The following is a 120,186-nucleotide window of genomic DNA, read 5'->3' on the forward strand; positions in this document are numbered from 1 at the left end:
CGAGATGGAGTCTTGCTCTGTTGCCCAGGCTGGAGTGCAGTGGCGCAATCTCGGTTCACTGCAACCTCCGCCTCCCAGGTTCAAGCGATTCTCCTGCCTCAGCCTCCTGAGTAGCTGGGATTACATGTGTGTACCACTACACCTGGCTAATTTTTGTATTTTTAGTAGAGACGGGGTTTCACCATGTTGGCAAGGCTGGTATCAAACTCCTGACCTCAGGTGATCCGCCTGTCTCGACTTCCCAAAGTTCTGGGATTACAGGCATGAGCCGCCACACCTGGTCTGTTTGTATTTATTTCACATCCCTCTTGGTTACTCCTTCTCCTTACCTCAACCCCTTCAGATTATAAGCACCAAGAGATTCCCAAAGTACAGTGGCGTAACTCGCTGCTCAGTAAATATTTGTTGAATGAAAGAATGAATGAATATATCACACTTAATGGTGATCGACTGAAAGCTTCCCCTCTAAGATTGGAAATAAGACAAGTATGTCCACTCATGCCACTTCTACTCAATATTGCACTGGAGGTCCTATCCAGGGTAATTAGGCAAGAAAATGAAATAAAAGGTATCTAGATTAGAAAGGAAGAAGTAAAACTTCTATTTGCAGATGACATGATCTTGCACTAAAAAACTCTAAAGATTACACACACACACACAATTAGAACTAATAAGTTCATTAAGGTTGCAAAATGATTGATGTAAATATATCAGTTGCATTTCTATGCAACAGCAATGAATTACTGAAAATAAAATTAAGAAAGGAAGTCCACTTACAATACCACTGAAAATAGTAAAACAGGAATAAATTTAACCAAAGTACAATGCGTATACATTAAAAATTATAAAACATTGTTGAAAGAAATTAAAGAAGACCTAAATAGGCTGGGTGTGGTGGCTTACGTCTACAATCCCAACACTTAGGGAAGCCAAGGCAGGTGGATCATTTGAGGTCAGGAGTTCAAGACCAGCCAGGCCAACATGGTGAAACCCCATCTCTATTAAAAATACAAAAATTAGGTGGGCGTGGTGGTGCGTGCCTATAGTCCCAGCTACTCAGGAGGCTGAGGCAGGAGAACTGCTTGAACCCCACAAGGCAGAGGTTACGGTGAGCCAACACTGTGCTCCAGCCTGGGCAACAGAGCCGAGCAAGACTCTGTCTCAAAAAAAAAAAAAAAAAAAAAAAAAACAACTCTAAATAAACAGAAAGACATCTCATATTCTTAAATTGGAGGTTATATTGTTGAGGTAATAATACTCTCCAAATGGTTCCACAGATCACTGAAATCCCTATCAAAATTCCACTTCCCTTTTTTTTTTTATAGAAATGGACAAGTTGATCCTAAAAGTTATGTGGAAATGCAAGGGGCTGAGAATAGCCAAACTGTCTTGAAAAAGAATAACAAAATTGGAAGACTCACATTTTCTAATTCTAAAACCTTTGCAGTACAAAGCAACAGTAATCAAGACAGTGAGGCACTGGCATAAGGATAGGCATATAGATCAATGGAATAGAATTATAAGTCATACATCTATGGTCAGTTGAGTCTTGACAAGGGTGCAAAGGGTGTAATGAGGAAAGAACAGTCTTTTAAACAAATGGCACTGAAATATCTGGACACCTACATACCTCAAATCGTACATAAAAATGAACTCAAAATGGATCAAAGACCTAAATGTAAAAACTGAAATTATAAAATACTTAGAAAAAAACATAGAGGTAAAACTTCATAATCTTGGATTAGAAAATGGTTTCTTAGACATGGTACCAACAATATAAGCAACCAAAGAAAAATAGGTAAGTAGTACATGAAAATTTGTAACTTTTGTTTACATCAAAGGACACTATCAGGAAAGTAAAAAGCAATCCACAGAATGGGAAAAAATATTTGCAAAGAGTCTATCTGATAAGGGTTTATTTAATAGTATCCAGAATACATAAAGAACTCCTACAACTCGAGAATGAGAAGATAAATAACCCAATTTTAAAATAGGCAAAGGATCTGAGTAGACATTTCTCCAAAGAAGACATACAAATGATCGATAAGACATGAAAAGATGTTCAACATCATTAGTCACTAGGGAAATGAAAATCAAAACTACAATTAAATACCACTTCCTACTCACTAGGATGACTTGAAGGCTATAATCAAAAAAGATAATGACAAGTGTTGGCAAGGATGTGGGGACACTAAAACCCACATACATTGCTAGTGGAAATATAACATGGTATAGCTGCTGTGGAAAACAATTTCCAGTTCCTCAAGGAGTTAAACATAGAGTTGCCACATGATACTAAGACAGCCAGGTGGGAGGGGGTCCCTGGCCAAACTCCAACTGGACTATGCACAGGGGTGGAGCCACAGAGGTTCGTGCCTGGCCTCTCCTCTGCCTATGGCACCTGGGATTCAAATGGGCGATGAGGGAAGCACTGTAGCAGGGACTCCTTGCAGTGGGTCCCTGTTTCCCCCCTTTTTTCCTTCTCACCCAGTAAAACTCTGCTTACTCACCCTTCAAACCATCTGCGAGCCTGAATTTTCATGGCCATGGGACAGACAAGGACCTCGTCGTTAGCTGAACTAAGAAGTCCTGCAACAATACTGTGTTTCACTCCTAGGTATTAACCCAAAAGAACTGAAAAAATATGCTCACACAAAAACTTGTACATGGATGTTCATAGCAGCATTATTCATAATAGCCAAAAAGTGCAAATAACCTAATGTCCATCAATGGATGAATGTATTAACAAAATGTGGCATGTCCATACAATGGAATATTATTGAGCCATAAAAGGGAACAATACATGCTACAACATAGATGAAAGGCCATCTCTTGTATTCCATTTATATGAAATGTCCAAAATAGGTAAAGCTACATAGATAATAAGAAGATTGGTGGTTTCCAAGGGCTGGTGGAATGGGGAAATGAAGAGTGACTGCTAATGGTTGAGTGGTTTCTTTCTGAGGTGATGAAAACATTGGTTGCACAACCTTGTGAATATACAAAAAACCATTGAACTGGACACTTTAAAATGGTAAATTATATAGGATGTGAACTATAACTTAATATTGCCAGTGGGAATGTAAATTGGTACAATCTCTTAAGATGCAATTTTACAATATTTATCAAAATTACAAATGCATCTACCCTTAAACCCAGAAAATTCCATTTCTAGGAACTTATCCTTCATATATGTTCCAATATGTACAAAATGGCATGTGTACAAAGTATTCACGTCACCATTCTTTGATATATCAAAAGGCTGGAAACAACTTGCATGTTCATCAGTATGCAACTGGTTAAATAAACTACAATGTATCCATTTAACAAAATATTATGCAGCCCTAAAAGCTGTGAGGACAATCTTTAGTCAATGAAATGGAATGATTTCAAATAAGTAAAAACAAACAAACAAACAAACAAAATAGGAGCTGCAGATCAGTGTGAAGAGTATGTTACCATTCACATAGAAAAAAGAGAGAAATGATATATATAAATATATATTTCAGAGCATTGTTTGTCTACAAAGATGGGAACTGGATGTCTAAGGACTGTGTGTGTGTGTGTGTGTGTGTGTGTGTGTGTGTAGATTTTCACTATAAGCCCTTTTGCAGCTTTTGAGTTTTTAAGCCATGTGAACGTATTTTCTATTTTAAAAATAAAATACAGATTTTTTTAAAGATTTCACAAATAATGAATGAATGAGTCATAGGGCAGTGGGAAGGCCCCTAGCCTGAGTGTAGAGAGACCTGAATTTCTAGTTCTTGAATTGGCCAGTAACTACTTACCCCATCTGCTAATTAAGTCTCCTCCATTGCCTCCAACCTGTACCCAGTCCCTACACATTTTTCACCATAGCATGCACGTTTAAAATAGTTCATTTGTGAGGGCTCTGAAAAATTAAATGTCTCAATATAAAAGGTTGAATTCAGGTTCCTGATTAAATAAGTTCCTAGCAGCATAACAAGTAGTACACGCAATTTTTAAGATACGTTGTGTTGGGCAAGATTAATCTTTCTACCAGTAGATGGGGTTAGTATGATAGGTATGATAATGTGCATTTGCCAAGTTAGAAACTTGCCCTAATGGACACAAGAGCCTAGAGTCAAATTAATTTAGAGCTAGACAAAGTCTAGAGTTCAGCTCAACTCCTCTGTTTCACAGATGTGGAAATGATGGCCACCGAGGTCAGAGTCTGACACGGCCAAGACTGAAACCTACATCTCAGTTCCTAACCAGTCTTTTCTCAATACATAATTTCTTAAACCAAAAAAACCTAAAACTCAGGATTTCATGAGAGTATAAAGTCCAGTCAGTCTAGGCTTGTTTATCAACTTGTGCTTTTCTTTTCTAAAGTTAAGTAATTATGGGAAAGGGGTCTGTAAATATTAACTTAAAGCATGATTGCCAAGTTCATAGATACGACTCTTAGCAACTCCCTTCAAGTACCTCATTTTGAAATAGTCAAAAAATTCCTTCATTTTATTGTCTAAAATTATGCATAAGAAATGACACAGAAACAAAATCTATTTTTATTTTACATGGAATATAGGCAATTTCTAACTCAGAAATATTATGGGTTGATTCTTTACATTGAACTGTTTAGGAATGACCCAAATGTCCAAAAGTAATACAGGGATTATTTCGTATGTATGCAGCAGCCCTTGCAATGACATTTTTAATAATTTTGAGTAGGCAATATGGCGTAGTGGTTATAAGCACCAACTCTAGGACCAGGCAGCCTGGGTCAAATCCTGGTCCAACCTTTACTGGCCCTGCAACCTTGGGCAAGTTTCTTAACCTCTTACAGCATCAGTTTCCTTGTTATAGAACAGAGATAAGAGTTATTGTGAGAATCAAACCAGTTAACACTTGTAAGTGCTCAGAACAATACCAACATACAGTATCTGAGGGAGACTCCTGAGCCCTCCCAGAAATATCTACTTCATTATAAGTGGACACTTGCTCACCCTGGGTAATATCTACCTGGGTCCCATGAACTCTAACAGAATAAAGTGGGTGAGAAAAGTGGAGAAAAAAAATGTTTGGGGAAGCAAGGCTGCTTTAGATACAGCTAGAGGTTTAGAGGTCTCTAAAACTCTCAGAGTGCCCAGTTTCTCTACTCTTCCTTTACTTCATAACCATGGGGTACTCTAAATACTAAAGTTTCTTCTCCAAGACTGAATGTTGGTGACTGGTAGGGGAGGATGTTAGGGGACAAAAGCAACTGATTACAGGAATGGGTTTTGTTTTGTTTTTGTTTTGAGATGGAGTCTTGCTCTGTCGCCCAGGCTGGAGTGCGGTGGTACGATCTCGGCTCACTGCAAGCTCTGCCTCCCGAGTTCAAGCGATTATCCTGCCTCAGTCTCCCGAGTAGCTGGGACTACAGGCGCAAACCACCACAGCCGGCTAATTTTTGTATTTTTAGTAGAGACAGGGTTTTGCCATGTTGGTCAGGCTGGTCTCGAACTCCTGACTTCAGGTGATCCACCTGCCTCAGCCTCCCAAAGTGCTGGGATTACAGGCGTGAGCCACTGCTCCCAGCCCAGGAATGGGTTTTTGAAGTTGGTATCTGCTTTCCTGTCTGAGTCTGTTGGAAGGGAGGAAGTTGGAGAAATGAATGGCCCTTCCATTCTTTTGCAATTTGAGTTCAGTTCTCTTACTTCAGAGCAAATGCAGAACCCTTTGGGGCAAACCTCACCTTTCCCTTCTTCTTTACTGGCACATCCCTTTACTCCCACAAAGTGTCCAGGGTGAGATTTGCACAATGTAGGGGATTCCTGATTACACATAGCAGCCAAAGTCAGAACCGCCAAAAGTACTAAGGTGGATGGTGAAGGGAAGCATCCTTTATTTTCATTTCTAACCTTGGCCACAGCTATTTCTCACCCTTAGCAACACCCAATCTTTCCTCTTTATAAAAGCCTTCAGACCACTGTGTGTATCTTTATCACAAGTAAGCCCTCCCTTCTCTTGATCTTAGGACCACGTGAGGCTAGGGTTGATCTGAAAGGTTATGCGAACACATACTAGGGAGGGCAATGTTCAAATATATATCCCCTGTCAGTAGCACAGTAAGCTCAAAGTATTTTTGTTGAGTAAACAGCATATGTACTCTGTGGAGGTATGCAGGTGGCATCCAACTGTACCCATTTACTGTATTTAATATGGTCATAACTTCAGGGTCTTAGAAATGTGACAACCGTATTCAGATTGAGGGGGAAAAAAGCCAATTTCCCAAGCCCGAGAGGATCAGTGGATGCGGGAAAAGCACAACAGACATGGCCTTGACCACTTTCTAGCTATGCGATTCTTAACATGCCAACGAACCTATACAGGCTTCCTGCCTCGTCTGTAAAAGGGGGTAAAGAAAACTACCTCATGCGCTGTTTCAATAATTCACTTTAAAAACAACAAAGTGCTACGCAAATGTTCTTGCTATTCTTAATCATCTAACATCTATGCACCCTCCACATTTATATTTCCTTCGTTAACTGCGGAGTCGTTCCTAAAGGGAAGCTTTTAAAGAGATAATGAAGATGCTCAGAAGAGTTCAATACAAGGTTACATCTTAAAGGAGTGTCAGCAGCCTAAGAAAAACCAACCTAGCATCAGGTTTCACTCCAAGGGTGTTGAGAACCAGAAAAGAATAATCTTTGGTGGGACACTCCTAACCCATAACCGCTGGGTTCCCGGGGACCAGGGTCGCATCTACGGCGGGCACCCCTTCATTTTACCTCTCCCCTTGTCTTTGCTCCCAGCCCGCGCCCTCCCCAGCCTCCCACCTCAGGACCGCTCACTCAGCCTGCCGGCCGCGGCGCCCAGCACCCGGCATTCCCATAAACCCCTTCGCCCGGAGCTTCAGAAAACGAAAGACAAAGCCACCAGCCCAACCCGGCGGCAGGGGCGCGGGTCCGCGGGGCGCCGGAGCCGGGCATGCGCAGAGGCCACGGCGGGCTGCCGGCCTGCAGGAGCGAGGTCGGGGCGACAAGCCGCCGGGGCCCATACGCGGGTCTAGGGACCGAGCCCGGCCTGCCAGCGCCCGCGGCCTCAAGGGCCGGTTAGTAGCGGGAGGGAGTCGGCGAAAGGCGGGGCGGAGGCGGCGCGGGCGGTGAGGGCGCCTGGGGCGCAGCGTACCTGGTAGCGGCCAGTGAGCAGCTGGCTCCGCGACGGCGTGCACAGCGGCTGCGTGTAGTAGTTGTCCAGGAGCACCCCGCCGGCCGCCAGCGCGTCCAGGTGCGGCGTGCGGATGCGGGAGCCGTGGAAGCCCACGTCGTTCCAGCCCAGGTCGTCTGCCAGCACGAAGACCAGGTGGGGCGGCCGGCTGGCCTCGGCACCCGAGCCCAGCGGCTCCAACAGCAGCAGCAGCAGCGGGAGCGGGAGCACGACGGGGAGGAGCGACTGCCGAGGTCCGAGGCCTCGGGGCAGGCTCGCCGAGCGGCGCGGACCCATCCTTGGCCGCCCGCGGTCCCAGCGCCTGTGGCGCCACCAGCCCCGAGTACCGCTGATAGAATGAGGAACTGGGCGGCTGGGGCCTGCTCCGCCCCGGCGCGGGACGGCACCCCTAGCGGGCCGTGGGCTTGCCAGACCGGGCGCTCGGCTCCCGCCGCCTCCGACCCGGGCCCCCGGCCGCTGTGGCGGAGGAGGAGCCAGAAACAAACCCGCGGATGCCCGCTGCTCGGCTTCTTGGAAACTAAGCTGACGCTTGGAGGGCACCAAGGGCCGTTATCTTCCCCGGCAATGAACTTTGCACCGTGGTTTCCAAAAAAAACAAACAAACAAACAAAAAAACAGATGTGTTATTTTATAACGCTTCAAAATTTACAAAGCATCTGCACAGCCCGCGTCTCCTATAAAGCCTGCAACAACTCTGGCAGCTAGACATTATACTTAGTGCCAATTTTTCATAAGAAAAAAAGCTTATAAATGGTTAAGCCTCTGACTCAGATCCTGACCCATGATGTCTAACTAGCAAGTCATTTCTAGCACAAGAGCCCAGCCTGTGGCAGGTGGGAGGATGGTGAAAAGGCAGAGACCTAAATAGTTTTTCACATTCATTTATGCGTAGTGTACAGCCATGAAGCCACTTCCTCCCCACTAGCAAACAGGAGGCCAAATACACAGTCTGATTGCACTGTGCCCTTTGGAAGGTGCAGTTACTTTCAAGGTGCCCTGGGAGGAGTTGGAGTGTTGTGTGGTCATTGAATAGCTCATTTGCTATGACCCCATTCAGAGCTGGCTCCCCCACCAAGCAGTGACCGTAAGAAGCACACAGTATCTAATTAGCCTGAAATATCTGTGAGTGGAAGGAAAAAAATCCTTTAGTCACGTGCTTATTGAATTGGGAAGTTAGCCGTATGACCAGTAGATTCCCGTTGCCATCCAGACTTTCTGTCTACTCTCTGCCTGGAGATACAGCTGTTAATAGGTGTAGGGGAAAATTTTTGCATTGCCTAGAGAACATACCGTTCCAGGTTGAGTCTGATTCCGTGAAAGTTATTTACAACTTTATAAGTTATAGATAAATAACAATGGAAAACAATTGTTATTTATATATACACAAATGAACGTTATCCAGCAGAGTAACAATCCTTCCCCTCCACCACTATTACCAAGGAAAACAGTTTCACCTCCGCTTGCACATGTTAGCATTCCTGATCTGTTCTTTGGATTGTCCTTTGAATTGCTTTTAACACCTTACCAAATTTCCTTATGAATGAGTTAAATAAAATCATGTATTCACTTTTACATTTGTATGAGGGTCATGATTTTACCTTTATTCCCCAAGAATCCTTTAACATATGATATGTTTGCCTCTTAACATACTTACACTTTTTTTCTTTGCATGAAGTAGATTACGTTATATGCACTTTAGTCTCCAGTGGAATCAATGAAATTTAGCAGAAAAAAGTGAAAATTTTAGCGTTAGTTAAATTCAAAGAATAACTTTGAAGAACTATTTGACTCATTATGTCAAAGCTTGAACTTTTCCTTTAAACACCCTGTGGAAGACCTTGAAGGACTGAAAATTTCCACTGTGGTTTTGTGTGTCTTTCTCCCCGGTAATTCTTCTTCCCTATTCTCCTTGATAAAAATCAAGAAGAAATAACTGATGGGTGCTAATTTGCAGGAACAATCCTTCCTTTGACCAACTTCTCCTGAAACTAGCTAAACTTTCACTGATTCTTCTGTCCTATGTTTTTAAATAAAAGCATATGTTAATAGTGCTCTGGAAATGTGCAAATAGAAGAGTTAATTCTATTTTTCATCTGTGTATTGAACACATAGTGTGCAGTACAAGCTAGTTATTTTTTAAAATATCTCAATTGGAGTTTGATGTTTCTTCATGATTAGAGGTTATGGATTTGCACGAATACCACAAAAAGTGATGTGCTATGTTTCTCGGTGCTTCCTATTAAGAAGCACATGATGATTTCTTATGGGATGACTTTGTTAGGGTAAACATTTCTTCACTGTGAGGTTAATATTTTCTTCTTGTAATTAATAAATATTTTATGGAGAGAATTTGAGAATATGTAAATATCCTATTATGCCTTACACACATTATTTTGCTTACCACTTTTAGTATCTTGCTTCTTGCTTCAATTAGTTATAATTAGGATGGCTACCAAATGCTGATTTTCATTTCCTCTATATTGTTAGAGGAATATTCTAATTCCTTCATTTCCTCTATATTATTAGAGGAATTATATATGTGAACTAGTGAATTCCTGTTTTAATCAATATGCTATAATCCTTTACTATAGTTATTTCAATGCTCAAATTTTCTCTGTTTTGGCCAGTGGGAACCCCTACAATCTGGCTCATATCCTTTTGGCATGTCCTCTTGAATCTTTGTGCATGTCCACACATTTTGATACAATGAGATTTTCTAGGCTCAACTTGCACTTTTCCGCCCTCAATCCCGGAATCAGATATTTCTCCAAGGAACCGTGATTCCGTTTTTTGTTTGTTCGTTTGTTTGTTTGTTTTTGAGACGGAGTCTCGCCCTGTTGCCCAGGCTGGAGTGGAGTGGCACAATCTTGGCTCACGACAATCTCGGCATCCAAGGTTCAAGAGATTCTCCTGCCTCAGCTTCCCGAGTAGCTGGGACTACAGGCACATGCCACCACACCTGGCTAATTTTTGTATTTTTAGTAGAGATGGGGTTTCACCATGTTGGCAAGGATGCCCTCGAACTCCTGACCTCAGGTGATCCACCCCCCTCAGCCTCCCAAAGTGCTGGGATTACAGGTGTGAGCCACTGTGCCTGGCCAGAACTCTGGTTCTTTTTAGGGATGACATTTAGAAACCAATCTCTGTGTTTTAGATGTGCTCATTGCTACTGGGCTGTCATCACTTCTACGATCTCGCTCAAGACAAAGATAGGAACCATATATACATATATATACACACACACATATATAAATGTTTATACATACACCACACCCACATACTATATCTAAACATATATATATATAACCATGAGTTTATCATGAATACCTCTAATTCTATTTCCCCTCATTTCTATATGTGTATGAGTTGTACCAGTTTTCATCACTAGCTACTGAGTAGTATATTGAAAACAGTTTGGCAATTTCTTACAAAACTAGACCTATTCTTATCCTACAATACAGCAGTCACACTCCTTGGTATCTATCTGAAGGAGGTGAAAACTTATGTCCACACAAGAATCTGCACACATGCTTACAGCAGGTTTATTCGTCGTTTCGAAAACTTGGAAGCAATGAAGATGTCCTTCAGTAGGTGAAAGGATAAACGGTGGTACATGCAGAAAATGAAATAGTATACAGCAGTAAAAAGATAGGAGCTATCAAGCCATGAAAGACATGGTGGAACGCTCAATGCATATTACGAAGTGAAAGAAGCCACTCTGAAATAGCTACATACTATATGATTCCAGTTGTATGACATTTCGAAAAAGGCAAAACTATGGAGACAGTAAAAAAGATCAGTGGTTGCTGGGTTTGGGAAGTGGGGATAAGTAGAGGTAGCATGGAGGATTTTTTAGGGCAGCAGTCTCCAACATTTTTGGCACCAGGAACTGGTTTTGTGGAAGACAGTTTTTCCACAGACTGGGCAGCAGGGGTGTGGGGATGGTTTCAGGATGATTCAAGCACATTTCATTTATTGTGCACTTTATTTCTATTATTATTACATTATAATATACAATGAAATAATTATACAACTCACCATAATGTAGAATCAGTGGGAGCTCTGAGTTTGTTTTCCTGCAACTAGATAGTCCCATCTGAGGGTGATGGGAGACAGTGACAGATCATCAAGCATCAGATTCTCTTAAGGGGCCCACAGCCTAGATCCCTCACATGCACAGTTCACAATAGAGTTTGCGCTCCTATGGGAATCTAATGCCGCTGCTGACCTGGCAGGAGGCGGAGCCGAGGCTGTAATGCAAGTGATGGGGAGCAGCTGTAACTATAGATGAAACTCTGCTCACTTGCCCACTGCTCACCTCCTGCTGTGCGGCCCAGTTCCTAATGGACCACAGACAGTACCATCCATGGCCTGGGGGTTGGGGACGCCTGTTTTAGACCAGTGACACTACTCTTTATGATACTACAATGGTGGATATATGTCATTATACATTCATCCAAACCCATGGAATGTACAACACCAAGAATAAACCCAAAAGTAAATTGAACTTTACATGATTATGTTATGTCAATGTAGGTTCGTCAGCTGTACAGATGTACCACTCTGGTGAGGGATGTTGATAATGGGGGATGTAAGCATGTGTGGGGACAAGGGTTATATGGGAAATCACTGTACCTTCTTCTCAATTTTGCTGTGATCTAAAATTGCTCTAAAAAAACTAAGTCTTTTTTAAAAAGTACTATACTTTTTTTCTAATCTGATATGAGAAATGATATATCACTATAGTATTTTAGTTTTGCTTTTCTCTTATGATTAAAATGGAACATCTTTTCATGTGATGAAGGACCCTTTTAATGTCACTTTTGTGAATTGTCTGTGTTGTTTTCAATTGGGTTTTTGGTCTTTTCCCATTCAATTTTAAGAATTTTTTGTATATTACACAGGTTACCCCTTTAATTGTGGTTATTTATCACAAATATTTTCTTCCAGTTTGTCAGTTGTCAAATTGGTGTTTTTAACATGGAAAAGTTATTTTTTAATGTGAGACAAATTTATCAATATTTTCTATGGTTACATCTGGATTCTGGGTCACAGTTAAACTATCCTAATACCAAAGTTAAAGTAAAATTTACCCATTTTTTTCTACTAGTAATTGCATAGCTACATTTTTACATTTAGATCCCTGATCCATGGGCATTATTTTTGTGTACAATGTGGAATATGGATCTCCTTTTCTTTTTCCAAATGACTGGCCAGTTGTCTCAGCACCATTCATAGGGAATTCCATTTTTGTCCCAATGATATGAGAGCCACGTTTATCATATGCTTAATTTCCACATACACTTGGCTCTATTTCTAGGTTTTCAGTTAGTTGGATTCTGCTTGCCTGTTTACTCATAGCACTAGATAGTCTCAGATTTAGAGGCTTTACAGTATGTTGACATGTGTGATAGGGCTAATGACTCTTCATAGCTTTCCACTTTTAGTGTTTTCCTGGCTATTCCTTCATGTGTTCTTCCTTTTTCTTTTTTCTTTCTTTCTTTCTCTCTCTCTTTTTTTTTTTTTTTTTTTTTTTTTTGACAGTATCTCCCTCTGTTGCCCAGGCTGGAGTGCAGTGGTACAATCATGGCTCACTGTAGCCTCGACCTCCTGAGTTCAAGTGATCCTTTTGCCTCAACCTCCCCAGGAGCTGGGGACTACAGGTATGAGCCACCACACTCAGCTAATTTCTCAAACTTTTCTGTAGAGATGGGGTCTCACTATGTTGCCCAGGCTGGTCTTATCCTGAGCACAAGTGATCTTCCTGCTCTGGCCTCCCAAAGTACTGGGATTACAGGCATGAGCCACCACACCCGGCCCCAAAATTTTTATAATATTCAGTTGTCATATCTAAGAATAAGGAGTGCCTTTCCATTTAAGGTCTATTTTTGCACCTTTTAGAAGTGTTTTCCTCATATCAGTTTTGTGCTTAAACTTATTTCTAAATATTTTTATCTTCTCTTTTGCTATTGAAATGGGGCTTTCTCTACCATTATAACTTTTAACTGGCTATTATTTGTGGACATGAAGGCTATGGTATCTACCCATTTGTATCCTACCAATTACTGAACTCTTGTATTGTTTGAGTTGGTTTAATCATTAGTTTCTTTTAGGGTTTTCCCAGTACATAGTCATATCAGTAAAAACTATTCCAGTCAGTTAGAAGGTGCAAAAATTGGGACAGAAATAAAAGCAGCTCCCAATTCAGAAGTGAGATAAAAGCTCATTGTTTGGCATGTGGGGTGCCTGGAACTCTGAACGTATTTTTTACATAGAAATGATATACATAATCACCTGGCTTGCATTCTAACCCTCACAAAACCTACTTAACCCAGAGTGAAAATCTTTTATAACTCCTAAAGTCAGTGAGAAAAAGACCAACAAACAATTTTCAAATGGGTAAAGTATAGGAACACAATTGTTTACAGAAGAGGAAATACAAGTGACCATTAAATATATGAATAGATGCTCAATCTCACTCAAAAAAAGAAATGCAAATAGAAACATCAATAATATACCAGTGAGAACTCAATGCTTTGGGGATAGTGTAAAGAAACAAGCCCTCTTACACATTCATCAGCAAAGTGAAATTTGGCTTAACCTCTAAGGGGAACAACTTTGCGTATCTATCAAAATGCACATACACTTTAATTCAACAATCCCAGTTCTAGGAATTTATCCTATAGAGATACTCAGTGTGAGAAATAGACAACAAGATATTCATTTTAGCCTTATTTGTAATAGAAAAAGGCCAATAATAGGATCTGGTTAAATTAATTATGGAATACTAAGCAATCATTAAAAAGGATGATATAAATTATCTCCAAAACACTGTTAATTTCTAAAAGGCAAAGGACATTATGGTTGGTATGCTCTCATTTATTTAAAAATATATGTGTATATATGTGCATATATATATGTACTATATGTAGAGAGAGGGGCATGCATGTTTATAGAGTATTTCAAGAATGTACAGAAGAAATTATAACATTGGTTGTCTCTGGATAGACTGGTTAACTGGGGACAGGGATGGGAAAGAGAATAACTTCTCACCATATACCCTTTTATATGTTCTAAATGTTAAACTCTGTGCATATATCATCTATTTCAAATAATAATAATAATAATAATGGTAATAACATAGTTTACATTTCAACAAAAAGTAAAATTCATTATAATTGAGAACAGAGGACCAAGAATAAGTCTTCCCCAGTGAACACCTTTGTAAAGCCTGCAGGCCATGCACTAAGAGAATCACATAGATGCTAATGCCGTGCCTCTTGATTTCTGTGGTTTGCAAGGTTCTTGGCTTGTGCCACCTGGTTATAAACTACATTCAGAAGACATGATTCCTGCATTTCGGTGCTTCTCCTGTTTTTGTTGCAATGTCTTTGAATATGATAAATATGACATAAAAAGACTAAACAATTTTAAATACTTTATCTCTAAATTATTAACTGTTGGGGTACAGTAACAAGAGCTTCCTTGCTGGAGAGATAAGCATGGTAAGAGGTCTTTCTTCAGAGAGAAAACCTGAAGTCCACTAACTACATGTGGCAAATTGTGGTTGGTGTTACTTATTGCTTCATTACTACCCTGAACTGTCCAAAAGGAGATAGACTTGAACATTAGAAAGAAGACTAAACTTTGTTAATTTAGATGCCAGCTATTAAATATTTTTATGATCTATTTCGTTTTAGAAACAGATAGAAATGGATTTATTACTACCATATCTAACTGAGGAGCAGAGAGTCTTCTTAAAGGCCTTTAAGATCATAAACCAAACTTACAGAGGTGTTTTTGAGGTCCTTTTATCCTTCTTTTAGCTAACGAATATAAGTTATTCATTAGTGCTAACTACTGTCAATGCACTAAGAACCATCAAGATTCTATGCATATAGAAAGGTAATTCTCTGGTCAGGTGTGGTGGCTCACACATGTAATCCCAGCACTTTGGGAAGCCGAGGCGGGTGGATCACCTGAGGTCAAGAGTTTGAGACCAGCCTGGCCAACATAGTCAAACCCCATCCCTACTAAAAATATAAAAGTTAGCCAGGTATGGCTGCGTGCACCTGTAATCCCAGCTACTTGGGAGATTGAGGCAGGAGAATTGTTTGAACCTGAAAGGTGGAGGCTGCAGTGAGCCAAGGTCACACCGCCACGTTTCGGCCTGGGTGGCAAAGTGAGACACCCTCTCAAAAAAAAAAAAAAGGGAAAAAGAAAAAAAAATTATTTGTAAGAAGCATCTTCAATTTATTGTTGGCTTTGTTCTTGAATTAGTGTGTGTGTGTGCATTGGGAGGAAAAGAGACACAAAAAACCCTCCAAAAAATCAATGAATCCAGGAGCTGTTTTTTGAAAAGATCAACAAAATTGATAGACCGCTAGCAAGACTAATAAAGAAGAAAAGAGAGAAGAATCAAATAGACGCAATAAAAAATGGCAAAGGGGATATCACCACCGATCCCACAGAAATACAAACTACCATCAGAGAATACTATAAACACCTCTACACAAATAAACTAGAAAATCTAGAAGAAATGGATAAACTCCTGGACACATACACCCTCCCAAGACTAAACCAGGAACAAGTTGAATCCCTGAATAGACCAATAACAGGCTCTGAAATTGAGGCAATAATTAATAGCCTACCAACCAAAAAAAGTCCAGGACCAGACGGATTCACATCTGAATTCTACCAGAGGTACAAAGAGGAGCTGGTACCACTGCTTCTGAAACTATTCCAATCAATAGAAAAACAGGGAATCCTCCCTAACTCATTTTATGAGACCAGCATCATCCTGATATCAAAGCCCGGCAGAGACACAAGAAAAAAAGAGAATTTTAGACCAATATCCCTGATGAACATCGATGCAAAAATCCTCAATAAAATACTGGCAAACCGAATCCAGCAGCACATCAAAAAGCTTATCCACCAAGATCAAGTTGGCTTCATCCCTGGGATGCAAAACTGGTTCAACATATGCAAATCAATAAACGTAATCCATCACATCAACAGATCCAAAGACAAAAACCACATGATTATCTCAGTAGATGCAGAAAAGGCCTTCGACAAAATTCAACAGCCTTCATGCTAAAAACTCTCAATAAATTCGGTATTGATGGGACATATCTCAAAATACTAAGAGCTATTTATCACAAACCCACAGCCAATATCGTACTGAATGGGCAAAAACTGGAAGCATTCCCTTTGAAAACTGGCACAAGACAGGGATGCCCTCTGTCACCACTCTTATTCAACATAGTGTTGGAAGTTCTGGCCAGGGCAATCAGGCAAGAGAAAGAAATAAAGGGTATTCAATTAGGAAAAGAGGAAATCAAATAGTCCCTGTTTGCAGATGACATGATTGTATATGTAGAAATCCCCATTGTCTCAGCCCCAAATTTCCTTAAGCTGATAAGCAACTTCAGCAAAGTCTCAGGATACAAAATCAATGTGTAAAAGTCACAAGCAGTCCTCTTCACCAATAACAGACAAACAGAGAGCCAAATCATGAGTTAACTCCCATTCACAATTGCTACTAAGAGAATAAAATACCTAGGAATCCAACTTACAAGGGATTTAAAGGACCTCTTCAAGGAAAACTACAAACCACTGCTCAAGGAAATAAAAGAGGACACAAACAAATGGAAGAACATTCCATGCTCATGGATAGGAACAATCAATATCATGAAAATGGCCATACTGCCCAAGGTAATTTGTAGATTCAATGCCATCCCCACTAAGCTACCAAAGACTTTCTTCACAGAATTGGAAAAAACTGGTTTAAAGTTCATATGGAACCAAAAAAGAACCCTCATTGCCAAGACAATCCTAAGCAAAAAGAAGCAAAAAGAACAAAGGAGGCATCAGGCTACCTGACTTCAAACTATACTACAAGGCTACAGTAACCAAAACAGCATGGTACTGGTACCAAAACAGAGATATAGACCAATGGAACAGAACAGATTCCTCAGAAATAACACCACACATCTACAACCCTCGGATCTTTGACAAATCTGACAAAAATAAGAAATGGGAAAGGATTCCCTATTTAATAAATGGTGCTGGGAAAATTGGCTAGCTATATGTAGAAAGGTGAAACTGCATCCCTTCCTTACATCTTATACAAAAATTAATTCAAGGTGGATTAAAGACTTAAATGTTACACCTAAAACCATAAAAACCTTAGAAGAAAACCTAGGCAATACCATTCAGGACATAGGCATGGGCAAAGACTCCATGACTAAAACACCAAAAGCAATGGCAACAAAAGCCAAAATAGACAAATGGGATCTGATTAAACTAAAAAGCTTCTGTGCAGCAAAAGAAACTACTATCATAGTGAACAGGTAACCTACAGAATGGGAGAAAATGTTTGCAATCTACCCATCTGACAAAGGGCCAATGTCCAGAATCTACAAAGAACTTAAATTTACAAGAAAAAATCAGACATCTCCATCAAAAAGTAGGCAAGGGATATGAACAGACACTTCTCAAAAGAAGACATTTATGCAGCCAACAGACACATGAAAAAATGCTCATCATCACTGGTTATCAGAGAAATGCAAATCAAAACCACAATGAGATACCATCTCACACCAGTTAGAATGNTCAACCCAAATGTCCATCAGTGACAGATTGGATTAAGAAAATGTGGCACATATACACCATGGAATACTATGCAGCCATAAAAAAGGATGAGTTTTTGTCTTTTGTAGGCACATGGACGCGGCTGGAAACCATCATTCTCAGCAAACTATCGCAAGAACAGAAAACCAAACACCGCATGTTCTCACTCATAGGTGGGAATTGAACAGTGAGAACACTTGGACACAGGAAGGGGAACGTCACACACCCGGGCCTATTGTGGGGAGGGAGGAGGGAGGAGGGATAGCATTAGGAGATATACCTAATGTAAATGACGAGTTAATGGGTGCAGCACACCAACATGGCACATGTATACATACGTAACAAACCTGCACGTTGTGCACATGTACCCTAGAACTTAAATTTTTTAAAAAAATGCTATTTGTGTAGCCAAAACCTTTTTCCTTTCACAACTGCTGTGTTTCCTGATAATATCAACCTTTCCTTTTGTTCAATTAAAATATGCACAACATGCTCTCAGTAAAATTCCAGAATCTCGTCTGTCTGTTATTTAATGTCCCACACAGTATACTTTAAGATTTTTTTTCTGTCATCTTTCCTTATCAGTAGAAAAGAAGAAAGACACAGATTAGTTAGGATGTTAACATTAGCAACATACCATAAATGTTTTGATAATGTGTTGACTAGAAACTGTTTTTGCAATTCCAAAAAGTTTTCGTCACTCAGGGGAAGAAAGTGCCTATCATTCATCATCACATTCTTGAGAATGTTTTTCTGAACTGTAGACACAGACTTCTGCACATCACCAGTGTTTTCAAGTATGCTGGCTGTTTGCTGTTCACGGCTGACACTAACCTCTCTCCGTGTATGTTCCACTTTTCAGAAGCTAGTGGTTTCAGTTAGGCCCTTTTAAGTCAAGGTTCTCACCCAAGAACTGGCCAGCAAGCCATCAGGAGCCGAGAGCTTTGGGAACTGGTCTTTTATTCTCTCTGTTTCTCTCTCAGTGTCTCCCTCCTTATCGGGAGTTCTCATTGCTCCCTTGGGCTTATGGCTTCTATTTCTATCCATCTTTTCAGCTTCGGCTTTTAGTACTAACCAGTTTTTCCTCTGATGGTTCACAATCCAAATTCCCATGGAAGAAATCTGGTTAACTCTTCTCAGCTTTCCATAGTTAGGGTGTGTTGAAGGTCGTTGTCAGCCCATGAATTGGCTGATACCAAACCTGGTGCTGAGGCCAGGACGGACTGGCTGAGTATGAGTGGGGGTGCTGGGGTAATCTACGAAACCTAATAGCACCTAACATACAACAAAAGAGAGAATGAGGGCAACTTTTTTTTTTTTTTTTTTTTTTTTTTTTGAGACGGAGTCTCTCTCTGTCGCCCAGGCTGGAGTGCAGTGGCCGGATCTCAGCTCACTGCAAGCTCCGCCTCCCGGGTTCACGCCATTCTCCGGCCTCAGCCTCCCGAGTAGCTGGGACTACAGGCGCCCGCCACCTCGCCCGGCTAGTTTTTTGTATTTCTTAATAGAGACGGGGTTTCACCCTGTTAGCCAGGATGGTCTCGATCTCCTGACCTCGTGATCCGCCCGTCTCGGCCTCCCAAAGTGCTGGGATTACAGGCTTGAGCCACCGCGCCCGGCCGAGGGCAACTTCTTAAGGAAATCGGGGTAGACTTCTTTTATCCTGTGCGTAGGATTTCTTTAAATTTTTCACATTCATCTGAATGGTCTATTCTTTTATTCATCAGTTTTAGTGCTATATTAACTATATGATATGAATTTAATGTTGTACTTTCATTATTGCTTCTTGATAATATAGTATGCAAAAAAGAGTCTAAACCTATTTCACAGAGGAGGAACCCAGAGATGGTATGTAACTATCCTGAGGTCATGGGGTTATAGAAAGGCAGAGAATGAGAAGCTGATATCCCAAATTCCCAGCACTAACATGAACTGGACTAAAGAACCTAGATAATATTCCCAATAATTAGGAAATTTGTTTGTTACCAAAGGAATTTCCTTCTTTTCTCATCTAAGAGGACATGCCAAAGAGAAATGAACATGTGAAGAGTTCTAATATATAACTACTGTTATAAAACATTTAAAATGTAAAATTGGCACTTTTTCAAAACTTACAAGTTAAGAAATCATTTTAAAGTTTATTCAAATGACAGAATCTTACCATGCTTCATATTCAGTTTTTTTAATACTTAAGAAAACATCTATAAATGTGTAACAAATATATGCATGTATAAATTAATTATAAATGATAAACCACCCTTTACAAAATAAATTGATTTATTCCATCAACTACACCCAAATAATTTCAAAAAGTATATCAAAGAATTATTTCTAAATTGATTTTTTTTCTTGCTGTACATAGCACTAACTGTCAGCTCTTAAGCTTTTGTTTGACCTGCTTTGTCAAATGCTTTGTGAAATGATATTCAGAACAGCACCATGTGATGTCAACTTGCATTAATTCTTTCCCAAAGAGAGGTGTTCGGTATTCAAACTGTGTTTGTACTGGCACAATCTATTTATGTTTCAGCTTCATTTCTGAAAGTTTACAAGTACCGTTTCCTTTGGAAGACTCTGTTCTTTCTTGCAACTTCTCTTCTAAAACAACCTTTGAAAGGAGAATAATAATGTCCTATAAAGCTCCTTTCAGGGAAGTCATTAAGAAAATGATAAATATTTCAGAGACTTGAATTAAAACGTTGGCTATATATCAATGTTAAAATTTACTATTTTCATTACAGCTATATCATGAAAAATTAAAACTATCATTTATTCATCTAAGGAAAGATTTCTCTATGAAGTAAATCCATCAACAATATTATACATGTTTTCACGTAAAAGATAATTTATTAATTTGTTTTCAGCTATCAAGAACCGAATGCATTTGTTACTAAAATTATAAAATGTCCTTTAATTCGTTTATAGTAATGATTGTATGTATTAGCAAACACTTAAATGTTTTGCCGACTGGGTAATGTGGGGTAATTAAAAAAAAATTCATTTCAAATTTCTTCATTTAAAAGAAAAATGTAAATCATTTATCTATTATTCTGTCTTGCTTAGAAAACACTTAACAGAAAGGTTTCGTTAAGATTCTAAATCTAGACTTTGATGATTTTGAAATGAATTCCTGGTTTCCTCTATTCCCCTGGGAACCAATTATGATAATTTCAAGGACAGTCATTAGCAACTCCAATTCAGTTGACTGCTAAAGGTCTTTTTTCAAGTTTTGTCCTTTACACCTTTTTTCTGAAGCCGGTTTCTGGTTGGTTCGGTCAATACCAAAGGTTGTTGTATGACGACTGCTGGGTAATTTTTGCCTAATAGTTCAACTTCCACTTGCTGTCCCACTTCACTTAGTTCCACAGGGACATATGCGAACGCCAGACTCTTCTGGATGCTGTAGCTATAGCTTCCAGATGTCGTGTTGCCAACCACCTGGAAAACAAGACCCAACAGTCCTCAGGGTCTCGGTCACAGCTCTGTGCTCCTCATCTCTGGGTGAAAAAAAACCCTGCAATACAGATTCAACTTAGAAAATGGAAGTTTTCTGAAATGCTGTCTGGGGACACGACGCCAGAGACACAGGAGGAAAACTTCACATTTTGAGAAGATGAATGAAAGCTTACAAATTATGAAAAGTAACTCTCAAGGTACACATCTGTATTACTCTGAAATTTCTCATTTTTAAAACAGTAATACTTAGTTTAGGCCAGGAGTGGTGGCTCGTGCCTGTAATCCCAGCACTTGGGGACGCCAAGGCAGGCGGATCATTTTAGGTCAGGAGTTCAAGACCAGCCTGGCCAAAATGGTGAAACCTTGTCTGTACTAAAAATACAAAAATTAGCTGGGTGTGGTGGCAGGCACCTACACTCTCTGAGGCACACTCAGAAGGCTGAAGCATGAGAATTGCTTGAACCTGGGAGGCGGAGATTGCAGTGAGCCGAGATCTGGCCACTGCACTCCAGCCTGGATGACAGAGTGAGACTGTCTCAAAAAAAAAAAGTCTATATAACAAGTTTGATTAAAAGATAAGAAGGTTATTGGAAATCAGGTCTAAAGGAAAGAATGAAAAAGAAGGAAAAGCAGAAAATACAGAAAACTGTCGTCAAAACATTACATGGAACAAAAAGAAAAGGAAGACAACAAAAGTAAAACATGATACATAGCCCTGCTCAAAATGGCTTCTCCTGGCCACACTACATTGCACTAATCCTTAAAGTCTTACCATCTGGCTCAGGGGACTGTTTATAGCTGGAGCTCAAGACATTCACGGACGGGAATCAGCCTGGTGATCATTCAGCTGCCTCAGCAAAGAGCACGCTACAGTCAACAATCTTACTATAGCACTTCTAGTATTTTAGATGCTAACACATTCATGACTTTAATTGCAGACTCCTATCTCTGTAGTCCCAGTTTTTAATTCTCTTTGGAACCCCAAATCAGAAGCTCTCCATATGATTTCTAAACTTACTGTGAAAACTGGTTGATTAAAAAAAAAAAAAAATGTGAATACATTCATTAGTAAAAGTTTCTTTCTGGCTGATTGTTAACTGACAAGTTATAACACATGCTTTAAAATTGCTGTTCTCCTTTAGATCATAGTTCAGTGATACAGGCAGGGATTAGGGTCAGAGAGGTTAGAGTTTCAATCATTGCTGTTTTTTTTTTTTTTCCTGGTGTGGAAGAAGACTACTGACTCTCCATATTTATTGCTTTATATTATAAGAATTAAACAAAGAAACAGAGACAAGAAAATCACTTTTGGAAATTTCACAATCACTAATTTGCAACAGAAATTGAGGCATAATATTTATGCTAACAAATATGTTGGAAGAATTGTCACCTCAGCCCACAACTCCTGGATTTTCACTTAATCCATTACTCAGTGATGAACATTTTTTGGTTTTTTTCCCAAAGCCTTAGATGATTTTCAGGTGAATGTGTGTTGTTCTTCTCCACTAGTATGTTTCTGGCACAGTTATGTTTAAAGTGATCTGGTCCTACAGAATGCCTCCATACCAGCGTGATACCACCACCAAGATATTCCTCACATTTAAAATCTCCATGAGATGAAGAAGATGTCCACCAGCTGCTGTTTCCCCATCACCCTCACAACCCTGTAAGAAGGTCTGTTTGTCCTCACAATATATTCTGCAGGCATAGATGCTGTGGGTGGTACTAGCTATTTTCTTATTCTCATACAAGTTGGAAAGAACCATTTTCACCTGTTTGGGACAAAGTACTGGAGACAAGTCTGCCTGAAAAGTACTTATTTGGTCTGTAACAGAAATGCCATGATCAATCGGAGAGAATTCTATTTCTCTTCGATTTTCACTGATATCAAAATCCAGTGCTTTTACCGAGCTTTCTGGCTGATATGCAAAAATGAGACCATCTTCACATTCAACATCTTTCTCTGCAGTTTCTTTCTTTACATCTGGGCGTGATTCTGTCATCTGAGATTTTGTATTGGAACATCTCTTATTTTCTCCACTAACAGGTAAAGAATACTTTCACCAATATTCTGTCATTTTCTCATTAAATAGTTTGGGAGGAAAAGAAACATAGCCTGGATCCCAGGGACACAAAGCAGGTACTCTTTCTGAACCAAATGGGGTGGCCACGTATGTATTTCCTCAAGGTTATTCAATAAATGCACAAGTTCTTGCCCTTTAAGCCAATGAGCATTCAACTGATAGAGAGGCGGAGCTGTACCTGGGTACTCATTTGGCAGCATCACTTGCAAGCAAAGTGTCCATTTGGGGTCATCTATATCATCACTAATTCTAACACAAAGTATTTTGGCACAGTTATCAATGACACACCATTCCTCGCCATCGATGGCTGCCATTACTTCACTTTCTTCATCCTGTCTTTGGTCACCCCTGCGTCCCCCTCAGCCATGTGGAACCTGGGAGCAGCTCTGTGGCTGCACCCAATCATTGCTTTTGTTTTTGTTTGTTTTTTGAGATGGAGTCTTGCTCTGTTGCCCCAGCTGGAGTGCAGAGGTGCAATCTTGGCTCTCTGCAACTTCCGCCTCCCGGGTTCAAGTGATTCTCCTGCCTCAGCTTCCTGAGTAGCTGGGACTACAGGTGTGCATCACCATACCCGGCTAATTTTTATATTTCTAGTAGAGACGGGGTTTCACCATGTTGGCCAGGCTGGTCTCGAACTCCTGAACTCAAGTGATCAGCCTGCCTTGGCCTCCCAAAGTGCTGGGATTACTGGCATGAGCTATCATGCCTGGCTTAATCATTGCTTTTTGAAAGACTTTCTTGGTAACCTTGGTTTCATTTCCCCACCTGTAAGAGAGAGATTTGGGTTTGGAGCCCTAGGAGAGTTAATCTGGTTTGCTTGAGCGTCTTCAGAAAATAGGAAGAGACCCGCGCTGGTCTCAGGCTGTGATCCCCTGACTCACTGGGTCAAAAGCCCACAATCACTCTTAGGAGACTACATGCACCGTTTCCTCAGCCCTTCTCATCTCCTAACATCCCAGCAGTGATTTGTCTTGCAGCCATTCTGCATTAGTAAACTGAAAAAAGAGAGTCCTTACTTACGAGTGCTATTTTTAAAGTTTGCTTTGCTTTCTGCTAGAATTTACTTTCATTTCTACTTGAATTTCTCTCTAATCCAGGGGTTAGAAGCCCAGGGTATTTCAGAAGTCTGGCCTTTCCTTGTACCCTATTACTAAATCTCCAGGGAAATGTTTTCCCTTGCATAAATTTCAAACAGTTTTGCCTAAAGTCTTCCAGGTTCAATTAGATCCATTCCATCTTTTAGTTCAGTGAACTGTGAGAACAATCGGTCCCCACCCTCTGCCTGGTAAATTCTCATTCTTTGTTAAAACAAACATTGACCTTCTTTCTACCAATGTGAATAATTCTCATCTATTTTTAGCCTTTTCTCATTTCTCTCTCAAATTATGAGAAGTCTCTATCTGACTTCCAGAAGGTAACATGGCAAATGGCCTTTGAAGGAAGTTAACATAATTTTGTTTGATGTTCTATTGTGTTTTTCTTTGTCCCTGTGTGTTGTAGTTTACAAATAATAATTTTAAAAACCTTCTAAGCTCTCCAAACCTCTCCACAAACCTCTATTTCAAAGCATCTTTTATAACTGAGTCACCCAATATAAAGAAAGCCTTTCTCATGACCATCTTTATGCCTTGATTTAAAAAAAATTAAACCTCATTTAAGGTTAGAATCCCTTTCTCCAGCACTGCCCTGCTCCCAGTTGGACTTGACCTTTCCCCAAGGCACTAAAGACCATCTGACATGCAATATACTTTATTTATTTTGTCCACTGTCCATCTCTCCCTCCTCTGGAATGTAAACTCCATGAGGTCAGAGATTCTTGTGTTTTGTTCACTGCTGTATCCCCAGTGCCTAGAATATCGCTGGCATATGGTAGACACTAAAAAAAAAAAAAAAAAAAAAAAAAGGCAATAAACAAATACATTTGTACCCTATCTCTAGCACTGAAAATGCTTGCAAGAATAAAATACTAAAAGCAACACAAGTCAAGACCAAGTCTGAAAATAAAAAGCAAAAATTATTTCAAAGCAGTCCAGAGTAAAGACGATCCAAGAAGGGCCTCTGAAAAAGGATCAAAAAAGAAGACCATCTGCATGTTAAAATGACGACCTTACTAAGCATCAAAGAGCAGGCAAACTCATATTAGGAAATCCAAGAGCTAGAATCCTATAATTGGATTAGCAGTTTTATAAGCAGATGGCAAGGAAAGGTGAACAATATAGCATGTAAATGCAGTATATGCATAGGCAGATGAAAAAACTTTAGATTGGAGCTTGGGTTTTCAGGGTTTTAAAACTAATTTTGGTATCATCATATTTAAGGTGGCTAAAAATCAGTTGACTGTGGATGACGTGGGAATACAGAAAAATATAGCATAATATCTCTTTCATTCCATGCTGAGTAAAACAGAAGGTTGGTGGAAGGGTAAGTGTAGACTGTACTAAGAAGTACTGAGAAAACTGACTGGGAATAGAGTGAAAAATAAACAACAAAGGAAAGATGAGGTGGGAGGAAATGTAATGACAAGAAGACATTATCTCATCCAATGGCTTCATTTTACAGATGAGAAAACTGAGGCCCAGAGATCAGCTCAAGAACAGGTCAAATAGTTAATTAATGGCAGAGCTGGTTATAAGTAGAAATCATGTGAATTGTGGGCAAATATGAAATAGGGAAGAATATATATTAAGAAAAGAGGGCTGAACCAGAGATACAGAACAGAAAGAGAACGAAGAGACAGGGAGAAAGGTAGGAACAGTTCAAACAGAAGAGCAAACTCAGCCCAATTTAAGAAGGAAGTAGAGGTCGGCCCATCCAGGCTTACAGACAGGTGAAAGCACTTGAGATCTGAGAAAAGTCAGTTGGCTTCACAGACTCTAATAACATCCACCTGATACTCAGATGCACAAGAATGTGGGTATAGAATTAAATTCTTAAGGCTGGGAGCAGTGGCTCATGCCTGTAATCCCAGCACTTTGGGAGACCAAGGTGGATGTATGACCTGGCTGGTGATCAAGACCAGCCTGGCCAACATGGAGAAACCCCATCTCTACTAAAAATACAAAAATTAGCCGAGCATGGTGGCATGCACCCGTAATCCCAGCTACTTGGGAGGCTGAGGCAGGAGAATCACTTGAACCCGGGAAGCGGAGGTTGCAGTGAAACAAGATCATGCCGCTGCACTTCAGCCTGGGCAACAGAGTAAGGCTCTGTCTCAAAATAAATAAACAAATTAATTAATTAATTAAATTCTTAAGAAACTACAGGGGGACATCAGCAGAGACAGAAAAGAGATCAAATTGATCTCTTTTATGTCTTAGAAGAAAGGACCAGAAATTCAAAGCTGGAAACTAGACCTGAGTGGGAGATTGATTCTATCAATCACTAGCCATGTAACCTCAAACAAGTTACCTCTGAGCCCCTCAAAGCCTCATCTTTAAAATGGAAATGATCATACATATCTGACAGGCGTGGTGTAAAGTTAAATGGGAGAGAACATGAAAAATACCTGGTATACAGTAAGAACTCAGTAGTTGTTAGTTCTTTGTTAAATTGACCCATGCTTTAGCCCCAAAGGCTGTGATTTGACACCACTGGCTTTCTCCACTTCTAGCACTCTTTGTGTTACTGATGAGATAGAGAAAATGGAAACAAATATCAAGCAGGCTGCAGTGAATAAGAAAAAAACCCAGGCACAGAAGCTCTGAGTCTTGGGTAATGACCAAGCTGACCCTGTTCATTGGAAACCATTGTTTAGATGAGCTTTGAAGGCTCTATTCCCTCCCCGTGGTCTAAGCTGGGTGTCCCACACGTGCCTGCTAATACCAGGAAAAACACATCCACATTCAGTTTCAACAAAATTGGGTTTTACAAATAGTAATTAAAAAATGGAGAAAGTAACTGAATGCAGAAAGCTGGGGAGAAAAAATGGAGAAAACAAAGTCCCATTGATACGTTATCTGGTTTTACTGAATACAAATAGAAAGAATGAAAAGTAACATTCCAAAATGAGAAGGTGATTTTACTCTTCCTGAAGAACCAAATGGTTTCCATACTTTGCTTTACTTTCTAAGGTTCTACCCTCTATTGTCATAGATGTTTTCATTTGGATTTTTTCCCTGTTAATATGCTAATTGCCTCCTTCTGAAAGATCCATAAAAAGTTAAATCAGAATGCCAAATTTTTTATAAAATCCATCTTTTGCATTTACAGACATGGATGTGATGAGCAAATAGATCATTTACCCTCTAAATCATACCCTCCTCATTGTCCAATGTATTTCAAGTCCTTGGGTTTGTTTTCTTTAAACAGAATATATAGAATTTTATGTTTTCAAAAATGAGCAACATTTCATTTTCCTTTCAGTTAATTGCGTTCTGTCTGTTGAATGTCAGCTCAGAAATCAAAAGTGTGTCATCCCTCCAATAAATAATTAATAGCAAAAGGGTTTAAGAGAAAATAGGAACAAGGGGGGTTTCTGTTGCAGAAGATGCCACAGCCCCTGGCAGTGAGGTCCTCAGCACTCACCTTGCCATTGTACCAGATGCTTTCATTTCCCTCTGGATCAACATCATCCGTTGCCAAGGTGAGGCAGACCAGTCTTCGTTTCAGCCCCTTGGCTTTAATTTGTTTCAGTGCTTGCTTTCCTACGAAGTCTGCTGGCTGCAGGAATCCAAGATAATGATGATGAATGAATGCTCAGACACTGTGACAAGGTTAGAGATGCAAGCATTTAAATTTGTCTTTGCTATTTTCTCGCCAATTACACATCAAATAAAAATACAGATTGGATCAAATGTCTAGACAAATATTTCTTAGTCCTCAAATGACAGTATCAGCCACCTATTCCTTCAGAATATGTTAGACTTAAGGGTAATAACTTGTGATGACAATTTACCAGAACCACCTAGGTGGAAAAACATAAGGCATGTTGCAATGGTGGATTATGAAAGTGACCCTTGTGTCTAATGGGTCTGGACAGTGGTACGGGCTGTCAGTAAGCAATGTGCAACTCAATTTCTACCTATAGAAAGTCTTTTTCAAGAAGAAAATTCACTTTTTTGAAACATGATGCTAAAACAACCCCAAAATGTGGTATTTTCTTTTTTCTTCTTCAGAATAATGTCTCTGGAATGTATTTACCTATTGGGTTGCATTCATTAGTTCATTCTCAAAACATTTATTGAGTCCCTACTATGTGTGAGGCATAGTGCTAGGCCCTGTGTGGGTAAAAAATGAGTTAGACACAGACATTTTTATCCAAGAGTTTATTCTCTAACACTGTGCTTTTCAACCTTTTTTTTTTTTTTTTTTTACTTCTTCCTTGCAACACATGACAGATGACATTCCTATTCCTAATACATTCCCATGGACACACTCAGGGTCATTCCCAGTGCAATCAATATAAGGGAATGAGAGCGACATTGTTATAGGGATAACCTTGAATTCATTCTTATGTATTAAAAAAAAAGTAGGAATCAGGCAAACTGGAAGACTTCACACTTATTGGTAATACACCTTAATACAGCTTACCTGTGAGTAGGACGCACAAGTGAGCAACGACTCGTCAGCAGAGACACTTAGCTAATAACGGAGATAGAATTCGACTCAACCAAATGCCAGGAGACACATGATAAGTGTGATAAACTAGTCAGAGGTGAAGAGAGAGCACTGAGAGCGAGCGCCCTGGAGGGAGGACTGACATCCGTGGGAGGTTAGTGTGAGACTTCTGCATACTCTGCCTAGACAAGCATCTCTTATGTGAGGGAAAGGAAATTTGTGATATATAAATCATGTCTACAGTGAATGAGATTTAATCAGAGATCACAATGTGGAAAACAAGATTCTCAAAACAGTTGCCACAGACAGACTACTCTCTGAAAGCAAAGAAAGGAAACAACCAAAAACTTCCATTTCTTCATTGGCAATAAGAAAGAATATTTCCCGCCTAAGATGTCCTCCACCACTAACATTTAGGACTTACACAGTTCTTTCTGCACTTGAAACATTTAGGACTGAGTGTAATAAATCCCCTTAACCTCCAGAGAAGCAGCAACAGGGGTCCTCACACACCCTCACTGAGACCCCCCCTCCCAGTCTATTCCTTTCCCAGTTTAGAGTCTCTAGGATGAATCCACAATGAAATATGATTTCTGTGGATAATCCAACTTTAAATTGCTGACCTACACAGGAAGTTAGAGAAAGTTTCCATTAGCTGAGGTTAAAATAATGTGCAAAATGAACATCCAATTCTCTCTCCTTCCCCAGGGTGATACAAACGGTGAGAACCAACTATGAAGCTTTATTATGAAGCCAGATCATGAAAATTTAAAGAAGATTGGAACTCGTGTTATTTAATATAGGGCAAATGGGGGCAGGGAGTCACAGGAAGAGCTTGATTCATTTGAATTCATATATAGGATAAATTCATGATAACAAGTCATAACAAACCAGGGTTCACTATAGTTAAAACATGCAGAGTTGGTCCTTGAACAATACCACTTTAAGCTGCAGAGGTCCACTTATATGTGGATTTTTTTTCAACTGAACACAAATAGAAAATACAGTATTCGTGGGTTTTGAAACCCATGCATATGGAGGGGATGACTTTTTGTATATATGGGTTGGTGGTTCTTGAGAAAACCCAGATTTTGGTATATGTGGGGGTTCTGGAACCAATCCCCCACATACACAGAGGGATGACTGTATATCTAAGAAAGAATTCTATAACAGCAACAGTTTTTTTGTTTTGTTTTGTTTTTTGCTATCTTTTAAAAAGGAGACTTGCAATCATAGAATAATGATGACAAAGGGTGTTTTTTAGAGTTCTTGTCTACATTGGAATCAATAACTATACTGAAAAAGTTTTATGCCTTATTGTGTGGAGAAGCACTTCAACAAGAGTCAGTGACCAAACGCCTTATACGGTGTGATTTATGGAATGCCAGCAGATCTGAGATTATTTCCTCACCTACTGTCATAGAATCTGAATCTTTACCATTAGAGATACATTTACAGCTTGAAGGTTCTTAATCTTCCTGAGTCTCCTATTCAATAATTTTCTTTCAATTATTTATTCAACTGTTCTTAAGCTCCTGCTGAATATTAGATACTGTGTTAGACAGGGGGTGTTCAGAGCTTCAGAGAACATGATCTTGGGCCCAGTCTTGAAATTATTACATCTCCTCAACGTATTAACAGGAAACAATGTTTTAACAGGAAAATGTTTTTCCTCAATGTTTTAACAGAAAAAAAGAACAATTTGAGATTATTGGAAACATAGCAGAACATGACACATAATAGCATATCAATTAGCAATACAAATTTTGAAATATGAGTCATGGTTGGTTCTGTGTGTTCTAGGGTATAAAAATCACAAAAGTTTTATAAATCTAAAACAAAGAATATCTAATATGGGAGGCAGAAATGCAAACAAATAGAAGCCTCAATAGAGGTATGGACAGTGGGGGCCCAAGGAAGAAAATGACCCAGTTCCGCCTGGGATGGGAGAGTGGGGATCGGGGCAGCATTCTTTGAGTTGAGTTTTGAAAGATGAATAGGTCTCATAACAACTACTGTCTGTACAGCCTTTCCCAAAAGTGTCTGTATTTACATTATAATTTGATCTACACAGAGACACCCCACAGATGCTGGGTTTGGAGTCTAAAAGCAGTGCGTTAACTCAGTCAAAGACAGGCAATCAACAAACTGGTTAAGAACCAAGATCTCAGGAGGCCTAGCCCTGTTCGTTTTGCCTATTCTGAACAGCCTTAACGGAGCCACTTAAATCAATATCTGCTACATCTGAGGGGATGTGGTGGAAGCTGGCCATGACCAACTGGGGGTGCTGGCTGAGAGCTATTGGGGCAGAGCTAGGCGAGGGATGAGATGTGCTGGAAGGGGAGACTAACTCTACCTTTGTCAAATTCACATTTTACCAAAGGCTGAGAAGGAACATCAGGTATTAGCTAACCATGAGGGAAATAGGAAAGGTTGGAGGTGAGTGGGCAAAAACTTTCTCTAGAAAAAAAATTATAGTAGTAAATTCAGTTTAAAAAATAATAAAATATTAATAAGTAACATTTACAATTTCTTATGCCCTTGCTATGTGTCACATACTAAAATGATGGCTTCACATTCACGAGCTCATTTAATCCTCATGACAACCCTTTAAGATGGATATTTTAATCCCCAGTTTATGAAAGACTAAACTGAGGCTTAGTTACATGACAAGATAAACCTGCACCTTTAGATTTTATCCATATTTTTTTTAAATGCCTGTACCTGGAGTCTATCATTAGAAAACACAGATGATATAAATACTGTAAATAAAGAATATTTCTTTTAAATTTCTTTTAGGTGACCAGAACCTATTTTGAATGACATTTATTACAAAACAATATTTGTGTACTATGTAAAAGTATCTGAAAACATTCTGAATGTTAACACTAATGCAGTTTGATATCTGCATTTGTATATCCCTAAATTAGGAATTGGGTCTTTTCAGTAATTTCATCCTCAGACATGAAATAAAACATAGTCTAACAAAAACAACAACAAAAATCTCACTGAAAGTAAGGAACACTTATTTTCTTTTTTCTTTTTCTTTTTTTTTTTTTTGAGATGGAATCTCTCTCTGTCACCCAGGTTGGAGTGCAGTGGTTACAATCTTGGCTCACTGCAACCTCCATCTCCTGGGTTCAAGCAACTCTCCTGCCTCTGCCTCCTGAGTAGCTGGGACCAGGCACACACCACCATGCCTTGCTAATTTTTGTATTTTGGGTAAAGGTGGGGTTTTGCCATGTTGGCCAGGCTGGTCTTGAATTCGTGACCTCAGATAATCTGCTTACCTCAACCTCCCAAAGTGCTGGGATTACAGGTGTGAGCCACCTCACCCAGCTGGAACACTTTCAATAAGTGCTATAAGTACAGGCAGGAGGCTGCACCTGCCCATTGGCACAATTCCCCTGTCTCAAACCAACAAGGCTCCTGACTTAGGAAGATTTTAAGTCAAGTGATAGCATTTCATTTTCATTTTACTTGGCTTTGCTCCCAAGATTATATATTTTACTGTACTATATAATTATTAATTATAAATGAGATGAAAATGTGTCTGAAGGTTAATGCTGTAATTAAAATTGGTGCTTTCAGGATGACCCAAGAACAGAAATATATTTCTTTAATAAGTCATTGCCAAATTAACTATATAAATAGCTATTAATATCTTTGAAAAATGTATAAATTTCCGGAGCACTGAGACTATAGCCTAAAAATAGTCTTGGCTTGTGTTTTTAAAATTTATTAATTTTAAATAGCAATATGAGTCATTAAAACAGCCACCTGTAATACATACTAAATATAATATCTACCTATATAAAAACATTAAGTAGATTTTAAGTGAAATATAATTACTCATCTCTCATTAGCTCTATTATAAGAACCATATTACCTAAAAGCACATGTAAATGAAAGGAAATCAGTATATTTTTGGTTGTGATTCTTAGGGCAATGGACAGCTCTCAGATATGTAGTTAAAGTCAAATTTGACAGCAGCATGGAAGGCAGGGTCTGATATGGAGAGTCAGGGTAGTGCGCTATAAGACACTGGGGAGAGATTATGAAAATACAGTCTTGGACCTTTTCTTTTCCATCTATATGGAGCCAAAAACCCATCAGAAAATCCAAAGAAGTCATCAATTTTTTTATTGATTTTGTATCCATCAAAATCTACTCGTCTTTCAAAACTCAACTCAAGCAACTTCTCTGTACAATTGGTGATGATGGAATGCTGTCCCCAGCCCTACTCTGCCACCCCAGGGAGAATTGGGTCATGTTCTTCCTTGGGCCCCCACTGTCCATACCTCTATCATAGCTTCTGTTTGTTTGAATTTCTGCCTCCACATGTTATTCTTTGTTTTAAATTTATAAAACTTTTATGATTTTTACACCTTCATAGAAAGTTCTAGAGACATAAGGGAATCAGTGTAACATCCTCTGTCCCAGTAACGCTTTCTTCAAAATTAGGAACAGCACTGGTTGTGGAATCAGTCTCCTGTGTCTTATAGGCGTGGAAGGGCTGCAGAGACTCTGGTCATCAGCTACTGTAAGTGGCAGAGTGAAGATGGAAATCCAGATGACAGGCTGCGCCACTATCCCTCAATACTTTCCTGAAAAGCTTCTCATTTAGAATGGGTTTTGGATCATCATTTAAAGCAATCCAGGTGGGAATCCCATTCCAAAGCCTGTGGCCATCACTCACCTACAGTCTATGTCAATCTGAACTTTCTTTACTCAATTGTGCAGTACCCTGTGCACCTGTGCCACTGTATATGCCTCAGGAAACTTATAATAAAGCCATAAACTGGATTCATTCATTTGGGGGAATGAATTCACTTAATATCCCCAACTCCCATAATAGACAAATTACAGCATTATTCATTTCATATTTACAGAATTAGAATCACAGGAGTCTTAAAGCAAGCAGAAAACTTAGTCCAAACTCATTTTCCATATGAGAAAACTAAAGCCCTACAAAATTATGGGTCTTGCCAGCAGTGACAAAGTGAGTTAGCACCAAACCTCAAACTCAGGCTTCTCGACTCTTGGTTCCTTTTCCACTATTCAGAACTTCTTAACATTCCATATAAGTTCACAGTAACCACAATTTCAACATCTCCTTGATAGCAAAACATTAAATTATTAGTTTAGCAACTAAAGTTGGTTATTATTGGCTGGAAAGTGAATATTCCCTGTATCAGTCTGCTCTTGCATTGGTATAAAGAAATACCTGAGACTGGGTAATATATAAAGAAAAGAGATTTAATAGGCTCATAGTTCTGCAGGCTGTACAGGAAGCATGATGCTGGCATCTGCTTGGCTTCTGGGGAGGCCTTAGCAAGCAAAGTTAGAATCATGGTGGAAGGCAAAGGGGGAGCGGTACTTCACATGGCCGGAGAAGGAGCAAGAGATAGAGTGCAGAAAGATGTTACTCACTTTTATGTGACCAGATCTCATGAGAACTCACTATTGCGAGGCCAGTACCAAGGGGGATTGTGCTAAACCAGTCATGAGAAATTTCCTCCCATGATCCAATCACCTCTCATCAGGCCCCACCTCCAACATTGGGGATTACAATTCAACATGAGATTTGGTGGGGAAACAGATACAAACCATATCATTACACCTCTAACCCCAAAATCTCACATCCTTCTCATGTTGCAAACTATAATCATGCCTTCCCAGAGTTCCCCAAAGTCTTAGCTCATTTCAGAATTAACTCAAAAGTCTGAAGCCCAAAGTCTCATCTGAGACGAGGCTAGCCCCTTCTGCCTATAAGCCTGTAAAATAAAAAACAAGTTAGTTACCTCTAAGACACAATGGGGATACAAGCACTGGGTAAATATTCCCATTCCAAAAAGGAAACATTGGCCAAAAGAAAGGAGCTATAAGCCCCACAGAAGTTGGAAACCCACCAAGGTAGTCATTAAATCTTAAGGCTCCAAAATAATCTCCTTTTACTCTATTACTCTATATCATACACCAAGGGCACACTGGTGTGCCCAAAAGCTTTGGACAGTTATGCTTCTGTGGCTTTGCAGGGTTCAGCCCCCGCAGCTGCTCTCATGGGCTGGTGTTGAATGTCTGCAGCTTTGGCAGGCTGAGGGTGCAAGCTGCTGGTGGATCTACCATTCTAGGGTCTAGATGATGGTGGCTCTCTTCTCACAGCTCCACTAGGCAGTGCCCCAGTGGGGACTGTATGTGGGGGCTCCAACCCCACATTTCCCCTCCACACTGTCTTAGGTAGACATTCTCCATGAGGGCTCCACCCTTGCAGCAGGCTTCTACTTGGACATCCAGGCATTTCCATACATCCTCTGAAATTTAGGTGGAGGCTCCCAAGCCTCAACTCGTGCATTCTGTGCACCCACAGGCTTAATACCATGTGGAAGCTGCCAAGGTTTATGGCTTGCACCCTCTAGAGCAGCAGCCCAAGCTTTACTAGGGCCCATTTGAGTCACAGCTAAAGCTGGAGCAGCTGGGATGCAGGGAGCAGTGTCCCAATGCCATGCAGGGGAGTGGGGCCCTTGGCCTGGCCCACAAAACATTCATTCCTCCTAGACCTCTGGGCCTGTGATGATAGGGGTTGCTGTGAAAGTCTCTGACATGCCTTCAAGACCTTTTTCCCCAGTGTTTTGGTTATCAGCACTTGGCTCCTTTTTATTTATGCAAATGTCTGCAGCCTGCTTGAATCCCTCCCCACAAAATGGGCTTTTCTTTTCTACCACATGGTAGAAAAGGTTGCACATTTTCCAAACTTTTACACTCTGCTTCCCCTTTAAATATAAGTTCCAACTTCAGATCATTTCTTTGTTCACACATATGAGCACTGGCTGTCAGAAGTAGCCAGGCCACATCTTGAACGCTTTGCTGCTTAGAAATTTCTTCCACTAGATACTCTAAATCATCATTCTCAGTTTCTAAGATCCACAGATTCCCTAGGGCAGGAGCACAATGCAGCCATGTTCTTTGCTAAGGCATAACAAAAGTGACCTTTATTCCCATTCCCAATAAGTTCTTCATTTCTATCTGAGACCTCCTTAGGTTGGCCATCTCTGTCCATATCACTATCAGCATTTAGGTCACAACAATTCAACACACCTCTAGGGAATTTCAAAACTTCCCTAATCTTCCTATCTTCTTCTGAGCCCTCCACACCCTTCTAAACTCTGCCCATTACCCAGCTCCAAAGCTGCTTCCACATTTTCAGATATCTTTATAGCAATATCCCACTCCTCTGTACCATTTTTCTGTATTAGTTTGTTCTCTCACTGCTATAAAGAAATGCCTGAGACTGCGTAATTTATAAAGAAAATAGACTTAATTGGCTCACAGTTCTGTAGACTGTACAGGAAGCATGATGTGGGCATCTGCTTGGCTTCTGGGGAGGTCTCAGGGAACTTACAATCATGGTGGAAGGCAAAGGGGGAGCTGGCATGTCTTACATGGCAGGAGCAGGAGCAAGAGAGAGGAGGGAGGTGCTATATACTTTTAAACAACTAGATCTCATGAGAACTCACTCACTTTTGTGGGGACAGTACCAAGGGGGATGGTGCTAAATCATTCATTAGAAACCACCCCCATGATCCAATCACTTCCCACCAGGCTCCACTTCCAACAATGGGGATTACAATTTGACATGAGATTTGGTGCAGACACAGATCCAAATCATATCACTCCCATATACAGGTAGTTTTCATTCTCTGCCCTTAGCAATTTAAAAGAAAGCACTCATATAGCATTTTTCTAACCAAACTTACTGACCAGTTAAAATTCCTTCTCAAAAGTCTTTAATATTACTAGAATAGGAAACCTATTCACTAAAAAAGGGGGATAAAATAGAAACCTGGAAAATAACTAAAATATAGTTCCTAAGCTAGGCAAGTAATCAGGCTAATTAGCATTCAAATCAAACTAGATTTTCAAAACTAAAGCCCCCATTACATGTCTTTAATATTAAATCTTACTAGATTAGATGTTAAAGAGAACACTTATTTTTCAGTTTTTTAATGCAATGATTAAAAAGAAAACTGTGAAATGAACCTGTGGCTTTATCAGATTTATGTTTAACTGCTTTGGCCAACAACTACAATATAGAGTTTTCATAATAGATTTTATCTGTCTAGAGTAGAGTAATAGATTTCATCTCTCTAGAAGAACAATTGCCCATTTGGTATTTTAAGTATAGCACTTAAGCCTAAATGCAAAGTAAATAATAATCAAAGGAAATTTTAAAAGCATGAAGAAATGAGGCCTCAATAGGGACCCAAGATCTTCCTTACGGAGATCTTAAAAAAAGAAAAAGGATTTCATGTATAGTTCCTTTTCTCTAAATGACTTATTTAGATTCAGTTCAATAAGATGGAAAGGAACTAACACTTAGTGAGGTACCAAATGTTCTTTATCTCGTCTAATACTTATGACAAACTTATGGAGTGAACATTTTCTTCATTTTACAGATGAGAAAACTGAAATGCTCATAGATTAAGCAATGCATCTAGTCCAAATCAGTAAATGGCAGAAGCACAATTCAAATCCTTCAACAAATATTTATGGAGCCCTCACTAGTGATCAGACACAGGGGTGAGGCTAAGGATTCTTGGCCTCTGTCCTCACAGCATCCACAGTCTAGCTGAGGAGGTGGCCAGGAATATAAGGGGTGGTGAGTACCAGGGCAGAGGAAAGTGCAGAGTGCTATAGAAGACGGATTATCAACACTTACCTGCCTCAATGACCACCTATATCTGAAGGGTCCTAAGCCATACTTCCAGAGCCAAGCTCTCCAAACCCACATGCTCAGATGCCTTCTGGGACTCTCTGCTTGGCTACCCCAGAGTCCTCCAACCCAAGTCCTCCCAACTTCCCACCCACACGCCTCCACCTGTGTTTCCAAGTTAACCAACAGTTCATTAACCTCCTCCTCTCCACCCCTTCACGTGTAGTCCCTCATGTGGTATCCACCCTTCCTTCTAAATAGCACTTATTGCTCTTTCTTCTCCATCCTATGACCACTGCTTTAGTTAAAGCCTTCGCCTTCTCTCGACTGGATTCATTTGATAATTAGGAGAATGGTCTCCCAGTCACCAGAAAACCTCACTTTTGATCTGTTTCCCATCACCAGAGTGTCACTCCTTACTCAAAATTCTTGGGTCACTCCCCGGGTTCCCCAGGATACACTCCAAATTCCTTAGCTTGGCACATGAGGCCCTTCATGATGGCCCAGGACTTTTCAAACATCATCTTTTGACATTACTTTCAACAACAAAATATTTACTGGGCATCTGCTATGTGCCAGCCCTGAGCTAGGTGTTGGGGATAAAAATAATAAACAAAACATATGTTGTATTGCCAGCACCTGTACTCAGGAAGCTTACATTCTGTTCAAAAGAAAAACACGAAAAATAAACAAAATAACGGCAAGCTCTAAGTGCTGTAAGGAGAATATAGCTGCAAAATTTTAAAAAATTATCCGGTAAAATCCAATGATGTTTTAAAAGGTGATATATCATTACCAAGTGGGTTTTATCCTAAAAATGAAAGGTTGGCATAATGTTAGAAAATTAATAAATGTAATAAATTATATAACAAAGTAAAACAAACAAACAAAATGATTATCTCAGTAGATGCAGAAAATCATTTGCTAAAATCCAATATCTATTCCTGATCTTTTTTAAAAATGTTAAGAGTTAACACTAGGAATAGAAGCAAATGTCTTCAACTTGGTAAAGAACTTCCAGGCAAGAACATAAGGCAAGCCCATCCTGGCCAACATGGTGAAACCCCATCTCTACTAAAAAAATACAAAAAAAAAAAAAAAAAAAATGAGCTGGGCATGGTGGTGCACACCTGTAGTCCCAGCTACTTGGGAGGCTGAGGCAGGAGAATCACTTGAACCCAGGAGGTGGAGGTTGCAGTGAGCCGAGATCATGCAACTGCACTCCAGCCTGGAGATAGTGCGAGACTCTATCTCAAAAAAAAAAAAAAGAAAAGAAAAGAAAAGAAAAGAATACAAGGAAAGAAAAAGAAATAAAAGATATCCAAATTAGAAAAGACAAATAAAAGCTTTATTTTTGTACAGCATGATTATCCATGTAGAAAATCCGATGGAATCTACAAAAATGCTACTAGAACCACTAAGCAGATTGAGCAAAGTTCCAAAATATAAGATCAACATGTAAGACCAATTGTATTTCTATATTTTGGCAGTAAACAACTGAAAATTGAAATTAAAAATACCATCTACAATAGTATCAAAACATGAAATACTTAAGGATAAATATGTTAAAAGATGTGTAAGACCTGTATACTGAAAACTATAAAACATTCCTGAGATAAATAAAAGATGACTTGAATAAATGTAGAGATAGACCTTGTTCATGCATTGGAATACTTGAATTGACCCATAGATAAAATGCAATTCCAATAAAGTCTAGCAGGTTTTTTTGGTACACATTGACAAGCCAATTCTAAAATTAATGAAATTCAAAGGACTTAGAATAGCAAAACAGCTTAAAAAAAAGAGAGAACAAAGTTGCAGGGCTGGCTGGGCGCGGTGGCTCAAGCCTGTAATCCCAGCACTTTGGGAGGCCGAGACGGGCGGATCACGAGGTCAGGAGATCGAGACCATCCTGGCTAACACGGTGAAACCCCGTCTCTACTAAAAAATACAAAAATCTAGCCGGGCGAGGTGGCAGGCACCTGTAGTCCCAGCTACTCGGGAGGCTGAGGCAGGAGAATGGCGTAAACCCAGAAGGCTGAGCTTGCAGTGAGCTGAGATCCGGCCACTGCATTCCAGCCTGGGCGACAGAGCGAGACTCCGTCTCAAAAAAAAAAAAAAAAAAAAGAATTGCAGGGCTATCACAACCTTATTTGAGCAACAGTAATCAAGACAGAGTAGTACTGGCCTTTGGAAAGATAAATAGATATACAGAATACAACAGAGTCTAGAAATAGACCTACAAACATATGGACAACTGACAAATATATAAAGGCAATGAAATTCAGAACATATAGTCTTTTCAACAAATGGTGCTGAAAGCAATTGGTCATCCAAGTACGAATAAATAAAACTTCAGTCCATACCTCATCCCAGATACAAGATCAACTAAAAATGGTTCATAGACCTAAATGTAAAAAGTAAAATAATAAAACTTCTAGAAGAAAATATAGCAGAAAATCTTTATGACTTTGGATTAGGCGAAGATTTCCTAGATATGAACCAAAAGCATGATTCATAAAAGAACAATCGATAAGAACTTTTAAAATTCAAAAATTAAAAATGGCTCTTTGAAAGACACCATCGGACAAATGAAAAGTCAAGACATCTGGAAAAAATTTGCAAAGCATGTATCTGCTAAAGAATATAGAAAGCACTTTATAAACTCAATTAAAAAAAAAATCCTAGGTAAGAGATTTAACCAGACATTTCACAAAAAAAGATATAGAAATGGCAGATAGGCACATCAAAAAATGTCCAACATCATTTGTTAACTTAAAACCATCATGAGACATTACTACATATCTCTTAGAACAGCTAAAGTTAAAAAAACTGACCATGGAAAGTATTGGACAAGAATATACAGGAGCTGGAGCTCACATACTGCTGGTAGGACTGTAAAATATAAAATGGCACACAGCTTGGCAAAACAGTTTCTTACAAAGTTACCATACACTTGCCATTTTATTCAGTCATTTCACTACTAGGTATTTATCCAAGGAAAAAGAAAGCCTATGTTGATACAAATACTTGTACACCAGCGTTCATGGTGCCAGCTGACTTTTGATCAACTTAGGTTTGAACTGCATGGGTCCACTTATATGTGCATTTTTTTTCAACCAAGCAGATCAAAAATACAGTATTTACAGGATGCAAAACCCAAATTTTTCTATAGGCAGGTTCCACAGACAAACCGCAGAGCTTGAAGAAAATTTTGGTACCCTTGGGCAGTCATAGAACCAATCCCCCAGGTACACCAAGAGACTACTGGAGTTTTATTTGTAATAGCCCTAAACTGGAAACATCCCAAATATTTATCAACGAGTGAGTATATAAACAAATTGTAGTATATCCATACAATGGAATACTACTTCCTATAAAAGGGAATGAATTATTATTATTATTATTATTTTTTTTTTTTTGAGGCAGAGCCTTGCTCAGTTGCCCTGGCTGGAGTGCAGTGGCACAAACACGACTCACTGCAGCCTTGATCTCCCAGGCTCAAGCAGTCCTCCTTCCTCAGCCTCTCAAGTAGCTAGGACTACTGGCATGCGTCACCATGCCCAGCTAATTTTCTGTGGAGACAGAAGTCTCACTGTGTTGCCCAGGCTGGTTTCAAACCTGGGTCGAGGTGATCCTTCCACCACCTCCACCTCCCAAAGTGCTGGGATTACAGGTATGAGATGCTACTTGGAATGATCGATTAATAAACATAACAACACGAATGACTCAAGTTATGCCGAGGGAAAGACTTCACACACAAAAAAGCATATATTCTATGATTCCAGTTTTATAGATTTTGCATTTATTCTAAAAATTGCAAAGTAATCTATAGTCTCAGACATAAATTGTTGCCTGGGGGGTAGATGAGGCTGTGGGGAGGGTGGTGGGTAGGGATCACAAAGGGGCATGAACACCCTGGGGATGAGGGATAGGTTTACTATCTTCACTGTGGTGATGATTTCACTGCTGTATCATGTATTAAAACTTATCAAATTGCTTACTTTAAATATGTCAATTTATTGCATGCTCAAATACACTGTTAAAATAATAAAAAACTAAAAGCAATCTTAAAAATTACTTCAATTCATTCCTAGACCTGGGCTTCCATGGATATCCCAATTTGAAAGCAGTCAGCTAAACATCACATTTCAGCTTTTAGGGTAGAAACAAAGTACTGTTTCATAACAGAAATGGGATATATATGAAAATAATGATTCAATGGCTTTAGTTTAATGTATCCTGACAGGTGTTTCAGGAATGATCAGCTACACTTCCACTAGGTTTTACTTCTTTCCTTGTCCTTTCCTTCTCTTCCTCTCCCCTCCTTTCTCCTCTCCTTCGCCTTCTCACTCAGCAGTGAAAATGGGTAAGAGAACAAGGATAGCTTAATTCAGATGACACAATTATGTGGCTCATAAAGATAACATGACACCAATGTCTTCAACCACTGTGCTAGGAGGCATTCCATAGGATTTTAGACTTGCAAAAGTAGCCTTCTTTTACAGATTAAAAATCTTAGGCATTAAAATAAAGTTAAATGGCTTTCCTGGGCCACACAGCTAGAATTTGGTGACTTAAAAAAAAAAAATTCACTTACTACCCAGTTCTAAAAGCAAAAACAAAGATGTGGGGCAGAATACGAACCTGCAGCCTAGCCGGAATAGGCTCTAGATCTATCAATTTACTTCCATTCCACCACAGTTCTATAGCACCATCCTCTGACCAATCCACCTGTTTTTCTACTTTCCTATGTACTTTCAAGACTGTAGTTGGTATGAAGTTAAAAGAACTAAAACAGTGGTTCTCAATATTCACTGCATTAAAAAAAAAAAAATCACCTGTGGAGCTTTAAAAAGGAATCATAGACCCTACACCTAGAGTAAATCTAATTGATTTGGGGTAGGTCTGTGTTCTTAAATTAACTGCATTGAAACTACTTGGAGGGCTTATTAGAATAGATTGTTGGGCCAGGTGCGATGACTCACACCTGTAATCCTAGCACTTTGGTAAGCTGAGGCAGGTGGATCACCTGAGATCAGGAGTGCAAACCAGCCTGGCCAACATGGTGAAACCCTGTCTCTACTAAAAATACAAAAATTAACTGGGCATGGTGGCGGGCGCCTGTAATACCAGCTACTGGAGAGGCTGAGGCAAGAGAATTGCTTGAACCTGACGGTGGGGGGGAGAGAGAGAGAGAGAGAGAGAGAGAGTTGGGCTCCACCTTGGCAGTTTCTGATTTTGGGGGTCTGGGATGGTACCCAACAATTTGATTTTTCTAGCAGGTCCCCAGGTGACAGATGCTGCTGGTGTGTGGACCACATCTTGAGAACTACTTGGTTAGTTTTTTGTTCTTTTAGTTCAGGTAATTTTTAGTTATTTGGGATAATATGTTCAGCCAGTTGAAAATCTTTGGTTGAAAACAGTAATTCTCCATCTCTGGAGAATCACCTGGGAATTAAAAACAACTGATGCCTGAGTCCCTACAATGGATTCTTTTTCAATTCCTCTTGGGTGTAGCCTAGGCCTTGGGATTTTAAACAGCAATATATTATTTAAACGAATCAAACCCCAGATGATTCTAATGTCCAGTCAGGGCTAAGTATCACTGAAAATTTTCTGCCTCTCAATTCTTATTACCATTTACCTCAAATTTCCCAAAGAGAATTGGATACTTTGACCACTATATTAACTATTTCTTTCTAGCTTGTCTATGAACAATGGTTTCATTCCACTTTGATTTTTTCTTTATTTTTTAACACTGATGTTTTAATAATAACTAATATTTACTGAATACCTGGGGTGTAGAAGGCTTGGTGCTGAGTGTTTTACCTCTTTACCAGGTGTTTCGCGTTGTTTTGTTTTTGGTTATTGAACAGTTATGCTTGAAATCTTTCCTCAGAAAGAGACCCTGCATTTTCTAGAATCAACATTGTCTTATAACTTATGGTTGATAGAGATCACATTTTATTCTGTTTCTACTGGTTAGAAGCTCTAGACAGGGAGAGAGGGGAAGGAGAGAGAAAAAGGGAAAGAGAGGGAGAAGGAGAGAAAGAGAAAGAGAGGGAGAAACATATTATAGAAAACAAGTTCTTCTGACCTGCTTCAACACATTACGCTTAACACTTGAGTCTCTGTGAATCTTCATGGAAGTTCTTCAGAAATGGACAAAAATTCAGTATTTCCACAAGGAAAATTCCAGGAATACCTATGACTCCATCCAAAGGCAGCTGATTTTCCTTTTGCTCTTGATTAATGCATTTCTTCCATTTCCAGCTAAAAAAAGGCCACTGATTTTCCCCCCAAAGGTTACTTCCTTTGGAACATACCAAAAATACCATTGAGAACAATGATATGAGTTGTTTCAAGTGAAGGGTTTTTAGTTAAGAAGATTTTAAAAGTACAGATTCAATTATTTTTACCGCAGCTGTGGTCAAGGCTTCCTGGCAGGGCTCTATGGAGCACTTCCCACAAGGTGGCAGTGTTGTACGTGGCTGGAGAGCCCTCTGCTTGTGGAAGGGTTATCTTCACAATTACGGCTAAGAACATCCCTACAGCTTTAGGTCCTGAAATACCATTTGTTTCCAGTTTCATGAGATCTGAGAGCTATCAGGAGTATATCCTTAACATTTAGACCTATGGTTTAGCAAGGTGTCTAATCAGCAGTACTTAATAAATGTGTTCTAGATGAATGGATGAATGAATGACACATGTGTATCAACTTCACATAAGCCAACACCAGCGGAAGGAGGCTGGGACAACTCCAAGAGGGAAGGAAGCAAGGGCCATGCACTGTCTCCCTTTGTGATGAAAGAGTTCTTCAGTACTCCATTGTTCTTTCCCTGCTTTCTTGCAGGTTTTGACAAGAACACGATTCACCCTAATAAGGCCTGATGGCCCATCTGCTCACCCAGCCATTTTCCTCCTTAAAATGGGCAAAGCAGCTATTCTGACCCTATCATAAAACACAAAATTAGTTACAGCAAAAACATGTGGGGGAAGTGTCCATTAATAAAAGGTAACCCATACAAATAATATATGTTGCCAGAGAGAGAAATTCCTAGGCAGTCTTTCAAGTCTGATAAGCCCACTGTGGAAAAGGACTTTGTGGGGGGAAAGTGGTGGGTGGGAAAGCTCCACGATGAGGTCAGAGGGTGGCGTTCGACCTGAGCTAAAGCAATGGCCCCCCCCCAGGTCACTTTCCCTCTCTGTGCTTCAGTTTCCCCACTTCAGATGGGGGAGGGGAGTACCAGCTGATCCCCCGGGACTGATCTAGCTCTGACATAGTCTGCTTCTACCTTTTCTTCACATCATGGCTTAAACAATCATTGTGTAAATGCCTAAGGGTAAACCAGAAAATTCTATATGTTTGCTTTGAAGGGAAAGAAGTAGCTGATTTCAAACAATTGTAAAATGCCAAGGTTTTTGCTGTGTTTGTTTTGGTATCAAACATAAATATCTCTCTGTATTAGCTGTTGCTTCTGTTCTCCTATAGCATCGATTTTCTGAAGCAATATAGGCTTACAGTATTTAAAATGTTATATGAAGCCAGTTTGGGTAACATTTTAGTTTTTAGGCACAGGACTTGAATGGTCAAGCTACAAAGCTTAGTTTGTAATTTTAATAAGTTTTCCAGGAATCTGTTTCATAATATAGACTGCTACGAAAACCACCAAAGTTGATCTAATCTATTCACCTTTCTTGGAGATTAGCAAGCATCATTATGAGTAGGTTAATACCAACTAGCCACTTGAATTGACATAACTGAAAAAGACTGGCTCAGTTGGGGGCCAGGTCCTTGGGATACAAGGACTTTTACCCTACAAAATCATTAGGAATTAACTTTGTGACACTTGAATGGGAAACAACAATTCAGAAATTATAAAAACATGCCAGAAATCAAAACTAGTATCTGTCAAACAACTAACTTCATTCTGAGATGAGTTTTGGTTATTTGGCCATATAACTTAACTAACAAATACACAATCCACCCCTGCTAATAATCGTAAAAGATTTTTGAAAATCCCATTTCAATACCAGGGGATTATTTATCTATGCCTTATCCCTAAACAATAATATCTGAACACTGAAGCAAAAGAATCAGTTATCTATCTACCTATTTGTGACCAACAACAGAAATTTAGCACTTTCAAGAGTCGGGCCATTTTTAACCTTATTTGAAATAGCTAAAGTACGGCTTCTGCTATCAGAGGGAGCAATCTGCTGCTAGGGTCTGCCCAAATTCCAAGCACCTGCTTTCTCTGGTCTGGAGGCAGATGGTACATCATAAAAATAAAAGCCATGGGGAGAATGTACAGAAAGATATTCCCTTTAAAACCCTTTAGGAGGCTCTTTTTCCTAAAATCTCATACTATAAATACATGTTTTATGTTAATATTATAGCTGAGAATTTGGGAACTGACGCAGGGTCATGAAAAAGGTTTCCTTGGCCTGATTGAGTCATATACATGTATTCACGTATTTCCACAGGATGGGAAATCAGTCTTTAGCTTATAACCACCTAGGGCAGGACGTTTTATTTTTGGAGTTCTAACAAATGTCCTAAACAGTAGCCGCTGCTGCCCTTGTTCTTCAATACTACCACTCACCACAGCTCTATTAAGTTCTTTTATTATCATTCTTAGGCACTGCTCAATGGAGTAACCTCATTTATATTTTTAAGACTTGTACACATGAGGTTGGCTTTAATAAATTGGCCTCGTGATATGCTTTTCCACCGTAATTATTTAGAGTAATGCTTCTCAAACCTTAGATGCATGAGAATCCCCTGCAGGGGCTGTTAAAACAGATTTGTTGGCCTGACTCCCAGAGATTCTGATTTAGTAGTTCTAGGGTGGGACCTGAGAATTAGCATTTCTAACAAGCTCCCAGTGAGGCTGATGCTGTTAGTCTGAAGGCTACATTTTAAGAACCACTGATGTAGGAGTTCCCTTTGGAGTGTCTTATCAGTTATGATTCTTTGGGCTTGTATTAGTTTCTTGTTTATATTCAGATGTTGCAGTTACACACAAAGATACTTGACAAGCAGATGGACAGATCTGCTGAAGCGAGGCTGCTCCACGCTGTGAGTATCCAGAAGGATCAATGAATGCAGTATGTTTGATCAGCTAATGTGCAATTTCCCAAGTCACCAGGAGTTACTGTAAAATACACAACATGGCGCACTTCCAACATGAATGTCTACTAGAATCTGACAAGTAATCATCTTATCCTTACTAATTTTTCTCTTAGAATTTAGATTTAGCCCTTAAAGATGCTGGACTCTGCTATCTTAAATCTGCAAGCACACTCCAATAGTTTGAACTAAGCAAATGTTGACAAAAGAGTAATATGATACAATTGAGCAATGCTAGTATTTATGTTCACCTTGTTTCTCCTATAACCCATACTTGGTTAAAGTTTAAAGCATGGCTCTGTCACAAAATAGCATCGTAATGTTAAGATTTACTTCAAGTACCCTTTGGAATGTAAACATACCTTATTTAACTTCACAAAATATTCCAGTCCAGCTTCCAAAGGATTTGTATCACAGTTCATCTAAAAAGGAAACACACATTTTAAATCTTAGATGAGTGCAAATCATTTCAGTAACATCACTTTCATATTTGTTTTTAGGAGAAAGAACACTTTTTGATTTTTCAACACAGATTCTAAAGAAAGGCAAACTATAGACTGGTTTTGAAAATAATTTTTTAACCCAAAATTCAATGTAGCCTTTCAGCAAAACTGGTCATTTGAATATAACAAATATAGAAACTAAAATTCACTGTGTTTCCACAGCTCTCTCATTTTAATAAACATCTGAGGGAATGCACGCGATGTTCCTTCTAGAAACAAGATTTTCACATGTTTTTATGCAATAATTTTACATAACTATGTTTTGAAAAGTTATTAAGCAATTTACTTATCTTACAATTAACCAAGAATCAGGGTAAGGCGGAGGGAAAGCAGATGGTAGGAAGGTGGCTGATAGAGTTCAGGAGAGGAGAAAGGAAAAAGCAGAGTTTGAATTTCTATCTCTTCAAATGTGGCCAAGTCACTGTGATAGCTACCAAGTCAGGGCTAACGGCAGTATTTGGTAATAGACCTGAAGTTAATGGTTTTGTTTCTTTCTTTGTTTTGTTGTTCTCTTTGCAGTGAGAGAACTAGTCTAAACCCCCTAAAAGTAGTCAAACTTTTAAAGCAACACAGCACCTACATAAACTAAATGAAGGAATGCTTGTTTTATATGACATAAAACGTTGCCTCATATTTCTTAGTCAATTTGAGCTATTCTAAAATTATTTTTATCTGTTCAAAATTTCAGAATTTCTTCAAAGAAAAATAAAAATAAAAATGAAGCACACAGGATTGCAGTACCAACACTAGAGGGCGCTATGGCACTGCTGGGAAACTGGAGGGACTGGGGAAGAAAAGCTCTCCAGAGGAGGTCGCAGGGAGAGGAAATCTGAAAAAATAAAAGGCAGGAGGGTGGAGAAATGTCTGACTCTCAAAGGGCTGCTCCCGCTGCTTCATTACCCGGAGAGTGTGGGGACAGCGCTGTCCTCCGTTTCTGTCCTGCGCCTATCCTCACCTCAGTCCCCAGTTGTAGCTAGAGAATCCCCTAATAGGGGACCTCTCACAGAGACCTTGCCCACTTGCTTCTGCGTACTCTAAATGCCCCCGGGGTCCCTGCCTGGGCTTTGAAACACACTCTCCCCTCCAATCAAATGCACTTTATTATGTGCTTGGCACTTCCTAGACTCTCTCTACTATCTATGATAATTCTGTAGCATAAAAAAATCCATTTCTTAGAAAAGCAAACAGAAGTTCTGGAGGGTTAGGCCAGATAGCTGGTGCGTGGTGGAGGAAAAATTCAAACCCAAGAGTCCCCACTCTGAGTCCATCTTTTACCACTATCCCTTATCTTACCTTTCAGGCCTAAAACCTCAGTGTCTTCCAAAGAAACAACTAGTACATCTGAAATAGTGAATGGGTCCAGAGATAGCCTGCCACATTGGAAATAAAGCAGGAGAACAGAGTTTAAATCACAGGTTGGCCACTTACTAGGTAATCTGGACCAAGTGGTTCTCTAAGTCTCAGTGTTATTATGTGTAAAATAGAGGTAATGGAGAGTTGAGAAGGAAAATGAAATCATGCATATGAAAATATGTAAATGGTTAAAGCACTACAGAAATAGAAACTTTTTTTTTTTTTTTTTTTTTTTGAGAGGGAATCTCACTCTGTCACCCAGACTGGAGTGCAGTGACGCAATCTCAGCTCACTGCAACTTCTGCCTCCTGGGCTCAAGCAATTCTCCTGCCTCAGCCTCCCGAGCAGCTGGGACCACAGGTGTGCACCACCACACCCGGCTAATTTTTGTGTTTTTAGTAGAGATGGGGTTTCACTGTATTGGCCAGGCTAGTCTCGAACTCCTGGCCTTGTGATCCTCTCACCTCGGCCTCCCAAAGTGCTGGGATTACAGGCGTGAGCCACCACGCCCAGTCGTACAAATAGAAACTCTTAATAACCATTATTAATGGTGGAGGAAGGCTGGACCACCACATTCTGGACCATCACTCCTGCCCCTCGGAAAGGAGTGTTAATTCACCAAAAGGTACAAGATAAGAAGAAAATGAAGACGGGCAAAATGACAGAGGAGGAGAGACTTTGAAAAGTGTTACTCTAATGCCACGAGGCAGGCAGGCTCCCCACAGTCCAAGACAGATTGTCTAGGGCTCTCAGCCAGCTAGGATGAATTAAGGCAGAATAAACATGATGTCAGAATTCCACTGAAGTTTCACTTGAGAAATTAAGGAGAAAAACCTCTTTCCCTAATGAAATAAAGTTATCTAATGATACGTAATTTCTCTTACAGCCAAAACCAACGTTATTGCAGTTCAAACCAGTCCTTATATAAAAATGAGATAAATAAACATAAAATATTAATAAAGATGCTAGCATTTCAAACCTCTGACCCCCAGGCTCTGAAGGCTTTCTCCAGGCGTAAGGCATTCATGGCATAGGTTCCAAAATTGTCGATTTCCTCCTCCTGGCCTGCATTCATGATAGCGTCATACAGCGCCACAGAATCTTCTCTTCTGTGGTAGAGCTCCCAACCCAGCTCACCTGAAATAAACCCACAGGTGCCACAGCACAGCAAGAACAATGATCACTAGATCTAATGTGCATTAGCTAGAACACATAAAAGCAGGAGAAATTCCACTTAAGCAACATAGGCATTGTCAGTCTCTAAAAAGACCAGCTCACAAAAATTTACAAGACCCCACTGCAAAGAAACCCACCATATCACAGATGCATTCGTGCTGATCCTGACCCCCATGTAGGTGGTGGTATGCAGGACACCTCTTGTCATGACACAGAAAGACTGTAATGCAGGAATTATTCTCCACCCTGGACCCCAGCTTTCTAATGAGGCTTGACTGTTTTCCGGGACAATGACGTTAGGTGAATAGTTAGCATGGCACAGTTTATCAAGGCAACGAGTTCAAGGTTTAAACCAACCCCTTGCCCAAAAATCATAAGCTTAAAAATATAGTCAATTAAGAATTATTCAAGTTATCCTCATAGTGAGAAAGCCATACTCTTGGACTTCTCCCCCTCCCACTTCTTCCCTAGTCATTTCATTCACCAGTAGAGCTGTGGGCAAAAATCAAAAGAAATGAAATTTAACCCAAAAAATCCTGCTTATTTTTCTTGTTCTTGTTTCATTTTTGTCTTATTTTGTTGTTGTTGTTGAGACAGGGTCTCACTATGTTGCCCAGGCTGGTCCTGAACTCCTGGGACAATCAATCAGTCCTCCCACTATGGCCTCCCAAAGTGCTGGGATTACAGGTATGAGCCACTGCATTCAGCCCTGCTCATTTTTTATTCTAGAATTTGCCAAGATTGGGTGGAAGAAGGGCAGGGAAAAGGTATAGCAGCAGCCCAGGGAAGAGCCATGGTCTTCAATCTGTGTTCTCATTTCCCAAGGTGGAAGGCTCATGGTAAGGTGTTTTTATGGGATACCACAGAATAGGAGCAACATATAATTGAATGAATGCTTGGGCATGCAGTACTCCTGTGAGAGACAAGGAGTTCTAGAAAAACTTAGAAGGGAGCCCAGAGCACCACTGGGGAACTGAAGAGCATTCATTCATCTCTGTATCAAATACCTACCATGTGCAAGGTTAGGTGCTAGATGAAGACTTCTCAGTGAACTTACAGTCTGGAACGAAAGACGGATTGTTGGCAATGCTCTAGGAGAGGTACCTGATACCTTCAAAATGGTCTCTATGGGAGATTCTAGCTCCAGGAGACCATCTTGAATATTTGCAGATAGAGTTGGCTGGCCTGACTATTTCAGCCAATCCTCTTCCCACTTTTTTTTTTTTTTTTTTTTTTGAGATGGAGTTTCACTCTTGTTGCCCAGGCTGGAGTGCAGTGGCGCCATCTTGGTTCATACAACCTCCACCTCCTGAGTTCAAGCAATTCTCCTGCCTCAGCCTCCAGAGTAGCTGGGATTACAGGCATGCACCACCACGCCTGGCTAATTTTGTGTGTTTTTAGTAGAGACGGGGTTTCCCCATGTTGGTCAGGCTGGTCTTGAACTCCTAACTGCAGGTGATCCGCCCGCCTCAGCCTCCCAAAGTGCTGCAATTACAGGTGTGAGCCACAGCACCCAGCCCCCACTTTTTTATCTGTCCTTCCAGATGGTAGGCAGCTATGGGACTGGAGCAACAACTAGAAATCTGTGGAACCACTTTCAAGATGAGGAGTGAATAGACAGACTTGACATAAGAGCTGGGCAGAACAAAAACCTTCCTCCAAAGTCGCATGGACAAACGTGAGTGTGAGTGTGCACATGTGTACACGCCCACACATTTCTGGTGACATGACCTTTTAATTTTAAAATTTAAATTGACCTTTTAAATTTCAGAGACTTACTCCAGGTTATTTTCCAATCTTACCAGTATAAGATATCCTAATAGCAGTGACAGGAATGTTGGAAACCTTTAAGGACTTGGTTTGAAGAAACTTGAAAACGTCATCACTGAGATCTTCAGAGGTCAGTTTCTGAAGGACCTTTCTTGCCTGTGGCCCAGCAACTCCAAGGACTCCAAGCTCATCGGTTATATTTTTAATTTCAACATCATATCCACCTTTGACTGCTTCTTCTTCAATCCATCTGTGTTTCAGTCATGAACATGGTGTTAAATATTGCTTGAATAATGTACCTTGGTAACAAATTATTTCTCTGAAGACATGCTTTGTGTCTAGAGTTATCAGAAAGTCCCCAGAGTGTCATTTCATGAAATCACACTGATGTTTAAAGTTGAGGAAACTGAGCCCCTGAGATGTTAAGTTATTCTCTTTAAATTACCCACTTATAAATTTGGGGGGTAATTTTTCACAGTACAGAAGGATCTTTCAATTTAATGAGCTCTGCTGCACAATTCTTTTAAATAGTGACACAGCCCTTTTGCATTTAAACTAATGATTCAGCCTTCAAAAATTAATTTAAACCCAAATTTTCTCTAATACCTGTACACAGGAGTATACTCATGTTGCTAAGGGATAATCATGTGCCTGCCACAGGACACGTAATTGCTCTGACAATCACAAGGAAAAGACAGAAACTCTAGTTTCAATTTCTATGGCTTGATGAGTTATTGGGACCCAGCTATAGGGCTGGTTTCTAATTTATTGAGCAGTCCTTGAGCTGTCTAAGTATATCACAAAATGTTCATCTGGATTTACACAAAGCTAAGCTATTAAGATGGCCCTAGTACTTCTTGGATTGGAGCATATAATTTGCATCACTTTACAACTAAGGCGAGAATCTGTCAGAGTAAGACATTTATTAAACAATAATATTCCAAATGTTTTCGGAATATTAGACTAAAGACTTTATAGTAGAATAAAGATTCATGTAAACGTTGGACTTGGCAGGTCAGCAACTTAGATCTAGCTGTGGGCCAGAAAGCACAAAGCATCACAAAGGACAAAGATAATTTAGGAAGGCAGCTTACAGAAGTGGACCGAATGTGGACATCAGAATCAAAAAGCTCGGGTGACTAAGTTCCCTTAATCCAAACCTCGGTTTCCTTATCTGACCATGGGAATCATATAAACCTTGCAATATATTAAGAGAATTTATTAAGGTAATGTCTAAAAAAGGTTCTGGCACATTGATGATGCCTAATAAATGGAATTAATATTATTAGAACCAGTAACCTATGGATGAATTACCTTTGGGAGGGGCAGAGGCCCTCACTTCTAATATTTTTGTATAAAAAACATAAAGTTTATTTGAAACCATTACGTTTAAGAAGAAATAAAGTTGTACTTTCGAGTACTGGTAAAAAGAAAAACTCAATGTAAGATTGAGTCAATATATAATGTGTACAAAATTTTCTTACTAGGTGTGCACTTACCTAAGATCATGAAGTTCTGATCCAGAGCCAGTAATTAAAAGAAACTCCCCAGGAGATTGGTGAGAAACAGTCAACTCAGCATACACTCGACCTTTGGGTGTTAACATGTGACTTATATTTGTAAAACCCACCTACATAAAAAAATTTTAAATTACCTTAGGATGAACTAAAAATCGCATACATCCTTTTAACACCTATTTAAATAACAACATGGGTGTTAAAAAAGAAAACTATCTGACTCTTACCATTCGTATCAATTGTATGAATTATCTGTAAACCTAAACCCAACAGTAACTTGAAGTTCTCCATTTAAACAATCATTTAAAATTCTTTGTCATTTAAAAGTTATTCTTCATTTAATTGCAGAATTCAATTTTAAGTTACCATCAAAACAATTAAGCAAAGTCACAAGGTCCTTGGATGAGAATTCACTCAACAAAAATTTAAGTTTGAAAATTAGCTTGTAGGCCAGGTGTGGTGGCTCATGCCTGTAATCCCAGCACTTTGGGAGGCTGAGGTGGGTGGATCACCTGAGGTCAGGAGTTCAAGACCAGCCTGGCCAACACATAGTGAAACCCTGTCTCTACTAAAAAAATACAAAAATTAACTGGGCCTGGTGGTGCATGCCTGTAGTCCCAGCTACTTGGGAAGCTGAGGCAGGAGAATCGCTTGAACCTGGGAGGAGGAGGTTACAGGGAGCCAAGATCACACCACTGCATTCCAGCCTGGGTGACAGAGCAAGACTCTGTCTCTCAAAAAGAAAGAAAATTAGCTTGTATACTTTTGGTCAGTTGAAGAGTTCTAGTGTTCTTCCAGAAATCATTAGGTGAACTAAAATAACATGTGGGTTTGGTCGGGGGGCGGGGGAAATCAGAGGATGAAGAATTAAATAGGTCAGAATCCTGGACCTTGTATCCCTACAAGGCTATTTACCTTTGGAATGACATTTGCAAAGAGATGGTCCAGTAGTCTAATGGAATCTTGGCCTTTGATATTAAACTTGCCAAACGGTGATAGGTCAGTTACCCCTACTCTTTGCATAACCTGTTTATACTCTGAGCCCACAGGCTCAAACCAGTTTGTGCGACGAAAACTTGGCCTGAAACACAACATTTAGTGTCATAAAACAACTGCCGTTCATTTTTCAAAAATTACAGAATAGGATATTTTAATAAGCCCTACTCATCTAGAAAATCCTATGGGCAGCGGGGAGTGGGACTCTGGGAGGCGGGACCATGCAACCTGAAATTCTGTTCTGCAAATCATTCATGTATGTTGGAATCTAATCTTTTAAAGTTACTCATTTATCCCTTTGACCCATTTCACAGTGAGTAAAGTGCTGATTAACTGGAAAATAAGATACAATTCATGGGCTCTCAGATCTGGAAGAGAGTTTAGAAGTCAACCAGTCTGATGGTTTTCAATCCTAGATGCATATTAGAATCATCTGGAGAGCTTTTTAAAATGGGCCTAATTATATCAGTGTCTGGGTTGGGGGGCGGGGTGGAGCTATCTGGTTCAGTGCTTCTCAAACATTAATGGGAATACAAATCACTTGCACTTGTTAAAGTCCACATTCTGAAGCAGCAGGTATGGTGTGGGACCCCACAGTCTGCATTCTCCCAGGCTCCCAGGAGATGCCTATGCTGTTGGTCCACACCTGGGGTACATAAGGATCTGGTCCCAAATCTTCATTTTTCAGAGAAAAGGCACAAAATGATTTCCAAGGCCTTTGCATTAGTTAATGACAGAGCCAGAACTGGAACAAAGGTCTCTTGACTCATTACTAAAGTTCCTTTCTGCTTTACGAAGTGGACTTCTAATGTGGTATTTTAACTTCAGAGCAGGATGCCATGTCTGTAACATGAATTTTCAGTAGTTTAATTATTAAATGGTAGAAGAAACTTAGGCCAGATCCAATCAGCGGTAAGTGAAGAGTAGAAGTGATATATTAGAGTCATTTAGGAAAAACCAAATCAGTATTTGGCCACTAGATAATCTAGATTGGCTGCCTATAGAGCCCAAATTCATTCATCAACAGTGGGTTCTCTGCTATACTTTGTACCAATTAGATCTAGTCTTAAAATAGCAAAACCTATTGTAAAAAGCAAAATGACGGCTCAAAAATAAGGATAACATAACTTCCAAATTTGCACCTTGTTTTCCCTTGGTCTGTGGATTCTCTTGAGAAAAAAATATATAATCGCTATTAATCCAAAGTACAACAATGGCAGGTAGCACTTTACCAGAACTCAGAGAACTGTTTTAGTGGCATACTTTATGTTTTCGCTTAACCTGGAATGCTATGCAAGTGATCTTTTCCCCTAATTTATCACCTGTGCATATAGTTTGCATGGCTCAGTGCACACATTCTAGAATGCAGTTGCTTTGAGCGATTTCAGGATGAACAGAAAATTCCAAACCACATTTTGTGGTTATACACAATGTGATTCCATGAAGCTTCCTAAAATACAGCAAACCTTTAGGAGCCAACTGAAGCCATGTGGGAATTTGGAGGGGGGTTGGAAGGTTCCTCTGAGCTTCTGGTAAATGCCAAGAGGCTTCGCCAAGGCTGGCTATAGGACACGCAGGGCCACATAAGTCCTAGATGTGGGCCAGTGTCCTATGGGCTAGACTAATGCCACCACTGCCAGAGAGTAATTTTTGTAGGACAAGGCTCAGTGCTCCTTGGAACAGGGTGGAGAAATGGAGCGTAAGGGGGAATCAGCACTTTTTGCTGTCCCATTATTTCATCCCTCAGTCAGAACCACAGGCAGGTAAAGTCCTTCTCCCACCTGTATTGAGTGTCCTGGCCCAGTTTGTAGAACCAGTGTGGCTGCTCCCAGCCAGCATGGAACCCCATGGAACACTTAGACTCCAGCCTTTGGTAGAGCCCACTGACTCGTTGAGTGGGTCTCCCAGCAAACCGTTCTTCTTTAGGGTAACCAACTGAAAATGGAAAATTGGTACTATAAATCACATATAGCCAAAACAAGATACTTTGACGGGATTCCAAGTATGGAAATACAGTACTTAAAATCCAGATGCATAAACATACATACATACATACATATATACATACATATGAATGATTTATGCAGAAAACAGAGCTGTCATTTACATGACTCATCAAAGAGTAAAGTAAAAATATATTTAAAATTTAAAACCAGCGAGGCATTCCACATGTTAAATATATACATCCATATACATTCCTTGTTATGTTTTAGGGGCACAATGCATTTTGGAGTCCCTAACTACTGCCATCCCAGTGAATAGAATAAAGATCAACTAAAGTCAGAGATGCTACAATTCAATTCTGTCAACACTTTGTAGACAACAGTACATTTGTACCTTACCAATATTGTTGAATCCATATGATTCTCTTGCTTTGGCCTCAGTGTACTGGGTGGTTGTCCATTTGCCATAGCGATTTGGATCCAATTCTATCAGATCAAAAGGAGGTTCTCCATGCAGGATCCAGTCACTGAGATATTTCCCTACCCCACCAGCGTGGATTATGCCATATCTTTCAAATACAGGGATAGAAAACCCATTACTAACACATGTAGTTTTCAAATGAAACATGCTCAAAATATTTTACAGGGCTTCAAAGTTGGACTGTTCTGCACTAATCAGAACACACAAGTAACATAATCTCTATGGAACAATTTTTTCCTTAAAAGTGACATGTTTAGGCATCCAAATTAAATGTGCCTGACTTGATAGCTAGTTTCTTTACAGTTTCAAGAGATGTACACCTGCAAAATAGCTCCTTGTTGGGCAGGGCACAGTAGCTCACACCTATAATCCCAGCACTTTGGAAGGATCGTTTGAGACTAGGAGTTTGAGACCAGCCTGGCCAACGAAGTGAGAACTCATCTCTACAAAAAAATTAAAAAATTATCTGGGCATGGTGGCACAAGACTGTGGTTCCAGGTACACGGGTGGCTGAGCCAGGAGGATAACTTGAGCCTAGGAGGTAGATGCTGCAGTGAGCCATGTTCACACCACTGCACTCCAGCCTGGGTAATGAAGTGAGACCCTCTCTCAAAAAACAAAACAAAACAAAACAAAAAAACCAACAACAACAAACAAAATAGCTCTTTATGGGGAAAAGGCTTGATGATCCTTGACTAGTAACTAATAAGAATTTTGCTTTAGGAAAACTAAGGGTTGAAGCCAGGATGCAAACGGGCATGCGTCTGGTATCCTAACAGCCCTCCTGAGGTATGATTATCCTGACTGGTAGGAAACACGGTGGGAGAAACGTGTGTACTGTGGTGTCCCATCCATCTCTTCTCAGACTCAAGTTAGTTCTGACCTCCTTAGACAATGATCTCTGTGCAAGGAACTTGAGCCATTGTCTTAGAAACATTCAAGCAAAGAGGCCCTCACCTGAGGACTTGTGGAAAGAGGTAGAAAGGAACACTGTCTCTTGTATTTTGCAGCTAATAGGCCACTTGATGGGGAAGATGGGCTTGTTTTCTATTTTCCTAAGATGATACTTTAAAATCAAGAGCATGATGTAGAAAATAAAGGGGTTTTGACATCAGAAAAGGGATCTGTTTTACATTGGCCATGTATAGTTCTACCCACTCACTCTTGTTTAATGAAGGCCTCTACCGTGGGTTCATCTGTGGTTTAAGTCAGGAGCTTTCAAGGAACTGAATGAGCAGAGAGTCAAGGGGAGAGAACCAAGAAAAGGGGATACACAAGGAGACATCAAGACACAGAAATGCTAGTATCCCAAACAACAACAACTTAGCCAGAACCACAGCTTCTAAGAGCATGGGAGGAACTTTAGCAAACACTGAAAATTTTAACTTTTCCCACAACAAGACACCTGTTTTGCTTTCATAAAAATGAGTGCCTACATTTTATAGAAGACTTCCTCAAAGAGAATAAAAAAAACAGCAATTTACATTCCTTTGGGCAGTTTAATAGACATGAGGCATCCAAATTATCCACAAACAACCTCTCTAAATTTTAAGAAAGCAAGAAAAATTAATAAATATATGCTTAAAATGTTTATTAAAGTTAGCACATTCACTTAACCAGGCTCAATGCCCATATAGAACAGGTACCATTTTTGAGAGCTATATTGTTGACAAGACTTAAAGGCTTATGAAGTTCTACGAACACTGAGTGCCTCCCATTTACCAGGCAGAGTTTCCATCTAACACGTAGAAGCTGATTTACGCTTTAGCAAGTCTGTTTTAAGGAGAAAGATAAGCCCCCCACACAGAGGCTAAATAAAGTAACACAGCAGTAAAGAGTAGATGCAGGATACAAATTCACTTATCTGACCCTGGAGCACATGCTCCTTGTTACTGGACTTTTCTGCCTTCAGTGGTTCTCAATCTTTGTTGAGCCAGGACACACACTCAGAAACAGCACTGTCTGTATTTTTGACAGACTCCCAGGGCAGAGCCAGGGGTGCTTTGATTTGCTATGGCCTGGCTGCTATACCATCATGTTCTTTCCCTTTCAACCATGCACATGAGCAAACAAATGGGCAGAGTGCTGTTATTTGGGTGGGAGTAGGGTGGAGGGGAATCCTGAATCAAATCTAATTTATTTCTAAAAAGTAAATATTTTACAAACAAGTTATCCAACCATTAACAAGCTTTACGTAAAATTCCATACAATTGAGTACTATGAACTACACATGGCCAATATAAAACCGATCCCTTTTCTGATGTCAAAACCCCTTTATTTTCCACATCATGTTCTTGATTTTAAAGTATCATCTTAGGAAGATAGAAAACATCTCTGGAGAATCCCTGGCTCAGTAGCTAAAAGTATAAAAGCACGGGGAAAAGATCTGGGTATGATTCTTATTCTGCCACTGTTAGCTGGGTGACCTTGGGCAAGTTATGTAACCGCCCTGCGCTTCATTCTTCCGTGCACACTTTCTTTATGGTGCTGGCGGAGAATTAATTGCCAAGGCATTTAAAAGCACTTAGTACACTGCAAGGCACATAGTGGGCAAGGAATACATGGTGGCTATTGGGCCCTTGTATGACCAGTTGAAAGGATTTTAATAAGGAAGTAAGGTGTGAAGTGAAAGTGGAAGGGAACTTAAAGAGGAGAGGACAGTTAGGTTCTTCTTCTGTCTCTAGCATTAATCTGCAGAATTCCAGATTCTTCTCCATGGCCCTAGGCTGCTATGCTTTTTGAGTGTTTGTATCTGCTTTTTATAACTCTGTTAAATGACTGGATGTTGCATCTTATAGCACTCTCCCCTCTTTAACTTTGCTGTTTATAATCTGTTCTAACCCAAGAAAATCAGATTCAATTAAATACAATTCATAAGACATTTTTTGGGCACTGTGTTAGTCACCTAGAAGCAGAAAAACTTGTTGGAATTGTGAGTAAACAAATGTCCAAAGTAAAATAGCTCTGGCTGAGGATATTCTGTGAGTAAGGTAAATGGGCACTGGCACATATGTAAGCAGTTTGCAAACACCTACTTCCCTGAACTGGCTGTACCAAGAATTACAGATAATACTACAATAAAATACAGATCCCTGGGCCCCGTCTCCAGACCACTAAATCAGAATCTACAGGAGTAGTATCTGGAAATCTGTTTGTTTGCTTGTTTGTTTTGATTCAACACATCTTTCATGGCACTATAGACTGTTTGTATCCTTCCATAATGCATCTGTTGAAGCCCTAATCCCCAATGTAATGGTATTTAGAGATGGGGCCTTTGGGAAGTACTTAGGGTTAAATGAGGTCATGAGGGTGGGGCCCTCATGATAGGATTAGTGTCCTTCTATGAAGAGACACCAGAGAGCTTCCTCTCTCTCCACACACACACCCACCCACCAAGGAAAAGCCACATGAGCACATAGCCAGAAGGTGGCCATCTGCAAGCCAGGAAGAGAGCCCTCACCAGAACTCTGCCATGATAGCAGAGTCCCTGATCTCAGACCTCCAGCCTCCGGAACATGAGGTCCCAGACCTCCAGCCTCTGGAACTGTGAGAAAGTAAATTTCTGTTGTTTAAATCACCCAGTCTCTGGTACTTTGTTATGGCAGCCCAAGCAGACTAAGCCACATGGGTTCTAGTGACAAATAACAGGAATTTCACAGATGAGAGGTATAGGAGATAAAAAACATTCATGTGACTAACCACATGGTCAAGACTCTGCTTTTTAACATGTTCCTCATATTATTCTGCTCCTCACCCAGGTATAGGAACCACTGGCCTCCAGAACCATGGAATGAGTGTACTGATATAAGCCAGGAGGGGCAGCTAATGGGGGTATTCCATTATATTACATAAGAAATATCTTAGAAAGCTCAACTTTAGGTAAGGGGAAGGCTTTTTTTGTTTAGACCAAACCTGTCAAAGACAGGGAGGCACTTTGCCCACCCCCACTCCCACCTGTTATCTTCTCCACCCACCTCCCAGTATCCATGACCTGAGAAAATTAGCCAGAGCAATCGGGGGGGAGTCTGACATCAGTCACATGCAAACAGATATGATTTCTAGGTTATAAGTAACTTGTTCTAGAGGAAGCAATTTTCTACTTTCCTTAGCAATTAGTTAATAGGTGTTCCATATGAGATCAGTGATTCTATCTGCTCAGAACATGCCTTACAGTCAATGATCTTCAATTGCTATTATTTAATACTAAAATTCAATTGGAATATCAAAGAGAATAAAATACTTAGGAATAAATTTAACAAAAGACATGCAAAACTTTTACTCTGAAAACTACAAAACATTGTTTAAAGAAATTTTAAAAGACCTAAGTAAATGGAAAGACATTTCATGTTCATGGATCAGAATACTTAACATTGTTCAGATCTCAATAGTCCCCAAATTGATCTACAGATTCAATGCAATCTCTATCAAAATCTCAGCTGGCTTCTTTGCATAAATTGACAAACTGGTCCTAAAATTTATGGGACTTCCAGCCAAAACAATCTTGAAAAAGAACAAAGTTGGAGGATTCACACTTCCTGATTTCAGAAATTACTACAAAGCTAGTAACTTCTAGTAACAGTAATTAAGAGAGGGTCAGCTGGGTGTGGTGGCTGATGCCTGAAATCCCAGCACTTTCCGGGGCCGAGGTGGGTGGATCACTTGAGGTCAGGAGTTTGAGACCAGCCTGGCCAGCATGGCAAAACCCCATCTCTACTAAAAATACAAAAATTAGCCATGTATGGTAGTACGTGCTTGTAATCCCAGCTATTTGGGAGGCTGAACCAGGAGAATTGCTTGAATCTGGGAGGTAGAGGTTGCAGTGAGACAAGATTGTGCCATTACCTGGGCAGCAGAGCGAGACTCCGTCTCAAAAATAAATAAATAAATAAATAAATAAATAAATAAATAAATAAATAAAAGACAGTGTAGTAGTCACATAAGAATAGACACAGATGAAGGAGCAGAATTGAGAATCTAGAAATCAACCCATACATCTATGGTCAATTTATTCTTTATACAGATGCTGTGGTATAATAAAAATTAAATATTTGGTCTTTGTCCCCAGTTCCTGACACAGGGTTCATAAAACATTTGAGATTTACTCTTTTTTGAATGTTAATGAGATAGGTCTTGTGGAGAGAGGACAGCAGCCCTAGGTAGCTTCAGGTTGGGGGCTGGTTGCGAGAAAACCATGTGATTAGAGATTTAGAACTTTCAGTCTCACTCCGTACTCCAACCTCCAGGGAGTGCAGAAGGGATATTGAGTTCAGTCACCAATAATAGTTTAATCAATCATGCCTACATAATGAAACCGCCATAAAGACCTAGACATGGGGTTCAGAGAGCTTCTGGGTTGGTGAACACAGTGATGGGCTAGGAAGGCGCCTGGAAAGGGCCTGGGGGCACTACACCACCCACCTCTAACCCCTCACATTTTGCTCTATGTATCTCTTCCGTTTGGCTACTCCTGAGCTGTATCCTTTATAATAAAAGAGTAAACATAAGTATTTTCCTAAGTTCTGTGATTGGTTCCAGAAAAGTATCAAATCTGAGGAGAGGGTTGTGGGAACACCCAGTTGGTCAGAAGTATGGGTGTCTCCCACGACTTGAGACTGGTGTCTGAAGTGAGAGCGGTCTTGTGGAACAGATCCTGTAACCTGTGGGGTCTATGTTAATTCCAGGAGTTGGTGTCAGAATTGAATGGAATTGTTGGACACCCAGTTAGTACTGGAGAATTGGAGAATTGGTTGTTGGTGTTGGAAAGTACCGCACGTTTGGTATGAGAAAAGGAATCAGAAAAAAGACATTACAGATGCCAGCATAATTCAATGAGGACAGAATAGTCTTTTCAATGAATAGTTCTGGGACAACTGGCTATACATATGAAAAGACTGAAGCTGGACACCTACCTCATGTCATATACAAGAATTAACTCAAAACTGATCACAGACCTAAATGCAAAAGCTAAAGCTATAAAACTCTTAGAAGAAAACATAGGTTTAAATCTTCACGAACTTGGATTAGACAATGGTTACTTGTATATGACACCAAAAGTACATGTGAACCAAGAAAAAATACGTATTCTAGACTTCATCAAAATTAAAAACTTCTGTATTTCACTGGACACCATCAAGAAAGTAAAAAAACAACCCACAGAATGGGAGAAAAGTTCTGCAAATCATGTACCTGATAAGGTTCTTGTATCTAGAATATATAAAGAACTTCCACAACGAAACAATAAAAAGACAAATTAACCAATTATGAAAATGGCAAAGGATATGAATAGACATTTCTCCAAAGAAGATATATGAGTAATGTGCAGGAGAAGCACTCCTACTTCCACATGCCTGCATATGGACTCTATAAGTGATTATATAAGCCCTCAATTACATTATAACTCCCCATCCCAAATCTCCATCTGACTTTCTCCCTCTGGATGTCCCATGTACCTAAATTAACACTTCAAGCTCAACCCATCAAAAATGGAACTCATTATTTTCTTGGCTCTCTCTCCATGGCTCTAACATATAGACGGTGGTCAAGTTAGAAAAGTTGCCATCATTTGCCATTTTTCCCTTTCCCTTCAATATCTTATGGAATGATCACCAAATCTAGATAATTTTATCTCCCATCTCTCAGTCTTCACTGCTGCTACCTTAGTGGAGACCCCAGCCTCTCTACTGGATCAGCAGAGCTGTGCCTCAGGCAGCCTTCCAGCTCTGGTCAGACCTCACTGCCTTGTTGTCAGCTGTGTTCCAATGCCTAGCCCTAGGCCTGGCACAGAGCTAGCAGTTATTAAATATTAGTTGAATAAATGGCCAAATAAAATGGGGAAGAAAAATAGAACATTAGAAGCTGTGATATGATAGTTGAGTGGGCTTGACATCAATATTCACCAAATTAATGGAACAAATATCAGAAATGAAACATCAAAGAGGCAATGGAGTCATAAATGGGAAGAAACCTGAGGAATTATAAAGAAACAAATCATGTTGGACAAACATGAATTATGGTGAAAAATGCAGCAGATATATTATACATTTGATATTTTGAATTATCTTTGTCACATTGTGTTATGAAAACATCCTTGTAAAACTGGAGCAAATTGACTATCTGAAGATACACAGCATAAAATGAGATACAATTAATGGAAATGGCAGGAAACATGCAAAGAGAAAGCTCCAGGAGGCCGGGCATGGTGGCTCATGCCTGTAATCCCAGCACTTTGGGAGGCTGAGGCAGGCAGATCGCCTGAGGTCAGGAGTTCGAGACCAGCCTGGGCAACATGGTGAAACCCTGTCTTTACTAAAAAAATGCAAAAAGTTAGCAGGCGTGATGCTGGATGCCTGTAATCCCAGCTACTGAGGAGGCTGAGGCAGGAGAATTGCTTGAACCTGGGAAGCAGAAGTCGCAGTGAGCCAAGATCACACCACTGTACTCCAACCTGGACAATGAGAGAAAAACTCCATCTCAAAAAAAAAAAGAGAAAACTCCAGGAAATCATTGCCCTTCTGTGTTCCAGGAAATAACGGCCCTTCTTTAAAACATATACAAGTGATTGAACCAGTAGTTTTTATTCATTGTATGAATCCTTGGTCATGAAAGGGAAAAAGCTCTCTGGGTCTCTCTCTGTTTCTCTCTCTCAGCCTCCCACATTTCCCTTTTGCATCCTGAGAATATGGAACTAGATTTAGCTAAAATAAGTGATTCTACAATAAATGTTGAATTACATGAAGATACTTACCCAAAGCCTATAGCCACCCAGTAGTTTCTGACTCCCTGATGGGGCCCCACCATAGGCAGAATGTCAGGAGAATACGTGATAGGACCATTGACGACATTGATGATGTCAGCCTTTTTCAAGACAGGAACCATTTCCATGGCAGCTTCAATGTGTTCCATGATTCGATCTAGATCAGACTCAAAGAGTTCCTTTCCAAAACCTAAAAAGATTTGCCCTTTGTGGTCAGGATGCCATAGCTGAGCTGACAAGTCCTGTAAAGTTATTTAAGCCTCTGACATGGCCTACCTTTAAAAATGGCCTGTTGGGAAAGTACTGCCATATTTTGTTAAAGTCTAAACTTGATATTCACTATCAACAGATGAGTATCCATTTATATTACTGAAAACAATGTTATTGTTCTTGAAACAAAATCATAAAAGTTAACTTTTAATTAATAGAAAATTTAAATGTATGAATAATATAGTTTCTGATATTTAATCCAATCACAGTTTTTTTTTTTTAAACATAATTTGGCTTGTCAAGAGAGATCATTATGCTTCAATTAACCATAAGAACTTGTTTTATCCCCCGAGATGAGGGCAAATGGGAGTTTACAGAGTCATGGTAGAATACTGGAAAAAGTGGAACACTGCTCCAGGATCTAAGATGATGGATTTTAGACCTCTTTTAACTCTCCTTTCAGCAGGGAAGGAATGGCCTGGAGGCCTCCTTCCTCCAGCCTGCCCCCACACACATCCAAGGGCTAGAGTTCTGAAAAGAGGCAGGGTCTTGAAGCGCAATCCTCCTCTTGTCCTAAAAGTCACTGTGATTACAGGCAGGGCCACAGATGAGCTTCTAAAAGAATGTCTCCACCAACACTGGTGATTTTTCCACATAGCAGCCAGCCAGCTTCTTGCCCTTCCTGGGGACTGCAGGTAGGGTCAGCCTCATGGAGGCCTGCACACCATCAGGGTCAACTAGCACACATGGGTACCCATGCTCACCAACAGCTAACAATGCAGCTCTCCCTCCAAACGGCATTATTTAATTATTTGTTCAAGATTTATTTGAAGGAGAAGCTGCCAGCATGAGGGAACAGCAGAGAGGGAGGCTTTTAGTGGTATTTCAACCCTCCCTGTGGGATCGGGAGCAATTCCGCTCAGGCCCAAATGTGCAGAGCCCACTCAGCACAACCAAAGCCCTGAAACCAGCTGGCCTAACTTCTGTGAAAGGCAGTTTAGTGATCATTTGCTATTATTTGGGCCTATGCTTTGAGGAGTAGAATGGAGGGATTCATTTCCTATCTCAAGAAGCTTATCAAAGTATAATTTTAGGAAGTACCATTTCCTACATTTCTTTATATTCCCTGTAATATTTCAGTCCCCAGTGATTTTTTAGCTCTTTTTACAGATTAAAACCTGAGATACCTCCTTAGATGACCCAATCTTCAATCTGGCTCTGTGGAAGTATTTCATGAAAAGCAAAAACAGACCCATCTCCCTTAAAGAACTTGAAAGAGAAACTGTAGTATCCCCTGCTTTGGCATAGAGGCACAAACCTTTTCCATATCCATTTACGTAGCATGGGAAGTACTCTGTTTACGGTACCAAAAACCCTGCTCTGTTATAGACTCTCGGGTTTTCATTCTTAGTAGGATGGATATCTGGCCTCTGATATCAGTTGTGTTTCCAGCTGTAAAAGCACAATAGCAACTATATTCAAATCTTGAAAGTAGACCAAGCTGGCAGTGGATTAAGGGAAAAAATGGGGAGGCAGGAGGTTGTGTGGGCAGGTAAAAATGTATCTGGAACCTTTCAAAGCAACTAGAAATGTTTCTTCAGCTTCTCTAATATCAGCTACATCTTTCTTTCCCCCGACTCCCTGCTGTGATTTTTCAAAGGGATATGAGAACAGAGCCCACCTCAAACCCATCACCTCCAATGTCCCAGGTATCTGAATTAGTCTAGAATTATGCTGTTGTCTTATTCTACAGCCATCCCCCAGTCATGGAGAGGATGAACCATTTGTGTCTGACCAGCACACACTTTCATTTGCTAAACCCACCTGGAGGAACTCCATTGGTGACCCAGGAGTCCTGAACTTTCATTTTCTCCTGACTTTCATATGGACCAAACAAAAGCCCATCCCTTTCCTGTCGGAGATAGTATGATCCTTCCAGGTCACGGAGCACAGGGAGTTCTCGTTTCAAAGCTTTCACTTCAGGTATAGTCGATGTAACAACATATTGATGTTGAACCGGAATGAGAGGATGTTCTAGTCCAATCATTTTACCTACTTCACGAGCCCAAAATCCTTAAACAAAAAAATCATTTAAAAGTGTCAGCACATATATAAATACACAACTGACACTCACATAACAATTTATATTAGAATAAAATGTTTAAAAGGCTTAAGTACTCATGGCAAAGTCTAATAAATGTCATAACCATCTTTAAACTTTTTGTCATTGCAAAACTGAATGGGGAAAGAGAAGACAATACTTTGCATTGCCCAGAGATTCGAAGATATCTGTGATCTAGGGGAACTCCATTCCTGAAAATGTTGTTACCCACAAGCAAAGGTAGGCAGGAAAAAAATTTAAAAAAATTTATTTGAAAGAAAAAACAAACAACCCAAATATACAACATGTACAAATGTCAATAAGAAGCACTGTTACAGACTGCCCCTATTTGTGGACAGGGACAGTCAGGAAAAGGAAGAGGCCCCCGTGTTGCTGTGACCAACCTAATACATAATGATATACTTAAGAAAGCCCTACAAGCCAACTCTTCTATCCTCTAAGCCCTATTCTCCCCAAATTGTTGATACCTAAAATTCCAAAAATACAAGATTGTTCTGTTAAGTTAAAATTTGAAAATGGTGCATACTTTGGGAGAGAAAGCACATTAAGTTTTATCTGTTGTTTTAAAAGTTTAGTTTCAATAAGTTTGTAAGATCCTTTATTGTAAAGGCACAAAAGCACCAGAAGTCAAAACTAGGTAAAAAGAGAAGCCACAAGAAAGGGGAGATTGGTCTCATAAGTAGGCGGGGAGTTCCCTAGACAAATGTTTCCCACTTCACTGTTAGCACAAAGATTGTCTTATTTGTGGAGGTGAATGTTACTTTTTTCATTTGTAAAAGATAGAACTGGATAATCTGTGGCTGAAAGGACCCTGGATTATTTCCCATGCTGACCCTTCAGTACACAGATGTGGGAGCTAAAGGCTAGGAGGGTAAGACATGCCCAAGGCCACACTGGACATCCTGTAATCATCACATCTTATTGGTTTTTCTTGCTGCAGACTTTATTTTTAAAATCCAAGGCACCTTCACTGTATAAAGGGATTTTATAATCTAAAATAATAAACATGCTTATTATTTGGCAAGGATATGGTGTTGACTGACCATCATTAGATGATCTGGGGGCAGGGAGTTCTATTTGCTTGTTTGTTTCATAATAATTTTCAGTGATCATTGAAATGATTACACAATCCTATTTATTTCTTTAGGGGTTGCACAATAAGTTTTTAACCATTACTGTCTCTGCTGTTTTTCTGAATCTAATAAGGAGTCCTGAAGTCTCTATCATTATGAGGTTCCAAGCTAGACAGAGAATCATCAATTATGAATCAGTCTGGGAACCTAGATTATGTACGTATGTGTGTAAGTTTATTTCCTTGTAACCATCTAAACCATTCCTTTGCATTCTATTGTTTTGTTTGTTGCAATGGCTAAGTTGGTCACACTTGTATAATAAATCCAGAAATGGGTACCCATTTGCAAGCCAGAAATCTAACTGTGGGCATTGGAGCTATTTGCCAGTGTTGTTTTGTTTTGTTTTTTGAGACAGAGTCCCGCTCTGTTGTACAGGCTGGAGTGAAGTGGCACGATCTTGGCTTACTACAACCTCTGCCTCCTGAGTTCAAGCCATTCTCCTGCCTCAGCCTCCTGAGTAACTGGGATTACAGGCCTCCGCCACCATGCCTGACTAATTTTTGTATTTTTAGTAGAGATGGGATTTCACCATTTTGACCAGGCTGATCTCGAACTCCTGACCTCAGGTAATCCACTGCCTCCGGCTCCCAAAGTGCTGGGATCATAGGTGTGAGCCACCACACCTGGCCTGTTTTGTTTTGTTTTTGAGACATGGTCTCACTGTGTCGCCCAGGCTGCAATGGAGGGCAGTGGTGCAACCATAACTCACTGCAGCCTCGACCTCCCAGGCTCAGGTAATCCTCTCATCTCAGCCTCCTGAGTAGATGGGACTATAGGCACATATCACCACGCCTGGCTAATTTTGTATCTTTTATGGAGACAGGGTTTTGCCATGTTGCCCAGGCTGGTCTTGAACTCCTGGGCTCAAGCAATCTGCCCAACTCAGTCTCCCCAAGTACAGGCGTGTTGGTCTTTTAGTAATTTTGAGACTTAATTTACTCTTGCTAGTAGGAAGATGTGAATTACCAATGTCTGGACTGTGTACGAAAATATAGCAAAGCCACATATTCTAGTTATATACACTAGAACAATTTTTGAATATACAAAAATCAAAATATTTAGCCTAGCAATTCAAACTGCTACAATATCCTCACTATATTTGTTTCAATTAAAAACATAAATTGAAAAAAATAAATTCTGTCCTATTCAAACATATTTATGAATTTCTGAGTCCAATTGCTTGCTTATTAATGCACTTCATCATTAATATAAACTGGAAATGTGTGCAGAAGTATCATATCACTATATTACTTCAAATCCCATAGCAAGCTGTTTTACCCATAGACATCTATGGGGCTGGTGTCTTTAGCATTCTTTTTCCATATGTCAATCAAATTAACCTAAATCTAGCTAGAGTTACACTTCAACTCCTGCCTGATCACCCACCCACTAAGTCCAAGGGAAGAGAGACAGGTGTGGAAGATTCATTCTAAAATCTACCATTATCACCTGAAAAACAACTGAAGAGAAGAGTCAATTAAAAATGACTACTGGAAATGGCTTCCAGTTTTTAAAAATGCAATGATTAATAAAAATGAGGTTAAAATGCAGGCTGAAGGTTCATGGACAAGTTTACACCTACTAGATGGTTTATATGATGACAATGACGGCCTCATGCTTTGATGCAGAGTATCACACACAATTAAGCAAGTCTTTTTGGCTGAACACTGAGCTTCATGTGAGCACAACCCAATCACATTTCCGATTTGCCGTGTTAGGAAAACTCTTAAGTAAATTTTACAAAGTTATCTCAGATTTAATGAGTCAACTGGAAATGAGGTCAAGAGAAACATTCAACACCACGTGGAGAAAAAGCCTGCATCATAATAACTAGTACCCGCCCGCGTCCCTGAGCTGCACCTGAGGGAAAGGGTAGAGTGAAGCCAATTTGGAAAGCTTCAGTAACTAAAGGCAAGTTAGATTACTGCCCATCAAGAGGTCGGAAGCATCAGAAACTTCCCCAGTTCTGCTAACTCAGAATACAGTCATTATATTCTCTCTCCTATAGAAACACCTACACAATAGTGTTTCTTTAAAGATTTTCTTGCAGATCATCTGGTACAGACAGTATAGTACCTGGAGTAGTTATTTAGAATGCAGCTTCTGAGAACCTACCCAGACCACCTGAATTAGAATCTTTTTGAAGCTTGGGAACCTTCCCGAGGTGATTCTTACGCACACTAGCTTGATAACCAAGCTCTTTGGGAAGTCAACTTACCAGCAGAATCAGTGCTGGATTCTGCACCCACTCTGCTAGTAAATTGGAAAAGAAAGCAGTTGAGCAGTCTTAAATCTGGTACCAAGAAGCTATCATAACCTGATGCTAGTGTCTCCCAGACTAGGGCATGGAATATGAAGGAAATAATTGCAATGATCATAATAATTACCTAATTTTTTTACTGCTTTCTACCTGGTAAGCCCTGTGCTGGGTACTTTACATTATTAGCTTATTTACTACCCATAATAACTTTTCAAGATGGGAGATATTATCCCCATTTTACACATAAGTAACTTACCCAAGTCACTCAGTTGGCAATGTGTATGTCTCTGGGCCACAGAGCACCACTGCCATGGACAATGCCAGAAACACATCAGCTGACAAATTTTTACTCTTAGACTTTTCTTTTTATGGATACCCTGCAGACCCAGCAGCCTTTACATCTTTTTCACTTTGGTTGTATTTCTAAGTCCATATCCTGGTTCCTTTAATCAGATTTCAGTGCTGGTCTGAGGGCCTTGCCTGAATTTGGGAGATACTCCGGTCACACTGAGAAACTGTGGGAAACATTCCACCAGCCACACACTCTCCACTCATTTTATTATAGCATGATGCCTACTGCAGATGGTTGCTTTTATTCATAAAATTGATCTTTGTTAGCTTCAGTTCTAGAAGGGAGCATATGCAAACTTTTGTTCCCAATTACTGAGGCTTACCCTTTGGGGGATCTTCTATGCTTTAAATAAAGATTTTTTGAAAACAGACTTACAGATAATTAAACACACACACACACAAACATACACACCCCTCCACACCTCCTGTGGACTGCTAATATGTAATCAGTTAGATTTTCTTGGTAACTTTTACCCAGTGGAAGAAAAGAGATGGAAGAGAAAAAGAAAAAAAAAAAAAAAAGATTAGGGAGCAGAGGTCTGATCTGAATGAGATAAAGAATTGAGATAAGTTACTTCCCACAAGTTTCAGCAAGGAGCTGCCTGGAGTTACTAGGAAAAGGGAGTGGAAGTGGCTAGGCAAAAAGCACAAGAACAAAGGAAAAAGGGAGACATTACCACTCCATGCAGGGCCACTCTGTCCTAATTCCAGGGACTTGTTTTCCAGGCCAGCATGAGACAGCTGTTCTCAAGGACCTCCTTTCCCTGCCCTTCTGTACCCCATCACCCCACAAGATTTCACAGCTGCAGAGAAAGCTTCATCTGGTAACTAGTGTTATGGGTTTAGGTCAGATCTCTTTGGAGATCATTTGGTCTTCCTCTTCAGTGATTCCTTATTTGTTACAGTATGTGGTTTAGAAAAAAAAATGTATTACAATGACAACTCATTATGTTTGTATGTTGATCCATTTTAGGAAAACAATGGATGTGTTAAATTAAGGTCTTCTATGTTATTTCTCAAAATGTCAATCAGGAATGTATGAATGCCTAAAGTACTGTGTTGAGAAAAATGGTGGGGCTTTGTCCAAACACATCTGAAATGAGTGTAGTGATGATTAGCAATGTCTGCCACAGGTGCTGGATGTGGAAGTCTCAGTATGTTACTTTAGTATTTGCTATCATGATGAAAACAGTCAAATGTTTTTAGGGCCTGAATTCATGAGACTATAGAAAAAGTTGCAAAATTACAAAGAATCCTTGCTACTTAGAAAAAAGTCTGAATTATCTCATTGCCTTAAGTTTTCTGACAGAATTTAGACCAGAGATTCCTAAGGACATTAAGAGAGTATAGTGTCAGACTGGAGGGAAAGTGAGGCTCAAAAACAATGCAATGTTGTATTGTACCACTGCTCTTACTTTTTAGGCAAGTTATTTAATATTATTGCAAATTTCAAATTATATTAAAGAAAGCATGATATTTTATTGCTTTTCAAATAGGAGGCATGGGTAAGAGAATTCGGAAATAACTAATTTAGACTTAAATATTGAAGACATGACTTTGTCTCTAGGACCATCAAAAATGCTTTGTTAAAAGTAATATCAGGCCGGGCGCGGTGGCTCAAGCCTGTAATCCCAGCACTTTGGGAGGCCGAGGCGGGTGGATCACAAGGTCAGGAGATCGAGACTATCCTGGCTAACATGGTGAAACCCCGTCTCTACTAAAAATACAAAAAAAAAACTAGCCGGGCGCGGTAGCGGGCGCCTGTAGTCCCAGCTACTTGGGAGGCTGAGGCGGGAGAATGGCGTGAACCCGGGGGGCGGAGCTTGCAGTGAGCCGAGATCGCGCCACTGCACTCCAGCCTGGGAGACACAGTAAGACTCCGTCTCAAAAAAAAAAAAAAAAAAAAAAAAAAAGTAATATCAATTGGCTGGACACTGTGGCTCACTCCTGTAATCCCAGCACTTTTGGAGGCCGAGGCAGGTGAATCACCTGAGGACAGGAGTTTGAGACCAGCCTGGGCAACATGGTGAAACCCCGTCTCTACTAAAAACACAAAAATTAGCCGGGCATGGTGGCAGGTGCCTGTAATCCCTGCCACTCAGGAGGCTGAGACAGGAGAATCGCTTGAAACTGGGAGGTGGAGGTTGCAGTGAGCCAAGATTGCACCATTGCACTCCAGCCTGGGGCACAAGAGCAAAACTTCGTCTCAAAAAATATATATATATAATACATATATGTATATCAAAAGTTACAATACAGAGAAAAGAATCATAAGGGTATGGGTTTCTGGCTTGTCCTCATGGGATATCATTTGATCAGATATATAATAAAGATTATTTTCATTCTCAAAGAAAATCAGTCACTGCCTCATGCTTATTTTAAGTTTTAAAGTAAACATTATAAACCATAGGAAAATATAAACTATTATCCCAGTTTAGACTGCACAAGCATTTTCACTGTAATTTATTTTGCATGTGTGACAGTTGAAAATGACTTGACATGCAATCCACCTATTCAAAAGTGTATTAACTCAAGAATCAAAAGGCCAGATCCCAGTCCTGGCTCTGACATAACGATCAGTGGCCACTTGGCCAAGTAACATGACCCTTTTGGACCTTGCCTCTGCAAATGAAAATAAGTGTGTTGTTGGATTATCCCAAATATCCCTTTTGGCTTCACTACTCTGAGTCCAAACTGTAACAGAACAACCAAAAGAGAAGATTATGAAATACGTTTAATAATGTTCTAGAAGGAAAAGGGTTTAAAAATTTTTTCAACTAGAGTCAAAAGTCATCAGAAATGGATAAGAGAGAACCCAAATGAGCAAATCTGCCCTAAAAAGCAAACTGGACACAGAAAGGATGCTTATGAACTTCAACACTAGAATTTGGTTATTCATATACAGAAACAGTGAACACAGGAAGGAAAAAGCAGCATAATTTGGAAAAACACAATCTGGAGCAAAATAAAATGCAGAATGGAGGAAATAAGCAACTTTTTATGGATAACCAAGGACAGAGTGTTAGCACATCCACCAAGAGCAAAGTGATGGAGGGAGGGCTTTGTCACTTAGAAACAGACAAAATGTTTAATTTGGGAGCATCACAGTGCTTCATGACAACATCCATAGTATGAAACATTATGGCTAAATATCTTCTTTCTTTGGCACTTAAAAAAACAGAAATTTCAAAAAAAAGATATGCTTACCTGCAGCATTCACAATTCTATTTGCTCTCATAGACCCCTGTGGTGTTTCAACGTCCCATGTTCCATCTGACCTGGCTTTCAGAGAAGTTACTGGTGCAGGATATTTTAAAAGGGCACCATATTTCCTAGCCCCAGCAGCCAGGGCCATAGTTAGAGAATAAGGATCAATGTGACCATCTCCAGGATTATACAATCCAGCTAAAACCTAAATCAATCATAGCAGAGTCAATATACAAACAAATATATACTTGTTACTCAGTAAAAAATATATCCTGCTAGCAAACGTTTAGTAAAACTGGACATTAAAATTGTTTCTTGATCTGGAAAGTAACTGGGTCCCTGAAGACTTCATGAAAAAGCCACCATTCAAGTCCTGGACTGCTGAAAAGAAAGAAATAAACCTCTTTCTTGTTTACACCTTATTTTGGTTTCTGACATTTGAAGCCAAATCTAATTCCAATTGATATATCAATTATAATTTATATTTAATTGTTTAATACTGTTAATAAATTACATGTTAAATAATATATCTGGTGTCAGGAAATTTATGTTCGATTCAATAATTCAGCAATTAATTACTGAATATCTACTTTGTTTTAGGCCTTTAGGCAAGGTACTGTGGGGAGAACAAAGAAGAATGAAACTCAGATGGGATAGGTTCATAGAATGATCAGTGAAATATTAAATATAGGTCTCATCTATTCAACAAAAATTGGCTGAGCACCAAATACAAGCAAGGAGCTTTTGTCAAATGTCTTTTCTGTATCTATTGACATAATTGTGTAGTTTGTCCTTTATTCTATTAATGTGGTATTGTTCCATTGATTAATTTTTAGATGTTAAACCAACCCTGCATTCCTGGAATACATTCCATTTAGTCATACTGTATAATCTGTTTTATATGTTGCTGAATTCAGTTTGCTAGTATTTTGTTGAGGATTTTTGTATCTATGTTCAAAATGGATACCAGTCTTTCTTTTTGGGGGGATGCATTTGTCTGATTTTGTTATCAGGACAATACTGGCCTCATAGAATGAGTTGAGAGGCATTCACTTTTCTTCTATTTTGGAAGAGTTTGAGAGATTGGTATTAAGTCTTCTCTAAATATCTGATAAAATTAACTAGTGAAGTCATCCAGGCCTGGGGTTTTCTTTGTGGGAAGTTTTTTATTACAAATTCAATCCTTTCATTTATTATGGGTCTTGTGCAAGAGACTTTCTATTTTAAGGGAATTCACATTTCTAAGGACTTCCAAATGTCACACAGGTGTTTTATAATGGATATGACCTCATTGTAGTGATCCCACATCCATTTGGTTTGGTACCCTCTCCCAGATGCAGAGAATACCCTTCACACATATTCCCATTGCTTAATGAATGCCCTTGAGAAAAATTCATGATAGTGAGGAGTTCCAGCAAAGCATTCAAGATTGACATATAAACAAATATAAGTATATCCTTACTGGTAGTGGAGGTAAAATTTCAATGCAGACAATGCAGTGCGACACCAATCTGCTATCACACTGGTATCACACACAACTACAGACAAGGGAGTGCCAGCAGCCTGTGAAGACTCGCAAAGGCAAACAACCCTAGTGCCCAGGTCAATGATATGAACCTTCAGAGATTGGAACCACTGCAGTGGTCACCAGCAGGGAAATAAGCATGTGTTTCCCCAACAGCCCCATCTGATACACTTGGGCAGTATGTATAATGCAAGGGAGTCAGAGAGCCTGGGTTCAAATCTCCACTCCAGCTCTTTCCAGTGAATGAGCTTGGGTTCACTATGTAAACTGTCTAAGCTAAAATTTCTTGTTTAACAATAATATATACCACATAATACAGATATAGATATAATTTTTTTATTTTTATTTTTTAAATTTTAGAGACAGGCTGTCACTTCATTCCCTAGGCTGGAGTACAGTAACGTAATCATAGCTCACTATAACCTCAAACTCCTAGGCTCAAGAGATCCTCTTGCCTCAGCCTCCCAAGTAGTTAGGACTACAGATGGAGTCCTACTACCCCACAATCAGCTAATTTTGTGTGTGTGTGTAAGTTTGTAGAGACGAGGTCTCAGTATGTTGCCTAGAACTCCTGGCCTCAAGCAATCCCCCCACCTTGGCCTTCCCACATGCTGGGATAGAAGGAGTGAGCCATGGCATCTGGCCTGCCTCATACTATTAGTGTGATGATTACATGAAATTATGCATGTAAGGACTTAGCATACTAACTGGTACATAAATATGTGCTATAGTAAGTGTCAGTCATTGTTATTATTATTCAAAAGGAATTATTACCCAGTAGGAAAAAACACTAAATTTCATGTCAAGTAGCTTATCTCAGGCAAATGTGGTATAAATCTAGATCCATACCTGACACAGAGTCTGTAAGGAGAGTACAGCTATAAGCTAGGTGATATTTGTAAAGCAATGTACCATGGCATTTCTTAATTTGATTTTTAAAACATTTTAATACCACAGTCTTTCTAGACATTTATCATATCAGGTTATCATTCTCCCTGTGTTCTCAAACAGAAGATTTGTGTATGGAAACCCTTAGATCTGGGGAACACAATAATGGAAAGGTATTGAAAATGTTTAATCAATTGTCATAGGTGAAAAACAAGATTTATCATTACCTTTTTATATATCATTTACTGTATATAACAGCCCACCTTGTAAATTACCCAAATTCCAAAATTAATCACATGATTTTGCACATTTAAAATGTGTATACAAAGTTTTCTGTTTTTAGTTAACTTCTTAATAACTTTTTCTAATTTTTACTTAAGTCAACAAATGGTAAAAATGCCTTTAAGATAAATACCTTATTCATGTTGAGTAAAGGGAACATCTCTTGAATTTTTTCAGGTTCAATGATATACTGTTCTGTTGCATGCCAGCCAGTCCGAGTCATTTGATATTTAAATTCATCTACCCTTACAGGGGTGGTAGCAAGTCTGATACTACCTGGCTGATGGAATCCCACCACCTGTGACAATAATTCCAATAAAAACATACAAATGAGTCATTATTTGGTACTCAAACATGGTTCTGCTCCAGTATAATAAAAATGCAACTGTACAAAAAGATTTATTATGAGCAAAAGAAATAACTATTAAAATATTTGCATCTTATTAAAAGACACTTATTCAGCAATTACCATATTTACTAAGTGCCTCTTTGGTGCCAGGCACCATTCTAAGCCCCACAGATGTCAGAGTGAACAAGAAAGGTAAAGACTCTGCCTAAGTGGCATTTACACCCCACAGTTGAAGACAGACAGCTAAATGCAAAATCATAGTAGCATGGAACGAGTATTAATGTACAGAGTGAAAAAAAACTGTATGAAAAAGAGAAAGACAAAAAAATTAAGGAGAGATTACGTAGAATCAAAATGTTACAATGCTTAGATTGTCTGAATTGAATTAAACATTCATTTAACATTTATTAAAGTCCTTCAGTTTGCCAAGCACTCAGTTACAGAGATAAAAGATATAGCCCTTGCCCTCAAGTTACTTTTGGGAGGATCAACAAGTAAATCAATAATTACAATAGAGAGAGATTCAAGTTATAAGAGAAGTGTGCACAAATGCTCTGAGAACCAAGAGATGGGACCTCCAGCTTTGACCTGCCTAACAGGCAGGAAAAGTCAAGCAAGGCTTCTCAAAGGGGGTTACCCTGGGGAAGGTGGATGCTGAAGATGGGGCCGGGGGAATGTTGTTTCAGAGGAAGCAGCAGAAAACAGAACAAAACACAACACAAACAAAAAGCAGTGATTTGAGAGAGCTCAGCGCATTCCAAAACTATATGTTATTGAGAGTAGCTGAAGCAGATAAGCAGAGGGAAGAGTGGCAAAAGAAACTGTTGGGACAGCAGGCAGAGGTCAGTTGACAAAGGTCATGTTCCTAAGGCCATGCTAATCCTTTGGCTTTGTCCGGTAGACTGTGGGGAGCCATTGGATGGTTTAGGCAAGGGAAGTGACGTGGAAAATTTGAGCAGAACTCAGTCTTAGCCTATGGTTATTATTTTGCCTGCCATTTTATTTTGAGTATGAGCAAATATGAGAAGGGATAAACATGAGTGAAGAGCTTTTAATGAAGTACTGTTCAAAGGCATGCAACAATCTGGTACATTCCATTGTCAGATCCTTTGCAATGCAATTGCTGAAAGACTCTGATTTCTTAGTTTCTAGATATAGTAACTAGCTAAAGATACATTTGAAAGCTGCTTTTTATTCTTTCTTCATTTAAAAAATAAAGAATGGTTCATGACATGAATAATATACTTTGAGAAATTAAGTTGATTTTAAAGCAAACTCTAGAGGTTCTTGCCTTAAGCTCTCATCATATTCCTCTACTACATCAGGCACTTCACACAGTCATACACAATGATGCATCAAAATCCTTCAGAAATCTTACATGTTTCTGAGAGGCCGACATAACAGACAGTTTCAAGTTAAATGCCTTTACCTGCCCAGTTTCTTCTTCCAGTTTCTCATAAAGTTTGATGCTATCATAATGTATTTTCTTCAAGTTTATTCCAGGATGAAAGTAAGTTGTTAAACCTGCCTTAAAAGCAGAGAGGAAAAGAAATACCGAAAAAAATTAACATTCTCAAAATGTTGACAGTTTATGTGTTAAGCAATAATTTAATGCTGGAAAGAAACTGAGAAGCACCAGCCAGTCCTTTGGAATGAGAACACATCAGCACCAGTTTGAGCACACCAGAGCATAAGACTCATGACAGGTTTTAAGAAGCAATGTGAACTACGTGAGTAAGGTGAGAGCCAGCCAACAAACATACATGTTAAGTCCCTAAACGTTAACATGGATAGCATTGTACAGAGATTCAGAAATGGGATGATTTAGATGGAAGGTTTAGGGCTATATGCTATATAGTCCTATATATGACTATATAGAAAAGTATGTTGGGAGGCCAAGATGGGCAGATCACAAGGTCAGGAGTTTGAGACCAGCCTGGCCAACATGATGAAACCCCATCTCTATTAAAAATTCAAAAATTAGTTGTGCATGATGACGGGCGCCTATAATCCCAGCTACTCAGGAGGCTGAGGCAGCAGAATTGCTTGAAACTAAAAGGCAGAGGTTGCAGTGAGCCAAGATCATGCCACTGCACTCCAGCCTGGGCAAAAGAGCGAAACTCCATCTCAATCAATCAATCAATCAATCAATCAATAAAAGTATTGGGGAGGCCAGGTGCGGTGGCTCACGCCTGTAATCCCAGCACTTTGGGAGGCTGAGGTGGGTGGATTACCTGAGGTCAGGAGTTCAAGACCAGCCTGGCCAACATGGAGAAACCCCATCTGTACTAAAAATACAAAAAATTAGCCAGGCATGGTGGTGCGTGCCTGCAATCCCAGCTACTTGGGAGGCTGAGGCAGGAGAATTGCTTGAACCTGGGAGGCAGAGGTTGCAGTGAGCCAAGATCACGCCATTACACTCCAGCCTGGGTGACAGAGTGAGACTCTGTCTCAAAAAACAACAACAACAAAAGTAATGTGGGAATGGCATACAATGTGGACTCAAGCCGGAAAACCATGTGTGTGTTCCCTTAAGCAGAAGGACCATGGACTAGCATACGATCTTCTTTGACCCAGCCTCCACCCTTCCCTTAAATGGAGCAGCCCTCCTGGCCCTTTCCTGAAATTGTAAAATTTAAGAACTAGAAAATTCCTTATCACTAGAGCCTGATGAATAGGTGAATAGACTTTTGTCAAAGCTTAACCTGTTTGATGAGCACATAGGTGGTACACTGAAAATCTTTGTTGAATAAATATTGATTGATTATTCTCAGAAAAAAAAGTATCTAAACATTAGCTACACTAAAACCCCCTTTTCTCAAATCTGGCACATGTAATGTGGAATCCAGACAAAGAATTCTAAGCAATTATATGAAGCAGTTTCTCTCGAGTGTCTGGAGCCTCACTGGGCAGCTAATTTATTCTGGAAAGCTCATCAGAACACAATCTGTTCACAGTAAAATCTACTTATGAGTATTGATAAGGTACTTCTATGGTAGTGGTGAGCATCTGATCCTCCTGCACTCAAATACTCCATTAAAGTTTGTCAATCATCCTTTATAACCAAAATCCTGGGGCTTCCATCCAGTACTTGTTCAAGCATCTGGACATACCCATGGCTGATATATATATATATATTTTAGAAAAATCCTGGCCCGGCTTACAGGTCATCCAGTAGCACAGCTCCATGTGGAAGCAGAGAAGGGATTCCATTACAATGCATCTGTAAGCCAAGCTCTTAAACTTCATGGCCAAACATGCCCTGCTGCTTTAACATGTTGGTATCCAGTGTGCATGCAAACTTTCCTGGTTCAATAATAGAGAATCCCAGGCCTTCAGGTATCTGCTGGTGACCCCCAATTTGTCTTCAACATATGTCCTATATATATGCCCTATAGAAAACTGGCAATATATATTGTCAGTTGAGAAATCTGGTCATCACAAGCACTAGCCTAGGGTACCGATCACCATCCACTCCTCAAGATCCTCTAAGCTTCATACCTAGGTTAAGCTAGACCACTGGAAAATTATCTATCTACACGACACAATCCTCTTCTCCCTCACTCCAGAAATTTTAAGTTAATTCTCTTTCACTTGAAAAGGTCACATTGGTTCATTTTTCAAAACCTCTTACTGAAGACATTTAGCCCAATGTACTTGGTGTAGGTAACAAATTCTTTTAGAAATTCGTTGTCAAGGAAAAGTTAGTCTCCCTTACTGCAACGGTATACCCAGTTCTACTAAATAATTCACACTACCCTCTTTTCCTTGCTGCTGCGATAGTCAGAAATAAGATATGGACTCAATTTTCTCACTCAGACATAAACATTATTTAATTTTTATACCCTTTCTTTTATATATTGGCTTTTAAAATCTGTTTAAAATTTGGGGCTACCCATATTAGTGCTTCTATTTAAATTATTTGAAAGTAACATCACACATGATGTCTTTTAATTTAAGTGCCAGACTTGAATATGAAGATGGCACAATGTTTTTCTCTTCTGTAACTTCAACAAGGACATATTAAATGAGAAGTCTGAAAGAAGGAGAAAACATTATTCTTATCACTCAGGATTTTATAGTCTGATTGAGGTTATGAAAGTTTCATACATGAAACAATTAAATCACGGGTAAATGATTGAGTCCCAGATACAGAGTAGCTGTGAAACTCGGGAAAGAGAAGATGCTAGAAAGGTCACGGACGTCATAGGAAAGGAGTTTAGCTATCGTTTGGAAAAAGTGATTGCAGTTGGTGGGGAAGATAAGGAAGGGAAGATGAAACAGAGATGTAATCATTAAGAATACAACCCTTTAAATAAATTAAGAATTTATAAATCTTCATTGAGATAAATAAATAAATAAGTAGAAGGGAATGTAAAGCTCTTCCTTAGACTGACAATTAATTAGTATAAAAGGAATGATGGAGTTAGAAAATTCACCACTGGATGCTAAATAATGGAGAGCATAATGGATGCTAACTAGTGCTTCCCCTATCTCTTTAACAACCCTCCCCCATCTCGTGAGCCTCAACTACCTCAAAAAGTCCAGTGACCGATGTCAAACCAACCTATATTCCAGTGGCTCCAAATCTTTCACTCATACATTTACACCCAGTACAAAATTTTGAACATAACCACTAAAATACGTGTGTTTCTTTCCTTACATGTGATACTAAATATTAATAGAGATCATAAACACAAAAAACAACTTAGAATAAGTGAAGTACTCAAAACACTTTTTTATTTTATATATTGTGTAGAAAAGCTTTTGCATATGAAGCTTATTAAGAACACTATAGCGAGAGCTATGTGATTAACACATGGCATTATTAGAATATCTGTGCTACATTAACATTTGTAAGACAGCAATGTGAAGGCCTGGTTCTGGCTTTATATTATTTTGAGACTGCTTTAAACGGCTGTATAGCTGCAGAAGACACCGCTCAGTGATGCACAGACCCAAGTGAGAGAAGGGCACGACTGGCTGGGTCTCTGCATCCTGACACCCCTTCCTCCACCTCAGTCAACACCCATATGAAGGTTTCTCTTCACATCTGACTATGACATTTCATGTTCTCGTGTCTGCCAGTTGTTACAAACTAGTTGGAAGGTATCGCATTTTTTGTATTTTAAGTAAATAGGAACAAATCCTATTGAAACTCCTCATTTAGAAAAAATTTGAAATGGGCTAAAAATGTATTTCTCACATATATGAGAGTTTTTCTATGTGATACATATCATTTTGGGGCAGAAAACCTAATAACAATACCAACATTTCCAAACATCCCTTTTCAAAATGCTCTCTTCCCAACAGGACTATTTTGCAAAAGGCCATTATTTCTCACTTACTCAAAGCATCACTTTTTCTGTGAAGGGACAGGCTGCACTATTTTTTTAATATATAATCTGCTATGTAGAAATGACTGGCAGCCATTTGCATTCACAACTCTTTTAGCTACTGCTAGTGGATAACCAGCAAACCTCTATGTAATACAACACTCTAAAGTTCACCCCTCTCCCTTTCATCACACATTATATTATTTAAAGCCCTGTTTCTATAAAGCTAATCCCAGCGGTGATATCCTAGGGCATGAAATCTGCACTATGTCACGGTACACGGAAGACAAGAGAAAGAATGAGGACACTCCCACCAGGAAGTGCCAACCTCTCGCGTAGTCAACCTTGAAATCATACGCAACACATCGTCCACGTCAAATGTGAGGGCTATTTATAAATATCAGTAAAGCTTAACTTCTTTCTTATATTTGCAGACAAAAACAAATGGAAAGTTATTATGTTGCCTCCTACACCCCAAATGGTTCATCCTGAATCTTGAGTCCTCAGCTCTCCAAACATCTACTTTGGTGCCATCCCGAGGGGCAGCCCCTCCTGGGGATCCCGAGCTCCAAACCTCCTTTTTACTCCATCCTCTCGTTTCCCTGCATCCACATGAAATGCTCTGTACTATTAGGTGTATCATGAGCTGACAAAGCAGTCTTGTTAAAACCTTATGGTTTTGTGATTCCATTTAGAAGATTCACTTTGCAGGCTGTACTTTCCTCTCCAAGCATTTAATTCCCACACTCTTCAGTCACTTCTCTCATGGAGCACATATCATGCTTCAGGAAAACTGTCTTTATTTTTATAGCCTGCCCCTGTTAGCTGGCTCTGCAACCTTCCTTATTCTCAGATCTACTCCACAAATATATCTGTGTTAAAAATTCCTAGTATCAGCCGGGCGCGGTGGCTCACGCCTGTAATCCCAGCACTTTGGGAGGCCGAGGAGGGCAGATCATAAGGTCAAGAGATTGAGACCATCCTGGCCAACATGCTAAAACTTCGTCTCTGCTAAAAATACAAAAGTTAGCTGGGTATGGTGGTGTGCACCTGTAGTCCCAGCTACTAGGGAGGCCAAGGCAGGAGAATCTCTTGAACCTGGGAGGCAGAGGTTGCCGTGAGCTGAGATCACGCCATTGTACTCCAGCCTGGCAACAGAGCGAGACTGTCTCAAAAAAAAAAAAAATTCTGAATATGACCAGGCTCAGTGGCTCAAGCCTATAATTCCAGCACTTCACTTTCAGAGGCTAAAGTGTGAGGATTGCTTGAGCCCAGGAGTTTGAGACCAGCCTGGACAATGTAGGGAGACCTCATCGCTACAAAAAATTTTTTAAATTAGCAAAGTGTGGTGGTGCGCACCTGTGGTCCCAGCTACAGGTGCTGATGTGGGAGCATTGCTTGAGTCCCGTAGGTTGAGGCTGCATTGAGTCATGATCACACCAGTGCACTCCAGCCTGGGTGACAGAGTGAAACTCTGTCTCAAAAAAAAAAAAAAAAAAAACCTAATACGTTGGATTTCTTCATACTGCTGTTCAAAGGGAGGCATCTTTGACTTGCAAAAAAACCCCTAGAATCAACTTCCTAGGACAAGTCTCTTTTATTCCATGGGGGCCAAATAACCTGGCTTCTGATGCCTGATTCCGCCTTGAACTCACACTGCGTGGATCCTCATTTTGTAAACCATAGCCTAATACTCCGTATGCAAAGCAGGATAATGCCTTTCCCCACTCACTTTGGTATCTTTGTATTTAAGAAAAAAATATTTTGCGTAGTTAACTTTTAGATTAAGGGTATGTTGCTTTTTATTTATGGGACATCTAAGAAACAAAATTTTAAGGAATCCTGTAACCTCTTCTAAAATGCAGGCCAGGCCAGGTGTGATGGCTCATGCCTGTAATTCTAAAGTCTTGGGAGGCTGAGGCTGGAGGATCATTTGAGGCCAGGAGTTCAAGACCAGCCTGGGCAACATAGTGAGACTCCCATTTCTAAAAAAAATTAAGGAAATAGCTGGGCATGGTAGTGCGCACCTATATAATCCTAGCTACTGGGGAGGATCGCTTGAGCGCAGGAGTTTGTGCTTATGGTGAGCTATGATTGCACCACTGCACTCCAGCCTGGGCAACAGAGAAAGACCCTGTCTCAAAAAATAATGATAATAATAACAGTAATAAAATCAAATGCAGGCCACATTAAATCAGTGTGTAAGTGAGCAAATAAGTCATTCAAAGATTAAAGTGTATGCCCTCAGTAACAATTCAGAAGTGGTGAAAGGGTGTAAGCCCTCCCTCGAAGGATATTTCCACTTGCCTACATTTCCCTGCCTAAATGCCCTTTCCTGAATAGCCTCATGGCCCCCTGGCTCACTGCTCCCCAGTCTCTGTTGGCAGGTCACCTCTTTGAAACATCCTCCCTAGCACCTCCTTCTTCTCCTCCTCCATTATTTTGCATCCTTGATTGTGTTTTACTTTTTGTTCATGGTGATTACTCTGTAGCATTGATGGGTGTGTTTTCTGTCTGCCCCACCAGAATGTGAGCTCCACAAAGGCAAGGTCTTTGGGCCTTTGAGTCTGGGCAGCACCCTCCCCCAGATTGAGCTGGAAGCAGGCAACCCTTTTCACGCTGGACTCTCTACCGTATACTTTGAGCACATGCTAGATGTCAAAAAGCCCCTCAAAGCAGGGTTCCCTCTTGTTACCTCTTCTCAGCTGAGGACAGCTAATGATGAAACGGGATGATGAGCAGGGGCTAATGCTGCCCCAAAAAAACTGCACCAGCAGTCATAAAAACTTCCTCTCCCATCCTGAGCTGATGTCAGAAATCCCTGGTTTGGCAATATGACAGCAGTGTCAATCCCTTCATCTACTTGAGCAGCTTTCCAGGTAAGCCTAGTCAATTACACTGCAGCCCTAGAACAATTATGCATGCCATGAAGAATACAAGACTGACTTGGCCTTGTGTCTTATGTAACACAAAAGCTGTGCCACACTTTTGTAGTCCTCATAGTCAAGTCCTCAGGGGGCCACACTATCATCTCACAGCATAAAATTATAAGGCCGGGTGTGGTGGTTCACACCTGCAATCCCAGCACTTTGGGAGGCCGAGGCAGGCAGATCACGAGGTCAAGAGATCGAGACCAGCCTGACCAACATGGTGAAACCCCGTCTCTACTAAAAATACAAAAATTTGCTGGTCATGGTGGTGTGCGCCTGTAGTTCCAGCTAGTCGGGAGGCTGAGGCAAGAGAATCGCTTGAACCTGGGAGACAGACGTTGCTGAGATCGCACCACTTCACTCCAGCTGAGATCGCACCACTTCACTCCAGCCTGGGAACAGAGCGAGACTTCATCTCAAAAAACATAAAAATAAAAATAAAAATAAATAAAACCATAAATAAATAAAAGGACCACCAAATGCAGGTGAGGGAAGTGTAGGTAAAGATCTTGGGCCCATATCCAGGCTCACTCAGATAGTATCCTTCCATATAAAGCTAACATTTATTATTCAATACCTTGTGTTTAATAATTTTACACGTTAACTCAATCTTCATCACAATCCTATTAGGTAAGTACTATTAATATTCCTATTAAGACACCAGAAAATGGAAACTTACGTAACTTGCCAAAAGTCACAAGGGTAGAAAATTGCAAAGCCGGGATTTGAATCCAGAAGCCATATGATCAAGATAAAGACATCATAAATATTGGTTGTCATCTGCAAGTACACCAGTTAAACTACAACTGCACTTCCAACTCTATTGAAAGGGAACACACTCTAAAGAACTCACAGTTGGGAGTTGTGAATGGGAAGGAAATGGACTATACTCATGCACAATTCCACGCTTCAGACAGTTTGGGGTGCTTTTCTTACTGCGTGCCAGGTAGATCCAGCCGTGAGCTCTGATTTCTCCAGCAGGACCACATCCTTCATCCCTGCTTTGGCCAGGTGATAAGCCAGACTCACACCAACACAACCACCTCCAATTATCACTGTTTCTGCTCTGTCTTTCCATTGCGTTTCTGCAGATGAGGGTGGTTTTTCCTCTCTGGAAGAGGTAAAGTTAAATGGGAACTTTATTCGGCTATGGCAGCTCTAGTTCTGGCCTGACTGATGCACTTTCCCTTACCTGTTTCTCTAGTACTTAACACCCACTGACTGAGATTTGCATGACACTGATTTAATAATTTGGAGCATCTAAACTGTGACTTAGGCAACCTGGTTGGGGGAGGAGTATTTGAGCCCCATTCCATATAATGATTCTGGTCCATTGTAGCTACTATAGCCAAAGAAATGAACAAGTAGCTTTTTTTTTTTTTTCTTCAAAGAATCTAGAGAACAGGTCAGGTTCGGTGACTCACACCTGTAATCCCAGCACTTTGGGAGGCCAAGGCGGGAAGATTGCTTGAGCCCAGGAGTTCAAGACAACCCTGGGCAACATAACGAAGCCCCGTCTCTATAAAAAATACAAAAATTATCCAGACGTGGTGGCACATGCATTTAGTCCCAGCTACTGAGGAGGCCGAGGTAAGAGGACTGCTTAAGCCCAGGAGGTTGAGGCTGCAGTGAGCCATGACTGTGCCACTACACTCAAACGTAGGAGACGGAGTGAGGCCCTGTCTCAAAAAAAAAAAAAAAAAAAAAAAAAGATTTAAAACGGTACACCTGTCTAGGGTACTTTACCATGAATCAAGCTTGTAGGACTGGAAGTTGCTCTAGATGAGTCTGAGTGAGAGGTGAGTGAATGTGAAGGCCTAGGACATTACTGTATACTACTGTAGACTTTATCAACACTGTACATTTAGGCTACCCTAAGTTTATTTTTAAATATATTTTTCTTTTTTCAATAATAAATTAACAGCTTACTGTAACTTTGTTATTTTATAAACTTTTAAATTTTTTTTGACTTTTGTAATAACACAGTTTAAATGCAAATGCATTCTACAGCTGTATAGAAATATTTTATTTCTTTATATCCTTATTCTGGAACCTTTTTTCTATTAAAATATATTTATATATTTTTTAACTTTTCCAACTTTTTTTTTTTTCCCCAAGACAGAGTCTCACTGTTTTGCCCAGCCTGGAGTATTGTGGCTCGATCTTGGCTCACTGCAACCTCCACCTATCGGGTTCAAGCAATTCTCCTACCTCAGCCTCCCACGTAGCTGGGATTACAGGTGCACACCACCACACCCAGCTAAGTTTTGTGCTTTTAGTAGAGGTGAGGTTTCACCATGTTGGCCAGGCTGGTCTTGAACTCCTGACCTCAAGTGATCCTCCAGCCTCGAACTCCCAGGGTGCTGGGATTACAGGTATGAGCCACCATGCCTGGCCAGAGCTGTCATCTCTTATGATAACAATGCCTTCTTCAGGAATACCTCCTGAAGGACCTGTCTGAGCTGATTTTACTGTTAACTTTTTATTTTATAAGCAGAAGGAGTATGCTCTAAAATAATGATTTAAAGTATAGTGTAGTAAATACATAAACCAGTAGCACAGTCATTTATTATCTTGTCAAGCATTATGCACTGTACGTAATTGCATGTGTTATACCTTTATGTGACCAGCAGCACAGTAGGTTTGTTTAACCAGCATCACTACAAACACGTGAGCAATGTGTTGCATATGACATTATGACAGCTATGACATCACCAGGTGATAGGAATTTTTCAGCTCCATTATAATCTCATGGGACCACTATTGTATATGTGGTCCATCATTGACCAAAACATCATTATAAGGCACATGACTATACATATATGTGTATTATAATATGTATATTCTATGTGTGTACACATTTTAGAGTAAATTGTAGGTATCATACCCAGTTACTTCTAAATATTCTTGTGCTAGTTTTGTAAGAAAAAGGACATTCTCTTACATAACGACAGTACAGTTCTCAAAGTCAAGAAATTTAACATTGATATACTATTATCTAATCTATAGTCCATATTTAAATTTAATCAATTATCCCAGTAATGTATTTATAGCTAGTTTTTTCCAGTCAGGGATGAAATCCAGGATTCTGTCTCTTTAATCCCCTTTAATTTAGAACAGTTCCTAATACTTCCTTTGTGTTTTATCACCTTGACATTTTCGAAGAGTACTAGCCAGTTATTTTGTAGAACAGTTCTTACTGTGAGTTTGTCTGGTGTTTCCTCATGATGTATTTTTGACAAAAACAACATGAAATTGATGTGGACTCTTTCCTAGTGTATACGATTAGGAAGTGTATGATGTTGGTTTGTCCTGATATTGGTGTTATTTCTATCTGATGACTTGCTTAAGGTGGTATCTGTTGGATTTATCCAGTAAAGCTACCAATTTTTCCTTTGTATAAGTAATAATGTGAAATTTTACTTTGAGACCATGTAAATATCCTGGTCCTTATCAAACTTTTACTGAGTGGCTTTAACATCTATTGATTATTTCCTAACTGCATCATTCCTATTATATTTAGTAGATGGCATCCTACTGTAAGGAAGTGCTTTTCTTTCACCCTTGCTTGTTGGTTGGTTGTTTATATTAATACGAATTTATGGATATTTATTGTTTTCAGTGGTTTCCAATCCATTACTAGTCATCATTTATTTTAATCCCAAGTTGTCCTAGATTTGGCCATCAAGTTCTTTAAGTTGACTCCTGTATGCTTTTGACATGGCTCCATAATTCTTAGAGCATGTCCTTATTTCCTGGTGCCACAATGTTTTTCAGTACTTTTGTTTCACCAGTTTTTAGATGACTGTTAATGTCTCTTTGTGTGTTGTATAAGAAAAAAAATAATGTACATATGACCCAACTACTTTGGACAGAAATCCATTTTTAAATAGACTGGGCATATCTTGTACTTTAGTTGAAACCATTATAGTGGTGACAAAAATAATAATCTTAAAGGTTCTTTTTTGTGTGTTCAAAAGAAAGAATTATTTCTTTCAGGATGGTGGTCAGTTGAAACAACAACAACAAAAGAGAACTTAAGATCGGGAAACCTGGGTTTGAGTCCCCAGTCCAATTGAATAGCTATTTTAGAGAAATCTACACAAAGTTTTCTCATTGACAAAATAGAGCTGTGAAGGTTCTGTTTGGCAACATATGATAAAGCATTATCAAATAGATAGTATTTCCTCTGCCCAGCATGCCATAACAGGTTTCAGGCTAGGTATAGTGTTTTTGATTATGTGGATAACTATCTTAAAATCCTTCTGAATGTAGTCGAGGATGGTCATAAAGGTATCCGAAATAAAAGTTAGGAGCCATGCAAAAAAACCAGGTCAGTTATCTTCTATATTAGAAATGACAAGCACAACCTGAATTTGTGCTTGTTCAACTGCTTTCCAAAATAAAACATTTTTTTGATAGTTTGAAATTGGGTATATAAAGAATATGCAATTGAAATAACTCAAATTTTGGGTGTTTTTGTTTTTGTTTGTGAGATGGAATCCCTGTCACCCAGGCTGGAGTGCAGTGGAGCAATCTCGGCTCTCCCTGCAGTCTCCGCCTCCCAGGTTCAAGCGATTCTCCCGCCTCAGGCTCCCAAGCAGCTGGGACTACAGGTGCACACCATGACGCCCAGCTAATTTTTGCATTTTTATTAGAGACAGGGTTTCACCATGTTGATCAGGCTGGTCTCGAACTCCTGGCCTCAAGTAGTCTGCCCACCTCAGCTTCCCAAAGTGCTGAGATTATAGGCATGAGCCACCACACCCAGCCAAAATATGAATTTTTTGGATAGTCTTGAAATTTGTATCTTATTTATCTAGTCAGTTTTAAACAGATTAACTTGTTTGTTAAATTTCCATTTTATTTTGCATTGGATTAAAAACAAGATTATTATAAATGTTTTTGGGATGCTTTACAATTTTCAAAGCACTTTCACATGCATTCTCTTATTTAATATTCACAGCAATCCTGTGAGTTACATAGAGCAAAATTAGTATCCTCATTTTATAGAGGAGGAAACTGAACCTCAGAAGTGTAAGGTCACATTCTGTGTAACGGATGGCGCAGGAACTGTGAGTTGGTGGCTATTGTCTCCAGCACTGGAGACAAACCTAGCACATCATAACACCCAGTAAATATGTGTTGGATGGATAGATGGAACTCAAAAGCAGGTCTTCTGATTCCAGAATTTCAGGTCATAGGACATAAAATAAAATTCGAATCAACTCATAATGTTGAGTGATGCTGGTAAACAAGCCTTACCTGGCAGCCAAGAATAATCTGCAAACGTAAGAAGTCGAAAGATGCTCAGCATTGCTCATGTTTAAATACAGACCAATCAAAACAAGGACATGCCATTTTTACCTATCAGATTTAGCAAAGATAACAAAATGGGCTATTCTGGGAACTAGGGAAGATGTGGGAAACAGACACACACTGGTGTGCCGCATGCAAACTCTTGCCACCCATTTGGAGTATGTGTTGCTGTCTTTCGATCTTTCAGATGCATGTAACCCTTTCCCTAACAAGTTCACCTTTAAAAACTGGTGCTACCGACTCCCATATGTACTCAAAGATAGATGCATAAGAATTTTCACATGCACGTTATTTGCAGTAATAAACAACCAAAAACCATTTAAATGTTAACGAACAGACTGTTTAACGATAGTGTAGAATATTGACAGGATGGAAAACTATGCAGCCATTAAAAGGAACAAGGCAAGTCGGTGTGTGCTGATATGGAAAATCTCCAAGATGTATTGATAACCGTAAAAAGCAAGATATCAAAAAGCCAAAGAAAAACCTATACTGACCTGTGTTTGCCTACGCATAGACTGTCTCTGGTTAGATTCAGAACACACTGTTAACAATTGTTGACTGGCCAAGGGGATTGGGGCAGGAGAGACTTTACGCGGGGAACCTTTGGATACTGTTTCACTTTATAATTAATAGATAATTCGAGAATATATATCAAGGCCCATTTCTTGAAGGCCGGAGCGCTTCTAACCTCAGAGCCTGCCTCAGCCTCTGGCTCCCACCCCCGCAGCCGCCCCTTCGCGTCTGAGCAGGCCGGGGCCTCACTCACCCTTCCTGGCCGCAGACAGAGTGCGGGCGCCCGGGAGAGCCCCGCCGCGGGCAGCTCCGCAGCAGGAGGCCCCGCAGCCGCTGCGCGCCGGGACGGAGCATGACTAGGCAGAGGCCGAGGCCGAAGGCGCGGGCGCCTGCTCCAAGGCCAGCGGGCAGCCTGAGGCCGCGGGGCTGGCGGGGCGGCGGTCGGACCCTCCCCCGGGCGGGGGGCGGACTCCTGGACGGCCGCGCGCCCAGGAACCTGGCGCCCACAGAGCCGCGGCACCATGGCACCTGCCGGACGCCCGGGAGCCAAGAAGGTGAGTTTCCTCCCCTTGGTCCTCGCGGAGCCCCTGGCCGCTGTGAGCGACTCCGTTCACACTCCGCGTGGATCCCTAGCCAAGCCCTGGGGCCTCGGCAAAACACTTGGACGGGACGGCCCTGAGCCTCGATTTTCCCCAGTCACAGGTTGATTAGCGTTTAGGGAGGCCTTACTCGGTGCCCGGCGCTGCACAGAGTGCTGTGCTCAAGTTATCTCCTCATCTTGACAATTATCCCCATTTCACAGGTGAGGAAACTGAGGTTCAGCGAGTCAGGCGACTAGCTCAGGGTCACGAGTCCAGCCCCGCGGGGAGCGAGGATCGGAAGTCTAGCTTTCGGACTCAGGTCGCGCGCACGTTTTCTTCCCTCAACCGACCCGCACCCGCAGCTCTTTGGGCTAATCCGCCCCAGAACCCTTCGGACTGTCCCTCGCGTTTTGGAAAAGTCAGCAGCCTGGCCTTGCGAGTCGCCGGCTGGCCTGAAACCAGTCCTGGATAAGGACGCCCCCAGAGCTGCGGCGCAGGATGGAGGGTGGGTGGGATTCGCTAGGACCCCTCCACCTCCTCCCACCCGGTGGTCCCCAGCTCCTGACACCTTTCCCGGTCTGGTCACCAGATGTTGGTTTTATGCCCAGCCATTTCTTTGTCGGGTATGTGTGGGGGTGGGAGGAAGGGGTGACTAAGCAAAATTAGGAAGGGCATGAGCTTGGACGAAAAACATCCCCAGGACCATTCAAAGAGACCCCCACCCGCGCCAGCCCTGTCATTCAGAGTGGGAGGAGGGGAGGAGGAGCAGTATATGCGTGGAAATGTGTATCACCGAGCTATTTATACTAAAAAGTTAGGAACGACCAAGATACTCTGCAATAGGGGATTCTAAATAAATTAAGGGTCATCTACTTAAGGTATTAGGCAATTAAATAACTTAGTATGAGAACCAGCAAAGTGCTTTGGCAATGTTAAGTTGCAAAAGGAAATATATCACAAACTGATCCCAACCGTATACAAATATTTATATACACACTGTAAGGAAGGACACATTAATGGTAATAGTTACACAAGATGTGGAATATTGGTTTAAAAAGCATGTTTTAGGATATTTTTTCAGATTATAAAAGTAAAATGTGAGCATTGAAAGAAATAGTTAATAAAAAATAATCAAAGAACATTGCGCTGACTTTTTTCTCTCAACTTTCTCTAATGCTATGTTCATCTTTACAGTTCATTTTTTTTAACGTTTTTAAAATGCCCTATTTTTGTTCAATTTCTTTGGGGCCTCTGCTGTTACAGCACCAAGATTATCACACACTAATCCATGTGAATGTGTACCTGGGAGTTAAGAGGTTAATGGGAAGGAACTAATCTCACCTCTCTCCTCAGCTAGCAGGTACATTTTAAGAATTCATTTAATTGCTACAGACAAGACCTCCAATTAGGTCTTTAATCCAAAAGAGCAGCTCCGCTGGCAATTCTAGGAAGAGGGGGAGATATTTTAGATAGATTGGGTTTTTCTGGTCACCTCCTACTACACAGTGAAGTTGATCCCCACTGAGTATGAATAGAGATGTCTTGAAGCCAGATCTTAAACCCAGAGGTCTTAGGTAGTGATATCTGCAAAAAGGGGGCATAAATGCACCCTAGAACTCGCTGTCAGATGCAAGGCAGGTTCACTGCCAAACTGATGGGGAGGATGGGATGAAAATATAAATGTACTGCAAAATTAATTTACAGTATTCCTTATTTTACATATTCCTGTCTTTATAATTATAGAGCTGACTTTAGATAATGCTAGTATAATGGTGAGGAACAACACACACTGGGGCCTATTGAAGGGTGGAGGGTGGCAGGAGGGAGAGGATCAGGAAAAGTAACTAATGGATACTAGGCTTAATACCTGGGTGAGGAAATAACCCATATAGCAAACCTCCAATGACGCATGTTTACCTGTGTCACAAACCTGCACATCCTGCACATGTACCCCTGAATTTAAAAGTTAAAAAAAAAAATCTAAAGAAGGGATCATACTGGTACAGTAATTAATTGAGGTAGTTAGAATAGCAGTGAAGGAAGGACTAAAAGATGCTCTGAATTCAAATCTTGATAACTTAGTTATTTTGCTAATGGATATGTAGAAAAATGGCCAATTGACCAGGCACAGTGGCTCACACCTGTAATCCCAGCACTTTGGGAGGCTGAGGCAGGCGGATCATCTAAGGTCAGGAGTTCGAGACCAGCCTGGACAACATGGTGAAACCTCGTCTCTACTAAAAAATACAAAATTAGCTGGGCATGGTGGCAGGTGCCTATAATCCCAGCTACTTGCAAGGCTGAGGCAGGAGAATTGCTTGAACCCTGGAGGTGGAAGTTGCAGTGAGCTGAGATCGTGCCACTGCACTCCAGCCTGGGCAACAAGAGTGAAACTCTGTCAAAAAAAAAAGAAAGAAAGAGAGAGAGAGAGAGAGAGAAAGAGAGAGAGAGAGAGAAAGAGAGAAAGAGAGAAAGAGAGAAAGAAAGAAAGAAAGAAAGAGAAAGAAAGAAAGAAAGAGAAAGAAAGAAAGAAAGAAAGAAAAGAGAAGAGAAGAAAAATGGCAAATTTAAAATGGTGGACAAATATCCAGATAACAAATGAAAACGTATTCCTCCCTTTACTTGGTAAAGTCAAAAGATACAAGATACAGTCAAAATATATACTACAATTTTCTTAAAACCTACCAGATTTTCTGCTAAAGAGTAACATTTTTTCTTCTTGAGGACAAAAATTCTAGCATATGCAACACATCTGACATTTTCAAAACAGTCCTATTTGTTTGCTAATTCTTGGCATAGTTTCTTAATTGTCTACTCATTTTAGTTGTTATATGAGGTGGTAGGGATATAGACCATTAAGATATGTCACCTGCCTCCAAGCCTCTTACAGTCAAACTGAGGTGACAGGTAAGTAACCAGATACTGCTGTACAGGGGGATGCATGAACGAAGTGAAGCAAGACACAAAAGGGGTGTAATCACAGGTGAGACTGGGTCCGTGAGCCTGTACTCTGGTAGCAATGGAAGACCGTTCAGAGTAGGGCTGGAGAGTTCTCTAATCTGGAGACCATTTCAGTAATCAAATGCAGTGAGGATGCTGGGGCATTTGAGAAATGTGTAATACACTTGGCATAACCCTGTGATAGGTTGGATGTGGGAGGTGAGAAGCTAACCTACAACATCTGAATTCTGTGCCAGTGTTTTCCCTCGACAATTGTTTGATTAAATTTGATTCTTTTTTTTTGTTTTTTGAGACAGAATCTCACTCTGTTGCCCAGGCTGGAGTGTAGTTGTGCAATCTCAACTCACTGCAAACTCCACCTCCCGGGTTCAAGCGATTCTCCTGCCTCAGCCTCCCAAGTAGCTGGGACTACAGGCGCCGCCACCATGCCCAGGTAATTTTTGTATTTTTAGTAGAGACAGGGTTTCACCATGTTGGCCAGGCTGGTCTCAAACACCTGACCTCAAGTGATCCACCTGCCTCGGCCTCCCAAAGTGCTGGGATTACAGGCATGAGCCACCGTGCCTGGCCTAAATATGATTCTTAACATGGTGAACCTAATGAAGTGTATGAGATTTTCAGGAAAAGAGTTTGTACACAATAACTGTACCTCTGACTTTCTCTTCTGTATTCCCGTGTAGCATTTATTTGTCACATTCTGCTGTGATTATTTGTTGATCTATTGGTTTTCTCCAAAGTAGCCAGACTTTGAGCTTGTGGAGGGCAGAGACCTTGTCTTATTCTGATGTTTATCCCACTTGCCCACAACTATACCTGACATGTGGAAGGTCTCAATAAACGTCCAAAATTTAAGGCCTTTTTTATATTTCAAAAGTACAAATTGAAAAGAGTGAATTGCATTTTATGCAGGGAGGAGAAAGAAAGAGATGAGAATCACAGTAAATATTAACATTTCTTCTGCATTCAGCTAAAATTCAGCTTTAGATATAAAATATGGAAAAATAACCAGAGTTGAGAGCTCTCTCTGCCAAAACAGTGTTTATGTTTAACAGAGTTCACACAGCTGGGCTCCATTTACCTGCCCTCCAAGTGCACAGTAAAAAGAAGATGCTGTAGGTATGGTGACCTATCATTAACTAGAGTTATTTACCTCTAGTTAAACCCCTTCTGATGGACCTTCTTGCACCGCAGAGGAAAGAAAACTAACCACATTGCCAGACTCCTTTGCAGCTAGGATCTGGATAAGAACTAGGATACCCAATCAGATGCACCAGCATGAGTCCGGGAAGGTGGAAGCATAGCAAGCATGGCCATACTGCAGCATTCCAGTGTCATGTGAGGGGCAGCTGAGGTCACTGGAGCAGCCTCCTTCTCCCTATATGACAGCTGTGTCCTGAAGCCAGCAGTTTACTAGTGGCTTCTCTTAGTTGTGGCAGAGGGTGCAGCCCCAGGCAGCCAATTCAGTCATGTTTTTCTAGGGTCATTCCTGAAAGCCCAGTGTAAATTATTTATGTACCCATTTCTCAATATTAAACTCCTTTCTGCTTAGCCGGAGTGGTTTGTACCTCTGCAGCTAAACTGGACATGGGGATAAAGCCAGAATAAGCCCCCTCCCTAGTCATGCCATTCAATGGCGATTGAGAAATCATTCAAGCCATATTTGACCTCCCATGTTTGGTTCCATACTGTTAACAGGACTGTCCTGGGAGGCTCTGTGGGAGGATCCTCACATGTCTGCTTTAATTTCTGGTTGCTTTTATTAGATCCAGGATTGACCTAGGTAAGAACAAAGACTCCTGTAACCAAGATCAAATTAGCTTCCCTCTTATTCTTTATTGCCTTTATAGCCTTCCAACCTCCTGGAAAAAGATTGAAGACAATAATATATCAAGTAATACGGCCAAAATGTGTTTGAGATCTCTTTGTTCCTTGGTATCCAAGGAAACTTGCTCCTGATACCTTGGGTGGGTCACTTTGTGTGGGGAGTAAGCAAAGGAGAAATAGCAGATGCCAGACACTAGAACAGAAGCAGTTTCTCTCCAAAATCTGTTCCTCCTCCTTCCGTAGGATTAGCATTGGAGCTGGACACATGGGCATTCACTGATGATACTTCCTGGCTTCCCTTGCAGCAAGGTAGAGCCATGTGACTAAACTGTCACGCAGGAAATGTAAATGTCAATGAGATGAGTCACTTCTAGGTCTGAGCTAAAAACTTTAGGATGAGCCTTGTCACACTTTGTTTCCTCATCGTTTGAGACAGAGTATGAACGTGACTCTGATCAAGTTTCCCCCATGCTGAGGAGGACAGTACCCTAGGGCTGGGTTGGCAAATGCTTTCTGTAAAGGGTTAGATAGTAATTATTTTTAGCCTTGGGGGCCATACAGTCTTGGTGGTAACTACTCGACTCTGCTACTGTAGTGGAAAAGTGGCCGTTAGACAGTATGTAAATCACTGGGCAGGGTTTTACCTAAGACCATTTTTACAAACACAGGTGATGTGCCAGAATTGGTCTGTGGGCTATCGTGTGCTGACCCCTGCCACAGGGAATGGCAAAGCAATAAGATGAAAGGACTGTGCACTTTGGTGCACACTCCGTAAAAAAGAAGCCCCCCACAAACAGTGGCTTTAAATAAAAGTAGTTTCTTTTTCCTCTGTAAGAGGAAAGCCACTGTTTATGGGGCCTCTTTTTCACAAGGCTTAGTTTCACCCTACACCGAACATGTAGCCCAGTAAGCTGTCTCTGTACCCTGCTTGATGTCTCCCTTGGATTCAGAAACTGAGGGGGTTTATATTGATTTCACAGAACAGATAAGACTAGTTAGAAGAGGCATCTGAGGCTTTTCTCCCTGATCCAGTCCTTGCTTTGTGTCCGGCTATGGGCAGGCCTGAAATGAACTGGCCTATTATCAATAAAAGGTTGCATCTTTCACTAATGCAGCCTAGAAAAGAGGGATCAGGATTGCTGTGGGGGTTGGGGGGGTGGTTTGCAGTGGTCAGGGAAGGCATCTCTGAAAAGGTGACACTTGACCAAAGACCTGAAGGCAGTGAGGGGATGACCCTGCAGGCACCTGGGGAGATGTGGTTTAGACCAAGCGAAATGGGAAAAGTTCTCTTATGCCCTTCGCAGGGTGTGCGATGGGGGTGTGGCTCACTTCTTCAGCTCCCCACAGCTTAAACCCCTGGGGGAGCATGCAGGTACCCCATGGCAGCGTCTAGGGGTGAATGTTTACGGCTCCCGAAGCCCCAGTGGGCATGTGTTACAGTGTGCTCTTTCAGCTTCGCTGTCCACTGGCAGCTTGTGTTAATCAGTTCAATTAGACCCTCTGCCTTATTGAAAGGACAGAGGGCTTTCTGTATCCCAGGGTTCTTGCCAATGTACTGGAAAAACTGGATCCCACGTGGGCCTGGAGAATGAGTGCAAGGTTTTATTGTGCGGTGGAAGAAGCTCTCAGCAGATGGATGGGGAGCCAGAAGGGGGATGGAGTGGGAAGGTGGTCTTCCCCTGGAGTCAGGCCGCTCAGCAGCCTGGGCTCTCCTCTAACCACCCCGGCCGAATTCCGCATTGTCTGTGTCATTCTGCCGCTGTTGGCCTGCCGAAGTCTGTGTGTTCTTCTGCCAGTGTGTTTCTTTCAATGTCCAGCTGCTTGTGTTTGTGTTTGCTAGGGTCTTGAGGTTTTTATAGGCACAGGATGGAGGTGTGGTGGGCCAGGGTGGTCATGGAAAATGCAACATTTGGGCGCAAAAACAGGAGTGCCTATCCTCACCAGGGTCTGTGGGCACAGGCCTGAGGCCTTCCTTTATCAAAAGGAAACTGCATCCCATGGCTAACTGCTCTGAATGGAACCTTTTAAATAAGTTATGAGTGGGCTAAATAGAAAGGTGGTAAAATAGAAGGAAAAGAGAGTAGGAATTTAGAAGCTAGTCTGATTTTTTACTTCCTTGGCTCTGTGATCTTGGGCAAGTCAACCATTCTGAGCCTCAGTTTCCTCATCTATACCTGAGAATAAAAACTGTCTGTCCTGCCTCACCGGCAGAGTTGCTGGGAGTGCCATATGATAACACACGTGTGAACACACTGCATGATTACGAAGCATTGTGTCCACTACAGTTCTGTTCAGTGACTGACACGAAGAAAAGGTTTATTTTTCTCACCTAATAAGAGGTCCAGGGGTAGCAGCCCATGGCTGCTGCAGCCACCCAAGGATGTCTTAAGCAATCTGCCTCATATGGCTGTCAGATGACTGCTGTAATCCCAGGCATTATGTTGGCATTCCAGCCAGGAAGGAGGAAAATAGACAAGAAGGAAGGGAGTGGGCGTCTATGTCAGGAAAGCAAAACTTTTCCAGAAATCCTCCACCAGCTTCCATATGTGTCTCACTGGCCAGCACTGTGTCACAGGGCTGCTCCCAGAGGCAAGGGAGCCTGGGAATTTTTTGAAAGTTGGGGGCATTGTCCCCCCACACACAAAAAAAGGGGAGAGAATGCACACTAGTTAGACAACTTGCCGTGTTGCCACAAACGCGTTGAAAAGCCAAAATAACTATCATGGAATCAGCACTATAATTTGACTCAGATTAAATGTTATTTAAGAATAAATAGTCTCAGCCCTTTCATTGTACAAAATAGGTACCTGGATTGGCCAAGAAACACAGTATGCTCAATCTTTCTGAAATATTATTAAGCACATTATTTTAACAAAACTACAGCTCTAAGAACATAATACATCTTCACCTAAAATTAGAAATTGCTTTTAGAAAAAAAAAAAAAAAAAGGTAGAGCAGAGCTTAGGTGCTGTTTTTCTTCAGGGGATTCTGGAACGCCTGGAGAGTGGGGAGGTTGTGATTGGAGATGGCAGCTTTCTCATTACTCTGGAGAAGAGAGGCTATGTGAAGGCTGGGCTCTGGACTCCAGAGGCAGTGATAGAACACCCAGATGCAGGTTGGTGCCACATCCCCAAGAGTGTCTACCTCAGTGGTGTTTTATTTAAATCTGATTGAGAGAAGATCAAGAAAAAAATAACAACTGTTTCAAAGAGGTGTTTTGCTTGCTAAAATTGCCAAGATGTGGAGATAATGGCAGTATGAAGGCGGAAGTATATGCAAGAAAATGACCTCTCTCTTCCTTTCTCTCTCTCTCATATACACACCTACACACATCACACACCCACACATCCACATGCGCACACACACACACCCCCCTACACACTCACACCCCTAACCCCACATCCACACACACCCCATATACACACCCACACACACCACAAACACATGTACACACCCACACAACACACACACACACACCCACCACACTCTCATACACACACACATCTGCATCTTAATGTACAGGCAGTGCTAAAATAGACGTCTTAATATTTGTTCCATGAATATTTACCTTGTAGATACACAGAGTTTCCTTAAAACAGCAAAGCTGTTCCTGCTTCTGATTCACCCTGCTGACAATGTGCATGGTTAATGTAACAGTGTGTATAGTGAGGGTGATTAATGGCAGTCACAGTGTAACAGAGCACAGACAGCCAGGTCCCGGGGTTGGGAGGGCAAAGAAGTCAACACAGTTTTATATCATCCTCCTGGCTAGAGGTAAAGAACTGTGATGGGATTAGATAGTTACCTGAAATTAGAACTTTAATTCTCTTCTGACTCTTTTTTGTGTGTGTTTGTTCTCCTAAATTAAAGTGGGAAAATAAAGCCAGAGAATGAAATGGGTGAAAGAGAATACTAGCTGAGACTGGAACTTTTGATTCGCTCTGATTTTATGTATATTCGCACAGCATATCAGATAAACCTAGGATCCTGTCTTGGTTCTTCCACTGACCAGCTGTGTGACCTTGGACAAGTCACTTGACCTCTCCAAGGATCCATATCTTCATCTGTTTCACGAGGGCACAACACAGGCTAGGTGTGAGGACTCATGAGTTAACCTGTGTGAAGTGCCCTGCGTATCTTCAGTACGATGGCCATTATGATTGGTGCATCGGACACCCAGAGTTCTGTGGCAGAGCAGGACCAAGTTTTGTCCCTTTGGTGCTTAACAGGATGTTTTCATCTGGCCCAAGAAGAACTTGTTCTTAATGTTAAAAGACCTTTTTGCTAAACTGGGAAGAAAGTGCTGGAATAACAAGAGTAAGGATACGGGAGGAGGGGCGAAAGTGGTGAAGGAGAGGAAGGAATGACTTTCGGATAGCCAGGGAAAACTTCCAGACTGCTCTCTGATGTTCCCCAGCTGCTTGCTGCTGACTGTGATATGGGTGCCACCCACATGCATTCTGCTTTCTATGAGAAGCTCCTCACTTTACTTTGAGGGCTGCCAATGCTGACTATAGTAGACCAGCTATGTCCTTCACAACACAGGTATAGAATAAACCTCTCTGGACTAAGAGACCAAAGGATAATTGGCCAATCTGGTCTTAATCTCTGCATGTGACTGCACCAAGTCATTGAGGCCCATCACCAGAACAATACAAGGCTACTCTAAACAGTACATCCTGCCTATGAATTCTACTGACCTTAATCTATAACTTTTTATCACTACTAGGTTTGAACTGAGGTATGATTGAAAGAGATAGGAGTCAGCGAAAATGACAGCTTCTGTAATATTTCTTTGTTCATTTATTTCAATGTTTAAAACCCAACTACTTTGTAGTTCGTCAACTTCACATGGAATTCTTGAGAGCAGGATCAAATGTCATGCAGACTTTCACCTTTTCTGCCAGTGAGGACAATATGGAAAGCAAGGTAAACGGCAATGGCTGGATGTGGGGAGGGAGTCATCTATTAAGAAATAACCTCTACATGGGAAGCTATGGCATTGATGATGTGTTACTATACTTTATTACAAAAGTCCATATAAGTATCTATGTATTAATTGTCACATAAAGATGTATACTAACTAGGCTGGGCACAGTGGCTTACACCTGTAATTCCAGCACTTTGGGAGGCCAAGGTGGACAGACCACTTGAGCCCAGGAGTTCCAGATCAGCTGGACAACATGGTGAAACCCCATCTCTACTAAAAATGCAAAAATTAGCTGGGCATGGTGGCAGGTGCCAGTAATCCCAGCTACACGGGAGGCTAAGGCATGAGAATGGCTTGTACCTGGGAGATGGAGGTTGCAGTGAGCCGAGATCACACCACTGCGCTCCAGCCTGGGTGACAGAGCGAGACTCCATCTCAGAAAAAAAAGAAGTTAATATATACTAAATGAATTAGCTTTCTCTCCCCATTTAGGTATAGGAGGGGTCAGGACTAGGGGTAAAATAAACCATTGGAAGGGCACGGCTGTCTTCTTGTGTTATTTTTTAGAGAGAAAGCCCTTCATAGATGCTCTTTTTACCTTCTCATTTCACATTTTTCTCTTCTGGAGACATGGAGGCCCAAAAAACACAACACTGGTGTAGAAATGAGAAAAAATGGGTTTAATATCCAGCATTGCCACCTATTGGTTGTGGCTTTGTGTAAGACACCTACCTGCATTGGGCATTGGTTTTCTCTCTGCAAAATGGAGATAACGGTAGTACTTAAGTTCATCGACCTGTTGAGAAGAGTAAGTAAGATCAAAGATGTGGACGTATTGTGAAATATTCTGCAAATGTAAAATGTTAACACGTGTAAATATTAATGCCCATTAATTCATTCAACCAACCAACATGTACTGAGTATCTGTTATAGTCCATTCTCTATGTTAGATTCAAAGATAGTACAAAGGCATAGATCCTATCTGGAGGCTCAAGGTCAAGTATGGGAGGCGAACAAATAGTTATTAAAATCCAATGTGGTAAGTACAATAATGGAAATATAAGGTCATGGTAACAGAGGAGATTGTACCCAACTCTGCTCATCTTCTCTGCTTGCATTGAAAAGAGTGGCTTACACTCATCTTACTTGTTTATTTTTCCTTTGGTTATCTTTTATATTTTACCTTCAAACTGCTAGGCTCACCATCTGAACTCTTGCTCTCTAACCTCAGTGGGAAGATGTAAATGCTGCTGCCTGTGACCTCGCCAGGGAAGTGGCTGGCAAAGGTGATGCTTTGGTTGCAGGGGGGATCTGCCAGACATCAATATACAAATACCACAAGGATGAAACTAGAATTAAAAAACTTTTTCGACAACAGCTAGAAGTTTTTGCCTGGAAAAATGTGGACTTCTTGATTGCAGAGGTGAGGCTAGTATTGGAGGAAAAGGATTGAGCCTATTTTGCAAGCATAACTGCAGAGTCTTCACATTCCATGAGAGTATTGGACAGCCTTATGCCCTCGTTTCTTCCATGTGGGTGGTCAAAGGTTTATTTAAATGCATGGCAGTCAAGGTCAACATTCCCTCATTGGTATGCTAGGTTCTCTTGGAGCCAAAGGACAGACCCAGGGGAGGCCTGACCATAGCCTTTGATCTTCTAAGGTCTGGGTGGCTGCAGAAGCTGACTCGGGGGACTCCACAACCTAGAAGGAAGCATAGGGCACAGTGCATCCGGGAGCACCCTCTCCAGAGTGAGAAGCCAGGCAGGAGGGCACTGCATGTGTGGGCTGGGGACTGAGAGAGCAAGGCCTAGAAGGTGGTGGCTGTCCAGGCTTGTCCAGGCCCCACCAATAATGCTCAGCACCCAGTAGTTTCCATAGCCTTCTCCATCCATGTCTTGCTCTTCTTGCCTCTCTGCTTTCACTCAAGCTATGACATGTGAGTTACATTTTGAAGAAAGAATCAGTAAGTATTGGTCATTGATTGGACGTGAAGACCCAGAACATTATCTTTCCTCCGCTTCCAAAAAGAAAGTCCTCATTCCCCATTTCCCAACATAACTGCTACTGCCTGGAGTCATGCCTTCAACCCACGACTGTACTCCAAACAAGAGGATATCCCCTGGCCAGGCGCGGTGGCTCACACCTGTAATCCCAGCATGTGTGATGGGATTTGACACCAGATGATTTGATTTCCAGATGGATGATGACACCACTCTGTTTGTTTAAGAACCCATCTTTTGATTCTCTCTGTCATTGCTCACACTGCTTCTGCAGAATTTGTTTCTAACTCAAGAGGGAAGAAATGGGAAGATTTCTGGCTTTTCTTTAGTTGCCTTAAGGTCAGCTTTTCAGCTGTGGCACTGAAGGGGGTTCCTGGGAAGCACCCCAGAAAATGACATAAGTTTACCAGACAAGATGTCCCGTCTGCCACTAGCAAAGAAAGGGAGTAGCTATCTCTCCCATGCTGTGCCTCAATCTTCTCATCCGGGGAAATAGTATTTCCCTTCCTACTTTATGGAGTACTTATGAATATCTAACTAGAAGCGAATATAAAAGCTCTTTGAAGTATACAACACATGATAAGCTACTCATTGTTTCAGAGATTACCCCAGTTTTATAAGAGATGAATCTAAAATTTATTAGTGAAACTTTTCCTCCTTCAAAATTATGATTTTAAATCCTCAGATACTTTGAAAATCTCTGGGTGTGTTTTCTTCTTTTTCACTCATAGGCATCATCTCACTGAATCAATGATCCCTGAATGAAAAACTATAAGTTATTGTTATAGGAATGAAAATATTTACTCGGAAAGGTATTCTTTAATCAGTCTTATAGACACACATTCCTTAGCAAGTTTTATTGTATATATGTTTATATTCTATTTGGTAATTTTTATAACTGTTTTGCTATATTTACCTTTACCATTCAAAATCTGCTTTATGTTTGGACCAATAGAAAAAGTGACATTTCTCTTAGTATTTTGAGCATGTTGAAGAAGCTGTGTGGGCTGTGGAAGTCTTAAAAGAATCCGATAGACCCGTGGCAGTTACCATGTGCATAGGCCCAGAGGGAGACATGCATGATATAACCCCTGGAGAGTGTGCCGTGAGGCTGGTGAAGGCAGGTAATTTGGACCCATACAGTGATACACAGCTCAGTTGTTGCATATGAAATTTAACAAAGTGTGCTTGATACTGTGAGAGCAGTTTGGAAATAAAAGAATTAACTCCAATCAGTTTTCTTATCTGTAAATCGTGGGAGGTGGAGGGGGATAGCTAACCTCTAAGGTATCTTCCAACTATTAAAAAATAATAATAAACAAATAAATAAATAAGTAATAAAATGTAAGTGTTATTTCTTTGCACAGGGGCTTCCATCGTTGGCGTGAACTGCCGCTTTGGGCCCGAGACCAGCTTGAAGACGATGGAGCTCATGAAGGAGGGTCTCGAGCGGGCAGGGCTGAAAGCGCACCTCATGGTACAGCCCCTGGGGTTCCACACACCCGACTGTGGCAAAGAGGGGTTTGTGGACCTCCCAGAATATCCCTTTGGTAAGCTCAGGTGCATAGTAGAGGTCTTTGTATTTCTCGTTGTGACAAAATCCAAATGGCTATAATAAATTGTGGCTCAGTTTTACAATAAGAAACTGCATATGACAAAACATTCAGTGTTAACCAAAAATGAGCTACCAGAAGAATGCATCATCTAAAGTTTACAATTTTTTTATCGGAAAAACTGCTCATTATAATATCCATCATTTGAAAATGAGAACAGTAACAGAAATGCTGTTAACTATTGTGATACAGGACTGGAGTCCAGAGTTGCCACCAGATGGGATATTCAAAAATACGCCAGAGAAGCCTACAACCTGGGGGTCCGGTACATTGGCGGGTGCTGTGGATTTGAGCCCTACCACATCAGGGCAATTGCAGAGGAGCTGGCCCCAGAAAGGGGCTTTTTGCCACCAGCTTCAGAAAAACATGGCAGCTGGGGAAGTGGTTTGGACATGCACACCAAACCCTGGATTAGAGCAAGGTAAGCATTTTTAAATTAACATTCTTATTATTTTCCTTTAATCTAATTTTGTTTATTGTTGTAAATGTTATGCATGCACATGGCAAAAAGTATAGAAACGTATAAAGTGAAAAGTAAAAATTATCCCCTTCCTGACACCAGTCCCATTTCCATAATTGTCTTCAGTCCATTCGGGCTGTTAGAACAATACCATAAACTGGGTGGCTTATACACAACAGAAATTTCTTTCTCAGTTCTGGAGGCTGCAAAGTCCAAGATCAAGGTGTCAGCAGATTCAATGTCTGGTGAAGGCCTTATAGATGGTAAAGGCCATCTCTAAGGAAGCAGGCATTCCTTACAGATGATACCTGCTTGCTGTGTTCTTACATGGTAGATGGGGCACCGCAGCTCCCTGGGGTCTCTGTTCTTTTATTTTCTTTCTTTTTTTTTTTTTTTTTTGTTTTTGTTTTTGAGACAGCATCTGACTCTGTTGCCCAGGCTGCAGTGCAATGGCACAATCTTGGTTCACTGCAACCTCTGCCTCCCAGCTTCAAGTAATTCTCCTGCCTCAGCATCCCGAGTAGCTGGGATTACAGGCACCCACCACCACACCCGATTAATTTTTGTATTTTAGTAGGGATGGGGTTCCACCATGTTACCCAGGCTGGTCTCGAACTCCTGACCTCATGATCCGCCTGCCTCCGCCTCCCAAAGTGCTGGGATTACAGTGGGGCCTCTACTAGTCCCATTCATCAGGGCTCCACCCTCATGACCCAATCACCTCCCAGTGGCTCCACCTCCTAATATCATCACATTGGTGACTAGGTTTCAACATATGCATTGTGGGGGACACGGACAATCAGACCAGGGCACAGAGGAAACCTGCTTGTCATTTGTAGTTTGAAATCTTGTACCTCTATTTCTTTCGTCATCAGTTTTAAGTGGTTATTATTGATAACCCTTTATGAAAGCTGAAGGATTTAAATCACACAGTCTTCCCCTTTCCCCCATTCTCCTTTTCCCAGTTTTGATTCGTTACACTTTTTTTTTTTTTTTTTTTTTGAGACGGAGTCTTGCTCTGTCACCCAGGCTGGAGTGCAGTGGCCGGATCTCAGCTCACTGCAAGCTCCGCCTCCCGGGTTCATGCCATTCTCCTGCCTCAGCCTCCCGAGTAGCTGGGACTACAGGCACCCGCCACCTCGCCTGGCTAGTTTTTTGTAATTTTTAGTAGAGATGGGGTTTCACCGTGTTAGCCAGGATGGTCTCGATCTCCTGACCTCGTGATCCGCCCGTCTCGGCCTCCCAAAGTGCTGGGATTACAGGCTTGAGCCACCGCGCCCGGCCGATTCGTTACACTTTTATTTCTTCTGTTGCATATCATCTTTTTAAGTTAAATTTATATATTTAACCACCTTTTTCTTAGTTCATCAATATAAGGCAGGAATCTCTTGACTCCACTCTCTGTAAAATAAGAATAGATTGCCTTCTGCTTCTTTCCACCTTCTCTGTCTCATCTACCCCTTGGTGTCTCTCAGTTTTACCATACTTTACTATCATCAAGGTTTATAACCATTTTGTTCTATTCTATAGTTATAATTGTCTTTCAAGCATTCTCTGTAGGTTGATCCTAAAAATATAAAATCAGTGAATAACATTTACAATATTATTATAATTGTTACATTAAACAAGCAGGACTCATGAAACATAATTAGAACTCACTTTTATTTTTGTCTCCCTCTATCCTTTTAAACCTACTCAATGAATTCCTTCCTTTGTTCCTATTTGAAAATACTGACATGCTCTAGAACTTCTCTGGGTGCTCTTAGGCAATGGAAAGTTCCATAATCACTTTATTTCACAGGTAGTCTCAGTTCAGTAATTAAAAGTGTTTAGGACTGGGCAGTGACTCACACCTGTAATCCTAGCACTTTGGGTGGATCACCTGAGCTCAGCAGTTCAAGACCAGCCTGGCCAACATGGCAAAACCTCATCTCTACTAAAAATACAAAAGTTAGCCTGGCGTGGTGGCAGGAGCCTATAATCCCAGCTACTCAGGAGGCTGAGGCAGCTTGAATCCAGTGGGGTGGAGGTTGCAGTGAGCCAAGATTGCGCCACTTCACTCCAGCCCGGGGAATAGAGCAAAACTCCACCTCAAAATGAACAAACAAAAAAAAACCCCAAAATAAAAAATAAACAAAAGTGTTCAGGTTCATGGCAAATCAAAACTCAGAGCATGTTTGAAACTTGAAGCTTCTCCCTTTGTCCAGCAACAGCCTTCCACAGACAGGAAACCAGGAAAGGCCAACGTGCTGCTTCTCTTTCTCTGTCTTATGCTCCCAACCCTCCCTTCCCATCTGCTACCCATGGTTTCTGGCCTCCTCAGATTCAAAGTAAGAAGAGAGAGGATGGACGAAGGAGTAAGACTGTTGTTGCTTGCCTGGCACCCTGATAGGAAGCCGGCATGCTTTGAGCCTGGCAGATCTTTGTGAGCATGCTCATGGGTCTTCAGAGGCTTCCACTGGAAACTTTTGTCTGTAGTTCTCATGCCACACACATTTTTCTGACTGTGACTTCCACCTCAGACAGTGGCTTTTTCAACCAGATCACTGCAGATATACTCTGATTTGGGGGTCCCATTGTCCTTCCTGGTGATTCTCTTGGGTCAGATTTTAGATAGCTCAGGCTGGCTCTCTTGCTCTCATTAAACTCAAAACAGCTTTCACCCTTCCTTTCTACAGACAAGCCCTGAGAGTGTGGTCTGACCCCAATTTAACAGCATCCCTTTTGCCCACAAGCAAAGTAGCTGGCCCATTGTTCTCTTGTGGTCTAGATTTTCCAGGGGAGAGTCAGGTGAGTCATCTGGCTGGTTCGTAGCCACCTCCTTTAAACTTCAGCTCAGTGTCTGTCTTGCAACTCCCCTTGATACCTAAAATCCATCATACCTTGGTGTTTCCAGTCAAACTTCCAATCTAATACTCTGTTGCAGGAATAATAGAAAATTGTTGCATTTAGAAAAACGTTCACTGTAGAACAAAGTAGTGTTCTGCAGTGTTCTGTGTCCCTTTATCCATGGGACCATGGATAAAGAGAAATAATCCTATTTACAAAACTTAAGCTACCTGTTGGAGAATGTTCCAAGCATCAAGGTCAAATGAATGTTCTTCTCTTACATTCCCATGGATATATTGTCCAAATCCATGCCATATTTCAATTGGCTTCATACTTGGTCTGACTTTCTTTGTATAGCTTTTGATTTTCAAGGGATTTCTGATTAACTTCCTTTTTCATTGTTGAAAGAAAAATAACAGGGCTTCATTTTCCCTGAGGTCTTATAATTACTGTTCTGTTATGGATCATTGTATTTCACACACACACTCTCATACTCTTTCTCTCTCCTCTGTCTCTCCATGTAGATAATCTTTTGTGTATGTACATGTGTGTATATATATACATGTGTATGTATATATATACACATATGTATGTATATCTGTTGATATAATTCCATCCCGCTTCCATCTTCTAGAACTAGTCACAATCTCTGCTGTCTTCTCTTTGTTCAGTACTCTTATGTACTTCACCCATTTTGTGCTTATTTATTCATTTCAGTGGGATTGAAAGTCTTCATTTTTGGACTGGAAAAACTTGCCTAATGTAAATTTACTTAGGTTGTAAAAGTAGGCAAGAATCATTTAGCCAAAACTTTCTTCTAGGGGATATGGATATTTACCAGAGAAGATGGTTTGTATATGTGTCATACTTTTTAAAAAGTACTAAATATAAATATAATTAAAAGGTGAGGAAACATACTTTACTGATGATTAAAATATTTTAAATAAGTGAGAAGTTTATTTAATTATCATCTGCTAGGAATCCTTAAAATTCATTAGCTATTAGAATTAAAACGTTATTCTATAGACCAAAGCAAGAAGACACCCTTTGTACCCTGACTCCCAAACCTACTGATATTCACAGAAATTTATGACTACACAGTAAACACTAGATTTCTGACATCTTATCATCCAAAAATATTGATTTACTCATTGTTTTGTAAGTGAAGTAGAAAAAATGATAAAAATATATTTATCAGAAAGGGCTGTGACCAGGGACCTTTGTACTCTTCTTCCTTTGTCTAACAACAAGAAACAAATATTGCTTAAGTAATTTGTATTATTTTCTTAGTTACTTTTTGGAGAATTATACTTTGACTCATTACATTAAAAACTGTTTTCATATTCTTCTCATTACATGAAAATATTGCTAGAGTTAGAAGGACTCTGTTAGAAATTTCAGAATAAATATAATTCATAAAAGTATATGAAATTTAAGGCTGGGCATGGTGGCTTATGCCTGGAATCCCAGCACTTTGGGAGGCCAAGGCAGATGGATCACTGGAGCTCAGGAGTTTGAGACTAGCCTGGGCATCATGGGGAGACCCTGTCTCTACTAAAAATACAAAAGTTAGCCTGGTGTGGTGGTGCACGCCAGTAGTCCCAGCTACCTGGGGGGCTGAGGCAGAAGAATTGCTTGAATCCAGGAGGTCTAGGCTGCAGTGAGCCAAGATTGTGCCACAGCACCCCAACCTGGGCAACAGAGCGATACCCTGTCTCAAAATAAAAAGTATATGAAATTGAAATACCTTGTCTTTTTCTGAAAGGTGGTATGAAACCTAATGATTGTTATTGAAATGTGAGAAAGGCCCCTGGCATTAATGGATATGGACATAGTTTTCTGTCTGTATGTTATAACAAAAGTTCTGCTTTAGCCTGATTACCCACCAAGTTTTGACTCTGGGGTGTGTGTGCGGGGGGTGGGGGGTGGTTATGTACATACGCATACACATATACATATATGACATATTGGACTTATAGGTAAGACTTTTAATTAATTAATTATGTATATATTAAAACACAGGGCTCGAAGGGAGTATTGGGAGAATCTGCTGCCAGCTTCAGGCAGACCTTTCTGTCCTTCGCTGTCAAAGCCAGACATCTAAGGAGTAGTGAAAGAAAACCCTGAAATAACAGAACGGAAAAAAAGTTGCCCTCAAGCCCGACCTGGAACCCTTCCTTGCCTTCATCCTCACCATGCCCTGCTATCTCCAGCTGCTGAGCAGCTGAGGTGCTGCAGCTCCTTCCCTTCCAGTCCACAAGCACGTACAAATTGAGCTCCTGCTGTGGTTAAGCACTGCAACAGACACTACCAGAGATGCAGAGAAGCGAGAGGCACCTTGTTCTCCAAGAACTTACTGGCCAATAATGCTGCAGTGCATTCCTTTGAAGATCATCAGGAATAGCCAAACTTGTCTTTGAGGGTGAATTTGACACTTTAAAATAATCAGAAGTCACTGAGACCCAAAGCTAGTGAATAATTCAAGTGACAAAGCTAGGTACTTGAGGATGATAGAGCAACACTAAACTAAAGCAATGAGTCTGCTTTTCTTTAATGATTTATATGATAACTCCAAAGGCAATCCCAAAAGAAAAGATGTGAAGAATGTTTTGAGCAATGGTAGGATTATTGAAATAAATGTATAACTATCCAAAGTGATTACTTTCAAAGATGATTTTTACTTAACGATATTAGGTCCGGCCAGGTGAAGTGACTCACGTCTGTAATCCCAGCACTCTGGGAGGCCGAGGCGGGTGGATCACCTGAGGTCAAGAGTGCAAGACCAGTCTGACCAATATGGTGAAACCCTGTCTCTGCAAAAATACAAAAATTAGCCTGGCATGATGGCAGGCGCCTGTAATCCCAGCTACTCGGGAGGCTGAAGCAGGAGAATCGCTTGATCCTGTGAGGCGGAGGTTGCAGTAAGCTGAGATCGGGCCATTGCACTTCAGCTTGGGTGACAGAGTGAGACTCCATCACAAAAAAAAAAAAAAAAAAGATATTAGGTCCTAGAATTTTTAAAATATGTCTTCATAATCTCAGGTAGCTAGGTTATAAACTATTTAAAGACAAGATCGCATGACAAGCGTCTCATAATTCTCCTTACTTAGCATTGTGTTAGACATAGTAATAGGTGCACAGTGAAATACTGTTGATTGTTTAAAAATAAGTCAAAATAAACAGTTTTAGAAAACATTTTCAAAAGTCAGAGTTCAGGCCATGGGCAGGGGCTCATGCCTATAATCCCAGCACTTTGGGAGGCCAGGGTGAGCAGATCACTTGAGGTCCAGAGTTCAAGAGCAGCCTGGCCAACATGGCAAAACTCCACCTCTACTAAATAAAACACAAAAATTATCCAGGCATGGTGGTGCATGCCTGTAATCCCAGCTACTTGGAGGTTGAGGCATGAGAATTGCTTGAACCTGGGAGGTGGAGGTTGCAGTGAGCTGAGATCACCCCACTGCACTCCAGCCTGGGAGAGACAGAGTTCAAATCTGTTTTGGTCTAATGTTTTCTTATGTTTGTTTTATTTCATGTGTGCCAGTTTCTCTTTTTTCACAACAATTTATCAATTTGTGGCAATAAAATTAAAAGTGATTTACTTTTTGTAGTGTTTGAATGTCAAAAATGTCATGAACATTCTTTGGAATAATACTAGCAAATATTTATTACTCACTATGTCCCAGGCTTTGTTCTAAATATGACCTCATATACATATACCCCCCAACAGGGATTCAAAATTAGATAGTGTTTAACACAGTAGTTTACAGGTAAGGAAACTGAAGTCTAATGAGGCTAGGTAATTTGCCTGAGGTCACACAATTAGTAAATGTGAAATTAGTAAGTTTGCATTTGAACCCTTGGGGCTGGCTCTAGAATCCATGCCCTTAGCTACTGCACTACACAGCATCTGTCATGCACACAGCTGCTGCTGTTTGTCAAAAATCTATCCAAATTTTTCTGTCGCTGGATTCAAAGTATTTTTTATCAACTTTCCTCATTATGAATTAACTCTTCAAACCTGCCATGATTGTTTCTGTAATGTTGACAACCTGGAATTTATTTGATGTAGCCACGTTCCCCATAATACACAACCCCACCCTGCTGGAAATTAGAAAGTGAATCATTTACCATCATCTCAAGGCCTTTGGGGTCCTTACGGGTGACTAATCCAAACCAGCAATTAAATACCTGAATATCCTTGCCAGCATCTTCCCCAGGACCATCCAGTCTCTGTTTGGACCCCTTAAATAGTACCTCACTACCTCTCGAGATCACTTACTCCTTTTTAAGAAACACTTCATTCTCTGGAAAGCTATCCATATATTAACTAGAAATCTACTTATTAATGGCCCTTACCTGTAGACTTGGAGCACCTATAGAGCAAATTTATGATTTCTTCCATGTAACTCTTTGAAATTTAAAGATAGCTGTATGGCATTCCTGTACTTACTTGTCCTCATTTCCTTCAACCAAAAGGCATAGGCTAAGATGTGCTTTGTCAAATACTACCTGTGTGACATTAGACAGTTACTTAAGCTTTATGTCTTAATTCCCTCATCTGTAAAATGTGGGTAAAATAGAACCATCCTTATTGGGGTGCTATGAGGATTAAATGAGATAAGTTTCTTAGAAACAGTGCATGTCGTATAGTAGGCATTCATTGCACATTATGTAGTATAATATAGTTATGTTGACTTGGTTTCCAATCCCCTCATCCTCATGGTGACTCTCTTCTGGGAACACTCTGGTACCAAAGCCTCTGCTTATTTTTAGTATCTAGTCCTGAACACTACATTCCAGGGGAGGACTGTTCACACAATATCTCCTGCTTGTTTCATAGATTTTGTGGAGAGGGCAGTGCAGGACATCATGAGAATAGCAAGAGTGAAGAAGGTACATCAGGAGGGAGAGCTGTTTCCACGCCGAATCCCTTCCTTGGGTCTGCACCAGCACAAACGAAGGCTTTTATCTAGTTACTGTACACTTTAGGAGTGCTAAACTGTATAGGAGTTTGAGACCAGCCTGGGAAATATGGCAAAACTCTGTCTCTACAAAAAATACAAAAATTAGCTGTGCATGGTGGTGCATGCCTGTAGTCTCAGCTACTCAGGAGGCTGAGGCTTGAGCCCAGGAGGTCGAAGCTGCAGTGAGCTGTGATCACACCACTGCACTCCAGCCTGGGTGACAGAGCAAGACTTTGTTTAAAAAAAAAAAAAAAAGGATAAATTTGACTATATAAAAACTTTAAATGTATGAACACTCACACAAAAATACTCTAAACAAAGGCAAAGGCAAATAGGAAAAGCATGTAACAGAGGTCAGCAACCACTCTTCCAGTAAAGGGGTCTTGAGTTGCTTTTGTTCAAACCTCCCCCAACCCACGCAGATGTTATGAGAGGGGTTCACCTATGTGACTGGCATTCAGAACCCCACTCCACTCCATTTTCTTGGGCTTACAGGTGTTATGAGAGGGCAATGTACCCAGCTGGGACCAAGCAAAGCCTTGGGGTCAGCACTAGCATCATCACCATCAGCCATGTTGATGGTCACTATTTCAGGTGTAGGATGTGAGGCTGTGGCTCACGTGCCCCAGGAAGTGCAGTGCACCTCATGGAGATGGTGTGAGGGCCAGGTTGTTGGATCTGCAGGCACTGACACAGAGTTCGGGCTGTGGCTCAGGTGCCCCAGGAAGCGCAGTGCACCTTGTGGAGATGATGTGAGGGCCAGGTTGTTGGATCTGCAGGCACTGACACAGAGTTCGGACAGCTTCTGAGCATTCATATGTTATCCCGTAATGTGGTACCTGCCAGTCCCACTTGACTCTCTCCTTTCCAAGAAGTGGGTCCTCTCCTTTGTTGGGCAACTTCTGGGGATTGACTGTCAGCTCCTGTGCCCCCACATGCACTTTGTACAGCCTCCTCCCCACCTCCTTCAATCCCCACAGCTATGTAAGGTTTTCAGAAAAACTTTCTTTTCTTCTTCATCTATTACTATAATAGGACATCACTCCAAAAGCAATAGGAAAATGAAGTCCTCTTTTCTCAATGGCATCCTTATTAGAGGTGGGGAAATATTTGCTTTATATCTTTCCAGTGCTGGGAAAAAAGGGTGGGGGGGAACAGAATAATACATTTACAGATTGAAGCAATCTGAATACTAATATCCTGCTGCACATATTTGCGTACATTTGATAAACTAAGGGATACTTTCCTTAATCTATAAATTAGGAAATAATTACCTTAATCCATTAAACATAGAAAAAGATAAACACATTCAAAATTAGGTAAATGCACAGCAAAGTGATGAGATACCTTTTTTTCACCTATCATCAACTAAGATCAAAAAGTGGATAATATCTTATGTCAATGAGGGTCAGGGGAAAAGACTTTCTCATACATACGCTTTTTGTAGAAGTGTAATCTTGTACAAACTATTTGGAAAGCAATTTGTCCATATTTACAAAATTTAGAATTCACATGCCTTTGGATGAGCGATTTTACTTCTAGGAATATAATCTGCAATTATGTTCATATATATGCAAATGTGTATGTCTGGAAACCACCTAAATATCCATCAATGATGTATTAGTAAATGAATTATGGAACATCTACAGGATGTTAAAGCATGGCATCATTACAAAGAATACATTAGATCAATATGTGCTAACATGGAAGCATCTCCTCCATATATTGTTAAATGAAAGTATGCTCCCATTGCTTGTACATAGAATTTTTTCAGGGAGGAATATCTCCCTCCTGGGGAGAAAGACTGGTGGTGATGGAAAGTGTGGTGTAGGAGGAAGACTTCCTTTTCTGACACCCTTCTTTAGTGTCTACGTTTGTTAATATGGCTTGGTATTACTTTTTCTACAAAATAAATTAGTTTTAAAATCTACGTCAAGATTTTTGATTGCAAGGGGAAAAATCAGGTAACATGAATTTCCTGTTGTGATACAGAATGGAAAATGCTACATTACCGATGATGTACACCAGCCAAAAGTTTCTGGGGTAATCTAATCAAGCCTTTAGATTTCACTTCCAATTCAGTGAAATCAAGGGATATAGGAACAAGGTAAACACCACAATCAGTTGAATCCTATATTCTCCAGGCTGGCTGGCCTAGTCTCTTCCACGGGTCAGCGTGCTGGAGTTGCTCATCTTTATATGACAAACCAATGCAATGCATGGTCCTGGTTGAGACAAACTGGCTATAAGAGGTCTTTTGGGAACAATTGGGGAAATTTGATTAAGGAATCAGGTTAATTTTGGCAATGCAGAAAAATGTTCTTAATTTTTGGAAATAATACAATTTTTAAAAAATGCATACTAAATGTTGATTACTATTTATAATTTACGTTAAATGTTTTAGAATATAAAAAGAAGGCCTTTTTAAAAGGCAAGATTTCCACAGGTTTTGATTTGGTAGGGGCAACTTAAGGAGAAGGTAATTGTCTGCCAAAAAGAAAACAGTGCAATTAAGAAAAACTGGCTTGAACTAGCTCTTTCCAGTTCTACAGCAGATGTTTGCTGTACTGGAGTTATCAAGAAAAGCAGATGGCCCTCTGATAAACCCTGCTGTGCATAGACTCAGCAATGCAGACCAGCAAATAGCTGGCATGGAAACCACCTGAAAGGGATCGAAGAGATTCATTGAAACTAGGGGCGAGGGTCAGCTGGAAAAACAATTCCTGCTTTGCAATGGTCACGGCCATGATTTGATACTTTATGCGAAATTGTAAGCAAAGTTAAGCAACTCACTTTGGCTGTACAGTCAGCTGCCTTGAAGGTGAGCACATATTTTGTTTAATCAGTAATGAAAATGTTGAAAAGAGTTGCAGAAGGGTGCTATTTTGCCTCACATCAGGGTTGTTTTAGGAAAGGATTTTGAGAAAAGTAGATGGGGCATGCTAGCAGTGCGATTGCTGGCACTCTGGCAGTCACATTTCATTATTTATTTGGAGCACAGAGGTGAGAATAGGAGAGAAAGAGAAATAAAAGTCGTATTTTCCATGATATCGGTGCAGATGAGCCAGCCTTTCAAAATAGTGAAGTTGGAGGAGAATCTTTTCATCTGGTGGTGACTACTCGCCTTGAGCGTTCTGTGCTTTCATAACTAATCATGTTCAACCATTCTTTCGTTGATTCACTCATTCAATCACTCATTAATTCACTGTTCAAATAATATTTATTTAGTGCTTGACTATGATAGTCACTCTTACATGTTCCATAGTACCCTATATTTATCATGAATAAGTTCAATGTAGTTTTTGCTTGTTTGTTTTGGTTTTTTGTTTGTTTTTGTTTTGAGATGGAGTCTCACTTTGTTGCTCAGACTGGAGTGCAGTGGCACGATCTCAGCTCACTGCAGCCTCCACCTCCTGGGTTCAGGTGATTCTTCTGCCTCAGCCCCCTGAGTAGCTGGGACTACAGACACCTGCCACCACATCCAGTTAATTTTTGTGTTTTTCGTAGGATGGGTTTTACCATGTTGGCCAGGCTAGTCTTGAACTCATGAGCTCAAGTGATCCACCTGCCTTGGCCTCCCAAAGGGTTGGGATTACAGGCCTCCCAAAGGGTTGAGCCACCATGCCCAGCCAGTTAAATGTAGTTTTAATACTCCCTTGATCATTCCTGTTTACTTGTCTGTTCCCTACTCAACAGTACAGTGAAAACATCTTGTTGATTGTTGTATTCTCAGCACCCGGCACATTATAGAACTCAAAAAAAAAAAATTGTGGAATGCATGAATGAGTAAATGAATGTACAAACCATGCTAGGGTCAAAGGATGTAAGATGAATAAGCCACTGTCTTATGTTGTCTTGCTGAATCCTCTTGTCAAAAGTATTTTGAAGAATATGAACATGGTTTAGGACAGACCAGCATCAGATTGTGCTAGTTTAAGTTGAAGAGACTGGAAGGAGGAAATGGGGGGCATCAGAAAGTGAAATGGCAGGCTGTGCAAACAGAATGGCTCAGGGGACAACTCCGAGAAGGCCCAGACTGGAGTAGATGAGGAAGCATTTAGGAGAGAGAAGAGAGTTAGGACTCAGGGTCATTAGCAATGGAAAAAAGTGCACATTCAAAAATGCATCATTGACTGGGCATGGTGGCTCATGCCTGTAATCCTAGCACTTTGGGAGGCCGAAGTGTGTGGATCACTTGAGCTCAGGAGTTCGAGACCAGCTTGGCAAAATCTTATCTCCACCAAAAGTATGAAAAATTAGCTGAGTGTGGTGGCATGTGCCTGTGGTCCCAGGTACTCGAGAGGCTTAGGTGGGAAGATCGCTTGAGCCCAAGAGGTGGAGGCTGCAGTGAGCCAAGATTGTGCCACTGCACTCCAGCCTGGATAACAGAGTGAGACTCTGTCTCAAAAAAAAAAAAAAAAAAAAAAAATTAAAATTAAAATATGGGAACCATTTTAAAGCCTTAAAAAAGTAAAACCAACACAAGCATTTTAACTGTTTAACTAAAACATGATTGTGGGATACACTATTTCAAACCACTTTCATTAACAGCAAAATTGATAAAGCATACTTTTCTGATAGGAAGATAAAGAAAGGTTGATCCCCCATTCATAGAAGTTGGGTCTCTTTCCATGATGAAGAAACCTTACAACTTGCCCTAATGGACACATACACCTATATGTTCTGATTTTAGAGGCAATAAATACCATCTTACACTCGCCTCCAAAAGTACTATTTTTTCTTACCTACTTGCTCATTCATTCATTCAATTCATTCATTCATTCATTCAATTCAACTAATATATGTTAAGGCTGTTATGAGACAGTCACGGTTTTAGATGCTGGGACTACATAGGGTAAACAACTGTCCTAGTTTGCCCCAAGACTAACCCAGGTTTAGCACTGAAAGTCCTGTGTCCTGGGAACCCCTTCTGTCCTGGGCCAATGTTGGTCATCCTAGAGCCTACATCAGTGAGGCGGGATTGAAATTTTAGCCAGGGAGATGCCAGAAAGCCTTTACTAGAAAGTTTACTTTCAAGAAAAGACCTGGAGCAGATAAGGACAATAGCTGCATGGATATCTTGGGGAAGAACAGTCCAGAAAGTCCAAGCCTCAGGTAGGAGCTTCCCTGTCATGTTCCAGGAACAGCCAAGAAGCCACAGTTGCTGGGGACACAGTGAGAGGAGGGGAGGGCAATGGGAGATGAGATCTGAGAAATACCAGGAGTCAGATTATGTGAGGACTTGTGAGTCTTAGCAAGGATTTTTGGCTTTTACTCTGAGCAACATGAGAGGATACTGGAAGGTTTTCAACAGGGAAAGAACAGGCTTACTTTGGCTGTTGTGTTAAGAATAAGCCACAAAGAGGTAAGAGCAGAGAGACAAGGAAGTTAGGCATTTAAATAATCCTTTCGAAAGTCCTAGTCCCACTCAGTTGTTCGAAAGGAAATTGAGAAAACAGTTATGGTCTGTTTTGTGGTCTCAGTTTTATCTTTTCTGAAAAATCAGGGTAGGAGTCTTTATTCTCTCCTGCTTCAATTACAACTGTTGACTTTCCATTTTACAATAAGAGGGAAGCAGTTTCAAACATGAAGAATATAAATGGTGTTAACTAAATTGAAACTCTTACTGTAACACTAATGTACAGCCATGGGGGGGTGTTAGGAATGTGGGCCAGACTGCCTGAGTTCGGATCTCAGCCCTGCTACCTCTAGCTAGGTGCCTTGAACAAGTGACTTGGCTTGGGGAAGCTCCTTGCTGTCTTCATCTGTAGGAATTATAGCTCTACCTACTCTTGGGGCCATAGGGAGGATTCGGTGAGTTAACCCACGTGCCTGGAGCAGAGTGACTGCTCATTAATGTTTAGCATTCTTACAACTATTAAGTCACCCAAGAATAGATGCTCAGCTTTGCAATACATGTGGGCTTTCAGAGACAGGGCTTATGTCTTATCATCATATTTTGACTAGAAATACTTGTATAAGTTTATTACATTAGAATGTAATCCTATGTATGAGATGTATATCATATCTAGTACATATATGGGTTCATAAGCAAGACTACAAGTTAGAGATCATTGAAGTAAAAAAATAAATGGGAGAGGGGAATCCATTTAAGTTTTCCAGAAATTTTAATGATAGTGAGGATTTGATTTAAAATAGAGTATTTACGTTTAACTATTAGACCTGCTAAATTTATTTTTCCAAATTTTCTTTCAAATAAAATACTAAAATAGATATATAGCATTTTAGAGCCCAAGGAGAATATCTTTTCCTGATGAGAGAAATTGAGGAATGGTCTGCTTTGTGTGCTCAGTTTTTTTCTTTCTTTTTTCTTTTTTTTTTTTTTTTAGATGGAGTTTCACTCTTGTCACCCTGTCTGGAGTGCAGTGGTGCAATCTGGGCTCACTGCAACCTCTGCCTCCCAGGTTCAAGCGATTCTTCTGCCTCAGCCTCCTGAGTAGCTGGGACTACAGGCATATGCCACCACACCTGGCTAATTTTTGTATTTTTAGTACAGATGGGGTTTCACCATGTTGGCCAGGCTGGTCTGGACCTCCTGGCCTCGTGATCCACCCGCCTAGGCCTCCAGAGTGCTGGGACTACAGGCATGAGCCACCACGCCTGGCTGGTTTTATCTTTTCAAAAAAAAAAAAAAAGGATAGGAGCCTTTAGTCTTTCCTGCTTCGATTGCAACTGTTGACTTTCCATTTCCATTTTACAATGAGAGGGAAGCAGTTTCAAACATGAAGAATATGAATAGTGTTAACTAAATTGAAACTCTCACAGTGACCTGAATGTACAGCCATAGAGGTGTGTTAAGGATGTGGGCCAGACTGCCTGAGCTCGGATCTCAGCCCTGCCGCTTCTATCTGGGTGCCTTGAACAAGTGACTTGGCTTAGGGAGGCTCCCTGCTTTCCTCATTGCTCCCCTATTGTGGATGTGAGGAAACAGAGGCTCAGGAGAGTTCAATGATTTACTCAAGGTCATGGTTGAAAAAGAAATCATGTTGAAAGGCAAAATAGTTTCATTGTTTTTTTAAGAATCCTTTGGCAGGGCCTCCCCCAATACCATCCCAAAGCAGGATGCTTTGGTCTCAAGGATCCAAGTTTTTGCTCCCTCCACCATCTAACTAGAAAGGCTACTTGGGCTTGCTGCGTTCTGGAGAGATTTATTTCTGCCTCCAGTTGTGCTGTATCCTGAAGCATCAAACTTGAAGAATGAGACAAACATGACGAATGAGAGAAATAAAACCAATTTCCACTGGGGCCATAATGTAGAAATACTGCTCCTTCCTCTCTTCTAAATCAAATGTTTGGGCCCCACTTTCCCTACAAATGCTCTCCCCTTCT

At 40.5% G+C, this 120,186-nt stretch overlaps 3 protein-coding genes and 1 pseudogene across 5 annotated transcripts in view; 1 reads left to right on the top strand and 3 right to left on the bottom strand.

Moving 5' to 3' along the window:
- Positions 1–8,741, bottom strand: part of ARSB (arylsulfatase B) — a 193,712-nt gene extending 184,971 nt beyond the window's left edge. For both annotated transcript variants that reach the window (XM_025389230.1, XM_025389231.1), the window contains exon 1: positions 7,138–8,741. In XM_025389230.1, the coding sequence (XP_025245015.1) occupies positions 7,138–7,452 (315 nt within the window). In that variant the 5' untranslated portion in view covers positions 7,453–8,741. The remainder of the gene's footprint in view (positions 1–7,137) is intronic.
- Positions 8,742–20,551: 11,810 nt separating this feature from the next.
- DMGDH (dimethylglycine dehydrogenase) lies at positions 20,552–91,078 on the bottom strand. The gene is made up of 16 exons (XM_025388133.1): positions 90,924–91,078; positions 85,772–85,946; positions 77,999–78,097; positions 76,354–76,518; positions 73,526–73,730; positions 66,277–66,525; positions 64,234–64,432; positions 56,408–56,577; positions 55,847–56,000; positions 53,985–54,150; positions 53,052–53,182; positions 51,585–51,802; positions 49,586–49,743; positions 47,113–47,172; positions 27,870–28,004; positions 20,552–21,243 (listed from the first exon to the last, which is right to left on the bottom strand). The coding sequence occupies exons 1-16, from the start codon at positions 91,022–91,024 to the stop codon at positions 21,028–21,030; spliced, it is 2,601 nt and encodes an 866-aa protein (XP_025243918.1). The 5' UTR covers positions 91,025–91,078; the 3' UTR covers positions 20,552–21,027.
- Positions 22,687–23,712, bottom strand: LOC112626137 (annotated as a pseudogene).
- Positions 91,079–91,131: 53 nt separating the features above from the next.
- On the top strand, positions 91,132–111,482 carry BHMT2 (betaine--homocysteine S-methyltransferase 2). Of its 2 annotated transcripts, XM_025387864.1 has the most exons (8): positions 91,132–91,224; positions 99,019–99,151; positions 100,874–100,965; positions 102,198–102,389; positions 103,944–104,091; positions 104,335–104,517; positions 104,773–105,001; positions 109,892–110,846. In XM_025387864.1, exons 1-8 carry the CDS (start codon positions 91,192–91,194, stop codon positions 109,971–109,973), a joined length of 1,092 nt encoding a protein of 363 aa, XP_025243649.1. In that variant the 5' UTR covers positions 91,132–91,191; the 3' UTR covers positions 109,974–110,846. The 2 variants fall into 2 exon arrangements, with proteins under 2 accessions (XP_025243649.1, XP_025243650.1); XM_025387865.1 differs by lacking the exon at positions 102,198–102,389 and having other exon boundaries at positions 91,139–91,224; positions 109,892–111,482.
- The last annotated feature ends 8,704 nt before the right edge of the window (positions 111,483–120,186 follow it).

This window comes from Theropithecus gelada, chromosome 6 (assembly GCF_003255815.1).
Source record: "Theropithecus gelada isolate Dixy chromosome 6, Tgel_1.0, whole genome shotgun sequence".
NCBI classification, from domain to species: Eukaryota; Metazoa; Chordata; class Mammalia; order Primates; family Cercopithecidae; genus Theropithecus; species Theropithecus gelada.

Bases quoted from the DNA above. Each gene is read 5' to 3' on its own strand.
- DMGDH (XM_025388133.1), bottom strand. From the start codon at position 91,024: ATGCTCCGTCCCGGCGCGCAGCGGCTGCGGGGCCTCCTGCTGCGGAGC. The intron at 66,526-73,525 runs GTAAGCATATCT...TTTTTGTTTAAG, and splicing joins TAGAATTGTGAATGCTGCAG to GATTTTGGGCTCGTGAAGTA. The intron at 53,183-53,984 runs GTAAATAGCCTT...TTTTTTATGTAG, and splicing joins TTGCAAATGTCATTCCAAAG to GTGGGTTTTACAAATATAAG.
- BHMT2 (XM_025387864.1), top strand. From the start codon at position 91,192: ATGGCACCTGCCGGACGCCCGGGAGCCAAGAAG. The intron at 91,225-99,018 runs GTGAGTTTCCTC...GTTTTTCTTCAG, and splicing joins GACGCCCGGGAGCCAAGAAG to GGGATTCTGGAACGCCTGGA. The intron at 105,002-109,891 runs GTAAGCATTTTT...ATTAAAACACAG, and splicing joins AAACCCTGGATTAGAGCAAG to GGCTCGAAGGGAGTATTGGG.